The sequence below is a fragment of the Chrysemys picta genome, chromosome 4, assembly GCF_011386835.1.
Source record: "Chrysemys picta bellii isolate R12L10 chromosome 4, ASM1138683v2, whole genome shotgun sequence".
NCBI classification, from domain to species: Eukaryota; Metazoa; Chordata; order Testudines; family Emydidae; genus Chrysemys; species Chrysemys picta.
In genome coordinates, this window is record NC_088794.1 from 94,925,335 (window position 1) to 95,069,513 (window position 144,179).

Below are 144,179 nucleotides of genomic sequence, written 5' to 3' on the forward strand. Positions count from 1 at the left end.
AATCCTTGGCTTGGGCCTTTCTAAGTAGTAGGGCCATATATTAAAGATAAAAGAAGCATGTTATAGAAACTGATAGATGCACTCTATAACAAAGTCACAAATAAAATTGTTTCTTAAGTTACATTCAATTCATGTTTATTTGGTCTGCTTAATACTTAGTATAAGATACTTTTTAAAACTAAATACATCAAAAACCTGTAAGGAGTTCAGTATCATGGCAACAAGCCTAGTATAAAAATGTAGAATGCAGTTTGTGATCCCTCTGTGGACTTATTTGAGATCATGGCAACCATGAATTAATTAGAAAATCCTAAAATAATGTGACTACTGCAGCTGTTGATCACTCTTGTGTACAGAATATTTTGAATGTGGTCTGTACACATTTTAGCATAGCCTGCATTCTTCCTGCTCAAAATCCTGGAATTGTTTACTAGTCTCTTCAGGACATCCTTTGGCTCTGATGATGACAATTCCTGAAGCAACCAATCTTTCCTGAAGCAGTTGAGTGGCCCACTTGTGAGACCTGATCCTTCATTTTGGCATACAGTAAGGAAGGACTGAAGGAGGTGTAGAATGGATGGAAAAGGAGTACAGGGAATATGTATTGCAGATATGATTAGTTGGAAGTAGGCCCACAACAAGGTAGTAGTACAGTTCGCCTGCTTTCTTCTGAAAAGGCACTACAATGTGTGCTTGCTGTGGTGCAGAGACCATCCCTGCTTCTGAGTAGCAGTAACAAAAGAGCTCAGCTGCAGTGTCTTGTCCAGGGATTCTAGAAATCCATTTGCCACAGAAAAATGCAGGATTTGCATTTTTACAGAGAATCTTTAGTTTTTACATTTTGTGAACAAATAAAAACATATTAGCTATTAACAGAATTTTACTGAAAGTACTGGTGTCACTTACGCAATGCACACAACCTTCCCCCTTTGTGGTTGATTTTTGAATGAGCTTTAAATGTACATAGATAAACATACTCCAATAAAGTGCTTCTGGTGTATAGAGGTTACTCAATGGGGTGTAGGAGTTCGTGTTTTAATGCATCTCAAATTTCACTTCAGCCTCCAGACATAATGAAAGTTATGGAAAGATGCCGAAAACTTTAAAGATCACCCTAAACATTGTGTCACTGAGTTTGGCAAGGACAAATTTCACATTGATAGTAATATGCTATTCTCTACTGTATGCAGCAAGGCTGTAATTTATATTTGAAGGCGACACTTGTAGAACACACGGAAAGCATTAAACATAAACTGAATTAAAAGAAATGAAAACAAAACACAAACAGCATGGCCATTGACAACAGTAAAGAAACAATGCACTGTGACTGGATCATTCTATTAATTGTATTTTATTATGATCATTGGCACTGGTAGGTTTTGAACTAGCTTAAAAATTGGAAATATATTAATAAAACATTGTGTCAAATTGATACCTATGTATATTGTGACTAGAGAAACTAAAGTTCAGCATTTCATTTTAATTGTAGAAAAATGCAGAGTTGTATGTTTTTTTTATCAGAGAATTTTGGGGGTTTTATCACAGAAAACTAGGATCCCTGCTTAAGTCCCACTGCTGCTCCCCCAACTTGTCACCTGGCTCTTCCTACTATCCATCTTGCCTCACACCTTCATCAGCCACACAAGCAAACTAAGGCTAGGGAAAAACCCTCTGAGTGCTGCCTGCTGCATACCAGGGATAAGAATTTACAACCCTTTCCCATACTTGGTCAGGGGAAGATATGATCTCTTGAGATGTCCTCCCTCCATTGTAGCAAGAGAACAAAGAATGCTGAAGGAAGAATCTCCCTCCCAACTAAGGGAGGTGAAGAGCAACACCCTTGTCCCTTCTAGAGCATGATAAAGGACTCTGGCCAGCATTCCTTCATCTCAGTGCATGGCTTCTGGTGCTGACAAACCCTTGGAGGTTTTTAAGGTCAGGCTTGACAAAGCCCTGGCTGGGATGATTTAGTTGGGAATTGGTCCTGCTTTGAGCAGGGGGTTGGACTAGATGACCTCCTGAGATCCCTTCCAACCCTGATATTCTATGATTCTATGACACCCCTCTGACCTCATATACACAGAAAGTTTTACTAGTTATACTGGGATAGTTGTGTAGACACTTATTCTGGTACAAAAGGAGCTTTTCATTTTAGTTTAAACCCTTTCCCATGCAACATGCTGAACTGGGAAAGAAACCCTCATATCAGAATAAGTGTGTCCACAGGGTGGGGGTTATACCAGTACCTGTACAACTATATTGGTATAACTGGTAAAACTGTCTTGTGTAAAAAAGCCTAAATATCTCCTCCATTCCCTACTGAGAGTGGGCTGAGGAATACGGAAGTGGATTTGGAAAGGATGAATAATTAATTATGTGTAATTGGGAGTAGGCAGATTTAGTGGATTGATACAGAAGTAACAAGATCAAAGGTGAAAATGAGAGGTTGAGGGGATTGATAAAAAGTGAGAGATTTGGGATGAGATGTGTCAGAGTAAATAACAAAATAGAAACTGTACCAGAGTCCACATGACTTCCTAGAACTAGCTAATCACTGGTAACCATTCATACCAAGCCAAAGCCATAACAGAAAGTGAATTAATCAAAACAGGGTTGTAAATGCTTGCAATTTTTCCCCAGAGGATAAAATTGTGGCATAATCATGTGACAGTATTGGTCCTTATAGATATTTGGGGACTGTTTTAAAGTACAGTTCTACTGGGGAGGTTTAAAAACAAAACCAAGTGTAAAAAAGGCTGACACCAAGCTCCTAGCTATGTATCTCAAAATGTATCACAATACATTTCTAGGAGACTGGATGACTCAAGGGATTAGTAACAAGATATACAATCTTGAACTTCTAGTCTAGAGTTCATATCCAGTTCTGATAGTTGTGAATTAAACTACTTGATGGGTTTTGATAGTTTATGCATGATCAGCGATGGTCTCAGTCCAGGTCTCCATAGCCAAATGTCTACACTGCAATACACCCCCATTAGCATGTGTACTGGTTGCTTCAGTAGCAGAGGTCAAGGATTGAATGGGCCTGAAGACTGAGCTGCTTCTCAACTTGGTGGTGATCCCTCTGAATTGACACTGGTGAGAAAACATGGAGAAACCATTCTTCATGGCACAGATTGTCTCTTTACTGTATTTATATATTACCCAGCACAATGGGGCACCAGATCAGGCTTTTGAGTGCTTTCAAAATATAGTCTCTACTACTACTAATTCTCCACAGCTGTCAGGTTAGCAACTTGCCCTGGCACATTGGTGTACATCTTGCAACTCTCAGTCCTGCCCATTGTGGTCTTATTCATCAGGGAAATCCTGTGCCTAGGTAAGGATGTGCGTATCTCTTGCATGCAGAAGGGCCCCACTCTGTGCCACCCCCAGGAAGAGATGAGGATGGAGGAAGGTGCAGTTGCAGGGCGGGGGAGGGGGATCAGCAGTCCCTTAATCCTGCTAATCATTACTACCCGCCAGATGTGAGGGTGAAACAGATGGGCTACTACAACTGCCCCTTGGCCACTTGCTCGTGGCCCTGTCATAGTGGGAGGTGCTAGCAGGTGGCTGCTGCCTGTGCCTTGGGGCACCCTTGGCAGACGTAGATGTCTCACAGAGGCCTGGCTCCTAGGTCCTGCGGCGACCTGCTAGCGGGGCTTCCCCTCTAGGTCCCTCACCTGCTACACGCGCAGCCACCCAACCTGGCCAGCCACAAGCACACTCCCACCCGACTCTCAGACTCCGCCCCCTCCTGATCCTAACCATCGCGAGGGTTTTCTCCTCCCTCACGCGAGATTTGCTGTCTCACTCTGGCCACCTTGGCCGAATCCCTTCGGCAATTTTCGTCATTGCCAGGCTCTACCAATCGGCCATAGGAGCGCATCGATGAGCGTGGGCCCCGCGCGACAAATGTTGGGGGGGCGGCCCCGGGGTGTGGACGCGGGGGCTGTGCGGCAATCGCGGCCATACGCGCGGGGCGGCGGTTGCGGGGTGGGGTTCGGGGTAACGGGTGGGCGTGCGGGGCTCGATTGTTTAGGCCTGGCCATGGCGTCTCTCCTCCCCCCCGCCATGGCTCCCCGTGTCCCTGCTCCTCTCCTCTCAGTGAGCGAAAGTGGCCGCCGCCGCCGTCCCAGCGCCCGCAGCCGCCGCCTCCTCCTCCTCAGTAGCAGCGCGGCCGCCATCTTGGCGAGGCAGGAGCCGAGAGGGCCTCGCGGCAGGAGACAGGCTGAGCCAGCCCAGGCAGCGCAGGGCGAGAGGCCGGGTGGAGAGAGCGGGGGAGCCAGCCCAGGAGACACCCCCAGCCCCCCGCCGCTCCCGCGCCGCAGCCGGGCCCGCCACCCAGGTGAGCTACAGCGGCGGCCGGGCAAGGGCACGCTCGGCCGGGGCGGAGAGGGCCTACAGGCGGCGGCAAGGCCCGGCCAGGCCGCAGCTTCTCCCCCCCCTGCTAAGCAGTGGCCGCAGCAGCCGGGTCTCTTCTTAAAGGGGCAGGTCTCTTCCCTCCCTCCCCGGGGACACACCCCAATATCAGCGCGGGGGGAGGGGCCCCCGGGCACGGTTGACTCTGGAGAGTCCCCCCCTGCCCCCGGAGGAGCTGCCCCCGAGCGGGGGGAGGGGCGTGTGCGCTGGTCTGGGCTGTGGAGCTAGCCGGGGCGATGTGTCCCAGCTGTACCTGTAAGGCCCACGTGCCTGGCGCTGCACGACGCCGCAGCCCGGTACGAGGTGTAGTCACACCTGTCATGCACACTCGTAACCGTGTCACTCGGGGGGGAGACAGCCGGCTCTGTGGGTCGTGCTAGTATCTGGAGCACACGTGCAATAATACTGATACTTGCTGTTGCCTAGCGGAGGGAGTCAGGGTGTGTGGCACACCTAGGGTGACCAGATGTCCCGATTTTATAGGGACAGTCCCGATTTTGAGGTCTTTTTCTTATATAGCCTCCTATTACCCCTCACCCCTTGTCCCGATTTTTCACACTTGCTGTCTGGTCACCCTAAGTACCTGTACCTCGTACATATCTCCAGTATTGTCTCATGAAAGTCATAGTCAGGACCATCTGTCCTAATGGCACTTGTAGCACCGAGATGCAATAATGTTGCTCAAAAGCAAGGGTGGGGGGCTGTTTTATATCTGTACCTATACGCTCAAGCAATAAGATTGCACAATGGTGCTTGCTGTTGCATGGCTAAAAGAGCTAGGACAAGTCCTATCTATACTTGTAACACACATTACCAGCAAAGTGGCACAGTGACGTTTGCTGTTGCACAAGCTGATGCTTCTATATATACAGTTGTGTATGCAGATAGAAAACAGTATAGTTAAAATAAAGACAGGATAAATATTTATATCCTGAGTTTAGTCACTCATAACTTTTCCTGAAATCTTACTGTTAGGACAGTAGATGCAGAAGGGGATTAAGCTTGTGTGTTCGGTTAATGATCTCCACTAAACAAGTATTTATGATTTGATATTTATAATTATGGTTGGTGAAAACTTCTCTACTGCTCTTCTGGACTATAGGGTGCAAAATAAATCCATCCCAAACACACAGCTCCATAGAGACAGAGCCACAACTGTCAGACTAAATATAATCCACCAAACACCAACTGAGCAATGTTCAATTCATTCACCCGCACACTGTAGCTACTTTCGTCATGGGCAGCAAGGGGGAGCTGTAACTGTCCTTATGGCATCACAGATGTGAATCATATTTGTACATTTTGCATGTCATCAAGTAATCTTTCATTTATCATTCAGATGTCAAATTTCAGTACTCTTTTATTTTAGATCTTAGATACTTGTTCTTGTGTCTCGGAGGAGTATGGGGTGTTTGGCAAGATGTGCATATTGAAATGTATATATGCATTTTATTTTACTGTGCAGTTGAATCAAGTTTCACCAAATTTAGTCAGATCATCAGATCTGAGTATTCCAGATTCCGTATCTTAAGAGTTAAAGGATTCTGAGATGTTTGTAAAATCAGCTTTACCTTGGCTCCCACAATGTCCTGTACTGGGCAGTGGTTACTATGAATTTTCTGTATAATTTAAATATGTGATGTAGTTCTTAAAATACTAATCCTGCAATGAGCTTCATGTAGATGGGTCCCTGCACTTATGTGTTGGGTGGGCACAGAGATTGGCTTATGAGGTGCTCATTGCATAATTAGAGTCTTCGTTGATTAAAAGGTAACACTTTAAGTTAAAATAAAATAAAGTTAAATATTTTGCTTATGCAGGTAAGTGCACAAGTCAGAAAATGTTGAATGAAGGCTCAGTGATCAAACTTAATTCTGCCTCCTTGCAAGAGTACATTACCATACAATCTCTATGTGATTGTATAATATTTCTCAATAATACTCCAATTTTTACTTTATCTTACTAATATGGTCCCATATATAGTAAATTTTCATATCAGTTATGCCATTTTTCCCTTACATGCACATGGATATGTGAATAATGCTGTATTATTTTATAATAAAACTTGTTATTTATGGGTATACTGTTTAAACATTACTGTCGTGTGGTTGTACATCCACCAACATTAAATATGTTTTTTCTTTACTTTAGTTGATGCAGTAATGAATTCTTTATGTGCTAATGTAGTGGTTCACAAATGAATTTTTATTGTGGACAAACATAGCGACACAGCAAATTCATTGTGGCTGCAGTTTTGGCAGTTAAAATATTATACTAATGACAGTTTAGTCACGTGATTATTTGGAAGTGTCTTGTAAATAAAATAATAAATCAAGTGTAAAGAATAATATGTACTATGAATACCACAAATGTTACATGGGTTTTTACTAACTATAAACATTTAAAAAAATTGTAACAAAATTCTCATACTTCTTTTTGTAGCAGAGTAGTTGTAAATGTCAATGAACTTTTGTTTATTTCAAAAGGTTCTTGAAAAGGAATTGTTCAGTGTTTCTCTCTTCCAGTAGTGATGGCCACACATGAAGTCCCTGATGCCTGCATGCGGTCATGTGCTGCACTTTAGAACCGCTGTTCTAATGTATTCTTCATAAATAAGGCTGTGATTTAGTCATAGCGGTCATGGAAGTCACAGATTCCGTGACTTCCAAAAACCTCCGTGACTTCAGCCAGCCCTGGCTGGGAGCTGCAGGATCCCCTGCTGGCAGGTGGACCTCCTGCAGCTCCAGGCCGTCGCAGGTGGCAGGGGGAACACCCGCTGCTCCTGGCCGCCACAGGCGGTGGGATGATCCCCATTGTTCTCTGGGCGGCCCGGCTCCATGGCGACAGGAGGGAGCTCACCGCTCAGGCAGGAGGAACCCCCCGGGCTCTGTGGCGGCAGGGGGAACCCCTGGAGTTTGGAGCCGTCAGCGAAGGGGGACCCTGGAGCTCCCAGCCCACCCGCAGCTGCCCAGGCTCCTTATTTTATAATGGATATTTTTAGTAAAAGTCAGGGACTGGTCACAGGCTTCTGTAAATTTTTCATTATTGCCCGTGACCTGTCTCTGACTTTTACTAAACATACCATGACAAAATCTTAGCCTTATTCATTAACAATATCTTGAAACTAAAAATGTTCTCGGATCGATATGTAATGAAAAAACAAGAAATGGACTGCAATGTGAGGTTGTTCTCAAGATTTATAGAAAGGTTTTCTTTAACTCACTTTTTGCCAATCTGTTCCCTGTGTCTCATTTATGTTTGCAAGGCAGTATTTTAACATTGTCTAGTGATTGGGGGAACAAGTTCTTACTCACTTGGTTATAATGTATAAATTCTATACCAAGCATACAGCCTGACAAGCCTGTGTGCTGGAAATCTCCTTAGGGACTGTCAGAAGAAAGATCTTCTCTCCTCTAATGTTCCACAGCCAATATTCCAACCTGGGGTTGAAAAAACTCCATGCCAATTGTACCCCAGCTATGCCGGGGGAAAGGCTGGTGTACCAGGTCAGCAACAGATGTCCTGAATTACCCTCAACATGCTACTTAATTCTCACTGTGTGGCAAGTGCATGTGACGCCCCTGTAGACAGGTGCTTCAAGAGGCACAGAATGTGTGTAAGCCTTTGTGCAGGGGCTCCAGAAATCCAGTCCCCTGCCCCTCTAGAGCTGGATTTGCTCCTAATTGAACAGGTATATAGTCAATCACATTGCTTGATTTCTCCAAGTCACTTTTCTAATCTGTAGTTTACATTGTTAAAGGTGGCATCTGTGTTGCTGGAAGTAGTGTCAGACTATTCTGTTTATTGGCTATATACATTGGCCATAATACATACGTATTAAGGTTTTCTCTTCTCCACTTGTGTATATGTTTCCAGTAAAACTGTCATACATGTTTATAATTCCTTTTCCTACCCTGATTGGGATATTTGGATGCAATAATAATGAACCGTTGTGTACCTGGCTGTTTGATTAGTTAATATCAATCTGTAGCTGTATAATAGATACTACATTCAAAATAGCTAACAGAATTTAATTGATCTTCATCCAACTTAATTACCTTCTTGAAAAAAAATGTAACAAAAGTAATGTAGCAAAAGGAAATGTACTATAGAAAGATAATAGTATAAATTCAGATATTAGGGCCATCAATTAGAGAAGGCAAAGAAATGATCTCTCTCTTTTTTTAAATTCTAAATTGAAAAGGGGCGCATATGTTTTTTTGTGGGTTTTTTGTTTGTTTTTTTCCAGGTGTATGTATGAAGGTAGTCAAAGTAATTTGTATTTATTCAGGGTCAACATTAATGGGGACTGAAATTTATAGGTTCATAAAATTAAATTTTCTTTGCCTGCCTGCAATCTTTTGCTAATAAATGTACTCGCTCGTTACTCTGAAGTTATATTGGGAAATATTTCCCCAGAAAAAAAGAATAAATGGGGCCTACCCTTGGTTTACTAAGGCCTAGTGTATGCTATGAGGTACTCCTGGGGGGAATTCTGTGCCAAAAAAATAAAAATTCTGTGCACAGTATTTTAAAATTCTGTAAATTTTGTCAAAATAACACATATAATCACACCAGTTTCAGTTATTTTGATAATTGTTTCAAAATACCTGTCAGCGAGTATGTCTGTAATACAGGGTGGAAAAAGATTCAGGAATTTTTTTTTGACAAATAGATTCCTTACTAGACAAATCAGTACAGAACTTTGAGTAATTCATATAAATTACACTGCAGAAACATATTTCTTGCACCCCTCAGAAGCAGTGCAAAGGCATGGGGTGTCGGGGGTAATGGAGGAGCTGAGGGAGAGGGAAGGAGCCTGGGAGTGAACCTGGAGGGAGTTGGGGGTGGGTGGTGGGAGAATTATCAGTCTTTTTTGGGGGAGAGGGGGGATTGTTAGGGAGTTGGTGAGCCTCCCCCATGCAGGCCCTGGCTGACCGCTAGCCTCTCCCATTCAGTCAGGCACATCACCCCCCGGTCCCTGTGTGGCCCTGCAGTCCCCCTTCCATTTAGCCTCTGGCTTAATGCTGTCACTCCACTGGCTCCTGAGCCCTGCCCTGGTCTGTCCCCCCACTAGTCCTTCTGAACCCCAGTGACCCTCCCAGCAGCCCCATGTGCCCCACTCTGTCTTCCCCCACCATGTGCCTCCTAACCTGGGCTCTGTGGGCAGGGTGCTGTTATGAATGCAGCCAGCTGCTGGCTGTTCTGGTGCCACTGTGGCCTCTGGTGGGCGAAAGACAGAATACATTTTGGGCAGAATGTATTTTCTGCGCATAAAAAAAATTCTGCATGGGCGGTGCAGGAATTCCCCTCTGTGTATATGAGGGTTTACCTGAATGGGTATACTGGCAAACCCTCCTACTGTAGACATAACTTATAACTTAACTTAAAGCCCTCTTTTGCTGGTATATTTTTTTACTAGTTACCCAAGCAAATTAAGCTGTGCTGGCTAAAGCAGTCTAGTATAACTGAATCTGCATTAGGGCTTTTGCTGGTTTAAAAACACAGTAAAAGAAATTGCATCCTTAATCGGCATGATTTTTACTAGCAAAAGTTTCTAGTGTGGACATGGCCTTTAGCCATTTTGTGTATGTTTGCTTTTAAATTGGATGCTTACCTGGGGAACATTGTTGCTGTTGATGATATTTCTTGCACCATTCTGATGTAATGTTTTATATGTCACAATGGAGAATTTTCCTGGAAAAAGAAAAATGAAATGCATTTCTTAGAGAGCGGAGGGAAATACAATTTGTGTGGGATTCTTTGGCTGTGGATAAACTCTTGTAATGGCTCTTAGTTAGAATGCAAACCATGAAGGGTTGAATGAGGGGGGAAATAGTGACGAAAGTGTGAAAGAACTTTAGAGGCCTGATAGGTTGTGTTCTCATTGTTCTGGGTTCCATTCTTAGGCTTTGTCTATGAATGTTCTAGTGGCATGCCTATTTCAATTAGGGTATGACTCTTGTGGTTTTAAAAAAAAGGTTATACTGGGAAAAGCCCAATGTGGACACAATTATACTGGTATAAAGATACATTATACTGAACATAATAATGGTCATACTGGGTCAGACCAGAGGTCCATCTAGCCCAGGATACTGTCTTCTGACAGTGGCCAATGCCAGGTGCCCCAGAGGGAATGAACAGAAGAGGTAATCATCAAGAGATCCACCCCCTGTCGCTCATTCCCAGCTTCTGGCAAACAGAGGCTAGGGACACCATTCCTGCCCATCCTGGCTAATAGCCATTGATGGACCTATCCTCCATGAACGTAGTTAGTTTTTTTTAACCCTGTTATAGTCCTGGCTTTCACAACATCTTCTGGCAAAAAGTTCCACATGTTGACTGTGTGTTGTGTGAAGAAATACTTCCTTTTACTTGTTTTAAACCTGCTGCCTATTAATTTCATTTGGTGACCCCTAGTTTGTGTGTTATGAGGAGTAAATAACATTTCCTACTACTGGTATAGTTTATTTCACTTCTTGTCTGGGAATAACTTTGCCCAGTGTGGAGGATTGTACCATTTTCACTGTACAGTATAGTTTAAGTAATACAACTTACTACTGCAGACAGGGACTTAGTTCTGCTGTCTGCCTCTCTCTTTTCCTTCCCCCAGGCCAGCAGGGTTGTGCAAACATATCAGAGATGGCCTATTCTGCCTTGGAGGAGTTCCTTTTTTGTCATTAGCAGGGTGAAGTGATTCAAACAATAATTTTAATCACTTTAAAAAAATTGATTTGAAACAAACTGAAGCTTTGTAAAGCTAACATGAAAATGTGTGGTATTGCAACTTTAGATTTAAATTGATAGTGAACTAAATCAGTAAGGCCGTTTGGGGTTTGTTTTTTAAATGGCACAGCTGGTAGGGCATCCTATTTGAGTTCTATGAAACTATTAGGCAAAAAAGAAAATATTGAAAGTGAAGGCCCTGATCCTGCAACTTCTTAAGCAGATATGTAATTTTACTTGCATGAATAGTACTGTTGACTTCAGTGGACTACTCGTGCTCAAAACTAACATGTACATAAGTGTTTGCAGCATAAGGGGTGCAATTGTATTTTTATTCAACTTTTCTTTTAGTGGCATAAAGTCTTTGTCACTTCAAAACAAAAGTGGTTCAGTGTTAACAGAGGTTCAATATACACCTCTACCCCGATATAACATGAATTTGGATTTAACGCGGTAAAGCAGTGCTCCGGGGGGGTGGGGCTGCGCACTCCGGTGGATCAAAGCAAGTTCGATATAACGCGGTTCACCTGTAACGCGGTAAGATTTTTTGGCTCCCGAGAACAGCATTATATCGAGGTAGAGGTGTATTAGCAAAGTTATTGTGAACTTTTTTAAACACAGGCCAAAATTATCAAAATTGGACACCTAAGGTAAGACTCCATATTAAGGCATGTAAGGATGGATATTTAAAAGTACTTAAGTGACCTAAGAGCACAGGTCCCATTGACTTCAAACCGCCAATGCTGATGGAACATTTCAACTTTCTTGACTTGTGGAAGTATATCGGAACGTGATGTAGGTTGCAAATATACCTCAAGCTATTTGCTTTCAGCTTTGTGTTTGCATTTGTGTTCTCACAGTAAGGATGTTAGTGAGGCCCTGGACTTGTCATTTTCAGCACAGATGTATATTTTAAGTGTAAAACTTCTCAGTAGAAAATCCTTCTGCAAAAACTGAAATTCTACTAAGAATTGGAAAACTAATAAAAAAAAAAAAGTACAAAATATCCACTTTAGCAATCAGAGACTATAAATTGGGAAGAAAATAAAAATAATAAAAATGTTTGAAATAAAAATATATTTTGTTCCTTTTTTAAAAAAAATCATGATTTTGAATTCACCCTACTCAATAATTCTCTCCAGCTGATTAGAGGATAGTGTTGATGGTCTCCAAAGAAAGTCTAGTCGACCTTTCACCAGTGGGTTGGTAGGTTCACACTGTTTGGCCTCAGTATTAAATGCAAAAGAGGAGAAAACAGCAATCCTTTGGGCTTCAGCTAGGATGTAGAGGTTCTGAGGCATGCAAAAAAATGTAAGGCAAGGATCTTGAAAAAAATCCACTGTTGCAACCAGACATACATAAAAATTCTCTCTGTTTTTGAAGTGAAATATAATTTTTAAGTTGTGTGCATGTCATATATAGGGCTTCTGGTTTAAATGGACTTTTATTGTAAAAGCATGTTGAAATCAAGGTCAGCAATAGCCAGCAAATATTTGTTTAAGCTGGAAAACCCAGTGTTTTAAAGCTGATCTTTCTCTGTGCTTCTAGAAGGCAAGATGTTTGCTGTTGTTTAGTGGAAGTAAATGCCAAAACCTTGGAAGCCCTTAATATAAAACATAACTAGTTGCTTCCAAACATGTCTTTGGAGAGTTCTCCTCTAGTGCTGTTTGTTGACTGAATAGACATTGTAATAGGCAGATTTAAAAAAAAGCAAACAAAAACCCCACACCTAAATTATAGTTCAACTAAATAGTGATCTAAAAGCAGTGTCTGTGGGCAAGATACTTTAAAAAAAATAGCTTAAACCTCAAGTATTTCTCTGTGTCTTGATTAAGGTTAATCAAGGTTACTCCTACCCAGTTTGAAGGTGGTTAGAACTCTAAACCCAATGGCATAACTTCATGTTTGCCTTTAATAATTTAGAGGGTCACATAAGAACGGCCCTACTGGGTCAGACCAAAGGTTCATCTAGCCCAGTATCCTGTCTTCCAACAGTGGCCAATGCCAGGTGCCCCAGAGGGAATGAACAGAACAGGTAATCATCAAGTGATCCATCCCCTGTTACTCATTCCCAGTTTCTGGCAAACAGAGGCTAGGGGCACCATTGATGGACCTATCCTCCATGAATTTATCTAGTTCTTTTTTGAACCCTGTTATGGTCTTGTCCTTCACAACATCCTCTGGCAAGGAGTTCCACAGGTTGACTGTGCATTGTGTGAAGAAATACTTCCTTTTATTTGTTTTAAACCTGCTGCCTATTCATTTCATTTGGTGACCCCTAGTTCTTGTGTTATGAGAAGTAGTAAACAACACTTTCTTATTTACTTTCTCTACACCAGTCATGATTTTATAGATTTCAATCATATCTCCACTTAACTGTCTCTTTTCCAAGCTGAAAAGTCCCGGTCTTATTAATCTCTCCTCATATGGAAGCCATTCCATACCCCTAATCATTTTTGTTGCCCTTTTCTGAACCTTTTCCAATTCCAATATATCTTTTTTGAGATGGGGCGACCAAATCTGCACACAGTATTCAAGATGTGGGCATACCATGGATTTATATAGAGGCAACATGATATTTTCTGTCCTATTTTCTATCCTTTTCTTAATTATTCCCAGCATTCTGTTCGCTTTTTTAACTGCCGCTGCACATTGAGTGGATATTTTCAGAGAACTATCCACAATGACTCCAAGATCTCTTTCTTGAGTGGTAACAGCTAATTTAGACCCCATCATTTTATAAGTATAGTTGGGATTATGCTTTCCAGTGTGCATTACTTTGCATTTATCAACATTAATATGGTACAATCGGGTAGTCACTCTCTGAGCTCATGGTTGAATCTTTTTATTATCTTTATTTCAAATGCCAGTCTTCGGCACTCCAACAAAGCAAACCACAAAAATAACTTCCTGAACCATTGTGGAATAGTTTTTTTAGAACTAAGACAGACAACCTGCTAAATTTGATATTAAAACTTACTAAAGAGTTGGAACAAATCAGAAAGAAAGTCAAGATGGTGGAGCCTTTTACTCTGCAAAAACTAGCCATCAGGGCACCAGGGTAAATCACCCAAACTTTCCCACAGTAATCATAGAACTGGAAGAGGGACCTTGAGAGGTCAACTAGTCCAGTTCCCTGCACCCAAGGCAGGTCTAAGTATTATCTAGACCATCCCTGACAGGTGTTGGTCAGTAATGGATGGTAAGTTTTCAGAAATCAAAATATCTCTCCAATCCTCATTAGACCAACTAGCTCAGGGGTCTCAAACACGTGGCCCGGGCGCCGCATGCGGCCCACGGGGTTATTTTCTGTGGCCCGCTAGCTCCTCACGGCCCCCCCGCCCTCCCCCAATGTTTACCTAGAGCGGCTCCGGCTCAACGCACACCGGGGGCAGGGCAGGCTCCCTGCCCCTGCGCCGTTCCGGGAAGCGAACGGAACCTGGGGAAGGAGGGGCGCAGGGGTGTGTGTGGCTGTTGCTTCAGGCACCGCCCCCAGCAGCTCCCATTGGGTGGGAACCGCGGTCAATGGGAGCTGCTGGGGGCGATGCCTGAAGCAACAGCCACACACACCCCTGCGCCCCTCCTTCCCCAGATTCCGTCGGCTTCCCGGAGCGGAGTGGTGTGGGGGCAGGGCAGGTATGGAGCCTGCCCTGCCCCCAGTGCGCGTTGGGCCGGAGCCCATCCCCCAAACCTCTCCTGCAACTGAACCCCCTGCCGCACCCAGCACATACCCCAATCCCCTGCTGCCCCCCTCACCCTTCCTGCACCCCAACCCACTGCACTGAGCCCCCTGCTGCACCCTGACCCCTGCCGCACCCCTCACTCCTCCTACACCCCACACCCCAACTCCCTACCCTGAGCCCCCGCCACACCCCACACCCCTCCTGCCCCCCCTGGGGTTGGAATGGGGGCAGGGCCTCATAGAAGGGGTGGAGTGGGGGTGGGGCCGAGGATGGCGGGGGGGAGATGTCAGTAAATGCGGCCCTGGGGCCAATGTACTAGTCCTCATGTGGCCCTCGTGGTCATTTGAGTTTGAGGCCCCTGAACTAGCTGATGGAATAAATGGATTTCAGAATCCTCTAACAGCAGTGGAACAAATTGTATTGCCATCTGAAATAGCCCAAAAATAATAGATGGTTGTCTGTGGTTCCTTGAAAACAGTCACCTAGGTACTGATGTGGATGAGACTGAAGACATTTAAAAAAAAAAAGGAAAAGCACTCATATCTTGAATCTCCTGGAAGGAATGGAGAACCCTGATCAAACAAGCATTATTTCTTGATGGTTCAAAAAAACTACCAGGTTGACAAAAAGGACTAAGTCTAAAAATAAGGGCTCATCGGGTGCCAAGTGTGCAAGAAATGACTGCTACTCCCAACTTGCAACTATCTACCTACATAATTTTAAAGACATTTTATTTTCTCAAATGCCAAAAACTGTAATGTGCAAAGAGATTTCTCCATATTTGCAGTGACAGAGAACAGCAAGGAAACTATTCAGAGATGATGGTTTTAGATATGTATTACTTTGTATCCAGCAACCCCAAAGATCTTTAAAGGAACACAAATTTGCAAATTTCAGAGCTTCTACAGGGCTTTTTAAACAGGCTTAAGAAATATGTAACTCAGAGTGTTAAGGCACCTTTTTGTGAAAATTAATGCAGATATATACTTAAAATGGCAATATTATTTAGGTAAAAGATATTTCAATATTTTTACTTATTTCTGTGTTATGTTTATCTTTGATGATCCGTTAATAGGAAACATTTTAATACTTCTAATTGAGAGAAGTCTTTAATTTCCATGTAGCCTACAGACTGTACTAATTAAGGGGGCGTATATCTGTGATGCTTCCTGGGATACCCAGAGCTGAGTCAGCTTGTTACCACCTGCCTCCAGACTGGGGGAGTCTTGTCTGTACCCGCTAAGTATTAGTTTCCTAACACAACCACCCTCTTAGTCACTCAAGCACTCTCCTCTGGGCTGCATCAGACCTGTCTTTGTCTTGCTTGTGTATCTCAGTTCACCAGTTCTACCTTAGAGCTGTGGTCTCCAAAGTGGGGTGTGCAAGAGGATCCTTGGGGGTGCACGGCAGGAAGAGCGCTTTTTTTTTCACCTTTGGCAGTCCGGGCAGGCTTTTTTTTTTTTTTTTTTTGCTTCGGCGCAGCAGGGGATGCGTGCTCAAAATTTTTTTACTGATAGGGGTGTGTGATCAAAAAAGTTTGGAGACCACTGCCTTAGAGCACCACTCCTGTAATACACACAGTGCTTGACTTCAATTATAAAGCAAAAGGAAAGAATTTAAGATTATTTCTTTATTTAAGAAAGGTTGGAGATTCAAATAAAAACCAGTATGAGAGATGAGAACAAATGGTAACATATAAAACAACATCACAGCACACATTCTAAAGCCTAAACCTAACTAACAAGTTATCCTCCTGTGTAAAGAAGCTTATATCACCCAAAATTCTCTCCAGCGTTTTCCACCCATTTGGTCGAGACCCTTTCTCATAAAATCAAGCCTGTTGAGAGCTTGTCTTTTCAGACTGATGGACTACGTAGGGGTTCCTCTGTACTCCAGATATAGTTTCAAAAGTTAATTGTATTACTCCTAAACAGGGTAACACCTGCTGTTTACCTCTTCCTGTTAATTTCCTCTCTCTGAAGATTTCACCATCCTTCATTGGCATTCAGTTCAGATTTGTGAGTGGAGGTCCATTGTGAACCATATAATACTTAATTTATATGTAAGCAGACATACAGATAAACATTTTTTGTTTGAAAGAGAATCTGCCTTTTACATTTGCTTGTGCCCAGCCTAGACACAGATCTTAAGAACATACTTTTCAGTATTTATATATGTAAATGCTTATACAACAGCCATACATGCATTTTTGCAATGATTTTGATGACCTGAATGACACAATCTTTCAATAGAGACCTCACATGATACTCATTACAGAATTCATAGACTGTCAGGGTTGGAAGGGACCTCAGGAGGTCATCTAGTCCAACCCCTGCTCAAAGCAGGCCCAATCCCCAGACAGATTTTTGCACCAGATCCCTAAATGGCTCCCTCAAGAATTGAACTCACACCCCTGGGTTGAGCAGGCTAAATACCAAACCCAGGGGATTCCTGTTAACCTTATGCTAGTTGGCATCAAGAAGTCCTTGGGTCATAATATCAAGTATCATTCAGATACTTCTCTTATAGATTGTTCAGGGCAGCTTTTTCGGTATCCTTTTCTTATGGGTCTACTGCTGATCTTTACATCTGACTAAAACTGTGATATAGGAATGAATGAAGCTTACCGCTTTCACTAGCGGGCATATTTGACCCTATTAATATGTAATAACCAAATACAAAAATTAAAATGACATTCAGATTTTGCCATTGTTAACTTGTTTAACATTAAACACAATAAGCAAATTTTGTAGCACTTGCAAATCTCAGCCCTTTCCCCTCACTCTCCTTTCTTTTTACACCCAACTATATTTCTAAGAGGCAGAGATTTTAGGACATTATTTTATCACTGTCAATTAGTTGAGAACCACTTTGAGAGTATTGTGTAAGTTTAAAAAAAAAAAAAGTTCCATGATAAATTCAATGACTGGACCTTTGTTCTGTCTACAGTATGACTGTAAAAATGGTTTAATGAATTTGTCCTCAGCAGAGTTTTAGTATGTTTAAGAACATGTGTTAAATTCAGAAGTTTTATTTAGTTATTCAGATATTGATTACCCAGTATAACTGAATTAAGAAGGGTATTCTAGCAACCAACATTATATGTAAAGCTTATTTAGATAAGAATGCCTTGCATAAAGAGATTAAGTATAATGCAACCTTCCACTTGTTTTCATACAAATCCTGTAAGTGGAATATAAATGGCATTTACCACATAATAAAATATAAGAAAGTTCTCTTCTGTCTCAAGTGTGGAAGTGGATATTACCCTAACTCAGGAAATGCATCTAAATACTTCAAAATACAATTAATTGGAAAAAAAAAAGTTTGAGTGGGACAAGTATTTGATGTATACAACAATACACCCATCAAAAGGAAGTTACTGTGTTCATAAAACTTACCCTTTGTGGTTACTACAGTGTTTTGAAAACCAGAGAGGAATATTATCTCTTGCTTTCTGGCACACTGCCTGGGAATCTTAATATTTGGTGTATGTATGCCCCTGTAAATATATCTGTTTTCTGTCTGATTTATTTACTAATTGTTCCCAGCACACACACAAATCATTTATGGGAGGAGATTTTAGTGCTATGTTTAAAATTTGGGTTAGATGAAATTCCCCAATTTACAGATTAGCAAAAAATCTAAAACCTTCAATTCTGTCCTTATGGGAAAAAATGTAGTTGATGTCTGGTGACTGTTAAACCCAAAAAGTAAAGAATCTACTTTCCAAAGTTCATGATTCCTCATCTGGAATAAGTTTGATTTTCATAAAGGCTGAAAAAGCCTCAAAATATTTAGTTTCTGAGGCTCTGATCCTGCTAAAAGTATGCATGAGCTTAAAGTTATTATCTATATTTGGGCAAAAGTTGGATGATGTATTCATATCCTGATGATGATGATGATGATGATATACTCCCCACTGCAACGGTAATCAAGGAGGATATTAAACTATAACTGTTCAAAATCTGTTTTAAAATCATCAGGTCTGGGGGACTTGCATCCAGGAGTTTTAAAAGAGCTGGCTGAGGTGCTGTTTAGACCATTAATTAATTTAATAAGTATATGAACACCGGAGAAGTTCCAGAGGACTGGAAAAAAAAACTAATGTACCAATATTTGGAAAGAGTAAACAGGATGATCTGGATAATTATAGTCCTGTCATTGATCTTTGGTAAAGTAATGGAATTGCTGATACAGGGCTAGATTTAATAAAGAATTAAAGGAGGTTAATTAATAACAGTCAGTATGGGTTTATGGAAAATAGACCTTGTCAAACTAACTTGATATCTTCAAGAGACAAGGTGGGTGAGGTTAATATCTTTTATTGGACCTATTTGTATTGGTGGGAGAGACAAGATAATGAAATTACAATTTAGGTTGATAAAGGTAATAGTGTTGATGGAATATATTTAGACTTCTGTAAGTCATTTAACTTGGTACCACACAACATTTTGATTACAAAACTAGAACTATATAAAATTAGTATGGCACACACTAAGTGGTTTAAAAATTGTCTATTTTTCAAAATGTAATTGTAAATAGTGAATCATTGAGTGGGTGTCTTTCTAGCCAAGTCCTATAGAGATCATTTCTTGGCCCTCCTCTATTTAAGACTTTTATCAGCGATCTGGAATAAAACATAAAATCATTACTGCTTAAACTTGACGATGACAAAAAGATTGGGGGAGTGATAAATAATGAAGAGAACAGGTCACTGATACAGAACAATCTGGATCGGCTGATAAACTGGCCTCAAGCAAACATTTTTCTATACGGCCAAATGTAAGGTCATATTCTTAATTTCTATATATGTAGGCCATACTTGAGGGATGGGGCTCTGTCCTGGGAAGGAGTGACTCTGAAAAAGACTTAGGGGTTTTGGTGGATAATCAGCTGAACATGCGCTCCCAGTGTGAATGTGATCCTTGGATGTGAAAATGGTGAATATCAAAGAGTAAGGAGGTTATTACCTTTGTATTTGGCACTGGTGGAACTGCTACTGGGTTACTGTGTCCAGTTCTAGTGTCTCCAATTCAGGAAGGATGTTGATAAATTGGAGAGGGTTCAGAGAAGAGCCACAAGATTGATTAAAGGATTAGAAAACATGCTTTTATAGTGAGAGATTTAAGGAGCTCAGTCTATTTAGTTTATCAAAGATGGTTAAAGGATGATTTGATCAGTTTATAACTACTTACCTGGAGAACAGAAATTTGATAATAGAGGGATCTTCAGTTTAGCAGACAAAGGTGTAACAGGAGTCAGTGTCTGGAAGTTGAAGATAAACAAATTCAGATTAGAAATCAGATGCAATTTTTTAATAGTAGTAATTAACCATGGGAACAATTTACCAAGGGTTGTGGTGGATTCTCCATCTCTGGAAATTTTTAAATCAAGACTGCATATTTTTCTAAAAGATATGCTCTAGTTCAACCACACCCATTTAATTTAAAGTAGAATTCAGGTCAGGGAAGTCTTATGGCCTGTGTTATGCAGGAGGTCAGACTATGTAAACTCAGAAATCCTTTCTGGCCTTAAAATCTACAAATCTTTACTAAGTCCTTGCAGAATCAAGGCCAAAAATGGGTACAGTACTCATTTCAGAAGACCCAGACCCTTGACTAAAAGCACAAGCTAAAAATAAAACACATTTGTTTACTTCAGTCATTGAAAAAATGTAGCAATATTTTGATATAAATAACAATGGGGAATTCTCCTTTCAAGTTTTGTGGCATTCAAAGATACCTTTTGAGAAATTGTTATTACGCATATGACACAAACCAGAAGAATTAGTTAGAGGGCAATTGATCTTGGCAAAGAAACTATAAAACTCTTCAACAGCTGATTTATGGTGCTGCCCAAGAAACAAAATCTCAAACTGAACAAATTTATCTGCAACTGAATATCATTAACACATAGGTAGGACCCTACCAAATTCACGATCCATTTTTATCAATTTCATGGCCAGAGGGTTTAATGTTGATCAATTTCATGTTTTCAGATGTTTACATCTGAAATTTCAGTGTTGTAACTAGGGATCTCTACCCAAAAGGTACCTGGAAGTGGGTCTCATCTGGCCCCTTCATCCCCACCCCACCCCACCCTGAGTTGCCATGCAAGGGAAGGACAAGTCTTGTCACTCCCCAGCCCAGTAGGGACTTGTAGCTAGGAGCTGGGGCACTCCCAGCAGCCGGGGAATATTGGATCATCTCCACAAGTCTCCTCCAGCTACAAGAACCTCTGAGGCTGGAGCTTCCTGCAGCAGGGGAAAGCACTCTGAGGTGGATTTGATCTGCCTGGGAGAGCTGCCCTACGGGGAAGGACAAGTCCTGTCCCTTGCCAGACCAGCAGCAAGAAGGAGAGCAGATTTCACAAGAAAGGGCTTATTTCACAGTCTGTGACATGTTTTTTCACTGTCATGAATTGGTAGGGCCCTACACATAGGGCATAAGTAGCTCTCATATGTGCAGTAACTTTTTTTGAATTTGGAAATAAAACCAATCATATGTGTTCAAAAATAAGCTTTCTTATTACTGTCCTGACCATTATGCCTGTATTTGTAACAGAAGAAAACAAAAGAACAATTGATAAGGTTGTAGTAGAGACCTTCTCAAAGTCTGCTAAACATTTATTTACCTTGAATAATTTCAGCAACATAAATATTTCAGGCTTTTTTGGAGAACCTAAAATCCTGAAGATAAAGAACAGTTTGAAGCAAAAAGGCTATTTGGGATTAGTGTTAGACAACCCAGGAGCTTTCAGTAACGTTACTAAATGGACTGGGTAAGAAAGGAATTTGGATGATTTTTAAAAAATACATAAGAAAAAAAATACATAGGCAATAGTTGATACTAAATATAGCAAAAGGAGCAACAGTTTAATTTTAGACTGTAAGCTGTTTTGGGCAAGAATTTGTAGTATGATTGTAAACCAAATATCAAGCACACCTTGTGGCACTATAAAAGTAATAGTTATGATATGCATGAGGAAAAAGATATGCATGAGGGAAAAATACATTGTAGCTTCAACTGTGAACTTAAGCGGGGTCCACTCAAAAAGTTCTTCTCCTGTGTTGGTTTTTGTGACTCCTTTCTCTTCCAGAACACCTTATATAAGATTCAACTGAAAAAAGGTTTCTCTAACTTTTTTTAATCTCTGGGTTAAAAGTATGCAGTTCATATGATATATGTTGCTGCCCATTTCATTCAAAGATCAGCTTGTTTCCTTTAATAATGGTAAATGTTTCAGTACATGATTCTTACTTTCATCGGTTGGATTCTTTGTACTTCCTGTGTTCCTACCTCAATATTATTTGATATAAGGCATTGTTGTACTAGATCAGGCCACTGCTCAGTCTCTCTGAAAATAGACCATAAATGGCTATAGGAAAATATAGATAACTTATTTGGCCAAATTAACATTGTTGTTGAAATTCTAGTTTGTGCATTTCCTGATATTTTTTTTTAAACTATGCAGCCTTAGTATTGCATTAACAGATTTTGCAGCTTATATACGTATACAAAGTTGTGTAATTTAACGTGCCCAGAATTTTGTATTCCTATTCTTGGTGACCATATATTGAAATAAGGTGCTTGTCAGCTAGCCAAAGAGAGGAACAGAAGTTTTATGAGCTGGGGACAAAAGTGATCAATGATATAGCAACACTAGAATAGCATAACTGTTGGCTTGTTTTGAAACTCTTATTTCAGTCAATTGGTTGACCAGTGTGCTTGAAATAATCCCTTATTAAAACGTTATTGCCATATTTAAAGTGCTGTAGAAACATTAATGAATCCCCATAACTATTTTGTGAGGTAGATATGTATTACTATTCCCATTTTACGATGCAGACTGAGGCAGAATGGTGAAGTGACTTGTCCAAGACCACACATGGTGGCGGAGTCCACAATAAAACTAACGTTGGGAATGGGCTTTCCTGACGCCACACCCCGTTAGTATCTCCAGAACCCAATACTTAATAAAAGTCAACCCTCTGTGTTTCTAATATCTAGGTGGCAGCAGTTAGCCTGTTTGTAACAGGATGAAGGTGCACTACAGAAAAGCGCAACAACTTCATTGTTGATTTATTTTATTTTATTTTATTTTATTTTATTTCTTACTGCTTAAGAATTTTTTGTTCCCAGAAAGTTTTGTCAATTTGATTTCACGGAAAGTTTTTGGGAAACATGTTTCACATCCCCAGTCATTCCAACTTTCCATTGTTCTCTGGCTAGTCTTTCGGTTACTTCAGAAATCTCTAGATTGTAAGCTCTTTTGATGAGGAACCCTGTTTCTCTCTGTCTTCTATGAAGTGTTTAGCATCTTCTGGGGTTCTATTCTATAATATGCAATATATTCTGCCAGTGCACTTAATTCCTTCTCTTCAGTCCCTGGTAATTGACGTAATAGTAATGGGTGCATTTTGTTCTCATCCAGCTGTGTGTTTGGAGGCATCTGTGCATGAGGACAGATTTGTTCTATGGCCTCGGAGCTGGGTGCCAGGGAGGATGGCAGCTGCACAGAGCTGGCAAAGCCCCTCTATCTGCAATGTCTGGAGAGAGCTCTGCGATTGGATCAGTTTCTACGACAGACATCCACCATCTTCAACAGGAGTATATCCAGGTACCAAAAACCTATCCTGTTTTAGGTTGGGAATGCCCAGAAAAGAGACATTGTATAGTATTGTTTCCAGGCAGCTCCCATAGTAAGGGGTTAGTAACCACTTGTACAAAGTATAAATCCTGCTTTTTCAAGGATTTTTGTTCTATGGTCTTTTTACCTAACATTGATTGGTTACTTGGCTCATTGTTAGCCCATAATGGTCAAGAATTCTTTTTGTCAGCTTTTACTAAAAAGTAGGCTTAGTTTATTAAATCTTAAAATAGTTTTTCAGGGAATTGGCCCTTAATCATTGGCAACATCTCAGTGCTGTTGTCAGACACAGAATTGTGTGTTAGGAGACAAATAGAACTATTAAGAAACAAAAATCTTCTCTTAAAAAAACAAACCAACCAACCAACCTACCAGTATCATCTTTGTAAAACATGTTGAGATCTTCCAATGAGAAGTGCTATGTAAGCGTAAAGTATTATTACATGTACAAGTCAAACATGACTTTAGTAAGGTGTCCATTAGCATCCTTGGTAAAATGTTTCATTCAAACAAATTTAATTTTCTATATGAATTTTGGATATGGAAATTGATGTGAAATAACAGGGTTTTTTTGGGGGGGGGGTCAGAAAATTGGTTACCCATAGGAAAATGTAAAAAGGAGTAGACTTTTTTATCACCATTTATTGCTTTTATGATTTCTTCTGTTGTATTACCGAAGAGCAGTAGCAATGCCATAGCTAAAGGTGAGCAGAGCTTTCTGTTCAAGAGCTCATTTTTCAGAGTGCTCTAAAATGCATATGAATATTTATAGGCAGATTGCCTTGAAAATTGCCATGAAATATCAGGGCAGGGGTAGAGTTAATGGTGCAAATCTGGGGTTATTTGCTCCAGTGGGTCAAGTTACAGACTCCCCTTCAAAATGACCCACTTTTAAAAAAAATTCCGTTCTGAATCTTTCCCCCTCCCCCCCTTCAGAGCTGGGGGGAAAATATAGGAAGGATCCACATGAAACTGATATCAGTGGATTTCTCATTATTTCAGCTAGTGAATGCCACGGAGAATCATCTACGACACTATTTCAAAAGTTTAGACTTTTTCTGGTTCTGTAAAGGGGTTCACAACTGTTGGTAGTCAAATCTGGGATGGAAGAAGGATAGAACCAAAACACATCAATTTCAAGTTGATTTTTCAAAAGGTTGTATAATTTACAAGCACATCCAGATTGGTTTAAAATTTAGTATGCCAGTAGAGGAGGTGGATTACAGTTTGTGGTGTAAATTTGGAGTCACTGGGTCAAGAGTTTCCTAAGATACAGCCCTTAACGAGGCTTGCTTTTACTTTTCAATGTGTTCTAAATGCGTGTCTAGGCAGATATGCCACAGGATAGTAGATATGGCAAATTTGGGATTATCTGGTCAAGGAGTTCCCAAGATGAAGTCCTTCCCCCCAGTTACCTGCTTTTAATTTTCAGTGTGTTCTAGAATCACGCACGCATCAACAAAACTGGGTGGGTAATTGAGAATGGTCATGCTACAAGTACACAGCATTGAGAAACATGGGGAATTGAGAATGAACATGTTCTATATGTGACACAGCTACATAAGTTCTGAGATGTGGGCAAGGAGCTGAGACAAAGAAACCTGTGCCCAGGCTTATCTCACGGCTCAGGTTCTTACTTAATTCATGCTCCCCAAGGAAATGCTCAATGAGTGAGAAGCTGAATGAGTGACCCGCTCAGTTGGTGGCTTAGGCTGAGTGGAGCTGATCTGAACTTTAACTTTGCCTTTGAAGCACTAACACTAAGACTTACAACTATAACAGTACCTTACTCCTCCATAACCAACCCTGTCACTTTGTACACTGCACAACTCCAAGTCAGCACTCCCACTCATGCAGTCCAGTGGAGCCTTGCTGTGCTCTGTGCAGCCCTCTTGATCCAGAGAATACTTGTGGCTGGTTGGAAAAGGCTAAGGGAGAGGTCAGGTACTATGATCTTCCTGATGATTTAGGACAGGGATCAAAGTGGGCAGAGCTGAGTGTGTGTAGTGTCATCTTAATTCTGCATTGCTTGTTTTCTAACATTTATGTTCTGGGAATTGAGTTCTCCTGCTCTAGAAGGGCATGAGATGCATAGAGCAGCACTGAGCACCTACAACCTTAACTCAACATTAACAAAGTTTTGGGTGTAAATACCAACATATGATCCTTTCCACCTTTCCTTTATTCGGATATGTCTGGGCAATGTCATTGAATATGAGCCTGAGAACCATTCTATGTTTTTGGTATGATGATCCACTGCATGTATCATGTTTGATTATCTCCAATTCTCGGGTGGTTACAAGACCTCATTTCAGTGCAATTTTATAGCATAGGACAATATGTGCAATGTCTTGGTTTATCAGTTAATTGCATATGTGGCTGAGAACAATACAGTGCTTGAAGACCATAAATTTCCAGCAAAGAGCTGAACACATTTATCTATATAATACATAGAGCAGGTAAAGAGTAGTGACTTGTAATGCCCTTTAATACAGATTTCATAAAAGATATCAGACTCCACTATACCAGATTGCTTAAATGGTCTTTGAAATAGAGGGCCATCCATAAGACCTACATCAATTACCAGACTCTCTTCTGTCACCTCCTCTTCCAAAATTTTCCATGAAATGTTGCTCTAGACTCATTTTCCTATTTCCCAAGATCCTTCTCCCTGGAATAATAAGGCAAAATTATGACTTCATTTGCTTTGCATTTATATTTTTAAATCACTACACCATTTTATTAAAAGGTTTATGATACATGAATTTGCCACTGCTCTGTAAATTGATAATAAGAAGTTAACATTAATCAATGCTTCAAATTGTATAATTGTTGCTGAAAGTTTGAGACCTTTCCAATCCCTAATTCCTAATCTCCAGTACAAGTGCCACACAGGAAAATTGCATTTTCTACAATGTCTTTTATGGGTGTCCTTGCCCCTAGTGTTTTCCTCTCCTGCTGTGATCATATTTTTGTGTGTCCTATTGCAGTGATGAAAGCGAGGATGGATTGGATGACAATCCTTTGCTGCCACAGTCTGGGGATTCCCTGATGCAAGTTAAAGAAGAGCCCCCAAATTCATTGCTTGGGGAATCTTCTGGAGCAGGAAATTCTGGGATGTTAAACACACATTCCCTCAATGGAATACTGCAGCCAGGTGAGTGTGCATCAGATTGAATTCCTGCTTGCTATGGGGTAAGGTGGCTTCTTTGTTTATATTTATAGGTTTTTTTCTTTAAATTCACTTACTTCATCATAAAATGTCCTCTTTAAACAGAGCCAAAGTCAGAAAAAGGGAGTTTGTATAACTTTTCCAAACTGAAGAAAAGCAGAAAGTGGCTGAAGGTAAGAGTACTGGAGGTAAAGGGGAGCTGTGATCAATAACTATTGTGGTGTACTCTCTAGGAATGTTCTACCTGGACTGGGGAACAAAAGTGGTTGTGTGGTGGTACTCCCTAGTGTGCTTATGAACACTGAATGCTTTTTAAAAAAAAAACAAAAAAACTTGAATCTGCTAGTAAACACTGATGAAAGTATGGCACATTCATTTATTAACTTGTGTATTATTAATCATGTTTATTATGGCAGTGGCTAAGGGCCAACCAAGAATGGTGGGGCCATTGTGGTAGGTGCTGTACAAACATGGAGTAGGAGACATTCCGTGCCCTCAAGAGTTTATGGTCTAAATAGACAAGACAGATATGGTAGGTGGAAAGGGAGTGAATAAGCAGAGCGAACAAAGTGATGGCAGCCAATGTCATGTTAGTTCCACTTTTTCTTTCTTTCTTTCTTTCTTTCTTTTTTTTTTTGGTGGGTTTACTTAAGAGAGAAAAGCTAAATGGAAAGAAAAGGGAAATGGAGCGGTGAAGGGGGTAGGGGAAAAGAGAATAAGAGGGGCAGGTGTGGAGTGAAGCCAAGGTGAAGAGACTGCTCCAACCCTCTTCCTTTCCCTTCCCTCACAAACAGCCAATCAAATGTAGTGCACTAAACATTTCCTCTGACTATAAGCCTCTCAGTGGTTCAGAAGGAAGGAGATGGCGGTGTGCAGGAAACTCCTTACAAGTCTGGGACCGAGCATCAGGCTGTTTCTCCCTCTGCATCCATGGGCTGGGGAGGGGTGTGTGTGTGTGTGTATCTGGATCTGGGCTGCGGGAGGGGGTGGGGGTTGGGTGTATTGGGTACTGGGGGGGAGTGGTTGTGGCTGTCTGCTCCCCCCGGGCTAGGCTATAGCGGGGGATGGGGGCAGAGAAACAGGAACCGAATTGTCCTAGTGGTTTCTTTAACTCTCTACTCCAGGGGGAATTTTTGTGTGTCTGTATTATTAGACATATTTGCTGACAGATATTTTGAAATAAATTGCCGAAATAATTGAAACTGGCGTGATTATGTGGTGTTATTTTAACAAATAAAATGTGCAGAGTTTTGCAGAATTTTTAATTTTTTGGCGTAGAATGCCCTCAGAAGTAGCTCTTGCACTTTCTTGGTCTCTTCTCTTTTGTTCACTGCACCCTCTTCATTAGCTCAATGTAAAATCTGACTACTTTTCAGAAAGCTTTGGTGTTAGTTTCCGTATTATTAAGGGGAAGGACAGCTTTTATTTAGATTAAAAAACCCCCAAAAAACAACAAACCCTACCAAAACAAAATGGTATGTTCTACACTCAGTTCTGTCCTGGGGGAGAGGGTGAGTGAGAGAGTGACCACACATGACAGATGTTAGTCACACTGCTTAATGTGCTACTGGAAGGCTCTCTGATGCTATGGTAATGTATGGTACGAAAACCTATATAGAACAGAATGCAGTCATGGTCTCCTTGGATCAGGGTCTTAGTCTCCTCTATATTCTGAAATAGTGACTGAACTGATGACACTCAGTGAATGATAGTATTTTTAGTTTATTTAAATGAGGTGTGTGTTCAAAAACATGAAATATATCTACTACCATGTCCAAATTACAATGAGCTGTGGTCAAATAAATGAAATGGACATCTGAGGCCCAATTTATTATTGCTCCAGGTCTGAATGGGAAAGGAGAATGGTGGCTTTATGCTCCTTTATTCTGGAGCTGGTCCCCAGTGAAGGTAAAGTAGTTTTAGGACTTGACATAACTTATACCTCACTGTGTATGGCCTCTAAGGCTCTTCTGGCTTTGTATAAAGAGAGAGAATGTTTTCCTTAGTGTATGGTGCTTGGTCTTTGAGGAATGCTCTCCTGAAAAATTATCATAATGGCTCAGGCCACAGGTTCATCAAATTTGATATTTTGCTTTTGGTAGTTGCCAGCATCTTCAGAGAGAGGCAGAAATCCCAATAAGGTAATTATGCAGTGCAATATGTGGTGAGAGGTGGGGTGTGTGTGTGTGTGTAACATTCCTTTCTCTCCTTCATCATTGCTCCTCTTATGTCCAGAATCATGAGGTTAAATTTCATATAGAATTTTTAGCTTTGTTACAGTGATAAATTTACTGTATTCTTTTGTGAATCCAGCTATGGTATTTCTGATCTGTTGCAGCACTAAGATATGCAGGTTAACCTGAACACTTGAAAAAATGCTTGCCATTTACTGCCCCTTCAGTTTAATCAAGTGTCCCTTTGAAATCAAATAATACAGGAAAAGGAATTAGAATCAGTGGTATAACTAAAGAGAATGGTGCAGTAATTGCTGCTTTGGCTGCATATGAGGCATTCCGTTTCTTAGGACAGACTAAGAAAAGTATTTGTGTTTTGCATGGAAATGCTTCTTGGTGATTTCAAATAGGAAGCACTGTATGAATGGTAATTACTGCAGTTGGGTCAATTTTGGAGTACTTAATTGGGCAAAAAACTGCTGGAATTCTGCCTAAGTAACAAATTCACTGTGAGGTGTGCTGTTGTTAAACTAGAGATGCTTTCACTCTTGCCAGAGCATCCTCCTGAGTGACGACTCCAGTGACACGGATTCACCAAGTGATGAGGATGGAGAGGAGGAGGAGGAGTTTTCTCTTAGCCGTGAGGAGCTTCATAATATGCTGCGATTGCACAAGTATAAGAAACTGCATCAAAGTAAATACAGCAAGGACAAAGAGGTAAAATACCCGTAATGTGACACACTTCTCACGAATTTTTGACTCTTTGATTTCCCCCCCCCCTGTTTTTTAAATATAGTGCAATATTTTAATTGATCTTAAACTTGCTTACAGAACTGTAGTCTCTGGCAGACTAGGAAAACATCCTATTGTGCAGCACCCCAGGACAACCTAAAACTTGATCCAAACAAATGTAATTTAGTTACAGACCAATGGGCAAGCTGCTGACCTTACATTCTAGAATCCCCTATTCTGAGAATCCCCCAACATTATACAAACACCAGTGCACTGGTGGTATCTCTCCCTACCCCAAACCCATGTCCCTCCTCGCCAGAGCTAACTACTATCCTGAGACTAGAATTTACTCAGCAAGTGTGAGAAGTGAGGTGTTATGGGATACATTTTGGTATAGCTAGCTGCCGCAGTTAAGGTTGAAATGGTATTTTTAAATCGCAGGCAGCAATTCATAGCCCACACACAGCCTCTCTGCAGTGAGAGAATAGTCATGAGCGCTCTACTTTTTCAGCAGAGGTTTCTGTCTCTTCCCCCCCACACCCCTGCTTTCTCCCTGGTTTTGTTGATTTTTCATTTTTCTCAGTCTTTTTCCTTTCTTCGCTTTCCTTTTCACATTCCAGACACGTCTTCTCACACACTTACAAATTCCTATAACTTTCCCTCACTAACTGTCCTTCTTTCTCTACCCCTTTTGGGAGAAGAGGGGATCCTGCTGCTGTCACTGCACTTTTAGATCTCTCCAACTGTTATGGACCCTTCTGATTCCACATTCCATCCTTTCTTACATTAAAGGAATGTTGCCCAAACTGTTTTGCTTTCTATTTGAATTGCAGTAGAAAGTGTGTGGAGGGCAAACACTCCCTGTATTCCACATTACATACTGACAAACCATAGTGCTGGGCCAGAGTCTGAAATGAAAATTGGCGCCCTCACTTCAATTTCCTTGTCAATTCCACCAAATGGGTGGAAAAATAGATGATTTTCCCAAGCTTCTCATTGCTTCTGTCCAGTTTTCTGTCCTTGTTCATCCAGTACAGTCTTGTCAGTGAGTGGCCTCCTCCCGGCACCCCCTTGTGGCCTCAGGGGAGCCTGGCAAGCAGCCCCTCAGCTCAGTTTCCCCCCCTTCAAGGAGCTTCTTAAATATACTCCACACAGACTTTCATAAGTCTAATGACAGCAGCTGATCTTAGAGTCTGATTTTATTTGCATGAAGTTCTTCTACAGCAGCCTTTAGCTGGGAACAGCCCCTCCCCCCGAGCATCCATCCTTCAGCTTCCTGCTGCCTTTTATAGGAAAATCAGATGATCCCTGCTTAGTAACTAGGGTTAGTTGGCCTCAAGCCTCTAGCCTTTAAGGGGCAAACCACCTTTTTACAAATCACATATTAAATTTTGGGAAGAGGCCCCAATTTAACTCTATATGCATTCATATTCCTGAAAGTGCAGTATAGAACACAATTGTCGTTAGGCCTTTTAAAAAAAAAATGGAGGCTGATTACACTAGTTGTTGTTATTTTCAGACTATAGTTCGAGGTACCATTCAGCTGAAACACCCACAATATTCAGTAGCTTGTCCCCAAGGGGGAAGAGAGAACATGCATACAAAAGAGTTTTGTTACAAATTTATTTTTGTGCCGGAAGTCTCACTACTTCTCCAAAAGCTTCCTGGTTAACTGGAGCAGAAGATTAATCTGACAGTATGTTCAGAAGTAAAAAGTCAACTAAACTAGAGAGCAGGACAGAGATTTCCCTGTTATCTGAAATTTGTATACACCACTTAGTTATTATGGTGACTGGTACTTCAGAAGTGCTGATTTTTGACTATTGAAAATGTTTTGTCAACTATATATATTTTTTTATTTGACAACCTGAATCTTAGTTAGTTGTATTTGGAGTAATTGCTTTAAACACTCTTTTCCTAGCCTGATCTATGGACACTCTACTTGTGTTGTTGTCTGTAGAGTCATGGAAATGATATAATTTCTGGATTAGACTATTAAAAAACAGATGCTGTACCCTCTTCATGCTTAAAGGGATGCTGTCCACTTCAATTAAAAAAAAATAATTAAAAATAATTTCAGGTACTACATCTGCCCTATGGTTCCTCAGGCAGCATTTATGGTACAGCAGTTGTGTTTCCCTATTTTTTTTAAAATGTTTTTCTCAAATTGCTGTGTGAAATGCTCACACAAACAACTAAGGACATTGATTGACTAGGTAGGAATGACTTCATACAAAATGCTATCTAATGCACAAAGTATACAAACTGGAAAAATAGAGCTTTTGTTTTTTCCCCCACCTCTCATCTGTCAATTATAGTAATTGTATGATATTAACAAGTAAACACCTGTCTTCAAGTAGGCTGGAGTCTGTCTCAGAGGAGGGAGGATTTGGCCCCCACCCATTCTTGCAGAGGATTCTGTGTATGTGGTCCCTTCATGCCACCTCAGCATAGGACTCTGTGTTAGGTTCCCGCTATTGCTACCCCAAGAGAGCTATGATGGAGTGGCACGTTGAAGTCTCTACCACACACACTTAGTCCTCTACTGGGTTAGTGTCCAGAGGAGTGGGGAGCACCCATTTGTAGAAATACCTGCCCTGGCTGCCACCCAAACATGAGAGTGCAGCCTTCCCACTCCCTCCTCTTTTTTTCCTCTAGAGAGATTGAGGATGGGTTGGCCTTAGGTCCTTCCTTCACCCAAGGGAGAAGCAGTAGTGTCTGGTTACTCAGATTGAGTACTAGGAGCAATTGCAATGACTCTCACTAATTCTGGCCAGCTGGGAGCTGCAAAGACAGGGCCTCCACTTTCTCTGGCTGCTGAGAGATGCTGTGGTGGCTATGACTCCCTTACTACCCAGAGTGCACCAAAGGAAGCAGGAGCATCCTGCCCCTTCATTGGTGGCTGGCGGGGAGGGGGCCCTCTCTTTTCTCCATCACACTCAAGACAGGCAGGAAGACCCCCTCTTCCCTTGATGGTAGTGGTGACCCATACCCCTTTCAAGATGTGGCAGTTGTTGTCCCCATCCCCCTCAGCGAGTAGGTTCCTAGTCTGCTCTGGTGATGGGCATGGTGCTGTATATGGCTTTCTCCCTCTGTGGGAGCCTGCCTGCAGACTTGACAGAGAACACTGCATTGGCTACACTGGGCATATTTTCACTCTTTACTTTGCAACCATGAAGGTTAGAAACATTACTTTTAAAAAAAAATGAAAATTGAGATTCCGACTTCATCGTGTGACTGCAGGAGGTGGGATCCTATACATGTTCTTATAGTGCCTATGCTTTAATTTAGTGCAGCTTTTTAAGCATCCTATTAGCAACTTGGTGGGAGCCTGATGGCTATGCCTGCTTTGCATAAAATAGAGCAGATTTCAGCTATAAAATGGGAATGTGGCCTATAATAACGATATAGGTCCTAACTTGCAGGTTCTAATTTGAGCCAAGCAAATGGCTATTTGAATTTAGTTGGAGCATTGTATGCTGAGATCTCTAGGCTGTGCAGACAGTTCTTTCATATTACTGTACTAGTGAGGAGGCTGCAATTCACGTTGTAGGGCTTTGGGAACCAAATCTGGCCCAGTGGCTTTACTTTGGGCACCCTATCTTAATCCAGTGCAGTTTTAAATATGGAGGAGTACACATTTTTCAAACTTTTCTTTATGGATAATATTTGAATTCGTTTACCCATCTATAGCTGTTAGCAGTTATGTTGCTTAACTGTTTACTTCTGCTTCAGTTGCAGCAATACCAGTACTACAGTGCAGGGCTACTCTCCACACATGATCCCTACTATGAACAACAGCGCCATCTCCTAGGGCCCAAGAAAAAGAAGTTCAAAGATGAAAAAAAATTAAAAGGTGAGGTAACCGCCCCTGTGTTACTAACTAGAGTTTGTGTGACTAGACTTGTCATATTGTATTTCCACTTACTAATAAACATTAATCTTCAACACCATTGATGGTAGGTAGATCGGCAATATCACATTTTATAGAAAGAACCTAAGACACAGGCTGTGGCTTATCTGCTCCCTCCAGAGAGAGTTGATATAGTTCCTGCCTCCTAGACTTGGTCTCTGACAACTAGACTATGCCTGTCTCTGTCACTCTAGATCTAATACCCTACAATCTCTTTCATTACTCAGTAATGTTTTGGAATCAACAGATATCATTGCATACTGTGGTTCTGGCAAATATAGCAAATGCTTGAAAAGCACAAGAAGTTCCGCATACCTGGATAGTTCTACTTATAAGTATGATCCTTCTAAACAAGGAATTATGGGGACGGAGACCACAGTCTGGAAAGTGGAGGGATGTGTTAGGAAACTGCTGTCTGAGGTGAATTAAAATAGATCTACTTCTGACAGCTCTCAGCTAGAGTTTCTCAGATGCATGTTTTTCAGGAAATGCAGTTTCCTTTCTTGACTGAGCTGTCAGCAGCTAGAAATCTGGGAGGAAACAGGAAGAGAAGGTTGTGAACCATCAATGCAAAGTGGATTCAGCCTTGTGCAAGTACTGAAAGTCTGATCTGTGTTCAAGGAGGTTATTTTGGCCTGCCTGCCTTCCTTCCTTCCCTATCCTCCTGCACATCCCTCTAGCTACATATGTTTTTCTCTCAGAAACTTAGTGTACTTGGCTTTGCAGAATCTCTGCAGCTTACTTGTTAATTATCCAATCCTAGGGTTTGTTAGTTTCCTCTGAACACATAGTATCTGTACTAAATATAACTAGACATCTCTTTCAAATGACCAACAGCTTGGTTTGAGACTTATACTGAATGCTGATCTTGTTCTTTTTAAATGTCTGACTAGAGCTTCACTCAAGGGCAGAAAAACATACCAGCTTCCAAGTATTTTAACTGTACAGGCATGTTTCCCTGGGGAGAGGTGTATCTAGCTCTCATCATCTAGCAATATGATAATTTTCCTGTCTAATGGCTAAGTAATGAAGAGGTAGCTAGTGTTATGAATTGGTGGGCCCAGAATGGGATGAACATAAAACTACTCCTGAACCAGTCCTGTTTTTGTTGGTCCCATTTGTTGTTAGGTATAAAGTGGCTAGGAAAGCAAGGCAAGGGAGGACATACGAGTTGATGTGGAGGATCACAAATGACAGGAAAAGAAACTGATCTTGTGCCCGTTGTTCCCATGCAGCCAAGTTGAAAAAGGTGAAAAAAAAGAGGAGAAGGGATGAAGAACTCTCTTCAGAAGAGTCACCAAGACGCCACCATCACCAGACCAAAGTTTTTGCAAAGTTTTCTCATGATGCACCGCCACCAGGGTCCAAGAAGAAGCACTTGACCATCGAACAGCTGAATGCCCGCCGACGGAAAGTGTGGCTTAGCATTGTCAAAAAGGAGCTACCAAAGGTGAGGTTGGCCAATGGCATTGAATGGCAGATGCCAAGGCAGAGAAGGTTTGAGGTATCAGGAAGTCAGAATGCACAGGAAAACAGAATGCAGTCTGAGAGCTTTCTATGGATCACCAGATATCACAATAATATTCCATATTCCAACTGTTCCTGTGTTGATGAGTGAGGTGCTCTCCCAATTTCTCTGATTTGTTTTAAATTAAGTTTTCATTAGATTTTAAGTAGGTATACAATTACTGCAAAGAGGAAGGGGTGCATTCCACAGAAACAAGGAAAAGGCTGGCTGTGGGAAAAGAGGAGAATGGAGACAATGGCAGAAGTGTAGGAGAGGAGGGAGGGATCGATGGGTTGTTCAGAAAATGAAGAACGTGTGAAGCAAGGCTTCTTTCTGAACTGGCTTAGCTGCTGCTCAACAGTTAAAGAAAAATGAGTCGTCATACAAAAAGCACTCAGTCACACTACCTTTACAATGAAGAAAAAATATTTAAAGTAGTATTCAATAGAACACTGGTTGAAGGGTCTTTTAGAGAACCTTGTACAACTTGTGTTTAAGTGTGCTTGCTTAACAAAACTAACTGGCCAGAGCCAAAAGGAGACTTTTATAGTTAAAAAAAAAATTTCAGGGAGTCTTGTTTTGTACTTATACTTTTTTAGTGTGTTGTAATAACACACTAATTGATTTAAACTTTGTAGCAGCTGCAACTCAGGTGAGATTGGGGAGATAAAGAGGGACAATTTTAGCCATAATGTGCAGAGGGAACTGTCTCTGCTTCTTCAAGTATGTGTCTGAGTGGATCTCACTATGTGCAAGATTGGAGTCTTTTGAATAGCAGTGTCCATTGGGGCCTTTCATGAGCCATGTGCTTCCTTGTGTTCTATATGAAGGATGAGATGGCTATCACATTCCCTCAGTTCCTTCTTGCTGCCAATAGCAGCAAGACAGAATCTGTTGAGCGTCCAACCTGCTATTTCTTAGCTCCAAGTAAGTCTTCAAAAAAACTCTTCAGAACTCTTCTGATCCAACTGACTTACGACTGCTCTGTACAATATTGACTCATCTTACTGAATACTGATGGTGAAACCCGCTCTGTATAAGCCCTTCCCCCCCTTTACAGGGCCCCTCAACATGGCGAGTTTGAAACCTGGGGGCTTCAAGCCTGTCCTTCCTGTGATAGACTAATTCTGTTCCAAGACAGGCACAAGGGGGGCCTCTTGTTTGGGAGAATCCCATATACTGAGCGTATGCTTGGTGTATCTGTTATTTTCTGTAAGAATGCACAAATCATGGGTCGTGTGGTTGAAATTCCATCACTTGGATCCTTCAGATCGTGAAGAGATGGGCATCAGAGTCTTGGTATCAATCAGACAAGCCAGCTTCCTCCAGTACCCCATCTAGGACACATGTGACACCGTCGCTGAGAAGGATGCACTGAGAGAAGACCTGGAACTGGCATAGGCACTGAAGGAGATTCCACTGGCATTACAGATACCTCTGGTACTGAAGTCCAGCACTTAAACAGACTGCTCCAGACACAAGGGCAGAGATCCTAGCTTGGAAGTCAGTGACTCTGCACAAAGACAGACCACTAAAACCTCAGGAGAGAGAACCACCAAGCCCTATTTGGCATTGAGGCACCACTCCAGTTTTGGCAGTGCACTTTTCAGTGTCGAAACCTACACCTGAACCAGGGTTGTCTGAAGTACATTGGTAGAACTAGGACCGTCCGAGGCATCTACCAGTACCGGTGCAGAGCCTGGTATCTTGGCGCTATATAGCTTGGTGTCACCCCTAAATGATACTTACTCCACCTCTTCATCACTGGGGCATATGTTCTCATCTCAGTTGAGCAGAGGACCTTCTCCTCTGAGATCCTCGTGACATTATTGAACGACTAGCTGGCTCTCCCTACCGGGCTCAGCTGCCGTCTTGTCAGGAGTGGCATTGGATTGCTCAATACCAGATAAGACAGCCATACCCATACAGTATTCCATTGTGGCCCTATTGGGCTTACTGAGGACTACTTTCATATGCCTCTTAAAGCAGATTTCCAGCTCATTTGAGGAGAAGGAAAAGATTGCTCTACCCCGTAGTTTCCCTGGCCAGACCACTGGTGACACATGGGAAGAACTAGGAAGAACCAGATCTGGGGGCAGAGGAACACCAGTGTCCTGTCTCACCACCTAAGGACCTCTCAATTTCATCATGCAATGAAGCAGTGTCTTTGGCATGGATACTGGCACCCAGATGACTTCAGTTCATTCCAGAGCTGCTTAGGAGAATCACAGAGATTCTGGAAATATAGGCACCTGTCATACCAGAGAAATCTCCTAAATTGTTTGATATTTTGACACCGTCCGGTCCAGCCAGGATCACATTCCCCATAAATGAAGGGCTGCATGACCCTTACGGCCCTGTGGCAAACATCAGCCATGATAACAGCTACTGTAAAGTGAAAGTGAAGCAGTACCAGGTCCCTCAAAAAGGGTTTGTGTAATTTACGCCCATCCTACCCCTGGCTGCTTAATAGTCTTGATGATAAAGGAAAAATCAAAATTGAACAAGAGTACCCCCAAAGGCAAGGACCAAAAAAGGCTTAATCTATTTGAGAGGAAATCTTCCAGTTGCAGGGAGGCAGAGGCGTAAGTGGCAAATTGCCAGGCCCTCCTGGCCAAATATGAGTCTTTTTGATGTGGAATAGAGTAATACCCTTCCTGTCTAAGATCCTGTCTGACAACAGGGAAGAGCTCAGAGGAATAATCAAGGAGGGCCAATTGGTGGCAAAGACCATTCTCCAGATTGTAGTGGACGCTCTATGGCTACAGTGGTGACGATGCACAGAGCATTGTGTCTGCAGGGGGCAGAGATCCCTAAGGAAGTTCAACCCATGATTGAGAACCTGCCTTTTGAAGGCATGGAATTATTTAACGAGTGAATGGACAGTGCTCTATGCTCATTAAGACTTTAAAGGCATCTTGCTCTCCCTAGGGATTTACACCCTGGCATCAGACTGCAAAGTGTACTGCCCTCAACCCCAGTTGAAGCAAAAGGTCTTACCATTCCAGACAGCCTGAGTATCTTGCCAGAAAAAGCCTAGTCCTGCAGGGATCATCAATCTTCCTTTTCCTTGGCAAGGAACCCCTCTCATAACATGCATCAACAAATTTGACAAGACTTTTGAGAGCTCATCAGATCCAGTCCCAAGATCATAACTTTCAGAAGCCATCTAACTTGATTCATGCCGTAACATCAGACAGATACTAGAGATCATCACCCATGGCTACCCCATACAGTTCCATTCTTTGTTCCTTTCCCATTCCTCTTTAGGGACCCTTGTTACAAGCGGAAGTGGTTTTGTTACTTCATCTAGGAGCCATAGAGGAGGTGCCCACCAGTTTTCTGGGGAAGAGGCTTCTTTTTCTGGTATTTTCTTATCCTGAAGAAGAAAGTGGGGGAAGGGGAGGAACTTCAGTCTATCCTAGACCTAGAAGACTCAGATACATATGCTATCTCGGGCTCAGGATGGTAACTTTTTGCCTCCATCATTCCATCTCTTCAAGCTCAGGACTGGTACATGGCTCTCAGCTTGCATACGTCTGTATAGCTGTCCATCTGGCCCACAGGAAGTACCTAATATTCACAGTAGAGTCCAACCATTACCAGTACAGGGTGCAGCCTTTGGACTCTCCAGCACTGAGAATTTTCACAGAATGCTTGGCAGGGGTGGCAGCATGTTTAAGGAGAAAGCGTATTCATGTCTTCTCATACTTGGACGGCTGGCTGATCAGAGGCAAGTCACAGCAGGAGACTGTAACAGTCTAGAGTATGACCTTTCCCTGTTTTCCCAGCTAGGTTACCTTGTGAACTGCAAGAAATCTTTTCTTACACCATCACAGATGATAGAATTCATAGGAGCTTTGATCAACTCTCGGTCAGCAAGAGCTTATCTCCCAGAAGACAGGTTTTGGTCTCTCCAGTCAATGACAAACAACCTAAAATCAAATCCAACAATGTCCGCATATGCATATCTTGAGCTGCTAGGCCACATATTGGCATGTGATGTTACTAGACGTAACCGTCTGTCCTTGCAAATGTGGAAGAGTTCAGTGTACTTGCTATCCAATATCATATGAATGAGAGTCACTGTTCTGCCTCAAGTTGAGCAAGAATGCACCTGGTGTCTGGACCCAAAGAATGTATCAAAAGAGATACCATTCTCTGCCCTCTCCCCAACAATGACACTTATCACACATGCCTCAGGGACAGGTTGGGGTGCCCAACTGAATCATCTGCAGAGGCAAAGGACCTAGTCCCAGGATGCCTGAAACTATACATGAAATAGTAAGCAAGGACCCTATTGTGAAAAGAGGGTTAGTGGGACAGCTGAATTGCACTGCTTTTTAAGTTTGTTTTACATAATTCCTTTAACTGTTGCAATACATGTGTATGCCCCCAGTTGCTAGGATGAAAGCCATTCTAATACTTCGGAGGAAGGCAGAAATCCCCATAATGCTTATGATTATATCATCGAAGACTGTATTGTAATGCAGTTATATAGTGCTTTAAGTTTGTGCATGTATGGGTGTTTAAAAACGAATAATTACCTATAAAACATTATCAAACCATAATCCCATAATTAAAGGGTATATGAAATTTTGTCTTGTTTTAGGCATACAAGCAAAAAGCTTCAGCACGCAATCTTTTCCTAACCAATAGCAAAAAGGTAAGGGTGGTCAAGCTTTATGTTTGCATATTATATCTTGTGCAAAAAAAATTTGCATGTTGCTGTTGTTTCTTCTTAATTCATTGGCGTATCTTTAAGCCATTGCTAATATAGCAATTGTGGTAGCACATAATTTGTTGTTTTCATTACAGATCCTCTCACTCTCTCTCCAGTTTTTAACTTATCCATTTATAAGTAGGAATATGACTATTTGCTATTGGTGATTTCAGTCCAGCTCTTTGAGCTTGATCCAAGGGTCACTGAAGTAAATTGAAAGCCTCCCATTGACTTTGATGGGCGTTTGATCAGGACCCTGGTGAGCCGATGTTCACATCACCAACAATTACAGGTAGTCTCTCCAGATTGGAATTGGATCCCTTTGGCAGGGCCGTGTTGGGAACACTTGCACAGCCATTGTCAATTCTACATCCATCCTTTAGATAGAGATCTTAACACTCCAGGTCTGTTTGTGTGGTATGTTTCATAAGCAATAGATGCACTTTAAAAAAACAACAACATGGATTTTTGGAGATTTGGATCTGTTTTATTTTTGGTGGTAAGAGCTACTTTGAGAATTTTTAGTTCGCTGTTCTTTGATACAATAAAATTACTCCATTATAGATCACTTTGACTTTTTTTACTATGTGATCCTGCACATAGTTATCCACATGCTTAACTTTACTACTGTGAGTAATCCCATTGAAATTGATGGGGCTACTCATGGTAGTAAAGTTAAGCATGTGCATAAATGTGTGTAGAGCCTAATGGTTGAGCAAATTGCTGAATAAGTGGTTCCAAAATGAATTTATTAATAATATTCTTAAATCTTTTGGCTCAGCAGATGAGAAGTGCCCCTGTTTGTACTACGGAAAGTTATTTTTAAAGAGCATTTGATAATGGCTTTCTCAGCATGTGCAGTAAAATTTTTCTCTGAGATTGTGAGGTGCACATCTAAGGGCTTGTCTACAAAAAACGCCTCCCTGAACGCAGCAAGTTGCAGCGTTGTAAAGCGCCAATGTAAACAGTGCCCCAGCGCTGGGAGCTATGCCCCTTGCTGAGCTGTGCCACGACCACACAAGGCACGTTAAAGCGCTGCCGCGGCAGCGCTTTAGCGTTGCCAGTGTAGACTAGCCCTAAGCAAGTGCATAGCTAACTTAATTAGCGAGTGAGAAGTGTAGTGAAATATATTGCTGTGAATCAGTAGGTTCAACTTGAGATGGGGGAAGGACTCCCACTGACTTTATAAAGTGTGAATAGATTGAGGGAGGGTTTTCTGTGTACATTTATAAAATATGCAAGAGAGGTGGTATCTCCTATGCATTTTAGGAGCTTTACAACAGACAGGTTCTTTCCAGCATGCTTACTTAAGTACAGGGGACAGGGTGTTCTGGTGGTATGTGGACAAGTAGTTAGAGATTACAATATTTACAGCAGCTGTTGTCTACCTTTTGCAAGCCTGCAGAGCTGCAAAGCTCTGGAGAGTGAAGCTGTGCTCTGTTTTCTTCAAAATACACAGCCATACTGTAGGCATGCGGGACTCACCCCTGCGGCGCCTCCTGCTGGTTGTCTCGGGAATTAGCTCTCCAGCCATTGGCACGCCCTCTGCAGGCCAGTGTCCCGCTACCGCTTGGCCCCTGTGTCCCTCCCAGACCCGGTGACCCGTTATCTGGGGGGCTGTCCCCTGGCAGTAACCCCTCACTCTCAGGGTTTCCCCCTCCCAGGGGAACCCCCACCCACTATCCACACTTGGCCTCAGTCTTGGCTACTACCAGTCTTCATCAAGCCCCCGTTCACTGGGGCGGACTGCAGTGTAAGCCACTTATCATAGGCAAAGGGGTTCAGACCTGCTGCCTCTGGCTGCCCCCTGCAACCCAGCACCTAATAGGCCTTACCAGGCCTGCAGCCTGGGGCTTTCCTAGGCCGGAGCTCCCCGACTCCCTTGGCCTCTCCCCAGCCCTGCTCCACTCCAGATACCTGGTTAAGCTCCCTGCAGCCAGGCCCTTCTCTCTCTATAGGCAGAGAGAGACGGTCTGCTTGAGCTCCTGGCTCAAGCCTTTATAGGGCCAGCTGGGCCCTGATTGGGGCGTGGCCCCAGCTGAGCCTGCTTCCTCCCAATCAGCCCAGGCATCTTGCCCTTCGACAGCCCTCTTCCAGGGCTGTTTTAAACCCCTCAGGGCAGGAGTGGGTAACCACCCCACTACACATACCCACACACCAATTAATAGAAATTAAGGCTTCAGGACTAAGCTCTCAAAAGTCAGGAAATGCCAAGGTAAGGTTGCACATGCATCCTTAACTCTGCCCCTTGTGTGTGTATGAATATAATATGCACTAAAATACAGCATTTAATTACCTGTTTGTTCACATAATTCTCAAATAATGCAGTATAACAACATATACTTTTTCTGTAACCTTAGATACACAGTATTAAGAAGCTACATGTGTCATTTTGTGATACTAGATAGACACTCCATGAAAGACTTTATATGATAAATACATAGTAAGCATTATTTACAGAACATACTTCAGACTTAGGATACTACATAGAATAATTGTGTAAAATATCTGCTATGTGTAGGCCCACCTACATGTGTAGCTAAATTGGCTTTATAGTTGACTGCCTTATCCCTTGACTTGAACCTAAGGAAGACTTTGCTGCTGGTTGAAAAGAAAATATCTCCTACATGTTATTAAAATATATATATTAGGGGGAAAAAAACCTTATCACAATGTCTAAGCCAGCAGAGATTTACTGGACCATGATGACAAAGAAGTTAGCATAATAAAATGAAAAAATAAAATATGCTACACCTTTATCTAAGGATGTAGGAATAATTGTATGATAATATACTGTATAATTTAGGAATAGTATGTGATCATGTAATTAAAGACTGTATCATAATGCATATGTAAAGCAGGTGTAGGCATGGACAGCAGCGGAGTTAAAAAGCCAATGGCCACTTTACACTAACACATTATTGCTATCATGGGTGCAGCCTCACTCTTGGAAACAGTGAGAGATGTTACGGGGTAAAGTCTGGTGTGGGCAAGGTCCATGTAACTTGCCCACAGTTATGCAAGAAGTGCGTGGCAGAGCTATTGTTCAAAATCAGATCTCCTGAGTCCCATTCCAGTGCCTTAACCAGAAGACACCATCCCCTTTGAGTGCTTTTAACTATGCAATTTTGACGTTTATAATGTTGGGTTTTGTAAGGAATGTTTTGTTTGATAATATGTCTGTGGAGCCTTATGGAGCTCTTTTCTTCTCTTGTAAACTCTCCCCCCCCCCCCCCCCTAAAAAAAAAAAAAAGCTTTATAAATAAGCACAGCATCAAAGGTTTTTGGAGGGTCAGCCTTGGTTGTAGGAATTTGCAACCTTGCAACACCTAAATGTTGCCTTTTGGTGATGGTGATTTTAAATCTTTTTTTCTCTGTCCCTGAACCCTCCCTCTTCACCCCAGCTGGCCCATCAGTGCATGAGGGAGGTGCGGCGAGCTGCTATCCAGGCCCAGAAGAACTGCAAGGAGACTCTACCACGGGCACGTCGCCTCACCAAGGAAATGCTTCTCTACTGGAAGAAGTATGAGAAGGTGGAAAAAGAGCACCGCAAACGAGCTGAGAAAGAGGCTTTGGAGCAGCGCAAGCTGGATGAGGAGATGAGAGAGGTAGGGCCAAAATATAGACTCCTGAAAATTAATCTGGCAAGAGCTAGAGCATGGAGCCGAAGAGACATGAACAAGCACAATAGTTCAGGTCTTTAAACCTGGACAATCAAATTCACCAACTGTTCTTCCTTTCAATGATCTTCCAGACATTTTCTTCCACTCTATTTTAAAAGGATTTACTAGAATCCTCTGACAAATTAGCTATATCCAGAACCTTCAAACTGCAAGAATTACAGCTACAGACCATAATGTTGGTTAAAGAGGGTGTGACTAGTGAGATGTAGTGTGTCTGACTTGCACATAGTGCTCAGTGCTCTCTATTTCTAGAGGATGATCTTTTAGTGATTGTAACTCTAAGTTCTTCCTCAAGTTCAGAAATCAGGCTATTTTTCAATTCACTGGTGTGTTAGGTTTATTTTATCTTAAGTTATGTATAGAGCATAATAAAACATATGGAATTTATCTTCAGAACACATAAGAGCAATCGAGGACCCAATTGATAATTGTCCTGTGGTCCCTTTGTCTTTGTGATGCCATTGCAAAGGGTTCACAAAGCAATCACATGACCCTCTCAGGGAGTACCCCAGGAGCACTTTGAGGATGAATTCAGGCAAAATTAGCTATTTTACAGGAGTTTTGTGAGGATTTATGTTCTCCTCATCCTTACTTGCAGGTGAAGGAACCTGGGACATAGAAATAAATCAGTCTGCCCTAAATTACAAAGGAAGTCAGTGACAGAGCTAGAATTAGAACTCTGGAGTTCCTGATTCCCAGTCATGTGTTCAGATCAAATCATGCCTTTATTTATAGTGTATTCTGCATCCATCCCATCCCCCAAGCATTTTGTGAAGCCTTTCTGCTGTTTTGTATTAATACACTAGCTTTACCATAGCAGTTGTATAGCCAGATCTAAAAAATTGAATTTATACAACAGAATCTTGTTGAACACTGAGCATTCTGCCTCATTCCTAACTTCTCACTCTGGTGCTGTTTTACCTGAAGGTGCATTTTGTTTGTTAGCTCCATCATTATTCTCTTGTGTGAGTGAATGGTAAGACAATTACCACAGAGTTAATTAGTGTGACTTAAACATGTATGAAAACTTTTAGTTGGATATGCAGTTTTTCAGCCACCTGGACACTCCTACCTAATTTTTACATTGCAAAGAAAATTGCTATGCTGCTTTTCCCCAGGTATTGGTGTTCCTGGTTATGGCTTACTGTGCTATGAGAAACTCTGAGCTCATAACCGCTGTACATTTCAGTGTAGGTATTTGTATGATGAGTGTTAGTGTGCAACCAGTATTCCAGCACTCTGATACCATGGTGATGAGTGCAGTATAAACATTTAGATTGTTTATATGTAACAGGGTTAAAAAAGGTTGCAATGTATAACTTGCTTGCATGTCTTTGTCTTTTTCTCTTCTTTAAACATTAAACCTAATTTCATTTCCCCCCACCCTCCTTTTTTTTTATTTTTATTTTTTTATTTTGTAAATTGCCTTGTCTCAGGCTAAGAGACAGCAGCGAAAACTTAATTTCCTGATCACCCAGACTGAGTTATATGCCCATTTCATGAGTCGCAAACGAGATATTGGACATGATGGAATACAGGAAGAAATCCTGCGCAAGCTGGAAGACAGCTCTACCCAAAGGCAGATTGATATTGGTGGAGGGGTCGTGGTCAACATTACCCAGGAGGATTATGGTAAGGCTAAAAACAAAATTCCAGCAGGCCATAGGAACCATTGGAGATGATGGTTACTATATACTAGGGACTTCTGTGCTTGGAATATTATGTGAAGAAGCCCTTCTGTAAAACATTGGAATTTATCCATGTCTTAATTTGAGGTGGTACTATAATGTGGTTAACAGATGTGTTTTAATGTGGTGATATTCTTTTCAGATAGTAACTACTACAAGGCCCAGGCTCTGAAGAACGCAGAAGATGCTTACCAGATTCACCAGGCCCGGGTGTGTATTGCTTGGGTGCTTGAGGTGGAAGGGGAAGTGGAGTAAATTGAAGAGGCACTAGAATAGAATAGTGATCTTCTTTTAAGTCACCTATTTTAATGATGGATTCTAAGCTTCTTTTAATTTGATTGTTGCCCTGTTCGTTTGTAAACATCTGGGAAACTGGAGGGCAGAGGATTGGATGAAAATAAATTTGTATAATCAAGCTACAGGGACAGCCATGTTATCCATTGCTTTGAAGGGGACCATGTGTGTTAGCATGTGAAGGATGAGAGACCATTTCCCAATGAATTTCTTGTATTAGCTTGCATCCTATATCTTACCCAAATTTTCCCCTTGTTTAGACTAGGTCATTTGATGAAGATGCAAAGGAGAGTCGGGCAGCTGCTCTACGGGCTGCTAACAAGTCTGGCACTGGCTTCGGAGAGAGCTACAGCCTAGCAAACCCATCTATTCGGGCTGGAGAGGACATTCCACAGCCTACCATTTTCAATGGTAAACTGAAGGGGTACCAGTTGAAAGGCATGAATTGGCTGGCCAACCTGTATGAGCAGGTATGCTAGTGCTTTTTGCAGCCATTTACACTTCCAGGGACAAATTCAATCCTGGTATAATTTCATGGTAGCCAATGCAGTTACACTAGGAGTACATTTGGCCCCTGGTCTCTATTCCTGATCAAAAGATCTTTTATGAGGTGTAGAAACTCTTCAGTCCTCGTCCCTCGTATATATATACTGCCTATCTTTCTACAGAAGTGAAAAGAATATTGTGTAGTCCACCAAACAAGTATCCCTGACTTCTCTAAGAACTAATAAGATAAAATTGCATGTGGTATTGGCCTCTAGATTTTTTCATTTGCATATTTATGCACACTCACCAAAACTAGACTGAACAATGGGGAGTTTATGCACATTGTCATTCTTTATTTAATGCCTAGGTCAGTCTGTAAACTGGAGACAGCCTTGCATTTGAACACAAACATGCTTTAAATTAGATTGCAAATTGCAAGCATGTTGAGGAAAAAAATCAGGTCGGGAAATGGCTGAAGAGGTGGAAGGGGGGAGAGGTTATCAATTCATAGAATCACTGGGGGAAGATGATGTAGGAGGTTTCATATTGATTATAAATTAGGGTTACCATATTTCCACAATCAAAAAGAGGACACTGGGGGGGGGAGCCTCACTCTAGCTCCGCCCCCGCCCCATCCACTCCCTCCCACTTCCCACCCCCTGACTGCCCCCCTCAGATCCCCAACCCCCCCTGCTTCTTGTCCCCTGACTGCCCCCTGCCGAGAACCCCCCACCCTAACTGCCCTCCCAGGACCCTACCTGTCCCCTGACTGCCCTGACCCTTATCCACTCGCATGGGTGACAGGGTTGTAGAAATTTTGGTGATGCCCAGAACCCCCCCATCACCTGCCTAAGGCTCTGGGAGGGGGGTTGGGTGGGGGGAGGAGGTCTGGGGTGCAGGTCCTGGGCTGGGGATTAGGGTGCAGGAGGGATGCAGGGTGTAGGTTCTGGGATAGAGTTTGGGTGCTGGGTGCAGGCTCTGGGTTGGGGCAGGGGGTGGGTGTGCAGGAGGGGTGCAGGCTCTGGGATGGAGTTTGGGGGTGGGAGATGGTGCAAAGGGAGGGGGTGCAGGCTTTGGGAGGGAGTTTGAGGGCAGGAGGGTGTGTTTGGGAAGGGGGTAGGGGATTTGGGAGGGAGTTTGGGGATAGGAGAGGATGCAGGGGTGAGGGCTGTGGGTCTGAGGATGAGGGGTTCATGATGCAGGAGGGGGCTCAGGGATGGAGTAGAGGATTAGGGTGTCGGGGGATGAGGGCTGGGGCTGAGGGGTTTGGGGCGTTGGAGAGGCTCAGGGCTAGGGTGGAAGGGCAGGGTAAGGGCAGCCTGTCTTCCCATTAGTGGATGGGGGCACTAGGACCCGGGGGCAGCAGACAGCAGTTGCTGCTGGCTCTGGCAGTACAAGCAGACAAGGGGGCGGGGGGGAATGCATGGAGGCGGGGGTGGCAGGTGGAGGCCAGGGACCCATCCAACACTCCCCCGCTCCCTGACTGCCCCCCCCCCCGACTCCCCTTACCATTCTGGCTCCACGTGTTTGCAAAACACGCTGTCTGGTGGGTCGGTTTGTGTGTTACACAGGGCTGCAGACAGAGGGAGGGGGGACCAGGGGAGGGTTCTGGCTGCTGTAGGCCAATGGGAGTGGGTCAATTGGCTCAGCCGCCCAATCAGCAGCCGCACTCTGCATGGAAGGGAGGGAGGGAGGCGAGGGAGAAAAAAACCCCGGACATTTTAACCTTGTTACCAATTCCTCCCGGACGGCTATTTAGAGACGCAAAAGTCGGACATGTCCGGGGAAATACGGACGGATGGTAACCCTATTATAAATAGGACTGCCTGACCTCACTTTGGTCACTTCGGTGGCATGTGTTCTGATAGCCCTACATGTTATGGAAAAGTGAGGTAGAGGTATTCACATGTGGGTTTTTTGCAGGGCATCAATGGAATTCTTGCAGATGAAATGGGCCTGGGTAAAACAGTCCAGAGTATTGCTCTGCTAGCACATCTGGCTGAGGTAAGTGGATTCTTTGTGACCCATATACCTGATGGAAGACATACTTAATGTGATTGAACTGGGTTCTAGTTGATTAATTGAATGCCTTAAGATGGATGCCTGATGCAGCATTTTCTTTAAGTGTGCATATCCTTCTAAAGATGCAACTTTAAAAAGAGAATATGTATACTGAATTGCACGCACTTGGCATCCAGAGAGCAACTCCCTTTGATTGAAGCTGAAGTCTTTTATAAGAAGAAAGGATAAAGACCCAGGGAGAGAACCTGATGCAGTTTTGTCTGTCCATTGATTTTTAAGACATGAACACATCAGTAGGAGGGCAACTTGAGTTCTGCTTTTTGAGTCAGTAAGCAAGAATTCCTACTTCCCACTGTTCTTTGCAGTAAGGAGCATAGTAAATCTGTCTTCTGTGCTTCTCTCTTTACATGAGAGGTGCACCCAAACTAGCCTGCACCTTTACGTATGTGCATAGAATTGCACTGCATGCTAGATTGTCACCTTGCAATCTGTACTATATAGGAAAAAGAACAAGGCGTACTTGTGGCACCTTAGAGACTAACAAATTTATTTGGGCATAAGCTTTCGTGGGCTAAAACCCACTTCACTGGATGCATTCAGTGGAAAATACAATAGGAAGATATATATATACACACATACACATACACACACACACACACACACACACACATAGAACATGAAAAATGGGTGTTGCCATACCAACTCTAACGAGACTAATCAATTAAGGTGGGCTATTATCAGCAGGAGGAAAAAAAAAACTTTTGTAGTGATAATCAGGACAGCCCATTTCAAACAGTCTCCCTGGTCACTCAATTACAGACCTAAAAGTCGCAATTCTCCAACAAAAAAACTTCAGAAATAGACTCCAGCGAGAAACTGCAGAATTGGAATTAATTTGCAAACTGGACACCATTAAATTAGGCTTGAATAAAGACTGGGAGTGGATGGGTCATTATACAAAGTAAAAACTATTTCCCCATGCTAATTTTCCCCCTACTGTTAGTCACACCTTCTTGTCAACTGTTTGAAATGGGCCATCCTGATTATCACTTCAAAAGTTTTTTTTTCTTCTGCTGATAATAGCCCACCTTAATTGATTAGTCTCGTTAGAGTCGGTATGGCAACACTCATTTTTTTCATGTTCTCTGTGTATATATATCTTCCTACTGTATTTTCCACTGCATGCATCCAATGAAGTGGGTTTTAGCTACGAAAGCTTATGCCCAAATAAATTTTAGTCTTTAAGGTGCCACAAGTACTCCTTGTTCTTTTTGCTGATACAGACTAACACGGCTACCACTCTGAAACCTGTACTATATAGGGAGCAGTATGTAGCTGTACTGCCCTAGGAGGAGAGCAAGAACAGAATTGTGACCGAGAGGCAGTTTGGTCCTTGTTTTCCCACTTTGACCATGAAGGAAGTAAGATGCACCATCCTTCTTCCTGGTGCAGATTAATTCCCCTTCCATGCCAGTTTTGCTGCATTGGTGGCCAGCATGTTGGAAGTGCATATGGAGCCAAAGCTTCATCCCCTTCCTGCCCACCTGTGTGGAAAGGAAACTAACTCCCCTGAGAGGCTGCTCTCCCCATTGTGTTGTGAGTTGTGATTCTGGAAGCCTACACTGTAGGCCAGCTCATGATTGGACCCTGTGTCAGTAGGCCTAGAATTCCTTGTTCACCAGCGTGAATGTGCTGCTATGTGAGGAAGCTCAGGTTTCCACGCCACCTTAGATCTTTTGCTTGCCAAAGTGGCAGAGGCATTGAGCCCTGGGTAAGTGTCAGTAGCAGTGAGCAAATAGCAATTTGCAGGAAGTGAGAAACAGGCCACGGTTTGAATTTAGTATTCACACATCCAGTGGGTGTTTGCAGAGCAATATTGTGGATTTGAAAGGAGGCCATGCTAAATGTTTAATCTGCTGAATCTAGCTGTGCATCACCCTGCTGTGTTGGTAGGAAGCTTTATTATGATCTGTATACTTTCCTCTCTTGTGCAGCCTTGTCCTTAATTAATCATAATGCTGCATGAAACTGTTTCTGTTTCCCTCAATTGATTTTTTTTTCTTCCTATATCAGAGAGAGAACATCTGGGGACCTTTTTTAATTATTTCACCTGCCTCTACACTCAACAACTGGCATCAGGAGTTTGCCAGATTCGTTCCTAGATTTAAGGTAACAAGCATATTCAGGAAACTATTCCTTTTGGCTCAGAAAACCAACTTCCTCACTCCCTTCAGCTCTTTGTCACATCTAGATAATCTGATTAGCTTGATAGTTTGAGAGGATGTGAGGGACATGATTCTGTGATCTTGTCCCTGACCACCTCTTCTGGAACATTCTATTATTCAGAACTTGAGTATCTCTCACTTGAATTCCATTATTTTCATTTTGGGGCAGATGTTTCTAAAAGAGCACCTTATCAGCAAAGCATTTAGATTCTGCAGTGGCATAGCCATGGAGATGACACAGTTATGATTGTGCCGCAATGTCAGGCAAGAGAGTGATTTCTGAATCTTCTGCATTATCTGTAGGATTAGTGCTTTGTTGTGGGTTGTTCAAAATCTGGGTCTGAATGACAGATGGTTTAATTGTGAACTGAATCAGCTCTAAAAATTTAGAGGGAGGAAAAACTTCAGCATCGTTAAGCGAAAATAAAAAAAATGAACAGGATTGTAAACACTATTCAGAAAGCAAGGAGAGTAATGAAGCACAAATAGTTGCATGTATTAAGATAAAATAAATAAGTTCTTTAAATGTATTGGAGGATGAAAAATATGAGAAATAAGGAACTGCCGCAAAATAAACTATTAACAGTACATCCATGAAGAATATTTGACTCTTGCAAAAGATAAATTGGAGGAAAATGAGATTATTGACGGAGCCAAATGAGCGATCAGCATTACTCAAAAGAGCCATCATAGTGTGAATGACGGGAAATATTTAAACAACAAGGAGTCTGGTGGCACCTTAAAGACTAACAGATTTATTTGGGCATAAGCTTTCGTGAGTTAAAACCTCACTTCTTCGGATGCATAGAGTGAAAGTTACAGATGCAGACATTATATACTGACACATGGAGAGCAGGGAGTTACTTCACAAGTGGAGAACCAGTGTTGACAGGGCCAATTCAATCAGGGTGGATGTAGTCCACTCCCAATAATAGATGAGGAGGTGTCAATTCCAGGAGAGGAAAAGCTGCTTCTGTAGTGAGCCAGCCACTCCCAGTCCCTATTCAAGCCCAGATTAATGGTGTTGAATTTGCAAATGAATTTTAGTTCTGCTGTTTCTCTTTGAAGTCTGTTTCTGAAGTTTTTTTGTTCAATGATAGTGACTTTTAAATCTGTAATAGAATGACCAGGGAGATTGAAGTGTTCACTTACTGGCTTTTGTATGTTACCATTCCTGATGTCTGATTTGTGTCCATTTATTCTTTTGCGGAGGGACTGTCCGGTTTGGCCAATGTACATGGCAGAGGGGCATTGCTGGCACATGATGGCATATATGACATTAGTGGATGTGCAGGTGAATGAGCCCCTGATGGTGTGGCTGATGTGGTTGGGTCCACAAAGACAAATCTGTTAGTCTTTAAGGTGCCACCAGACTCCTTGTTGTTTTTGTAGATACAGACTAACATGGCTACCCCCTGATACTTGACACCATGCAAGGGAAATATTTAGTGTGTGTGTATATATATTGAGCTACAAAGAGATGCGGGAGACACATTAAAGAGCCCCTTGCAGCTCAAGAGCCACAGTCGGAGTATCACTGAGTGCTAAGGAAGTATGTGAATAAAACAGATAGATGAAGCACCAGGTAGCTATGAGTTACACCTGCAGGCAATAGAAGATTATAGATCAAATATCTGAGTCATTATCAAATATTTTTAAGTAACCAGTATTCTCCAGTAGCAAGAGGCTGAGTAGAAAACAATAAATGTAAGTGCAGTTCTTTATTAAAAAAAAAAAAAAAAGGAAAGAATAAAATGTAAGGTGTCTAGGTGTAAAGTGGTGCGCTTGAGAACAAATGACTTCCAAATTAATAGTCTGAATGCCTAGTGTTAATATTGTAAAGGAGGGATCTGGGAGTACTATTTGAACTAATATTTAAATTGTTGGTCCAGTGTGCAGCAGTGCTAAAAATTGTTGGCTTATATTGAGTAGCTTGTTATGCAAATCACTGATTAGGCCACATTTGCAGTATCATGCCCAGTGTGGGTCATCTTATTTGAAGGAAGATACTGCTAAAACAGAGAGTATAGCACAGAGGTGGGCAAACTACGGCCTGTGGGACACATCTGGCCCGCGGCACCCTCCTGCCCGGCCCCATAGCTCCTGGCCCAGGAGGCTAGCCCCCGGGCCTCCCTTGCTGTCCCCCTCCCCCGCAGCCTCAGCGCGCCACGCCGCCAGCGCAATGCTCTGGGTGGCCGGGCAGTGCAGTTGCAGAGCCTCGGCCTGACCCGGGCGAGAAGCGGTGGGGTCGGATAGGAGGCGGGGACTGGGCCACGCCTGGCTGTTTGGGGAGACACAGCCTCCCCTAACTGGCCCTCCATACAATTTTGGAAACCTGATGCGGCCCTCAGGCCAAAAAGTTTTCCCGCCCCGGTGTAGCATATAAGGCAGCTAAGGTGATAAAAGCTGTTTAGGGAGAGTTGTATATGTGGTTTTGTTTGTTCTGTGCCTCAGAAACCAGCATCCTTTTATGCTCAATACCAGTTCTGTGCAGTTCCCATATCAGACAACAGATGGCAGTAGCTAGTTACTCTGAATTGCTGTGGAGCTAACTGCTGAGGTCAGATCTCCGTACATGGGAAATAGCTCAGCAGGATTCTGAGTTATAAAAGAATTAAGAGAAATCTGTGGCTGTTGTGCTTGCTCCTTTATTTCTTCCCTGCGGCAGTCCAGTAGGGATTACTTGACTTTTAGCCCATAGTAAAGTATTGAGGCATAGCCTTGTAGTACAAAAACAATTGTATCAGTGAAGAGGGGAATTAAATACTAAGGGAACCACTGGTCATTCAGGGATGTCCAAGAGTAAGTTGCTAAATTGGCTAGCAGCCATGGGCAAACTTCTTTCTGCAGTGAACTGAAAGAATATCCGTATTATTTTCTTGGAAGGTCTGACTGGAAAAGGCCACAGCTGCTTTGGGGCTATTAAGGGGATTCTCTTAGCAGTTTCTCCTTGGGGAACTAAACTGCTTGAGGCTTTTGTTTGGAAGATTCTGTTCCTTAAATATATTTAAATGCTTTCATATTTTCTCTGGGTTAGGAAAGACCCTCTTTGGTGATTTCCCTTTGGTTGTTTTGGTGGTGGGGTGTGCCACTCTCTGAGGTTTATTTTGGTTTACTATGGAGAACATGACATTTATAGTTTTAGTTCAGGTATATCAGTATTTGAAAATAACTTTTGTACTTTTGACTTTTTCTAGGTGCTACCATATTGGGGAAATCCCCATGACAGAAAAGTGATCAGGAAATTCTGGAGTCAGGTAACATCGGTGTCCCTGTCCTTTTACCCTCACTTCTGCTTGTACAGAGTAAAACAGAAACTGCTGATATGTTCTACAAAGCAAAAGAATGAGTAAATATAGAGTTCTATCTTCTCATCCCCGTCTGCTTCACTTTTTTTATTTGTATAAATAAAGTGAAAGGATTGCCCCGTTCTGGATAACAATATAGGGTGTAACAATGTAGGGCATACTAGAATTCAATCACAGTTACTGCATTCTGCAAATAAAGCAGAGGACTTCAGGGTCTGGCATTATTGCTATGCTGCTTTAATAACCCAACTCATTTTTTTAGAAAAAGATTCCAAATAAGGGAAAGGAAAGTATAATGGTGATAGAAGATTATTAAATGGAAGTATGAGACCCCCGTACAGATGAACAAACTCTTCATTCCAATGTGTTTACATGTTCCAGATATGTGTCTTTCTTTTTTGTGGTTATAGAAGACATTGTACACTCAGGATGCACCTTTCCATGTGGTGATCACTAGTTATCAGCTGGTGGTCCAGGATGTGAAGTATTTCCAGCGAGTGAAGTGGCAGTATATGGTGCTGGATGAGGCACAGGCACTCAAGAGTAGCTCCAGGTAATACTTGTAGCAGAAACAAAATCCTCTTTTGCTCAGGAATCTTTTGAGTTGGTACAGAAAAGAGAGTAGGAAAACTCTAAGAATACATGAGTTGATGAGTTAAAATGTGAAAGAAAGGTTAAATTGTCTTAGGAACTGGCAGAAAAGTAAAGAATCCTTATGGCATTGCATTTTATTATGCACATGTTTTTAAGACACCCAGCAGGGAACCTCAGTTTCTCCCTTCCCCCTCTCAAGGTCCCATTACAACAGTCATTTTTACTGAAGAAGGATTAACATGTTCTAATGTCAACTAGGAGGAGGGCAAGGCACTGTTCTTTCCCTTCCCAAAAGTAATAAAGATCAAGTTAGTGCTGAACACTTCAGCACAACAGTCTACTATGTGCAAAAATTAAACTAGTAGGCTGCTACCCCAGTCCACGTAACTGCATACCTTTGGGGAACTTAGTATTCACATTCTTGAGCTTATTGTATGTGAAGATTTTGATGGAAGGAAGTTACCATTTATAAGTAAAAGCTACCTTTCTAAATACCTGACTGTACTGAGGGAGGTTTATATGGCTCCATCTCCATGGATTTGAATGCCTTGGTATTTGGTCATATGTACGAAACATGCAAAGTGTAATTACAAAGTAACTGTAGGATAGAAGTGGGGGTGGGGAGGGGGTTGAGGCAAAAAATGGTGAGAAATACTTGTACCAGTCCTTGACCTCAGCCACCAGCAAAGACATTCTTAGATACTGAGTGGTCTGTGTTCATTAATAGCCATATAATGCTAACATATATCCGTTAAATACAGCATTATTTATGTGTATTGTAGTAGCACCTAAAGGCCCCAATTGGGAATCAGGGCCCCACAAAACCTGCAGATTGCAGTGTAGCCCAGCAACCTTATCCAGGCTTCCTCATTATAAGGTTGATGCCCATAGTGGTTCCTGTCTGTTCTCAGCTCCTGTCTATTGTTTATTTCTTTAGTAAGGTGCTGTCTGTCTTTTCTTCTTTAATTGCTTCTTCCTAACTTTTTCTCCCAAAACTGTCACTCATATTTCGGTGCTTCTTTTCTAAATGTTTGACAGCCCCAGAGCCAGGCTCATGCACATTCATGAGCTAGCCTCTTCAGCACTCTTTAGGAATTTCCTATTCTAAGAGGACTGTAACATAGAATTCAACTCCCCTTACATAATGGCCTATAAATTTAATTTTGTAACAGTGCAAAAAGTGTATGTCACCATTTACTTGGGGTACCTATTTGCTATCTTGAGGGGATGAATACTCTAGTGACTGGTCTTTACTGGTAGTTAAATATTGACATGTTACAAAGTAAATAAAAATACACCTGTTGTATGTAAGATAAACAGTGCTAATCTCTTTATGACCTCCGATAAGAACCAAATCTCCCAATGGGGCAAAAGGAGAGTGACTCTTGTCAATATTACCCAGTGCCCTCTTAAAGAAAATCATGCCAGGAATGGGTCTGAAAAATGGTTGGTTCTAAAATGTAAATGTAATTGCTCTCCTTTCTTACTGTTTCTATTGTGTTTCATTTTTCTTTAAACATTTTTGTTGGTCAGTGTCCGCTGGAAAATCCTACTACAATTCCAATGCCGAAATCGACTTTTGTTGACTGGGACCCCCATCCAGAACACCATGGCTGAGGTAAGCAGGAGGCCAGCAAGAGCTGATTTTTGATCAAAAGAGTAATTTATCCAAAGACATAACAAATAGTGAAAGAATTGTGGTACTCCTATGTGCTCAGGTGTATACATGGGGGTTTGTCTCCATACCACGCTGTGAGAAATCCCTGAGATCAGCTTCAAAAGGGATAATTTGGCTATATTATACTCATTAGGGAAGAAGTACGTTTGAAGGTTGCTGATACTCAGTCATCCCTAAATCATGCGATGAGAAAATGTGACGTCTGTGCCATTTTCTTCAGCATGGTGAAGTTATTGCTCTTTACTTGGAACCACGCTCTGACATTGGTTTGAAAAGTTGCACATATCTGGCTTCTGTCCATTGTGAAAGGAAGATGAGACCACCACTAATATAGTCTGCTGAGCTTGGCAGAACACACTATCATTTGATGTGACTTGGCCCATAATGCTCTGCAATAGGTTGAGATTCATGATCATCCGGTCTACAATGGGGATAGCTTTCACTGATTCACTGTCTCTTTGCCACTCCTTTATAGCTGTGGGCTCTGCTGCACTTTATCATGCCAACGCTATTTGATTCACATGAGGAGTTCAACGAATGGTTTTCTAAGGACATAGAGAGCCATGCAGAGAACAAATCTGCCATTGATGAGAGTGAGTACTAAGCACAGTAGCCCTCAGTTTCCAATTCGCCTGCTCTAGCTACCTATGGATTCACTTCAACTCTAGCAGTTGCATATGGGGAATCTCCCGTTCTGATACAGAGCAGCGAGTGAAATGGCTTTGATTGATTGTCGTTTGGTCTGGGAGTTCTGCACGACAGAGGTTGTCAGAGATAGAGACATATTGCTTCTTATATAGAAATAAAAGCTACTCAGAGTGAATCAGATTTGCCTCATGTTTGCTGTCTCCATTTGCTCACCTATTCTAAATGAACGAGGGATGATATTTAAAATATTATACATTTAATAGCATTTATCATGAAGGACTCCCTAAGTGTTTTATAGGCTATGTGTATGGTACAGAGATTGTACCACTGACCACTGAATAGCAGCCACCTTTTTAGTGAAAAGACAACTATTCTATTTCAGTAATGCTACACAAGAGAAGCGCAATATACAACAAACTGGGGGGAATTTAGGTTGGCAGAATATAACTATAGAACTACATGATTTTGAATTGTGCCAGAATATCAGAGTTAAACCCTTACTTTTATGGAAAGTGCCATGAGTTCTTTAATTATCAATGAAGGGTCTGAACTTTGGTTTTACATCTCATCCAAAAGACTGCACATCTGCAATAGCACAGTGCCCTTTAGCACTGTGTTGGTTCAATTCTGACTCTGGGAGAAATTAGCCAACTGTTAATGATGACTAGCTTTATATCCTAATAGTACTGAATGAGCTGCATGATCAAGTATTGTCCTCACCTTTTAATAGAAATTAGATGCTAATTGTATGTCCACAGAGTTCTGCTCATCGGATTGTAATACATACTATGCTATAGAAATGCATTGCCTGATGGAGAGATTTAGAGATTTGTGGAGTTATCAGCCTGTCTCAATGTGCTTATAAAAGAACCAATTTCAGTACAAACAGATCAGTCCTGTGACATGCTTGAAGGGAACTGGGTGTGCAAGAAGGGTTTGAGAAGCAACTGGACATGGTATATTTCTGGCCATTGGGGCAGTAATCATGTTTTCTCCCTGGCATTTCAGACCAGCTGTCCCGCTTGCACATGATCCTGAAGCCTTTCATGTTGAGAAGAATCAAGAAGGATGTGGAAAATGAGCTGTCAGACAAGGTGCGAAACAAAATAATTTGGAAAGCAAGCTCTGCATCTGGCTTACTTTTTGTGCTTCCCTTCTCAGGTTTTTAGTTCATATAAATTCATATGTGGATCTGTTTATCTACAGCTGACTGAAAGGTCAGAAAACATCACCCATTCACATAGCTTTCACTTTTGCTAGCACATTCGTATTAGATCACACCTGTATTAAACTGGAGAACTTACAAGAGCCCATTAATTACCTCCTCTTCTACAAGTAAAACCATTAATCTGAAGATTTGTAAACAAACAATCCTTAAACCCAAGTAAGCTAATGGAAAAGTCAGTACATGAACTGAAGGGGACTAATACAGCATTGAAATGTCTAGAAGAAACAAGAGCTCCACAGAGCACTAAAGGCAAGATCCTCTCAACGATGAGAGAATTACCTAGTGTCTTTCTTTAAAAAAAAAAAATAATAATGTTGAATATTCCTTGTTTTTAATGCTCTGTAATTTCCCTTCCTCATTGCCTGTCTCCCCACCACCTCTTTCTCTTCCTTTGAAAATGCTCCTAAGTAAAACTGCAATGATTTGATACACCTTAGAGCAGAGGTTCTCAACATTTTTCATAGTGTCGATACAAATACAGAGGTTGTCTTGTGGATGCCATCCCACCATTCCCAATTACATAATATCACTGTGTTAATTATAGCAATTGACTACATAGAAAAGTGATAGTAGGGAATGTGCTTCACTCACTGTTGGGGTGCCTCATTGTGGCCATTTGTGGGGATTAGCTCCATTCATATCTGGTGCCCTCCTTCCAACAGTTGTTCACACCGTGTCCCCCTCTCACTCTCCAGGACTTGCAGTGCTCCTCCTTTGTGGTTTGGCCCTCCAACCAGGTCACTATATGTCCTCCCCTTCTGGGGTATCACAGAGTGCTGCTGGCTCAGCTGTCCGCATGCCATTGTAGACAATTTTCCGGTCCAAGGCCAGGCCCCAGGCCCTTTCTCCATGTTTGCTTGCTACTCTGGGTTCCGGTTCCAGCCCCAGCACCCTGTGTCCTGTAACTGCTGTCTGCTTACTCACAGGATCTGTTGCTACTTCCCTGGACGACTTCCTACTTCTCTTTTCTGTCTTCTGCCATCGCAGTTTACCAGCTCAGACTACCTCCCCCAGGGCATAACTGTAGACTACTTCCATCAATCCAAACTCCGTAGCCCCAAACAAACCTTCCTTCACGCAAGGAGTGACTGCAGACTACTTCCCCTACAGCCCCCTTCTGTTCTCAGCTTCATCCCTGTATGCAGGCTCAGCCTGCTCCTTCCCAGCAGAACGTCATCAACTAGCCTTTATCAGTCTCTTGCTGTCTTCCAGGTGCAGCCTATAAGGTTGATTGTCCTATTTTAACCTTGTGTGGGGGTGAACACCCCCATCACAGGGAATCATTAGATATAGTCTCTAGTTTCTTTTAATGCGGTTTAGTAGCTGAAAATAAGTCAGCACTGTATATGAACAGCCAGTCCATTTAAAAAAACAAACAAACAAAAACCTGTCAATATGGTGCATTCTTAAACAGAAACTAGTATCCCCACACAGCCTTGTCCCAAAATAACAAAAGGTGTTAGTTACAATTGATTTAGTTATTTTGGTGCAAGTTTGTGTATAGACCAACTTTTAGGTCTTGTCTACACCTGAAATGCTGCAGCTGCGCTGCTGTAGTATTTCAAGTATAGGCACTACCTATGCCGATGGGAGCGGTTCTCCCATTGGTATAGGTAATCCACTTCCCTGAGAGCTGATAGCTAGGTCAACAGAAAATTTTTTCCATTAACCTAGAATTGTCTACGTTGGGCGTTAGGTTGGCTTAACTATATTTTTCAGGAGAGTGGATTTTTCACACCCATGAGTGATGTAGCTAGTTTGCCTTTACTTAATGTAGGCCAAGCCTTAGGCCTGGTCCCCACTAAGCCCCCACTTTGGACTAAGGTACGCAAATTCAGCTACGTTAATAACGTAGCTGAATTCGAAGTACCTTAGTCCGAACTTACTGAGGGTCCAGACGCGGCAGGCAGGCTCCCCCGTCGATGCCGCGTACTCCTCTCGGCGAGCTGGAGTACCGGCGTCGACGGCGAGCACTTCCGGGATCGATTTATAGCGTCTTAACCAGACGCGATAAATCGATCCCAGAACATCGGTTGCCTGCCGCCGGACCCTCCGGTAAGTGAAGACGTACCCTTAGTTTACTAAGGGACTACTCCTGGTCCCAGTACACATCCAGAGTAACTAAGCTGCTAGGAGTTCAGCACAGAAGGGAATTCATCTCCCCCATCCCATGGAGTAGCTGTGGAGCCACTACAGAGCTACAGTATTCTCCAGAGTTCATACACCCTCCTTTTACTAAATGGAATTGGCAGGTGGAGCTGTGTAGGGCCTGGATCCATGGGTCCCATTCCTTCTTCTCTGTGATGTCTCTCACTTCCTCAGAATGTTCTCCACACTGGGTCAGAGCTGGGGGAGTGACAGGGACTTGCTGGAGACATTGATGAAGCAAACAAGGGCTTAAGGGATTCTTCTTTGCTTTGACAGTGCCTTTTCCATACCGAACACCACCCCTCATATGGTAATATGGGATGGCCAGGGTGATCATGATGATTGGCATCTGATTTGTGACCTCTGGTTGAGAACACCTGCTTGGTGACATGACTTTACCATAGTACCGGCCCTGGGCCACATTTTCAAAGGTGCCTAAAGATGCAGATAGGCACATAGCAGGATATTCAAAGGCACCTCAAATCAATGGGAATTACGTGCCTAGGCACCATTAAAAATCCACTAGGTGCCTAAAATACCTTTGAATACCACCCCCCCACACACACACATACACACACTCCCTGTTCTTGGCTTCTCTTCTGATTCCTTGCAGCCTTCCAAGACAGGGTTCTCAATTAGGAAGTGCTTTCTGTGGCAGGTCCTGGATCATTGAATTACAGGTATAATGGCAGTTGCCTGTGTATTTTTCTCAGATAGTTATGTGCTTTTCCTATGATATGATCCTACAAGGGTTATATTTACTGAATCTTGTTCTGGTATTGCTCTGTTTAGGGACAGACTAGGACTATAATCCCATTACTGTTTTGCAGATTGAGATTCTCATGTACTGCCAGCAGACCACCAGGCAGAAGATGCTGTACCAAGCTCTAAAGAACAAAATCTCTATTGATGACCTGCTGCAGTCCTCCATGGGCACTACCCAACAAGCACAGAATACCACTAGTAGCCTCATGAATCTAGTCATGCAGTTCAGGAAGGTAAGATCAGCAAAAAATGTATAATCATCAGCCATCTTGGAAACACCATAGCAAAAAATACTTCCTAACCTGGGCTGGGTTGATTGCATGCAGCCCTAAGTTATGCCCTGATGCAGTATAACTTGAGACCAGCAGTTATAATATATGCAATAAAGCAGAGCCCCTGCCATACAGTGCATGTGTCTGCTAGTTGGATCCCCATTCATCACTGAAGAAATCATTCACCTGGGGAAGAAGAGGCAATAGAGGTAACATGGTTGAGAAATGATATTATCTGGTATCTAAACTAAGATGGACGCTCTATCAAGCAGTTGTATGCTCACCAGTTCCATCGTTTGAGTGAGCAATTTTTCCAAACATTGGGCTGGAAAATGCTGCATATGACTATATTTCTGTTTTTTTCCCCACCCAAGCAGCTGACATCCTCCTTTTCTTACCCAGGTGTGTAATCACCCAGAGCTGTTTGAACGACAAGAAACTTGGTCTCCATTTCACATCTCCCTAAAGCCATACCAGATTTCAAAGTTCATCTACCGTCATGGACAGATCAGGGTCTTTAACCACTCGCGGGACAGGCAAGCCAATTCAACCTTCCCTTCAACTTATTCAGTACCTTTTATTTTGTCTCTTAAAATGTCTGCTCTCCCTCTTTTCTGCTGTTGTGATTCTGCAAGGGTTTTATGGGGCTCTTCAGTCAGTCAGTCTTCCAAAATTTTGATTTTAGACAAAATGGAGCTGGTAAAGCTTTTAGCCAGAGACTGAAATAGTCAGTAGCCTACACAACATTGAAATTTTGCTGATAGGGCTGGTTTGAGTTGTATATCTTTTTCTCTCACTCTCTTGCTGGGGGGATACATCCATGAATGGATGTGTAGCATTGTTTAAGTGGGTATTTGTATTATAAAGCATGTGTTAGCATATTCCTGTCTGTTATGGCATGTGTCTGCATTTTGTGCACTGTTATTTTGAGGAGGTGCTGTAAGGTCTACCTTTTGGTTTGGTTTTTTTTTGTTCTCCAATTACCTTCAAAACTCCTCTTGTTGTCCTATCCTCCTTGCTGAGGAGGGCTAGCTGCAGCTCCCTTTGGGGCCATTTAATGCCTTTAGAGAGAAGGATGAGTGAGCTGTCACTAAAGACTAGTGTGAGACGATTTTTCCCCATACGGGTCCTGTGTGTGGTGTCCACAGCACTCTGTCCCTACCAGCTTGCAGCCCACCTGCTTCTTGTGGCACCTGCTACTAGATGACAAGTGAAACTGTTCAAGTACTTTACAGTGTTTTTATAATGTTATTCAGACTTAACTGTAGTTTTGTAAATGACTTGGGAGTTATGGTGGATAATCAGCCGAACATGAGCTCCCGGTGTGATGCTGTGACCAATAGGCTTGACGCAATCCGTGGTTGTGTAAACAAGGAAATCTCAAGTAGGAATAAGAAAGTTATATTACCTCTGCATTTGGCACTGGGTGTTGCCTCTGCTGGAATAGTTTGTCCAATTCTGGTGTTCACACGTCAAGAAGAATGTTGATACATTGAAGAGAGGTCAATGAAGAGCTATGAGAATCATCAAAGGAGTGGAAAACATGCCTTATAGTGATAGTCAGTTTAACAAAGAGAAGGTTAAGGGGTAGACTTAATCACAGTTCATAAGTACCTATGTGGGGAACAAATACCTGATAAAAGGCTCTTCAGCCTAATAAACAAAGGTATAACAAAAACCGATGGCTGGACAAATTTATAGATATAAGGCATACATTTTTAACAGTGAAGATTCTAATTAATCTTTGGAACAATTTTAACAAGGGTTGTGGTGGATTCTCCATCACAGACAATTTTAAAATCAAGATTGGATGTTTTTCTAAAATGTGCTTTAGTTCAAATAGGAAATATTTCAAGGAAGTTGTATGGTCTGTGTTATACAGGATGTCAGACTAGAAGATCAGTTATCCCTTGTGGTCTTGTAATGTGTATGAATCTATAAGTTCTGATTAACCCCATTCCCTGAGGTTTTTAAATAGTGCTAGCCAAGTGATGGCTTCCCTGTTTTCTTTCATTTTATTTAACTGTTACACACCCAATATTCAGTGTTCTCTCATAGCAGAGCCATACTCATCAACTAATCCTCTAACGAGCAAGCAAGTCAGCACTGGTCTACACTACAAACTTATGTCTGTATAGCTACGTCACTCAGGGGTATGGAAAATCCAACGTAGTTATTCCAGTCTAACCCCCCAGTGTACACAGCACTATGTCATCGGGAGAAGTTTTCCTGTCGACATAACTACTGTTTCTTGGGGAGGTGGAGTACTTACGCCAACAGGAGACCCGGCGGCATGTAGGTAGTGTCTTCACTAAGCACTACAGCCGCGGAGCTGCACCTCTGTATTGCTGTAAGTGTAGACACGCCTTCAGGAAAAGTAAGACAAAACAATTTATACTCTCTCCTTTTTCTGCTGATGATGTGTAATGGAATTAAGCTTCAGTAGAATACTGGAGGAACCTGGTTTCCCTTGAGTGGCTTTTCATATGTAAGGAAGCTATCCGTGTTGATTAGGTGTAACATGATAAGTTGTGAGCATCTTCCAGTGCCTTGACAGCTAGTAATAGCTTACAGCAGATGGAAAAGAGATGTTTGAGTGCAGTCTGCTGGTTGCTCTGTTTATGGGAATGCCTGCTTAATCTTTATCTCATTCAATCATGAGAAATGTGCAGAGCAGTGGATCACATAAACCATTAGTTAATAGTAAAGGATAGGATAGGCACTTTCCCAATATGAAAAGCCATCCAGAAATGATGTTCTGACTCATGGTTAAATTAAGTAAAATACATTGTGGCTGCTGCTTTTCATTAATTCATTATCATGCAATACTGGAAAACTGGAGGATCAGGTTTCTTAACAAATTCTGTAGACTCCTTGACAGCAAGAGGAGAGTGAAACTGTGATACTGTAACTGAAAGTCACTCTGTAGTTTGGGGTCAGAGCTTAGTACTTCTGACTTCTTGATTGAATGTGAACTAAATTACCACTTTCTTATTTTTTATTTTGTTCTGTTCATTTTCAGGTGGTTACGGGTTTTACTTTCGCCATTCGCTCCGGACCACATCCAGCAGTCTCTCTTCCATAGGAAGGGTAGGTTTACTTCCCTGGGGAAGCAGTTAAGGTGGCTAGCACACTTCAGTATGATGTTGCAAGCTGTCTTGTTTGGAGGGAGAATTGGTGTAGATTAACTTCTCCCTGGGACTATAGATTCTGTGCCTCTCTGGTCACAATTCATTAGAACCTTTCAACCTTAGCACTTGACGTGAAGTCAACAAGCTTATTTCAGTTGATTAATAAGAGGCAAGATAGAAGGATAGTCTAAAAGAGCTCTGTTTAGCCTCAGCGTTCTCCTGTTCTTATCTCTTGCCCTTTTAGTCCAGTTTAAAAGAGTTAATATAGCTTTTGTACACTAGTTTGAGGTTTGCGAATTCTTCTTAGATTCAACCCAGTGAAACCTCAGGAACATTTTAGAGCAATTTCTATAGTACACCAAGCTACATGTTCCTCTTTCCTATGGACCAGTAGGAGAATGGACATGGACCTGAATTAAACTGAGAGACTGCTGGATCCAAACTAGTGACCAGTTGAACAGAAAACTAAACAAGCTTTGTACATTTGATGTATTATTCCATTTAAAATTGCTATTACTAACTGTGCTAGTAAGAGAGAACCTGGTAATTAACTTGCCGAAAGAGAGGGTAGATTTTGGAAGAGGAGCAGGAGCACACTTAAGGCTCTATTCCTGCATCAAGAACTGTTAGTATGGACCCCTTAATCTGTGTGGCGTTCCATTGAAGTCAGAAGGACTTTGCGCAGCCACAGGGATTTGGGTTTCATGGGTGATTGGGTGCTGCCTGTACAGCTCTTCTTCATATCCTGTGGGCTGCTCTGTAACTGTTCATTAGTTTTGGCTTGATAAATCTTCAGGGAGATACATTTTTCTATGCAGTTAATACAAAAATCCAATGGTGGTGGAGAGTTAAATATGGTAAGAATATGAAAATAAATGAGTGTACCCCTTCCGACATCTTTAATAGTCCTCCTCTTGTCTGGCCCAGAAGCAGTGACTTGAATTCAGGGAATGGCAATCAAGGTGAAACCTTTAGCATCCTCTAAAGCAGAGGTTCTCAAACTGGGGGATGGGCCCCCCAGGGTTGGGGTGTGTGGAATGTATTCTGGGGGCGTGATAAGCTTTGGGGGGGGGGGAAATTATTGCACACATTGTACCCATAGCAATTAATAACTAGCAAAGCTGATTCCTACAGACATATAAGGGCCTCAGATGGTGCTGTGCATTTTGACTGATATGTTAAGCTTGCATAGCATTATACAAAGTTGTTGCCGTCTGTACGTTAATCCGTTTGCTATGACGAGAAGTGCACATTTAATTGTAAATGTGGACCATAATCACAGTTTTGCTTTTATTACAATGGATCGTTGGCTCATTCGTGCAACAGGGAAAAGAAAGCAACTCAAGTGAAAAACAAAGAAGCCCAAACTGACTCAAGTGAAGCACCGCCACTGCATATATCCACATATGTACTTGTGTGGCGGGGGGGGGATGTAGACTACTACAAACACAAAGAAGGGGGGTGCGATCAAATACGTTTGAGAACCACTGCTCTAAAGGGATAGGTTACTTTTGGAGCTCCTATATCATTTCACATTCTTTTTGTAGTAAGGCATTTGGATATCTAGAACCTTGGGATCAGAATTCACCTGGACTGGTCCATGTGTGCTCATTGTCTCCTGTATGTGGACCTGCAACAGATATCAGCCTTAACTTTGACATTTTTGTGATCTAGGTACCAATGAAGAAAGTTGTTTTTCTTTCCTCCGATTTATTGATGTCTCTCCAGCAGAAATGGCAAACTTCATGAATCAGGGACATTTAGCCAGGTGAGGAAATGAATTCTATTCATTTAATTTTAAAAAGAAACTTAGAGGAAAAGTATGTGCAGTTTAATAAGTATTTCTGTAATAAATTTGCATGTTCTTGGGCTATGATCAGCTATCATTTATTATTAATTTGTGTTACAGTAGTGTCTAGAGGCATCAACAAGATCAGAGGCCTGTTGCGTTAGGCATTTTGCACACACATAGTGAGAGAGACAGGGTAGGTCTACACTTACGTCCGGGTCCGGCGGTAAGCAATCGATCTTCTGGGATCAATTTATCGCGTCTTGTCTAGACGCGATAAATCGATCCCGGATCGATCCCGGAAGTGCTCGCCGTCGACGCCGGTACTCCAGCTCGGCAAGAGGAGTACGCGGCATCGACAGAGGAGCCTGCCTGCCGTGTCTGGAGCCGCGGTAAGTTCGAACTAAGGTACTTCGAATTCAGCTACGTTATTAACGTAGCTGAATTTGCGTACCTTAGTTCGAAGTGGGGGTTAGTGTGGACCAAGCCACAGTCTGTGCCCCCAAAGAGTTTACACTCCAAATAGACAAGACAGGCAAAGGGTGTGAAGGAAAAGATTTGCCCATTGTGTCACAGCAGGGCAATGGCAGAGCCAAGACAAGAATAAAATCCAGGCTTCCATAGACTGCACTACTTCTCTGTTTTTATTAATTTTTTTCCTCTGTCTTTGTATATTTTAAAATTTATAGAGAATTACTCTGGGCAGTAACTGCAGTTACTGTTGCCTTCCTTCCATGTGTGCCAATCACAACATGAAATGATTCTCCAAGGCACACTTACAGGTTGATAGACTTTTAACCATGAAGGACTCCATGCTGGATCTGCACTGTGGACTCCACTAGTAGACAGCGGGGCTGCAGCGGTTTTCCAGCACTGACAGCAGGGCGGTGCAACACACCAAGGGGCCCAAGGCACCCAGTCAGGGCTGCAAGGAGAATGAGGAGCCCCTAGCCAGGTGGTGAAGTGGGGGTACCCTGCTGCTGGACAGTTCCTGCTAAGGGATGGCTCCCACATTCTGGGCTGGTGACCGAGTCAGCGGGACTGGGACAGTGGAGCTGCAGAGGGCTCCCTGCATGGCTGCTGGGCCGGTGACACCTGATCCCTTTAGGCACAAGGCGCTGAGGAGGCTGTGATCCTGGCAAGGCAGAGCAGAGATCCCCTGACCAGGGCCCCGAGAAGGAGGACAAGCCCCTGGCCACTTGGGCTTGAGCTTGCTGGTGAATGGTTCCTGCCCAGTGACAGAGCCATTCAGCAGCAGGGTGGCCTCCTTCATGTTTGGAGGCTTCTCCTTCTCCTTGCAGTCCTGGCTGGAGGTCTCTTCTCTGCCTGCCAGGACTGCAGCCTTCCGTATACCTGTTTCAGCCTTCCAGCAGTGCAGGGAGCCCTCTGCAGCCCCACTGTCATGGGAGTGAAAGAGCAGGGCTGCGAAGGGCTTCCTGTGCTTCCACAGAGCCAGTGACATTCGATATCTGCAGGTGTGTGGTGTCAAGGGGCTGCACTCGTTCCTGGTGGATTTTTTTTTTGGTCGATTTCAGTGTGGCAGCTGAAATTTATCTCTATAGACATCTATCAGTTTAAATCAAACCCTGCCAAGCCTGCTTATGTTATATAATACTGTGGGGGAGGGTGTTAAAATGAAAATTCTGAATCTTAAAATTTTGAAGTGAGCATTTTTTTGCAAAATGGATTAGTACCATGCTGTTAACTGAAAGAAAATTCAACATAAAAATGAGTGCAGTATAATAAATCTAGATATCTTGCCAGGGTAATATGTAAGTGTTGTAGGTTTTCATGGTTGAGATTATTGGACCAGTCACTTCTGTTCTGTGGTTCAGTAACGTGATAAGACTTTTTCTCCTGAAGTGACAACGTTAACGTAGATCTTTGTGTAGCTCTGTACATTGTTCTTACCACGAGTATCTATATATGCAGATGATTGTGGAGAAGTCAGAGAAAGGTACTAGTAAAAATGAAAAATAGTTAAATTGGAATGTGGATTGGGGAAAAAAAGCCCTGTTTCCCCAAAGCCAGAATACTGTAAAAACAAAATGTTAAAGGAATAAGACATGTCAACCACAGCCCTGCTGTATCTATTTAAGCCCCCTCCACAGAGCAGTGAATAAGTGCATTTACTGTTGTTTATTTCAGATGGTTAGCTCTTTTCCTGTCTCTGAAAGCCTCCTACAGGCTCCATCACTTGCGCTCCTGGACAGATCCAGAAGGGGAGCACCCACAGAGGACTCAGTGTCTGGGAAATAAAGATTTCTTGCTGGGAGTCAATTTTCCACTCTCTCTTCCCAACCTGCACAGCTGCACTTTTCTGCAGGTAAGGAAAATTGTCAAAGACATGCAGATCCTTCATTCAGCAAATACTAGCAGGCTGTAGCGAAGGGGAAACAGGGAGAACCCTTCCATCCTTCTAAAACACATGAAAGGATAGACATGGAAATAAGCTTCCTTTTATGATAGGTGCAGTGTGACTTTGTTAATTATACACCACTCCCTAAGAAAAATTAAGATAATTAAAGTGGACTTTAGTCTTTCTACATAATTTTTATATACCATACGTAGTGTATTATTAATAATTAATTAAGTAAATATATCTGTGTACCAGAGTGCAAGTTAGCTGACTTTTAGTGCCCAGTGCGAGGCTCATCTCTTCAGCCAAGTTTCTGCTTGATCTTGATCTGCTCATTATTGATGGCTGATTGGGAGGAAAGGGGTTAAGAGAGGCTACTGCAGCCAGTGCAGACCTCACAGTTCATGGTTTTAAAGTATGTAATGTACCCAGGCAATGGGAGCATAATAAATAAATACCCACATTTTAGTAACCCTTTTGTATGCTATACTCATCCATTGACCAGAGGGTATCTTTTTTGCACTCAACAACAAAAATGGCGGTTGAAGAAAATCAAAGTGTTTGTGCGTGGGGCACGGTGTGAGAGGGAGACTTGAGGGAAAAGAAACAGCCCAACCTAGCCTAGTGGGGAGTGCATCGCTGTTCCTCAGCCCATGTCTGTTACATATAATATGATGCTGTCGCCAAGCTGTAGACTGAGAATGGAAAACCCTGATGCTAGTGAGGTGCAGGTCACTCGCAGACCAAAGTGACCATGCTACTGATCTGGGGGATTAGGGAGCCCTGATATTGTTCTTAAGCTGTATCTCCTACATGTAATGAAGTACTAGTTCTAGTACTAATACAGCAGTCCAAGTTGCACCTGAAATGTCTAACACGTAGCGACCACAAGGTATATTTATTCTTTTTTCTCATGTGCTTTGTGGTTAGTATTGTAGTGATATCGCTGGCCTGATTCTGCCTGTGTGCTAAAATGTGGTGCAGTATTGGGTAATATAGCCTCATCAACAATAGTACAAGCAATGTATGCAGCAATTCAGATCAGTAATTTGAGCCCATGTGCCTGGCACTTGCTTTTGGTTAAGTTTCAGATTTTCTGGCCATTTAAATCTGTTTTGTGCCAAAAACTAGGCTTAAATAGCTACTTGGGGATTATTCCCAGCACAGGTGAATCCCCATGTGATAAAAGGTCAACATAATGGCCACTATGTCCCTACCCTTTCCCAGTCCTAGCATAAGGCTCATGGCCAGGAAGCTATTACAACTGCCTGATCCATAGCTGCTGTAACAGCCCCTTGAGACCATAAGCGTCTGGCATAAGGTAGAGCAGGTTTAAGGCTGTTCTGTCTTACACATGGACTAGTACCTGCTTGCCAATCCCACAATTAGGGAAATACTGAGGTGGTTTAATACCATCTGTTCCACCCCCATCTCCTTCCATTCTTGTGAGTACGGTTTGGCAAGTGTGAATCTAGCCCTAAATATTTTGTATCTGGATTTTCACTTATTCACTTCCATGTAAATAATGGTGGTGGTGGTGGGGATTTGGAGTGGTTCATGTGTGAATTTATGGAAGGGAATGTACCTTATTCTGGAATATTTAATAATTACCCCCAAGTCTCTTTTGGGTTATGGGAGTAGGTAGGACAGATTTTTTGTGTGAGGGAGGGCAAGAAGAACATAGACAGGATGTGCTGGAGCCATGTGCTGTGTGGGAAGGAGTGGTTCTTTAAAACAGAGTTACTGCTCTTTTTGTGAGGAAGATGCCAAGTGCCTAGGAGCTACCATCTCCAGTGCCTGTGTGACTTATAAGCTCTCCCTGTTGTTTTTTCAAACTTTAACTATTGCATGCATCTGTGGACTCGGTGACTAGAATAATATGTAAAGGGAGCTGGAGTGGATACCAGAGTGTTATAAGTGCAAGTGTTGCCAATTCTCGACCTGTTATCACAAGTCTCACAGTATAAGCTGTTTTTTTCTTAAGGCCACAGCTTTATTTTAAAATATGTAAATTTCTAGCTCCCTTGGCTGTGGAGAAAAGCTTGAAAAATCCAAGTGGCTCAGGGGAGATTTTCAAAGGCACAAAGGGGAGCTAGTTGCCCAGTTTTCACTGGAAGTCTGTGAGAGTTGAGCATGTGACTCCCCTTTGTGCCTTTGAAAAATCTCACCCTCAAAAACCATGAGGCAAATAAAAAGAGCCACAAATTTCTTGTGTGTGTGTGTGTGTGACTCTGTATATGTATATCAATCATGATTTTTAAGCCAACTCACAATTTTTTGAGTTTTAGGGCTGGTGTTAGATCAAGTGCTGCATTTCTGGAGAGGACAGGTCAGAAATGCACTCTTTGCAGACAGATGTCAGTAGGGGAAGATGTCAGTAGGGGAAACTGATGGTTCTTGCTGAAGACATTGGACAGTCTGATAGATCTTTGCCTTACTGAGTGAGTTGGACTCTTCTTTGTTCTGCTGGATGGGCTCTCATTCATAACTGGTATGCATTCTGTGCATCACAATCAATCTGCTATTAGGGAGCACTAACCAGTCAAAAGTGCTATCTTAACTTACCTGGACAAGCTTCTTCATAGCATGATTGACAGTATTGACATAGGATCACAGTGGTTGGAGAGTGAAAAGGTCTGTCTGTCGGATCATCAACTCCACTTTTTTTGCTTGGCAGGATACACTTAACTGCTGTTCTGGTTTGTTCTTCCTCTTGAGTTTTCTTTCTCACTTCTTCCTATTAATATTTTCTTTGGTTAGTTAGGGTGACATTTCAATCCTGTAATGAAATCAGTGTTAATAGGTTTTATGGTACAGTCATATTGAGTGTTTTATTTTTGTAATTACTCAGGACAGCTCAGCTGCAGTCTCATTGTGAGGTTCCAGTTTTATCCAACTTTTCAACTAGGCCAGAGTCTCAAAACCCAGAACCATATAGTTAATCAGATCACCGTTCATGTTTCTAAGCCAAAGCTTTTCGTGGCTTTCCGTCCTTAGCTTGAACCACTACATAGCTTGGGATCCTTAAAGTTGCTCTTTGCATTATCTGTGCATTTCCAAATAATAGCTGCTGAATGTGTTTTACTTTATAAATATAAACTGAGTTACTGGTGGATTTAATGCAAAAATCGAGTTTCCAAAATTTTGTAGCCGTCAGCCTCTCAAGCTTGCAAATGCTGTCACAGGACCAAGTTTCACTTTTTGGCATTCCATACAAGAACTTTGTTTTCTCATAACTAGCCAAATGAGAAGCGAGTCATGCTCAAGAGCAAAATGTGCTGAATGTTGATTGATACTTGTACTTTCAAGTCCAAGTGCTATAGAAGCCAGAGAAAATGAAAGGGCTATGAGTTCATCTAGAATCTCACAAATGTCCTTAGAGCAAGACAACTTGAGTGGTGAGTTGCCGGAAGTGGATTCTGCACAGGAGCTCAGGAGACATGGGATAAAATATATTGAAAGCTAAGCAAAGTAACTGCATGAGTCTTGAGAGCTGTGGGTTGTGGGTCAGTTGAATTGCCACATAGATGATGGCACATAAACCCTGGGAGCTGTAGTGTTGGGTAAGGTGAGAGAGCAGACAGATCCTACAGAATGTAAAGTATTCCAAAGGGGATGAAAGAGTGAAGAAAGTTTAGGAAACAGCCAGAAGAAATTACAGTAACTCCTCGCTTAACATTGTAGTTATGTTCCTGAAAAATGCGACTTTAAGCGAAACGATGTTAAGCAAATCCAATTTCCCCACAAGAATTAATGTAAATAGAAGGGGTTAGGTTCCAGGGAAATTTTTTTCACCAGATAGTATAAGTTTTAAACAAACAATTTAATACTGTACACAGCAATGATGATTGTGAAGCTTGGTTGAGGTGGTGGTCAGGGGGTGGAAGAGGGTGGGATATTTCCCAGGGAATGCCTTACTGCTAAATGATGAACTAGCATTTGACTGAGCCCTCAAGAGTTAACACGTTAATGTAGCTTCACACTCTACAAGGCAGCACAAATGGAGGGAGGGGAGACAGCATGGCAGACAGAGAAACCACACCCTATGTGTGAGAGAGAGAGAGAGATGTGCATTGCCCCTTTAAGTATGCTGACCCCACTCTAAGTACATTGCCTTTTTAAGTAGATCAGCAAGTTGAGACAGCAGCTCCTGCCAGCAAGCTCCCTCCATCCTGAGTCTGTCGTTTCCTCCCTTTCCCCCACTCTGTGGCGATGGGGTAAGCCGGGGGCAGGAGCAGGGGGGAGGGGGACACCCTGACTGGCCCCACTCTCCCTCTTCCCCCCCCCCCCCCTGCACAGCAAGCAGGAAGCTCCCGGGAGCAGCTCCAAGGCAGAGGGCAGGAGCAGCATATGGCAGTGTGGGGAGGGACAGCTGAACTGCCAGCAATTGATAGCCTGCTGGGCGGCTGCCGCACAGGGAACTTAGGGGAGCGGGGAGCCGATGGGGGGGGCTGCCGGTCCACCCTGGGTCCAAGCCCCCACCAGCGAGCTCCCTCGGGCTGCTCTTTCTGCAAGCAGTGGACAAAGCAGGCGGCTGCCAAACAATGTTATAAGGAAGCATTGCACAACTTTAAACGAGCATATTCTCTAATTGAACAGCAACATAACAACGAAACAGCATTAACCGGGATGACTTTAAGTCTGGAGTTACTGTAGTTTCTAGTTCTAAGGTGCAAAGCCCATTATGGCTTGGGTCCTGGCTGTCCGAGAGATTGCTTCTTTTCCCCCGCTCTCATATGCTGCTGCTGCAGACTTTGGGATGAACAGAGATCTCAACCTAACAGTGCCTGAATCTTAAATGTCTGGGGTTTGGTCGTTTGCTATCCTCAGTGGTATGTCTTTCAACTCTGGAATTTGCTTCTTCGGCCGATCAGATGGAACCCAGATCTATTCACCATTAGTGCACAATGCAAAGTCAGTTTCTTTTCTCATCTTTTGCCGGAGGAGTGAATATCTCTCTCTATGATTAAAAATATCAACTTTTGGAAATGTACAGTGTACTTTGAGTTTTGATAATTGATCCCATCTTAAAATGAAGAATCAAATTCACAAAAGACAGATCATTCATTAAGTAGCACTTTTTCTGAAGCAGTGGGATCTTGTTTGGGCACGTCTAATTTCTCTGAATGTGAATTCTGGAGCGAGAAAGGAGACAATGTCTGTGTGGAGGGAAACAGCCAGAATTCAGTTGAAGGGGAAGTTGAAATTGAAGATGCGTAACAGGTAGGAAACCAATCTTGGGCTTGGTGTGTCTTATTTTGTAGCGTTATCAGAAAATCCAACAAAAATAAGCCCCTCTAATTTTTAGTCAAACAAAAACAGCAGGGCAACCATGTGCATACGCCAATTAACTCTGGATGTGCTGGAGTTTAGACCTTGATTCCATATCTGGTTTGATGAAATGTCTGCTCTTCTCCTATGAGACTCCTGTGTGGGTGTTTGGCTCAAGTAAATTTTCTGGAACCCTGCACAGCCTGCTATGGACTGCATGTGTAGTACTAGTCTCATAAACCATGAGGTGGCATAGCACTATCAAGAAGGAGAGGAAGGAAACTCTCCCTGGTTCTCACTGTGTGCCTTTTAAAAACCTAGAGGCTTTGAAAGCTTACCACAGTAAAGGGTGACAAGACAGTACACGCCAGGGCAAGTAACCCTTTTTGTAGATGAGCTGAAATACCAGTTACTTTTACAAAGATACAACTGACACAGATATAATTGATATAGATAATGTAGTGGACTAATATGGCTATAAACATTTTTCTGTGTACCAGAGAAATCAGATGATATTGGGGGTAGGATCTCCTATGTAATCATCTGTACACTTGAATTTTTAGGTTTCAGCTATATTATTTTCTCTTGGCTTGATTGTGGCCAGCCCAAAGTCAGTGGCCCATACAATTGAATAGCCTCCAGTTGTTGATCAATTGATTATTCAAAAACTGACTTGCAGAGGATAGCAGTTCATAGTATGAATATAGTTGTGTGTACTTTAAAAGGTTAGTATTCATATTTTCATAAGTGGAAAAGCTATGAACAAAACCTGGATCTAAAATAGTGGGTGTCGGTCCTGAAGTATGGGTTGCACGAGGGTATGTGATCCATCCTAGAGTTGTATCTATGCCATGTCCTGTAACCTTACTCAGTTCCTTCCCATGTATGTGAATCTGATGGGAAGCTAGTTTTCCACTGTGTCTGATCTATCTACTGCCTGCTACAATCATAAATATTTAATGGCAGCACGTCATGGAATTCAAACAGGGACACTTCTCTTGTGACTTACTCATAATTTGTGTACAGATAACATGGAGAAGTAGACTCTGTATTAAAAGTCTCTTAATGTTCTTTGTACACATGCATACAAAATATAATTTGGTTTTCCTTATTTGCGATACCGTCTTAGAAGTCTTTCCTTTGTTTTTTCCTGTTTCTAACTGGGCTGAAGCCAACATGGCTTGCTTTTTGATATTAGTGCCAAAGGAGAATCAAACAGTGAAGATGTCCTCAGGAAAGTGTGTATCAGTGGAATTAACCTTGTTTTAGCTAATTGTTGCAACACAGTATCCTACACTCCAGGCATTGCTCGGAGAGAAATTCCAGTTTCACACCACCTCATCCCCAACTCTCTCTAGGAAATAAAAAACAAAAATGTGCAACAGCCAGAGCTGCAGCCAATATTCCAGTGCTTGCTGTCAAAGAACTTGCTGAGAAATTCCTGACCCTGTACAAATTATGTAAAAGAAGAATCAATCCAATCTGGACTCAATCAGATTGAGGGGCAGGAATTCAGTCAGGATGCATGAATTTGCTTGGTGCCAGCTCAAGGCCTGGAGCTAGACTGATAGCTGCTGCAACATTGCTTTCACAGCTGGGGCTGACTGAGTGTACTTGGAGATGTGTGATGACAGCAGGGCTACTAGCATAGATTGACCATGAAGACAGTTACCTCCATTGTTTTTGAGAGTTTTAAGTTATTGAGCCATGAGAATATTTTTTTGTCTTGCAGTTAAGGTAAATTTTCAACTACAGTATCTACCTCTTGTGTTTGCTTGGACTGTAAAGTGGCAGAATCCAGCTAAAGACCTGCTCATGTCTCATGGAAGTTCTGCAATACCATTTAGAAACATTTCTGTTGGTGTCAGATTTTTGTCCTTCAGTTTTCATTACAGAGCATACATCTATGGATCAGAAAGAAATTTCTCCCTCTATTAACTGTCACACAATTGATTTAGAGGCATTATGGGATGTGTATGTTATGAGTTATCTTTCTCTGAAGCATCAGGTAATGGTTGCTACTTACTTAGCTTAATGAACTAGGGGTCTGACTCCCTACAACAAATCCTTTGATTCTATGAAAATAAAAGATATATGTTCCTTAATTCATTTCCTGCTGCTAGTGTCCCCCCAAATTCTCCCATTTTGACATCATAATTATTCCACAACTAATTGTGGAATTAGTTTCTAGATCACATAGGTCATATTTTGATACAGATATGTACGGTAATAAAGACAAAGGGAAAGAGGGACAGAAATTAATATAAGCAAGCAAAATTGTTCTGAAGTAGATGGTTTTTCATTGTTTTCCTCGAGGAGCAGAGCATATTGAGTGGCTTTCCTTTCTTTAAACTGCAGTGCCATTCCAAACCCCACAATTTTGGCTCCATCTACTTTCATGATGCCAAAGGTATCCTTTGTTTAAAATGAGGGATCTGCCACTATGTGGGCATCACAATTCCGGCAATGGGATATACCCCCAAAGTGCCAGCACCCTCAGGCCACCAATGATAAATTCAAGAGCAATTTTGCATGGAAAGAGGAAAAAGGATTAGAAAAGGGATGTAAATAACAGAAATATAACAATCTGTTCATCTCTGATGTCCTTCTAGTGCTCTCTCCTGCTAAGGTTCTTTCTATCCATATAGGGTGTGCCTTAGAGTAGTGTGAGGGAGGGTCATCCTTACTGGAATATGTATTTGCTTTTCTGCCATTAAAAGCTAAGGTGAAAAACTGCAGAGGAGGCAAAGCAGTGTCTCCAATTCTAGAATATCTGTCAAGAGGGGGAAAAGTGGCAGCTGGGCAGAGTTTCCTTTTCTCATTGAAAATTGAGGTACTGAGAATTCTGTGCACTAGCATAACAGTAGCTATGTAAAGATCCCTGTTCCCAAGGAAATTATTTGGTGATTGTTCATTATCATTCTTTCTGACACGGGGATAAACAACTAAAAAGGATTCCCTTCTTGGTTGAATTAACTCTTTATTTAATTTAATTTTTAGAACCTTGTGTTCAGTAGCCATTGTAAAACAGTTACTGGCTATTCAGACCATGTCATACATCGAAGGAGATCAGCTACCTCATCGGTCCGGTGCTGCCAGGTCACTGAACTGCCATCCTTCTTGTGCATAGCCAGCCCACGGGTAAGTCCTGCAAAGATTACAGCGAGGGAATCTATTCCTTCTTGTAACTATTTATGAAGCTCCTATGATGTTTTGTACCATTGTCTTTGAAAAGATCCTTTTGTGCATTTAAAAAATGTCCTGTCCCCACAAAACTTGCAAATCTCCACTTGTATAAATGTTATGTGGCAAGAAATATCTCTAATATTGGCCCAAATTCTGAGATAAATTGGTATTAGTTTCATTTGGTCAAGTCCTAGAGAATTTATTAATAGGATTGACCCCAATTTAGTTCTATAGGAATATAATAGACTTTTATAGACATTACCTCCAAAACAGCTGTAGCAAATGATACCTTTTCTAGTGTGCGTTGTTGTTTTTAAAAAAAAAAAACATTTTATGGAATGCTATAGTAGGGATAGAATTCTCTATTAAGTTATGTTGGTTGGTTTAAAAAAAACTATAGTAAGCATATCTTTTAGTATTAAATTCTGTAGAACTTTTTTTGTAACTTTTGTACCCAGTGGGAGGAAGGGCAAGGTTGTAGTAGCAAACACAACTAAAGAAAGGTGCAAGATAAATTGGCTTATCACACCCCAAACTTTCATAACCATTTTGTTTTTCTGTTACAGTGCTGCTGCTATGTCCCTTAGTCAGTGTGTAACTTGTACCACCTTTTATCACCTTTGAATTTGGTCCATTATGTAGTGCTGTGAAGCTTGGATATGTATTTTTACAAAATGAAAGATGCACATCCCTGTGACGGGTTGGATCACAGAAACCCCCTGGGAGCTGTCACCCGATGTGCCAAGACTATCTGTGCTCTTGCTTGCCCTGCCAGCTCAGGACTCCAGCACCCTGTCTTTCTGAACCAGACACACCCGTCTGCTCCAACAAAGACCCAGGGTCTGAATTGCTTGCCCCAAAACTGTAGGTTTACCTGAAAGCAGCTAACAGAAGTGTTCCTGTCTTTAACACTGAGATGCCCAACGGGGTCTAAACCCGGATAAATCTGTTTTACCCTTTATAAAGCTTATAGAGGGTAAACTCATAAATTGTTCGCCCTCTATAACACTGATAGAGAGAGATGCACAGTTGTTTGCTCCCCCAGGTATTAATACATACTCTGAGTGAATTACTAAATAGAAAGTGATTTTATTAAATACAGAAAGTAGGATTTAAGTGGTTCCAAGTAGTAACAGATAGAACAAAGTAAGTCACCAAGCAAAATAAAATAAAATACGCAAATCTATGTCTAATCAAACTGAATACAGATAATCTCACCCTCAGAGATGCTTCAGTAAGTTTTTTCTTCAGACTGGACACCTTCCAGGTGTGGGCACAATTCTTTCCCCTGGTACAACTCTTGTTCCAGCTCAGGTGGTAGCTAGGGGATTCTTCATGATGGCTCCTCTCTCCTTCTTTGTTCTGTTCCACCCCTTTATATATCTTTTGCATAAGGCGGGAATCTTTTGTCCCTCTCTGGGTTTCCACCCCCTCCTTCTCAATGGAAAGACACCAGGTTAAAGATGGATTCCAGTTCAGGTGACATGATCACATGTCACTACAAGACTTCATTGCCCACTTGCCAGCACACACGTATACAGGAAGACTTACAGGTAAAACACACCCATCTGCAGACAATTGTCCTGGTTAATGGGAGACATCAAGATTCCAAACCATTAATGGCCCACACTTTGCATAATTACACCCCTCAGAGTTATATTTCATATTTCTAGTTTCAGATAGAAGAGTGGTACATTTATACAAATAGGATGATCACACTCAGTAGATTATAAGCTTTGTAATGATACCTTACATGAGACTTTTTGCATGAAGCATATTCTAGTTACATTATATTCGCTCATTAGCATATTTTTATAAAATTATATAGACTGCAACGTCACAGTCCCCTTTCTGAACCAGACACACCTATTCAGCCTAAATATTCTAGCAGTATATCTGGCCAGTAATACGTTGTTTTTCTGCAATATGGGTAGTTTCTTCCAATAATATAACTCTTGATTTCAACTCCTCTCTTAATCCCAAAGGCTGTAAAACTAACATTCAGTTTTAGAGTAGTGAATTATTTAAAGAGGATGGGAGCTGTTTGTTGTCTGCAGTGAGCTTTTTTTTTTTCCTTTTTGGAGGAGTGGGAAGGGAGATTTGTTAGAGGGTGGGATGGGTGTTTGTCTAAGTGCTGGTCAACGCCTGGAACTTGCATCTGTATAACTACCTCTTTCAGGGGTGTGAATAATCCACACCCCCGAAAGACATAACTACACCGACCTAACCCCCAGCATAGACAGTGCTAAGCTGATGGAAGAATTCTAGCCTCTCGGGGAGGTGGATTACCTACACCGACGGGAGAACCTCTCCTGTTGGCGTAGGAAGTGTCTGCACGGAAGCACTATAGTGCTACTGCGCTGCTGTAGCATTTTCAGTGTAGACATACCATTAGTGGACTCAGCACTCAATTCAGAAAAGGAAAACGAATTCTAATATCTAGAAATTTTTCTGGTTGGCATTTCCTACCTCTTGATTGTTGAGTGGCACTACCTGGTCCAGTAGCCTTGTGCTCTGTTAGCAGCATTTTAAAATGACTTATCATTCTGCGTCTTTGTGACTCTTGTTCCACATTGTTTTGTATTATGATGTTGTGCTGTTTTCATTTTGGGGTGTTTTGTTTCTGTTGCTTTGTTTTCCTATGCATATCTTTTCTGATGTTGCCTAATTATAACAACCTCTGTGAAGCTCTAGGAACTATACTGAGAAGATACCTCCCAGCGTCAGTTTAGAAGTATAGTGACGGTTACTTTCTCCCCACCCTCAAATATATACCTTTTTATAAATTATGTAATATTCCTCCACAATAAATGATATTTCAGAGGAATGGAGTTTTTTGGGCAGAAGAATGTTCTGCTTAACCAAGGCATGTTTGGGCTGCATGCCCAGAATGTGTAGAACTCGGCAGGTAACTTGACACCAGTTCCATCCCATCTGAGTATGCAGGTCTTTCTTAGCAGGAGAAATTAAAGCAACTTTCCCGCCTTTTTATAATTGTGACATCCCCCAGACTTTATCTAAACGAGCACTTTTGTCAGTCAGCCCTGACCGACATAAGTTTCACTGACAAAAGTGCTAGTGTGAACAGTGCTATGTTGGCAGGAGAGCGTCTCCTGCTGACATAGCTACCACTGCTAATTGGGGATGGTTTAATTATGCCAGCGGGAGAGCTCTCTCCTGCTGGCATAGAGTGGCTACACAGGAGACTATACAGCGGTGCAGCTGCAGCGGTACAGCTGTGTTGCTGTAAGGGGTGTAGTGTAGACATAGTCCCAGAGTGCAAGCTGAATCACTGAACTGCTGTGTCACCTTAATTTTCCAGACCAGAACATTTCTTATTTTGCTCTGCCAGTGAAAAGCAGCCTATCCAAGCACTGCTCACACATCCATTACCATCTAAAGGCACACCCAGCAAAGTTACTCCCAGCCACTCATGAACAGATGTAGGGCCACACCTGCAAATCCCTCAGTCCCTGGCACCCCAGAAATGTGTATCTTACACTGTTCAAGGCCCCCTTGGACAGTGTTAAGCTCATTAAAAGTCCATCATTCTATCACAGAGTAATGACTGTGCAACAGCCTTTGTTAACCTGAGTAGAGATTCTCCAGACACTTCAACCAAAAGCACACTGGCTTAGATAAACAAGGAAACAAATTTATTAACTAGAGAGAGAGAGATTTTAAGTGATGACCAATTCTGACTTGTATGCTTTTATAAAAGAAATAAAAAAATAAACACGCAAGCTATTTCGTAAACTTTACCAAGGCTAATAGTTCTAAAAGAAAAACAGATTGTCTCACCATAAGTTGCAATACATTTCATAGACTCTTTCCTTCCAGCCTGGGGCCACCCCTCCCACAGTTCAATGGTGCTTCTCTTTGTCTTCCAAATGATCTTGCTTCCATGTGTTGAGGTGTGGGAGAAGAGTCATGAGGAAGCCATTGTCTCTTATTTTATACCCTCTCTCTTGTTCACACCTCCTGCGTATGTGAGGGATGACATGCAAATCTTTTGTTTACAGTCACACCTGATGGTGAATGGTTGCTTCTGTAGCTAATAGTTTTCTAACACCTGTGGTCAGTTCTTTGTTGACATTGGGGAGTTAGTCTGTTGGCATTCCCCAGAATTACAAAATGTTTCAGTAACAAACATATAGCAGAATCTTATAACTCAATATTCAGTGTTGGTGCACACATTTTAACAGGACAACGATGCTCAGCAGATTGAGTTTTCAAATGATACCTCACAAGGCACATTTTGTACAAAACACATCATAACCGTATAAAAGTGGTGAACATGGGTATAGGGTGTCATATGAGGTACAGGCTATCACAATAATACTGCATGAAATCCATTTTTACTCTGTAAATTATTCTTTTTATTGTGGCACTCTAGAGATGCAGTTACCTATTTATTAATTCCCAACCATGCATGCATACCCTTTTCATAAGGAGTTTTTGGCACATTGTTTTTTAATAAGAGGTGAGCCCCTGAATCCTGCTTCTCCCAGTTGCCAGGGTAAAAGTGCAGTTTTTGAGAAACAGCATAAAGTGAGAAAAGCATGTGGTGTGCGCTAACTGCACTATGCTAGACTCCATAGCACAGCCACGGTGATGATGGATAAGAATGCGGTCGCTCTGCCAGGGCCTGGTCTAGCAAGCTGCTGAGCACATTGTGCAGTTACACTACAGTCAAAGGGAGTTGTGGGTGATCAGCACCAACTAGGAGCACTTACAGCAGGATTGGCCCCTTGGACTTTTTGTCTTTTTCGAACTATGTAATTCATCATCCTCAGCCTCACCTGTTTCCCCTCCCCCCCTCCAAAAAAAAAGAGGGGGGGGAAGCTGAACATGGAGAATAAGAAACAGGCTGAATGAGAAGAAACTCCAAATCTACGGGAAATGACTCGCGTGGCATACTTATCTTTTATTCCTTTTATTTTATGGTCCCAATAAAATGTGAAAAGCTTTCACTCTCTTGCTAGCAATAACTGTGTTTATGGATATGAAACGCCTTCATAGGTTATCACATGTAGCTCCAGAAGTCCAGTCAACCACCTGCTCTCAAAAAAAAGAACCCTCCCCTAAATGAACTGGAAGGTTAGCTGCAGAGGAGCCACGAGTGAGGACATCTGCTTCCAATTAGCCTGCACTCCCAAGCCTGATGTCTACTGTTTACTTTGAATCAATAGCAGGCCAATAAATCCCCGTCGCTGATGGAGAAGCAATAATGGTAATAATCATAGAGAAGCAGACTGGGAGCAGAAGACTCTTATCACCAAGCCACCCAAATGTTCCATTTCTAATCTGTGTTTGTGTTATTGCTGGATTTATCAGTGGGCTTGACTGACGCTGGATATGTATGTAATTATACATTGGCATCTGTGGAAAGGAAGATGGCAAATAGCTGTCTGCACTCATCGCCTGTTTGCTTCTCCTTGGCACCTCCTGGAATGAGCTCATCTGCTCTGATTGTGAGGCCAAAAATCTGACTAGGCCTTGCAGAATGGGGGATATCCTTCCAGGTCCTAACATCACATTGTTCAAGAACGGACAGTCAGCTGAAAATAGATGTGAATGGAAGCCTGATCTCCCTAGAATTACTTATGTCAACTGTGTAGCGTAGGGGCTCTTCACTGACCTCCATAAATAAGTTGTCATCTATGAAGGTATGTGTGTATTATCTGTACTGCAGGTCAGTGTGAGTGGAGCATGGTTAAAAGCTCAGCTCAGGAACTGATATGCTGATCCAGTATTGGGCAGGTGGGGGAAAATAGTGTCTGCAGTTTATTTTGTCATAACTCTTGTAAATGGGGAAATTGTCTGGTCTTGGTTTGGCTTGGCTACTACATAGAAAGGATTAAGTGGAGATAGGGGTTTGCTTTCCTGGGAAGTGAAGATTTAAGAGTTTCACGCTTGTTATAAACTGTTGGCAAGAATGTACAAGTCTTTAAACAGCAGAATAAGCCCAAATGCTTCCAGAAAGAATGTCCCGCTGTTGGTGCTGAGCTATGATGAGCTGTGGGAAGTTAATGGAGCGAGAGACAGGGATGGGATTGTGTGTCGATGATGGTTGAGGTTGTGACAGAGTATAATTTGTATGCATTTGTAAGCCATTATAGGTCTGAAACATGAAGGTGATTTGAAGGATACATGTGTGTCTCATGTTCTTACTTTTAGTGCGCTCATGAAATCAGTCCAGAGCATTATGTATTGTTCACTTCAGTTTGAGTTTGATAAACTCCTGTATGGAGTCCAGATATCCCAATGATAGCTGATTTAAAAATCCTACAACATATTCAGGGTTAATTTTGCATGAAAATAGAGAAAGTATTCCTTAAACTAGCACTGATTTTTATACTGTATAACTGTTGAGTTAAAGAGGATATATGTAGATTACCTCAAAATAGAGTATCTTCTTACTGATCTAATCCATGATTGCTGCACTAATACAATTTGATAGCATGCATTAATAAACATGAGAATTTGGAGTCAGGGACTAACTGCCTTTCATTACATATAGCACCACAAGAACAAACCTGACAGTAAGGGAGGGGTATGTGCGCACACGGACAAATAATACTAATGGAAAAGTTTCATATTTCTTTTTTTTCCCCCTTCCTTTTACAGGCTCCTCAGCACTTTGTATGATTTTTTTTTTTTCTTGAAGGACATGTAGATGTTTTTGGATGGTGTCTTATAAGTGTGTGTGTGTGTGTGTGTGTGTGTGTGTGTGTGTGTGTGTGTCTGGAGCTGTCATGACTAACTCAGATTGCCCCAATTATGGCCTAAGATATTAATAACCTTTACATGTGCACGCTTCCTACATGTGAAGGTTCTTCCCTATTAATATAGAGAGTGCTTTCAGACACCTCGGGCATGTAGAGTTCCCTTGGCATTCTCGTCTAATAGCTCTTCCTTTAGGGTCAGATGTGACCCAGGTGCAGCCCTCAGAGTTACTCTCATTTTTCCCATATAGAGGTGTAGCCTGAGGAAATTAGGGTTCCTGGCACACAACTTTCTATCTTGAGTTCAGCAGCCATAATGAATTGCATGCTAGGGCCTACAAGTCTACACTGGTAACACTTCTTTATTAAATATGAAAGTGGCTACAGACTGCTCAATTTTGAGTAAAGTGCTGGCCTTCAAGCGCCTTCCAAGTAGTAAAAGGTAAAAAGTTTGGGCATCATTGCTGTAGGGAATATTCTTCTCTGTTCCAACTCAGATTTGTTGAGTGAGGAAATACAAACTACAACTTGAGAGTAAACAATGCCCTTTACAGAGGGGAAAGATAGGCCTCTGGGTACATTTTCACCACTATTACTGTGGGATCAGTGTTCAGGCAAAGGAGTTTGAAATTCATTCATCATGAGAAACCTTGCTGCCTTACACTAAATACAGTCTCTTGCTTTGACTGCAGATGGCAGTGTATTGCAGCAAATCCTCTTCGAATCAGTGCTAAGCGCTCAACCTGCCTTTTGGTTCTGATTAAATTTATTTTTTCATAATGATGGTATTCTGAGTCCTCAGTGAATTAACTGTTCTAGTATTCATTACTGATTTCAGGTTGGTCTAAAGTGAAATCCTGACATCCTGTTCCACCTTCCCAAATCCCCATTTCTTTGCTCTCGGAAGAGCTGCAGCTGTGGTGTGCCTCTATTGGCACTATGGAAACAAGTATGCTCAAAGCCATTTTTAGTCTGTGAATAAGTCAGACCTTGTGTGTGTTGAAATACACAAATTGCTGCACTACTTGTTTTTCTGTTTGAATTTGTACCATAATTGTGTGCCAGAATCTAAGCTTTCATTTAAAAAAAATAAGCCTCTAGTCCTTATGGTTGCAAAGAAAACCTTCCATTCGGGGAAACAAGGTTTTATCGATTTAAGGAAAAGAGGTTGAAGATAGGTGAAGGTTAACCACAGTCTTTCCCCTAGTGTAGATGCAGGCTCTAATTCCTTTTACCTTGATTTAACTGGTCAGGATCTACCCTAACTGCTGGAAATTGTGGCAGAGAATTCCTAGTTTTCATACACCTGCATAAATAACATCAATTTTCTACATCCTATTTCTCTTATATAGCACTGTGTCCTCTAAAGTGATGACATACTTATTTCCTGGATTAGAGAAGAAAACTACAAACACACCATTATCAATAAATAACTTCTCTCATCTTAGGGAATTAATTTCATAATATGCACTGAAATGTTGAAATTTAGCTTTCATTATTTTGAAGCTGTTGAGGTAATGAAGTCAAAGCATCTTTCCAGGTCTCTCAAAAGCATGTTAAAACTTCCTCTATCTTCTTTATAGGAAATGGAATATAAAGAACTTTTGCGGAGTCTTTCCCCCAGAACGCTTGGCCCAAAGCAGACTTACACTCAGAAAGGAGATGAGGAAGTTGGCAGTGTTCCCCTTCTTGTATAATACTGCATGTTAAATGGCGATTTGGTGCTTTAATTTTAGGCTTGTAAAAGAAAGTGATGTATTTGCTCTATCTGCTTTGGATTTTATACTCTAACAGTTAGTGAGAGGTCTGTAGAGCATCCCAACAGAGCAGTTGTATGTGTGTGATGTCAGACTTTTCCCATGATTCCTTCTGTATTCATCACTTTGGTGAAATGGGGAGAGAAAAGGAAACTATCAGATGGAAGCAGAACCCTGTTTTTCAACTGTTCTTCTAGGTAAAAATGGACGAGAACATCTGGGATTACATGGCACAGCACTCCCTGTCTTTCCCATTGCTTCTTGCATCCATCTTAACTCTGTGCTCTTCATTAGGCAGCTGTTAAAATGTGTTTATTCTGAGTAGTAATCTGCTGCACAGGATGGCACCTCAGAGTTGCCTGCTAGCCTGGTGAGGAGAGATAAGAGAATACTATAGATCCATACAAAAGGCAGCCTTGTCAACTGGAGCAGACACTTTATCAAGGGATTTTCAGCCATCTGAACACACAGCTATTTGGCTAACCAGTCCTTCTACTCTCCATCCAGATAGCAGCAAAGATTAAAATGATGGAGATGGTCCAAGATAGCTAGTTATGGTATAAAGCCTGGGTTCCTGTGTTGGCAAAAGACTATTCTATGTAGCTGGAGAGAGCATATTGAAAACAGGCAGTGGGGAAAGGGATGCACAGAATGACTAGCTAAAAAATGTAAGATAAACCTCCCTACTCATCCTAGATACTGAAATCTTGTATTATTATTTGTATGGCCCATCGTTGCCAAGTGCTGCCTCTGAAAGACTACCAAACTGTGTCTTTCCCCCTTTTTACATTTTTCTTTCCTGATTTCCACATCTTCAGTGTTTCAACTATACGTAGATCACTGCTGAAATGCAGTGGCCTTCTAGGGTAGGAGAGAAGTTGAGGTAGTTGTGCAAAGCTGGACTCTGACAAGTAACTACTAGTCAGTGAAGAATTCAAACCAAAAATAGATGAAATGAGCTATACAATGACAGTGCACATTATTTGATCTTAGTTTTGCCCTCCATCTTTTAACAGTTGGCACTAAGTGCAAGTCAAAGTACAGATTATCAGGAAGGACAATAGTTCATGCCTGAGCATTGACTGGGCACTATTTTTTTGCTGCTCTCCTTATTTTAAATCAGTTTAAGATGGTATTACCATTTGTATATTAACATAATGACTTTGCTTTTAAATCTTGTCCCTCTGGAAACTAATTTAACTGAAGACTTTTTTTTTTTTTTTGTGAGAAGAGGGAAAATAGGAGTATATGTATTCATTATTTTACTTGTGTTTACTCATAGGTAATAGCAGTGCCTCTGGATTTCTACTGCAATGATAAAAGCGCAGAGTATGAACATAGGGCATTTAAGGAAGGAGGAAGTCTTGAAACAAAGCAGTGTATATTGAATGGGGCACCTGAACTAGCAGCTGATTACCTGAAACGATGTTCCCAGTTCTTCCCAGAGTATCCGGGAGGGTTGTTGGGGGTCAGGCCTCAGAATGGCTGGTCTTTCATCAGGATACCAGGTGAGTTTCTAATTCCTTTCTAAATTTCTATAGTGGAATAGATTAATGGGACTAGGAAAGTAAGGTCATCTGTTCTTTTTCCTTTGAGTGAAAAAGTATCCCTTTAACTTCTTAAAGAGCTCTGATTTCTACCCATACGTTGTCTGGAGCAAAGCAGCCAGTCGGGGCAGAACTAGTTTAACACAACCTTTTCTGGTGCTTAACTCAATAGGGCCGGCCTTTGGGGTTGGCGGCTGGGCTGGCTGCCCAGGGCAGCCTGCCAAAGAGGGCGCTGTGTGCTGGCCCGGCCCCTCTTGGCCAGCGGGCCCAGGACTGCCCCCTCCTCCCTGCCCCTTCTTCCCCTTCCACTTGCTCCTGTCAGCCAGCCAGCAGCAAGCTGAGGGCTCCTGCCAGTGACAGGGGCAGAGAGGAGCCCTCAGCCCCTGCGGCTCTGCTCGAGCCCCACCTCCTCTGTCCAGAGGCTCATACCACTTGGTGGAGCGGGGGGAGGGGAGGCAGCAGGCCTGGGGGTTTCTGGCTGCCATGCACCTTGGACAGTTGGGCTCCCCAGTGGTGTGGTCCCCGCCTCCTCCCTGGGCTCCCTGGCCCCTGCCGAGCCTGGGGCAGTGCTGGTGGGAGGATGCTGTGCATGCAGCTTGCCCCTGTGCCCGCCCTGGCCCCACCATTATTTGAATGTGGAGGCTGGGGAGTGTGGGGGTCCCGGACCATGCTGGGCAGTAGGCAGCACCAGCACCCAGTGGATGGACACCCCAACCAGTGGGTCCTCCGTGCTCCAGGTAAGCCCCCTTGGCCCAGGCTCCATGGAGCAACTAGAGTCCCTTTTCCCCATCCCCCCACCAGCACCCCTGGGGGAGACAGACCTCCCCCAATTCCCCCTGCCCCATCCCCCCACTAGTGCCCCTGGTCTAGGGAGGGATGTGGGTCGGGTCCAGTTCAGGGGGTTTGGTCTGGGGAGGGACGTGGGTCTGGTCCAATTTGGAAGGTTGGCCTGGTGTTTTGGGGGCACAGCTGGTCCTGATCCTAGCCTCAGTGCCTCTCTGCCTGGGGGGGAGGACTAGCAAGACTAGTATGAATAATGGCACTGTAAATAAAATGTATTAAAGTTTCATATTTTTTATTTTTAAAATGTCTTCAACAGTTTTTAAATTCTCCCCAATTTCATATAAAAATTTAATTCAAGCCCTGCTAGTTCATATGAGAAATGGGAAGGATGTGATAGTTCCCTTTTAGTGGGAGCAGCACAGGGCTGGTGTTTTGGCCAGCTTTGGCTTTTGTTAGCTGTTTTTACTCTCTCACTCTCACCCTCACTCTCACTCACCCCCCCCCCCCACCTGCCCCCCCCGCATCCAGGTCACTTTCCCCGACCGGGCTGTGAGGCATCAGGAGCTGCTGCTCTCATGCCCCTCTCCTTACGCAGCCCAGGCGGGGAAAGTGACCTGGGTGTAGGGAGACCAGATGTTGCTCCTCGCTCCCCCCCTCACAGCCCTCTAGGGGTGTGCGGGGCAGAGGAGCAGCAGTCCAGGGGGGAGCGAGCAGCAATGTCAGCTGCTTCGTGCATCCAGGTCAGTTTCCCCAGGTGGGTGCAGGAGGGGGATGCAGGGGTTAGGAGCGAAGGGGGTGCAGGGATTAGGGATGCAGGAGGGGAAGCAGGCCTTTGGAGCAAAGGGAGGGAGGGGAGCCTGGGGAGCCCCTGGTGGGGCACCACACCCATGGGGGCCAAGGGAACCAAAATGCAAGTTCGTCCAGGGTGCCATTTTCCTGTAGGCCGGCCCTGTAACTCAACCAGCATTTTAGGCAATAAAGAGATGTTTTTGATTGCTAGCCAACAATACTAGGGCTTTGTTTTTTGCCCCTCCCCTTATCCCCTGTCCTCCTGCTAGGCACATATTCAAAAATACTTCTTCTATCACTGCTCCAGAAAGAAGACTCTCTAGAGATTGGTGGATAGACAGTCATTTCACAAGTGCCTCATGTGAGCAAGTCCACTGAGACACTATGGTATTGGCCTAGGAGGTCTGTTTGTCAGTCCTCTGAACTAGAGGATAAACATTACACTTGCAGCAGTCTGCAAAGAAAAGGCAAGATGTGGGGAACCAAATATAGGGTGAAATGGCCTGAGAGGCAAAGGCGGGTGGGGGGGAACGGGAGAGGAGGGGATGATTCATTGGATTTGGACTAGAAAAATCTGTGTTTGCAACATGGCAGATTCGCTTAAATTCTGGGGACAGGGGAAGAAAAAGATATCACTGCAATAATAAAGCAATCTCAGCCTTCATTTTGATCCTCTTGATTAGCCCATAATTCTGAGCATAGGTAAATAGCTCCCAGTTTGATTAGCAGTGACATTCAGTAGCTGGGAATACTGTTACTTTGCAGAATGATGGACCTGAACCGTGGCCTGCATGAAGCACTAGAGATTAGAGAGATAAACAAGAGGAAAAACAGCTCATGCTGCCAGAATGCTAGCTTGTTCCCAAGACCCTTTTGGGTCAAGGTTCTTTGGAGGGGGACATGAGCAGGGTAAAAGGAAAATGGTTTTTGCTTGCTGCTTTCTGATTTACTAAGAATTCTCATAAGGGAATTGAAGACAGGTTATCACACATACACACTCTGACTCACTATTTAGTGGGGCTAATATACCTGCTGAGATAGTTTCAGATTAATCTGATTTACACTGTGTGGTGAAATCTTATGCTGTTTGGTCTCCAGCAATTATACAAAATCAAAAGTTTAATTACTGCAGCTAAAAGAAAATGGGAGGGATAAATGTGTTGGGGTAAAGTAGGTGGGAAGGCATGAAAGGAGAGGTGCACGAGTATAAGAAAGTTTTGTGGCTGAGGTGGACCTCAAAAGATGAGGATGTGTTCTGAAAAAATCTTGACATCATTCTGCCACTTGCAAAAGCTTATAAAAGAAAAAAGTTGGAATTAAATATTGTTTGAATAACAATACACAAGAATCTTGTGGGTGTGCACTCATTATAAGTAACTATATGGTGAATGATGCAGGTGCAAGGTTAAGCATATGGGTGTCAGGGAGAGAGAGAAGCAAAGGTAAGCAGGTGGGTGGTGGAGGAAGTGTATACCAAAACTGGATTAAGGAAGTGGATGTCGGTTAAGTGAGAAATAGAGTAGGTTTAAGTTTGAGTGCTGAGAAGGGACATAGATGCAGGGACAGGGGAGCAGTGTGTATGTATGGATGCAGGTATGATCCAAGTCATTATGGAAAATGAATAATGAAGCACCGAAGAAGCAATTTGATGCAAGGATAAAGCCCAGTGAATGTAAAATTGAACTGTGGGTGCAAAGCTTTAAAATAGGTAGGTACTGAAGCAGCTTCTATCTCTCTTAACCCTGTCCCCATCTCTCTCTGTCTGAATTCCCACTACCCTGGCAGCAGACGTAGTTGCGATCACTGTGGGAATCTCTTGAGGCTTTTCCTGTTCTTTGAAAGAAAAATGGTCCCGGATTAAATGGCAGGAAGCGTCTGAGTCCTTTTAGCATCGATAAAAAGCACTGGCCTCACTGGCTGTTTACTGTGAGAGCCAGCTAGCTCCTTATTGACCCCATTGTGCTCTGCAGACTGCCCGGGGGGAGGGTCACTGGAACCCAGACTCGTTCTCTCTCTTTCCTCTATATTTTTATATGTCCAGAGGGGCATTTTCTAATTCCCCAGGGGTCCATGTGTCTGGCCACAGTCATCAGCCAGAACTCTCACTGAAGTTTTTCTGAGTCATAATCATTAGTGACTGTTTTCCACAGGCTGTAGTATCTATAGCACCCCCTCTCAGCCAGCTTAAGTCCATCCGCTGCCTGGCTGGCTGGCTGTTTTTTATTCTGTTGACTGAAGAGGCACCATTAGGTCCGCAGCCCCTTTCCTGCTGATGTTGATTACAGGACTGACTGCTTTTCCTCCTCTACTTTATGTAGTAATAAATAATTTGTTGTTGGGCACAGTGCAATCTGTAAGTCATAGGACTGGTTGAATTTTTTTTAATGAAAAAAAAAATTTCAGTGATGACATTTTGTGCTGGAAAAAAATCACTTATTTTGAAATTTTAGCAGAAAATGTCAACTAAAATTTTTAGTTTCAAATTTTGAAAATTTCATTTCCCCCCCAAAATTTTAGAGAAATTCCACTCACTTTTTTAAAAAAAACTTTTTTCCACAGGGGATAAGAGAGGAAAAGTAAACACAGTGGGAGAAAGTGGGTAGGGAGAGAAAATCCTTTTAACTTTTTTCTAGTAAACTACACAATGTTGCTTTCTATTGGGGATAACAGAGGTGGAGAGGATATGTGCCCGATCATGGCTTTGCAGAAGCTGTCTGTGGTGCTTCTTGAACACTAGATGGCAGTCTTTAAACATACAGAAATTTGAGTTTTGAATAATCAATATTGTCAAGATAGGACACGGCAACACACAAAATTAAAACAAACCAATTTTCTCTTCCAGATATAAAAATATTCCCTTTGATACTTTTTTCTTGCTTTCCTGTTGGTTGTATTCCTTGAGGGATCTCTGCCTAAATTCTCAGTAGTTTAGTTTGTTCTGCATGCCAAGAGATTGGGATCAACAGATTATTGTTGTACCGCTGACTGTTGACAGTGTGACCTCCTTCTCACCTGACTTAGAGTCAAGGGATATCTGCTGATAAGTTGTCCTTAACTTCCAGTATGCATCCAGTTGTTTGTAATTGTTTAAAACATAGTAAACCATTAAAGGGAGATGGTTGGAGCCAGTGATGAGGCATCTAATGTTTCCAGTTACCAAAACTTAATCCCCTATTCACACTTGTTAAGAGATTGCAGAAGAAGAGCAGTAGTATTTTGCCTTTTGAACCATGCCAAATGTTCTGCCTAAACACTACAATGGAATCCTTTAGTTGGGTTGCTTGTCTCAGCATAATTTCTTTTGGCAATCTGACTGGACAGATTTTACATTTGAACAACCACTGCTTGTTATTTCACTTCTTCCTCTCATACTCATCCCACTTATAGTTAACAACCACATCAGCTTTTTTATCATGTCTAGCATCTTAATGTTTCATAACTAATGAAGCTAAATAACTTAATTCATCCTGCAGTGGAAAGCTAGCAACCAGAAGAACAGCAACATTAAATGGGTCTTCATTTAAAAGTAAATGTATACCTTTTTTAAAAGATCCCAAATGTGTCAACTTAAACCAAATGGCTCTTAAAGCATTTCATCTGTCACTTACCTGCCAAAGCCTGAGTTCAGGGTTCTGTTTTTCTTAAGAGAGTCGATGAAATTACTAACACCATTAAGGTGGCTGTGGTCTGTTTTAGAGGTAACTAATGCCATCATTTGCAGCTGGCAAACATCTGAGGACTTAAATTCAGGTATTGAACTGTCCTTCTAGTGCTGCCCCTATGTATATTTCACTGCGGGTGCACGTGCACTTCATGCGCCTGGAGTAAGAGAATTCTTACAAGCAGTGTTGGTTGGTCTACACATGTGCTCTTGCTCTCCTCATGCCTCAAACTAAGGGTATAAAGGACAGAGAAGATCAACCACCTCTCCAGTTCCTTCTTACCACTATGTTGCTTGAGTCAGAATCGCGAATGTTCAGAACAGTTACTTCATTGTTATTCTTCGATCTGTAAATATTTTATAGTTTGCCTTTACTGTATTTTTTGCTTAGTTCTTAATACAATAAAAGCTGTTTTATCTAGCATGTTGGGGGAGTAGGGGGTGCCGGTAAGTGAAGAATGCCGGTTAAGTTAGAGGGAGGGAAGGAGTTTGGGTGTGGGAGGGGGCTTGGGGCAGGGGATTGGGGCACAGGAGGGGGTACAGGCGGGTGCCGGATCCAGGGGCGCTCACCTCAGGCAGCTCCCCACAAGTGGCGGTCTGTCCCAGCTGCTCCTAGGTGGAGGCGTGGCAGGCAGCTCTGTGCGCTGTCTCTTCCCACAGGCACCGCCCCCGCAGCTCCCATTGACCGTGGTTCCCAAGCAATGGGAGCTACAGAGCTAGTGCTCGGGGCGGGGCAGGGGCAGTGCGCGGAGCCACCTGCCGTGCCTCCGCCTAAGAGCAGCTGGGACAGGTTGTGGCTTGTGGGGAGCCGCCAGAGGTGAGCACACCCTGGATCCGGCACCCCCATTACACCCCAACTCCCTGCCCTGAGCCCCCTCCCACAGCCAAACTCCCTCCCAGAGCCAGCGCTCCGCACCCCCTCCTGCACTGCAACCCCCTGCCAGCCCTGCGCCAACTAGACTATAAACTGGAATTTCAATGAAGATCAGAAATGCCGGTTTATAGAGCTTTTCGGTTGGTGAAGTGCCAGATAAAACAGCTTATACTGTAATTTTAATAAGTTAAATTCCCTGCGTGGGGGAGCACCCACCTCCACCTGCCCCAGGGAGGACAGAGACTATTATACCAGAAGATGTTTTTCTCTTCCGTAGCCTCAATTTCCCCCATCATCGGGACCTTCTGTCACTAGGGAGATCTCTAAATGGATTTCTGGCTGTATCCTACTCAGCTATCAGCTGTCACATCTTCCTACCCTATATGGAGTAAAGGCTCATTCTACAAGAACACAAGTAACATCAGTGACTGCTTCAGGAAGTATCTCTACTTTGCATTTACAAAGCGGCTACATGGAGTTCCATCCACACATTCACAAGACATGATGCTCTAGTACAGGACTCCTCTGCTGACACATCCTTTGGTACAGCAGTCATTCAGATAGTTCTGCCACCTGCATCCTCACACCTTCCTCCTCCTTGAGTACCGCTTCTCAGTCACCCACAGTAGAATACACATTGGAACCAGCACTCAAAAAAGAAGTTACTTACCTTATAATAACTGGAGGTTCTTTGAGATGTGTGGTCCCTATCTGTATTCACTACCCACCCTCCATCTCTGCTTCAGATCATTCTTGGATTTGCGGTAGAGAAGGAACTGGAGAGGTGGTTGCTCTGCTCCATCCTTTATACCCTCAGTTTGAGGCACGCAGGCCCATGCCTGGACCAACAGACACTGCTTGCAAGAATTCTCCAACTTGGCATATGCACACAGTGGAATACAGCTAGGGATCATGCATCTCAAAGAACCTCCAGTTACTAAAAGGTAAGTAACTTGCTCTTCTTGGTGACCACGTCTCGGGATTCTGTAGTTGGAGGAATCCAGAGAGAAGGTTTGAAATCATTGAAACAGTGAACCTAGTTTGGCATGTTTAAGTCCTGGCAATGCAAGCACGTTTCCATCAAATGACCTCCATGAACATAAGGGAGGAAGAGATTGATTGTGCACATAGAGAGACCAGCAAAAAGAGCATTACGAGAATCTAAACAGGACAAAACAAAGGCGTGATCAAAGGTGTCTGTGTCAGTAAGAGTGAAGTGTAAAGACAGTGTCTGACAGTGTTGCTAATGTGGTAGAAATAAGCCCAGAAGGGGGGGCATTATGGTCATCTAGTTTGACATCCTGCATAACAGGGCATAGAATTTAACCCAGTAATTCCTGCATCAAGCTTTTAACTCTGTCTGAGCTAGAGTATATCTTTTAGAAAGACATTCAGTCTTGATTTAAAGACTCCAAGACATCCCTTGATAAATTGTTCCAGAGATTAATTACTCACTGTTACAAATTTATTTTCTAGTCTGAATTTGTCAAGCTGTAGCTCTCCAGTCACTGGATCTTATGCTTTTGTCTGCTTGATTAAAGGGACCTCCACTCTTAGAAATGTTCTCCCCATATATAGGTACTGTGACAAAGTTCCTCCTCTATCTTGGTGGGTTCTGTGCTTATTGGCGGATTTTCTTGCCTCAGAGATTCACCATGTGGGTTGGGGAACAGCCCAGAGACCTTCCCCTCTGGAAGAACCCACAGTCCAGGTCAATTGGGAGGTTTGGGGGGAACCTGGGCCCACCCTCTACTCCATGTTCCAGCCCAGAGCCCTGTGGATTGCAGCTGTCTATAGTGCCTCCTGTAACAGCTGCATGACAGCTACAACTCCCTGAGCTACTTCCCCATGGCCTCCTCCAAACACCTTCCTTATTCTCACCACAGGACCTTCCTCCTGGTGTCTGATAATGCTTGTGCTCCTTAGTCCTCCAGCAGCACACCCTCTCACTCTCAGCTCCTTGCACCTCTTGCTCCTAGCTCCTCACACCACAAACTGAAGTGAGCTCCTTTTAAAACCCAGGTACCCTGATTAGCCTGCCTTAATTGATTCTAGCAGCTTCTTCTTAATTGGCTCCAGGTGTCCTAATTAGCCTGCCTGGCTTAACTGGTCAGGTTCCTGATTACTCTAGTGCAGACCCTGCTCTGGTCACTCAGGTAACAGAAAACTACTCATCCAGTGACCAGTATATTTGCCCTCTACCGGACTCCTGTACCCCACTGGTCTGGGTCTGTCACAGTACTTATAGACGACTAAATCACCTCTTAGATTTCTCCTGGCTAAACAAATAAATTAAGCTTCTAACATCTCTCACCGTAAGGCAGGTTTTCCAGCTCACCCTGTATAATTGACCTGTCCTTATTACTTACCACTAATAATTTTGTGCTAACTGTAGACTTTGTCATAAATGATTTTATATTTTCTTCCATATCATATTATTGATAAGCATATTGAATAGCATTGGACCAAGTACAGATCTTTGCAGGACTCTACTAGAAAGATTCCCCTTGGATGAGTTCTCATTTATTGTTATTATTCTGAGATCCGTCAGTTAACCAGTTTCTAATCAATTTAATATGTGCTACAGTGTTTTTTTTATAGTGCTATTTTTAATCAGAATGTTGTGCTGTACTAAGTTAAATGCCTTATAGAAGTCTGTTATGTTAGCACATCACTTTTGGTCTAATTGATACATTGACAAGTCTGCAAAAAAAAGAGGGGGTGGGTGGGAGTGTACCTGCTAGATTATAGGAAAATATACTCTCAAAATCTCAGGACTCTGCTACAACATGAACTATCTGCAGTTATCACATTCCATCCTGATTATAAGCTTAGGATGCAGGCATCAAAAGGATAAAGTTATCTGTGATCTTTCCAGCTGAGAATTTTGGAGGAAATTTCTTCACCACCACCATTTCCCTCCTCCTGTCTCCTTTTCAGTGGTAGTACATTGCTTATGCACGGAATCTGCAAACAGACACTCCTTCCTGGGCAAACTGCTGCTGCGGTGCTGAAGGAGGGAGGATATGAAAAACAATATTTAAAATGTCTTAAAGATTGTCAGCTGGAAACTGCTCTTAAAAACAAAAAGAAAACTAGAAATGAGGGGGGAATCCAGGCAGTGTGTGAAGGATGTTTTGTTTCACAATGAACCAAATTGTTTCTGTGTACTGGTAATACTGCTGGTCTTGTGCATGCATCAGTAATATGAATAATATAACCAAACATCAGAGGATGGCAATAGCATATGTCCAAAAGACAGAACTTTGATGTCTGTATGGGATAACATGAAGAGATTGCTTATAATTCTAGTGTGGACATAGTCTCCAGTGATACTAAGGGAGAGGCCTTGACAGTGGGACATGGCTATCTAAATGAGGATCAAGTCTTATTTGTGTGGACATGATTCCCAGGTTGGAGAGGGATGTAAATATTACTGAATGGGAGCTCTTATACGCCAGTTCCAGCCCAAACCAGCAAAAGTTACTATAAACAATGAGGTTAGACATGCTGGCCCGAAGGGAGCTTGCAGCACCTCCAGTCCTAGTCACTTTAGGAAATGATACTGCAGTGAAACACTACAAAGTTTCAGAAATAAATCCTTTATATAAGCTTGTTACATGTAGCTGTTTCAGCTTTTTACTCACTTGTTTCTCACCCTCTCCTTCTCAGACAAAGAGAGCCTGATCACGGACAGTGGGAAGCTTTATGCTCTTGACCTTCTGTTGACACGGCTGAAATCTCAAGGACACAGAGTTCTTATCTACTCTCAGATGACACGGATGATTGACTTGCTGGAGGTAGGTGGTGGATTCTGAAGATACTGATTTGAAATCTGTCTCTTTTGATACAATAATTGTAATTTTGATCAGGCAAATATGGCATACAATTATTATAGGGACGCCCAGGAAACACATTCTCATACAGAAGTTTAATGGACATTACTGATGAGTGTAGGTGAGGTATGAAAGGGGGAAGATAATGGCCAAGGATGAAGTTGGTATTCGTTGTTGAAATATCTTCAGTCTCTGCCTCAGAAGTGAAATTTCCATTGGATTAGTTTCTTGGGTAGGTGAGAAGAGTCTGTCTTAGAAGAGGAATGGGTGAGAACCAAAATCATAAACCAGGTGGCCTATTGGTAGAGCTCTTAACTGCCGTATGGGAAATGAGTTCACTTCTCAATACCCTGTCTCTGTGGCTGCAGGGTATGAGAATCCTGCCAAAGCAGCACATGCATCCCCCGGAAGAAGGGATGCATTGTGTCTATTAATGCCAGCCCCTCCCTTTCAATGAAGGATCAGCATTAATAGCTTTGTGATTTTGCAGTCCTCTCCCACTGGAAAGGTAGCGGCCATGATGCATGCTAGGTATGAAATGGCTTTGAGGTTTCAGAAGACCACTGGAGTGTGTGTGGCTGAGGGTGAAGTTTTCAGACTGAATAGTGTGGCTGGCAAATATGAAAAACATATGAGGCAGTGCAATTTCAGTATTGCTGGAACATCAGGGTCCTGTGATCATTCAGGTGGCCTCTCATAAGTGCAGGTGGTGGTTATTAAATAACATTTTATATGCTACAGTATCTCTGCCATCTAGTCAAGACAACCAGGAAAGTATTTTCAGGACTTAAAAATGTGCAAAGGCTGAATCAACATTGGGTATAGGTCACAAATTCTGGAGTCTACTAGGAGTTCCGCTGACATGAGGGTTGGTAGCCATCTGCATGCTGAGTTGTATTTCTACTGCTATGAGAAGATCTCACATTTCCAAATGACAGGAGGGATATAAGGCTGCCTTTCTGGATCTTGGCCAATTCCCCAGCCTGCTTCTCTTCTTGCAATACTGGACATAGTTCAGTCTTGTCCCCAGGCATTAAAGGCTGTCCACACCCCAGATTGTATCTCATAAGTCAAAGAAAGTGGCAGTTTAGTGCTCTCATTTTGTCTGTTAGCATTCTAGCTTTTAAATCTTGTTGTGGAGCACCAGTGAGCAAACTTTCCCCCCATGATATCTCCTCTCCCTCAGGGAACCAACATTTTCCAGGGCTCTGTTCCCCAAACTGGTCCACTTGTCAAGATCTCTTTGTTTGTCCTCTTCCCCTATCGTGGCAGAGAAGCTTGTGCTGAGCAAACCAAAGGCCAACAAGTGCTCCAATTGCAAGAAAATTCTCTCAGGAACTATGTCACTGCTGCTCCGAGCCCTTTGATCCTTGCTTTACGAAAGGAAGGGACTGGACTGCACATTGGGGTGTTTTCTTCTCACGGTGGTAGCCAGGACTTCTCCACAAATATTTTTGTAAAATGTGGATCTAGCCTCATTGATGCCAGGGAACAGCAAACCCAACACACCTTGCTAGAAAAGGTGTTCTCAAATGCAAGTCCCATAATTTCCCAGGTCTTTTCAATCCACCTGAAAAAGGAAAAGCTCCAGGAAAAGCTTCTACCTCAAGTGGGTAATTGAGTCACTTGTGCAGTAGTCTGGCCTACTGTCTGACTCTCCTTCTCAATAGGAGACTCTTAGTTGTTCTGGCATCTACACCTGTATTACTTCTCCAGTTGCGTACTGGAGCACTGAGGAACAGAGTCTTTGTTTGGAGAATAGAGGGCACTACTTGCCGCCTTAATCTAGAAGGGTGTGGAGGAAGTGTGTATGTGAAGGGTTGATGAAGTGTTGTGAATCCATCATGCAAAAGCATTTAGGACGTGGAATGTATCAAAATGCACAAGTTCAATTAGATGCACCAAGGCTGGTAGATGCACCAAATTTTTTGTTCTGTGAGTGCCTATGTGGTAACAGGAACATGCACATTTATTCTCTTTACCCACCTTTGCCTGTCAGCTCTCTTCTAATTAGTGAACATGATAATGAAATAGGCAAGGTTTAGAAGACTTAGAAGTTATAATACTCATGGTATTTCACTATTTTGTCCTCTCCCAATAACTGTGCAGATAGGTAGAAAAGTGGGATGGCATGTGAATGTGGAATTCCATGGACTATCATGTGCTCTCCCAGCATGGGTGTGGCTTTGTTGACAATCACTCATCAGAGAAGCTGATTATTTTTTCAGCGTTCCAGCCCATGCTTTAGGGAGCGGATATTTGTGGTTCAGAAAAACTATTGAAAAAAACAAATAATGATGTAAAGATACATAAAACATTGGTCTTCTCAGCCTTGATTGAGTCTCTGTAAACGTAAATTACAGTTAAATAGAGGGTTCTGCACTTCACATCAGTGTAGAAAAAGTCAAGTGCCCTTATTTAGAACAGTTTTGTAACAGTGGTGTCTTCACTTCTAGTGAAAGAGAAAGCTTAATGAACTTACAGAAATACACTTTGGTTAAAACAGGGGCTGAGAATCAGTTGTGGATACTATTCCTAGTTCTACAACTGATTTGCTCTGTGACCATAGGCAAGTAACTTGTCTAGGCTTGTCTATAAGTTTAGTTGACAGGGTGGTAAAAAATGTTTGACTTCTTTACACTACAATTTCTACACTACAGCTCTACTACCAGTGGAAAATTATGGATCCAGTTTTTCCTAAGGGTGTCGATGTACCCTTGGTGCTTTAATTCCCTATCTAAAAAGATGGGGAAAACACTTACCTACTGTGGTTAGATGTTTGGCTGTGGGTATGTGTTCTCCCTGTGTGCTGCCCCAGCTCTGCGCAGACAGCCAGCACATCAGACCTTGAGCGAACTGCCCAATAACCACAAGAGCCATTCAAGTACAAAGGTGCCAGGCCAGGTTTATTGTTGACAAAGCATGGTAATAGCACCTGGCAGACTCTCTGAGGATACTAAGACATGTATGCCCATGACAGTGGATACAGCTCAGTGAATGGCAGGGCTTTCCATTCTCCCCTTAGCTGGACAAAAATACTCCCTCTGACATGCATCTTTATTCCCTGATACAAACAAGTTTGTATTGCCTCTCTTCTGACATAGTTAGTTACTGCCCTCTGACGTGGCTAGTTATCACCTTGTACATGTTGGTTCGATCAAAACATACTGTTATCCTGACCTTATATTTTAGGAGGGGTCAGTGTGTTCCTGTTATCCTTGGGGAATGTTTTTGTACCATCCTTAATATCAGGATGTTCTGGTACCACTTAATATCGGGATGTGTTTGCGTGAGTATTCTGTGCTTAGCACTTCTGAGGAATGTGTATTTTTGCAATATTAGCTCTGCTCTTGCCAGATTCTGTGAGCAGGTCCTGCCTCATACTAGGCCTCTGATACAAGGGCTTATGTCTTCCTACTAGACCTACCACATAGAGGGGTTGGAAGACTTATTTAATGTTTGCACAGCACTTTGGAAATGTTAAATATTCTATATCTGCTGCTGCTGCTTATTGTTTGTTAAATGTTCAAAAAATGCTTGGATACTCTTGGATGAAAGGCACTACAGAAGTGCAACATATCGTTAATAGTAGTAGTAGCTTATTGCTGCTTCTCTGGTTCACTGAGTATTTCAAAATAATATTTTGGCAAAGGTAAAAGATAAGATAAAATTAAAGAATACATCAATCAAGAATATTTCAAGACCGAGGAAACTATAATGAAAGTGCAAATATAGTATTCAACGTACTTAAAAAGAAAAGAAAAAAGTGTGTGTGTGGCGGGGGAAGGGGGAATAAATAATGCAGATCTGATGATTCCGCCTAGCTCATATTTTTAATGTTCTGTTTATTTCAAAAGCATAAAGCTAATTACAGGTAATATCCATAATAAGCAGTGGCTAAAGGAATTAAATGTTAATTCAACATGTAACCAGAGCAGATATAGCAATTATAGAAACTAATGAAATCTTAAAGAAAAAATAGCCTACCCGCAACCAAAGTTTTTGCCCCAAAAGAGAGAAATGCCAGAGACTCCATGAAGTCCTCTAAGGGACTTCACTATTACTATTGGTTTTACATGGAAATATTCAAATACTGCAGTAATAGATGGCAGAATAAAACCTTAAAATAGATAAATAGCAATTATGTGAAGTGGTGCCACTATTTTAAAATGAATAACTCCCTGTGTAGACAATCCCTAAGTCCAGTACCTAAACGCAATGGAGCACTACTTTAGCAGTCTAGTAGAACATCCTGTTGTATCTAGTTAGTGCAGGTTTTATCGTAAACTGAGTTCCCTGACTTATGTGGGTTTGTTTTAGAAAATAAATGTTCTTTCAGTGTCATTTTTGCTCTCTGTATATTGACAGATTCTGCATATAGACATAATGGCTTTGTCTACAGTACGAGCTGGGTTGTGATTCCTAGCTCGTATACACATACTCATGCTAGCTTGATGAGAACTTGTGGGAGTATAAATAGTGGAGCTGTGGTAGCACAGGCAGTGGCAGCCATGCTAAGTACATACCCACACAATTCAGGCAGGCTTATACTCAGCATGGCTACACCATGCTGCTACTGTCTGTGCTACTTGCAGCTAGCACTTGTATGTGTACTCAAGCTGGGAATCACCCCTTGCTTATAAGATAGACATAGCCAATGTAGTAATTTTAAACCATTTTATCATGTTCATGACGTACTAATGTGAGTCACTGCTGTATATGTACAGCTTTCATACTGTTAAAGAGGAATCCACCAGCAGCTCTACACAGTCTTTGGACTGTGACTCACAGATTGGCTGAGAGTCCAATCAGCAGCTACAGTCCTCTGGGTATGAGCAACATTTCTTCCTAAGGATACAACTAAAGTCTTGTTCAGAAGGGCCTAGTTTTAGGGGGAGGGAGGTTTTGCTAGCTATTTATTTTCCTCTGTTATTTCTGGGATTGTCAATTAATCGCAGTTAACTCACACGATTAACTCAAAAAAATTAATTGTGATTAATCGCAGTTTTAATTACACTGTTAATCAATAGAATACCAGTTGAAATGTATTAAATATTTTGGATGTTTTTCTACATTTTCACATATGTTGTGTTCTGTGTTGTAATTAAAATCAAATTGTATATTCTTTTTATTACAAAAGTTTGCACTGTGAAATGATAAACAAAAGAAATAGTATTTTTCAATTCACCTCATACAAGTACTGTAGTGCAATCTCTTTGCTGTGAAAGTGCAATTTACAAATGTAGATTGTTGAGTGCAGTTATGTAACAAAAAAAAATGTAAAACTTCAGAGCCTACAAGTCCACTCAGTCCTACTTCTTGTTCAGCCAATTGCTAAGACAAACAAGTTTGTTTACATTTACAGGAGATAATGCTGCCCTCTTCTTAGTTACAATGTCACCAGAAAGTGAGAACAGGTGTTTGCATGGCACTTTTGTAGCCGGCATTGCAAGGTATTTACGTGCTGAACATTCATATGCCCCTTCATGCTTCAGCCACCATTCCAGAGGACATGCTTCTATGCTGATGATGCTCATTAAAAAAATGTGTTAATTAAATTTGTGACTGAACTCCTTGGGGGAGAATTGCATGTCCCCTGCTCTGTTTTATCCACATTCTGCCATATATTTCATGTGATAGCAGTCTCGGATGATGACCCAGCCCATGTTGTTCATTTTAAGGACACTTTCATTGCAGATTTCACAAAACACAAAGAAGGTACCAATGTGAGATTTCTAAAGATAGCTAAAGCACTCGACTCAAGGTGTAAGAATCTGAAATGTCTTCCAAAATCTGAGTGGGATGAGGTGTGGAACATGCTTTCAGAAGTCTTAAAAGAGCAACATTCCGATGCGGAAACTACAGAACCCAAACCACCAAAAAAGAAAATCAATCTTCTGCTGGTGACATCTGACTCAGATAATGACAATGAGCATGCGCACTGCTTTGGATGGTTATCGAGCAGAACCCGTCATCAGCATGGACACAACCCCTAGAATGGTGGTTGAAGCATGAAGGGACATATGAATCTTCAGTGCATCTGGCATGTAAATATCTTGCGATGCCAGCTACAGTTGTGCCAGGCGAACACCCGTTCACACTTTCAGGTGACATTGTGAACAAGAAGCGGGCAGCACTATCTCCTGCAAATATAAACAAACTTGTTTGTCTGAGCGATTGGCTGAACAAGAAATAGGACTAAGTTAGTGGTTCTCAAACTTTTGTACTGGTGACCCCTTTCACATAGCAAGCCTCTGAATGCGGCCCCCCCTTATAAATTAAAAACACATTTTTATATATTTAAACCATTATAAATGCTGGAGGCAAAGCAGGGTTTGGGATGGAGGCTGACAGCTCGCAACCCCCATATAATAACCTCACAACCCCCTGAGGTGTCCCAACCCCCAGTTTGAGAACACCTGGACTGAGTGGACTTGCATGCTCTAAAATTTTACATTGTTTTATTTTTGGATTCAGGTTTTTTGTACATAATTCTATATTTGTAAGTTCAACTTTCATGATAAAGAGATTGCATTACAGTATTTGTTTTAGGTGAATTGGAAAAATACTATTTCTTTTGTTTTTTTTACAGTGCATATACTTGTAATCAAAAATAAATATAAAGTGAGCACTGTACACTTTGTATTTTGTGTTGTAATTGAAATCAGTATATTTGAAAATTTAGAAAACATCCAAAAATATTTAAATAAATGGTATTGTATTATTGTTTAATAGTGTGATTAATCGTGGTTAATATTTTTAAGCACTTGACAGCCCTAGTTATTTCTTAATCCATTGTTAAACATTGCCTCCCATAACTGCCTGTAGGGAAGATAGAGCTACTACTTGAGAGCCCAGGCGCTGGATCTGTTCTGATAGATTTAGTGAGGAGTGTGCAACATATGCTCAGCCAAGAAGCTGTAGGGCATTTCTGACAGCCTGCTTAAATTGGCTTTTAGCTCCTCTTCTTTCTCCCCCACTTTCCTGTCCTGTGCTGTGGGCACTGATTTTTGTGCTGTCGTGTTTGATAATATCTGCTGAAAGGGAGGGGTGGAATGTTTAGGGCTACAGAAGGCTTTCAGGTACTGCCAGTTCTTTAGAAATTCATGCAGCAGTTTAGATTGTTTCCTTCTAGTTTGGAGTTTGCTACTCATCCTAGCTGGCCGTTCTCTTTCCCCTCACAGAAAGATGCATGTGTTTATTAGAACAGAGCTAAAAATGGGAAAATACAAGACATTTGAAATAGTAGGATCGCTCCTACACGCTTGAGTTGAGGGATTTACATCGCCTGTCAGATGTGACTAGATCTGCATTACAGAGGCTTCTTGCATGAATGTGAGCTGCCACTCTTATAGCAAGCTAAGTCAGTGAATTGCATCATAAACAGACCTGCATTTTTGTTTGACAACACCAAATAGGGATTGCAAAGCCAAGTTGTTCACATTAAATAAGGAAGGGGTGTGAAGGACAGTTACCTAATAATAGAGACAGGTATGTATAGATTCTCCTTGCAGTAGTCTCCATGAGAAGAGAAGAAAGAAAAAAGAAAAAAAAAAAAAGCTTAAATCTACCTATAGCCTTTGCATCAGGGAAGAAGCATTATTAGAGTGAGTCTGCAAATTTTCCTCAGCACTTCACAGCTTGCTTTTCCATGGGACCAGTCACTGGCACCCACTTTCCAAAGAGCAGAGGGTCAAGCACCCACCTGCTCTTTGGAAAGTCGGCACCTGTGACTGCTCTGCCCTGGCCCTGCCCCCACTCCACCCCTTCCCCCAAAGCCCCACCCCGCCTCTTCCCGCCCCCACTTAGGGTGACCAGATAGCAACTGTGAAAAATCAGGACGGGGTTGGGGGTTAATAGGCACCTATATAAGAAAAAGCCCCAAATGTCGGGACTGTCCCTATAAAATCAGCACATCTGGTCACTCTACCCCCGCTCCACCCCCAGTCTGCCTCTTCCTGCCCAGTTCCGCCCCCTCTCCTGAGCTTGCCGCGTCCTCGCTCCTCCCCCCTCCCTCTCAGCCTCTTGCATGCCGTGAAACAGCTACTGTTCTTCGAGTGGTATCCCTGTGGATGCTCCACTCTAGGTGTTGATGCGTCCCGGTGCCGGAGATCGGAGATTTCTCGCAGCAGTACTCGGTCGGGGTGAGGGCGCGCACAGGGGTCATCTCGTGCAGCCATTGGCACCTCCTGTAGCGCGCACTGCCCTGACCGTCCCCTCAGTTACTTGTCAACTGTCCTCGGCTGGGCAGTGCTCTCCTTGATGCTTTCTGGGGGCGGGGGAACAACCAAAGTTAAAAGTTAGATAGGAACTTCTTTTTAGTCTCAAAAAGAACAAGAGTACTTGTGGCACCTTAGAGACTAACAAATTTATTCGAGCATAAGCTTCGTGGGCTACTGCCCACTTCTTCGGATGCATGACACTGACTCAAAAAAAAATTTTTTTTGCATGCTTTGCAGGAATACATGGTTTACAGGAAACATACCTACATGAGATTGGATGGTTCTTCAAAGATCTCTGAAAGAAGGGACATGGTAGCTGACTTTCAGAACAGGTAATCTGTTTATAAAAGCAATGGATTAAGCATTTGAGAAATGTTAAGTAAACTAAGTCACCGTCTCAAAAGGCTTACATACTAAATAGAAAATGTATGTATGGAGGGAAAGGGATGAGATGTATGGAAATCAGTCTGAATTGACCAGTGAAGTTTAGCTAACATCATGGAAGTTCATGCTTTTTATTTTTCTCTCTTTTTGTTTGTTGTTTGTTTGTTTTTAATTTCAAGTTAACCTTGATTAATTGAAAGTCTCACTGAACATGTGACGCCTTCAAATACATGGCATTTGGTTAACCAGGATTTCTAATCCTGTGGCGCTTAGGAGCGCCACAGGGCTGAAACTAAGCTTCTGTGAAATACAGTAGCACAAAGCAACTCTACAGTACCAGAAAATCTGTCCTTACTTGTCTTGAATATGGCCTTGTCTATAGAGAATCCCAGTGGAATGAAATGGTAGTATGTGGTGTACTATATGTTCTTTGGAGTGACATTCTGAGAGTTAAATTGAAATCACAGATGTGATTTTGAGCTTTCGAAATAGGCCTCAGTCTCTTAAGTGCAGTATGTTTCATAGAAGGGCAAAGAAATAAACTATATTCTCTTAGGCAGTAGGGCTCTACTTACCAATTTTGATGTTAAGCTATAGGAACTGAGTTATGTAGGGCCAGTCCATTGTAATGAAGCAAAGTTCTAACCAGCCCTCTTAGGTTACACTAGCACAAAAAGAAGGGATATGGAGTCTGTCTCACCTTATTACAGGGTTACATATCTGTTGCACAACTTCATCTCCATCAATGCATATTATACCCACTATCTGTATTTATATTTACTAACTCAAGTTCCCTCATGTAGTCATTGGGATGTAACTTGCTAAGATGTTGCTGTGACAAATAGTCCCACAGTCTGAGATGATGTGATGTTTATTGGTAAAACAACCTTGTGAATGAATTGTTAACCACTGAGAACAAAATCAGTATCCTTTCACAGCAATAGGATTTATAAAATACTGTTGGTTTCCATCTGCCAAGGGATAAAAAATACAGGTTCTAGAGTACAGGATGGTCTTTGTGCTAGCCTTGTCAGAGTGGAATTGCAGTTTGAAGGTGGAGCGGATCTACATGTGAACTCTTTGGTTTTGAAAATAAAACCAAGCATCAATGTCTTTGAGGCAAAAGGACTTGGAGGGATTGTGTGCTATGTAGAGACTATTAGGTAAGCCTCCCTGAGCAGGAATATTTGAAAAGGGCAAACGTGTGCAAATCTTCAAGAAAAGTGAGATGGAAATACACTACCTAATATTTAATTGATTCCAGCAGTCAAAACAGGTTTCCAACTGGTTATGATCTCCTCTCTAGAATTCTAACACTTCTTCCTATAAGAAGTTCAGCACATTATTTTTATTAATGAATAGAACATCTATCAAGAAAAATAATCATTTCAGCTAGAAATTCCTTTGATATAAAGGTCAGCCAGTCTAAACAAGAATTCCTATAAAAAACTATTTAAATTCCCCTTGTGCAGTATTTATTTGTGAGGAATAAGTCCAGGAAAAAGTCTGACTGAGACTAAAGGCTGTTCTGCAGGATGTCCTGGCAGAACACTGTTAACACACAACTATAGAACTACGATACATTCATAAGGTCTATAGTAAAATCCTCCCTCTCTCCCTTCCCTCTGACATTTCCAGAAAAGGATACTTGGACCTTTCAAAACTGAAGATTTCATGCATCATCCTATTATTGATATCACATAAATAGTCATTCAGCTTCAAAATGTTTTACAATAATTCACTACTGTAACCTTACGACATTCTTGCGAAATAGATAAGTAATGTTATCTGCATTTTACAGATAAGGAAAATGAAGAAAACAGACTGTAGTTTGTCGCTCAAGATCAGTGTCACAGCTACGGCTAGAATTCAGGAGTTCTTAGATCCTAGACTTATGCTCAGGCGACTAGATCTTGCCTTTTTCTTTCATGCTGCCAAGACAGTATAGTATAAGCCAAGACAGCTGGAAAATCAGATTGTTCCTTTTATTAAAAAATAAAATAAAATAAAATTGTTGGGACCTTGAAGAAAACATTCAGTTTAGGAACAATTTTTTATCTACGTAATATTTTCTGAGTTCCTCTTCCTTTATTCTTTACCAATAAGATATTTATAGTTAGACAGGATCTTTTGAGTTCATCAGCTTCTGTTCATTTCGCCACTTGACATCCTAATCTTAGATTTACAGGTGGCTCTATGAAAATGTTTGTGAAACTACAGATCAGGAATCATGACTTCAGAGGGTGAATGAGTAACATGGACCAGATGAACACGTCCTATGTTGTAATCAAGTATAAGAAGCCTCCACTATGTTTTTAAAAGAACATTCCGTTGTATGAATAGCTGCAGTCACAGGTGTCTTTAAGCATCACTGAACTGTATTTTAACTCCCTTTCTTTCTCTCCCTCTCCACTCACCCCTTTTTCTCAAACCATCCAATGGGAGTTAGGTGCCTAAATACCTGTAAAAGCCTCCTGGGGGTTTCTTTTCTAGCTCGTTATATAGTGTAATGTTTGTAATGATGACATAAACTAAGCAGATTTTTTTTTCTTCTCTTCCTGTCTGCAGGAATGATATCTTTGTGTTCCTGTTAAGCACAAGAGCTGGAGGATTGGGCATTAACCTCACAGCTGCAGATACGGTAGGTGGATAGCTTAGTATAGTAACACCAGATCTCAAGACCTATGTCTGTAGAAGGTTAGTTAGCTTGCTGGTATTTTGGTTAATTTCAGTTGTAACTGTTCTCTTGTTTTATCCTGCCTTCACATATCCCAAACATCCTTTTCTCTTAAGCTTTCCCTACCTTACTTTTCCTCTATTCTGTAGCAAAACTGATAGCCTTGTCTGTGTGAAACTCTGAGCTGTCTCATCCATGTTTTTTTTAAATACCACCATTCTTATCAAGAAACTGTATTAACTTATTGATTCCACTCATATCTGGGAAACATTACTGCAGTTTGTGGCATGTATGAGAAATAAAGGAACAGTTTGTAGACAATTGCACACCTACAGCATTGGATCTGTGAGATCTTGGAGACAGCCCTACCCCTAAGAGTTTTTAATGTCTGCTTTATGGGTGAACCTAGAATGTAACTGAATGACACTGGGAGCTTACAAATAGTAGATACAGGTCTGTCTCATCTTACGCGGGGGTTCCGTTCCGCGGTTAGCGCGTAAAGCGAATACCACATATAGCCAAAACCCCATTGAGTTCAATGGCAGGTGAAATCGCCCACACTACAGGTATAGTATTAAAACTGTTGTTTTTCTCTTTTTTGTTTTTTGTTTTTGCCGACCGCGTAAAGTTGAAATTGTGCATGTTAAATGCGCGTAAGATGCGACAGACCTGTAATACATTTTCACAATGGATTGTACTTTACCACTGGACAATTTAAACTTAAGCTTCAGTAGTAAAAGAATATGGTAACCTACCTCAGCAAAATTATTACAGCACTGTCCATTTTAAAAGCATTTGTGAAGTCAGAGAATGGGCAGAGCAGCCAATAAGCCAGGCTGTAGTACTTGTTGAATCTGTCAGTAGATTAGTACGACTCTGGCAATACAATTTAAGAATAATGGGTCAACTTTCCATTTCATGTCTACACCATATCAGATGGCTCTGTATGAACTGCTGTTGGATCACTTTAATTCACCTTTTAGGACTTTAAAATTGGCAGTTGTTGAGTTTCAGTGGCTTTTTTTCTGAGATTATAAAAATTAATTCAAAAAGTATGCACTGCTAAAAGAGAAGTAGAAAAGAAGAGAGATAATGTTGGCATTCAAGAGGGCATAGACTGAGTATCTTCTAAAAGGTGCTATACAACTTGCAGGATAAATCAAAGAAAATGGAATTATTGCTGGGGCTTTTTCCCACCAAGTGTATGTACAGAAAGATATTTCACGTGTCAAATATATATGTCACTATAACTGAGAATCTTGCCATAATCCATCACCCAGCTGAGTTTAATAGGATAAAAAAAGAATGTGCAATAAGTAAACAAAGAAATAAGCACAGCAGTCACATTAATTAACATAGTGAGCACATTTTGAGCCTTCCAAGCAACAGTTGGGACTTGCCTGGCTGTACAGCATTTTTTCAGTGAAATACATTAAAAACTTGTTTTGGTGTTTGTCTTTTGTTTATTCTTTCACTCTGATAAACTTAAGTTTTAGAATGTCTGTTAAGTATCTGTTTGAGACTAACTTTAGTAAATAATGCATGGAATTGAAATCTATTAAATTAAAGGCATTACATTTAAAATGGATGAAAGGAACTATATTTTAATTAACCAATGGAATTTGCTGCTACAGGATCTTAAGTTTCCAAAAAAAGGTGACGCTTTAAAAAAATACGAATAAGAGCACAATTATAAATTACTGAGGGTAAGAACTACAAAGATTTCCTACCCTAATGCTTCAGAACATTAGATCGCCACCAGCCAAGATCAGGAAAACATTTCTCCTTCCATTTACCCATGGTATAATATTGCACAATTGTATAGGTGAATTGCAGGGGAGAGGTGTCTTCTGTTGAAGCATCTGTCATTAACTACTGAGACAGGATACCGGACCATATGAATCATTGATCTGTTCCAATGCTTGTAATCTTTTTAGTTTGTGTATGCTTAGATTTGACAGCAAGTGAGACTGGCTGTTGGTCTCAGAAAGGCAGCAGGCTTCTGAGCCTAAAATCTCCATACCATCTCCCTTTTTCAACCTGTCTGTCCCCATTTGTAGCCTCTTAAAGAAATGAGAACAAAGCAAGCACCCACAGGGTTACCTGTACAAACAAAGATGGATGGATGTCAGACACTTTCACATTGTTTGGTATAACCAATATAGTTCTTAATTTGGGGTATTTTGAACTGGAATTTTGAGATTTATAGGTAGATATGGATACATTTTTTGTCATGGTAAAATTAAGCAAAATTCTTGGAACAGTGATGGTAAAAATGTACAAAATCAGGGTATGGTGGGGGAGGAGGCTGAAGCCCAAGGGGGGCTGGGGCACTGAGAGTCCAAGCCCCACTGCTGCCGGGGGCTGACAGTCCAAGCCCCACTGCCGCCTGGGGCTGGAGCTGAGTCTGAGGCAAAGAAGTCACGGAAGTCTGTTAAAGTCATAGAATCCATGACCTCCATGACCAAATCGTATCTTTGCTGATAGACTACTCTCTTGCTATGGTTATAGTGTTCTTCTAAAACATGAAAGGGCTTGCACTGTGAAATTAAGAATGATTGACCTAGATTTTCTGCAACTTTATTCTGTTACACTAAGGATTTATTTGGGAGATTCCAAAGTTGCATATTTCAAAGGCCAAAGAAGAGGCTGTATATCAACAGAAGCACAAAGAGCTTCACATGACTTGAAAACAAGGAGTTCTTGCCTGTTTTTATTGAGTCCATTTAATCTGTTTTTCTTTTGGGTTTATTGAAGATACTGTCTTCTGAATTTGAATTAGGGCAACTATATTTTGATATATAAAATACTTGCTCTGAATAGTCATCTTTACTCCTCCTCTAAATGTACAAATCCATTTACCCTTTACATGTTGGTCAATTCTGTTCTGCTAATGGGATGATGGTAGCTACTGCTAGTGTTCTGGGAAAACCTTGATAGGCAACTTTGTGCCAGATGTTTCTGCTCCCACCTAAGAGACAGACTGCTCAGGAGCTCCGGCTCTCTCCACTATTTTAAATCAAAAGCCTGGTGAAATTCTTCTAGTACTTCTCCCCCACCCCTTTAGATTATTCTTTGTTTTCTCTCACCACCTTCCCCCACAGCACAGAGTTGTTTTCTCTATCTAGGGAACTCGGCAACTAGCTGGTGCAAGAGGATGGCACAAGCAGAAAGTGCACAGTGCAGGGGACCCCTTTATGGGCTCTGCATAACCTTAAATATGTTGCATGCCTATAACATCTTTGGCCTCTAGATAGGGGCCAAACCCTTCAACAACAGAAAGCCATACGACCCACGTCAGCCCCCAAACCTGACATTCAGGAAGAAACCATTGCTCCCAGATCCAGCATGGCTCTCAAGTCAGCATCAGAAGACCAACAGCAGTACATGCACTTTGCAAAGAAAAACAAGAAGACTGGCAAGCAAGACAAACCTTCCTCCTACAAGGGAAAATTCTTTTGGAGCTCCTCTCTTGTAGTAGATATATGGGGAAGCAAACCTTCCACTTCCGTACCTGCAGTGACTTGCTTGGTCAGCATTTCTGGTCTTCCTGTTCCTGTGCAAGAACTCTTCCGACACCCCTCTCTCCCCGCCAGTGCAGTTGGATGGTAATACTAATGGGTCAGAGGGCGGGCACTGCCCCTACAAGATAAGGGTCACATGTGAGGCCCCATCAACCAACAATTATATTAAAGAAAACCCTCAGGCAACTCCTTCATGAAGTCAGAATCCTCCTTGGATACTTTGCCCCATGAGATTGGGAGTTTTCCAGTTAGGAGAAATCTGAAGCTGGCTCCCAGGTCAGGTCATTTGCCCACAAATTCTTCAATACCATGGTGAAATAGGTGATCCTAGCACTCCGCCTGCATCAGATTCCTGATTACAGCAAGGGAGAACTGAAACCCTCCATGCAGAAAAGGATTCCAGTATAAATTCAGAAAACAGCTAGGACTCTTCTTGTATGTGTCAGCATTAATGAGGTAATTGGATAAGAACAAGACAAGTCCATGAAAGATAGACACCTCAACAGACCATTTATGAAGCAGTAAGGATTCTAAAAGAAGAATCAATTTAATATGGAAGTGTCTTAAACTGAAAAGCTGTTGTAGCAGTAGGGTTGAAAAACCAACCACCTGATAAAAATAGGAGAGCTTCTGCAGTCTTGCATAAGCTACCTTAGTTCTTGGTTTCCTTAACATTTGGAGTGCTTCACTTTTCAATCTTAATGTTTTTTTAATGTCTGTTTTGTATGGTATATGTATGTAAAGTATTTTGGGATAAAAATGGAATATAAATTTAAGATGTCAGTTGATGTTTGTGATAGGAGCACCAAAAGATTTTTTTTTTCTGATTTGAGAGAAGAAATTGTTCTTGTACAGAAACCCTTTATATGAACTGCTCACTTAGAATGAATTTTTGCAAGCAAATCATACAGCCTCTAAAAATGGGTTTTATAATATAGATGGTGTCAGGCAACTCTTATTTTTTGCATTGTAATAAACTTTAGAATTCTGTTCATCCAAGCAAAGTATGGCAAGGTAGATAGGACTTCCTCAGTTGTTCCATAGGATTCCAAACACTAATGGTAATCAGCAATTTGAAAGCACCTGAAGTGCAGTGCAAAGGATTTTACAATCCTGTACCATGGAAGGCTTTCAGAGACTTTAGTCTGCAGTTAGCAAGTACAGCAGAATAAAGTCCCCACAGTGGCAGGTTCTTTTCTTTTCTCAATACATACATCTAAATACAAAGTGTTCTAGTCATTTTAACCCTATCTGTGCTTCTCTGATGTTCCTATGCAGGTAATTTTCTACGACAGTGACTGGAATCCAACAGTGGACCAGCAGGCCATGGACCGGGCACACAGACTGGGTCAGACGAAACAGGTCACTGTGTACCGGTTGATCTGTAAAGGCACTATTGAGGAGCGCATCTTGCAGAGGGCAAAAGAGAAGAGTGAGGTAGGAATGAAGAAGCCATCTGGAACAAGAGTGGTGTAGAGTGGATAGCAGAGAGTTCAACTGTGGAATTGTTCTGGGAAGTAGAATAGTCTCTTCAGACATACAGAGAGAGACCCATATGGGTATCTCTATGCTAAAGGGAAAAAAATAGTATCCATATTATAACAGGGGAGCTGCACTGTGTAATGTGGATAGAGCCCAGGTGGTATCATGTCATGTGGTAAACCCCTCCCCCACTGTTCTTGCTGAAAATGCCAGTTTAGACTAAATCTTATGCTGTTGTTAATCTAGGAATTCCAATTTTTCTGGTGTAGACAAACCATCATGGCACACCAACCACTAAATTCTAAAAAACTAAACCACTCTGCCTACAATTTCAAATATGTGATCTTATCTTATCAAATATGTGTAGAATTTTTTCAGAAAGTTTTGACGAAAATCAGACTCTGCGTATTTGAGATATGAAGGTTCCCAAAAGTGCTCAACATCTTGCAGAATCAAGCAATAAATGCTTTAAAACCTTGAGCCTCGCAACACCTTCAGGGAGCACATCTATACTTGCAAAAATTGGGTGCACAATTAATCGTTGTTAGTGGTAGCAGCATTGAAAGTTGTATTGCAGACGGGGCTCAGGAATTGTACCATTTTTCCTCTGGATTAGGCTTTGACTACATTAGAGCCTTCAATCAACTGTGCTTTGGTTGGTTGTATTGCAGCAATTGATGCACCGCTACTTGAGTGCATCCACATTGCCCACCGTGAATCAGTGTATGTTTTCCCCTTTGCATGCAGATTAGGGCTGCCTAACACCGAGTGGGTTGGGAGGTGGCTGTCATCTTTGACAGTTGACAAATACTCCTGATCTTTTTATACTATAGCTTCCACAGTTACCACCACCCGTGATGACTTGTGCATTTGATTTTTGTCAGTGTAGATCCACCGAGAGAGGTTAAGGGACTTGGTCATGTCCACACATTGAATTGTTGTCAAATCTAGGGTTTAGAACCCAGGCCTCCTAAAACCCTAAACCACACAGCCTCCCATGTAAGTCACTTGAAAAATAGGGATAGTAATACCTACCTCACAGGGAGGCTGAGGATTATTAATTAATATTGGTTTGGTACTGGGTTAAATTCTGCTGTTGGGTTTATCAGGATAGAATAATCATAACTTTCACCATTTTAACTAGCACCTTTTCCTAGTTAGTATTTAGTAAAGAGAAAAGAAAATAGCTCATGGTTTCTCTGTTTATATTTTCTTTACTTTTAGATCCAGCGGATGGTGATTTCAGGTGGCAATTTCAAACCAGACACCTTGAAACCCAAAGAAGTGGTCAGCCTTCTGCTGGATGATGAGGAACTCGAGAAGAAATGTATGTGCAGTGCACGTTGTTCTCCTTCTCCGTCTGTCTTGTGCTTCACTGGTTTAGAAATCTTTCCTCTCAACCTCTACAAACACATGCACCATAGATAACAACTTCTGTTTCCTGGCTTATTTTGTATCACTAATTATTTTTAGTTCAAGCTGGTTTTGTATCGCTATTGAGTGAAATGGGTGTAAGATATGTGATGGTGCAGTATAAAGTTTTTAATGTCACTTTTTTAGGATCACCATATTATTCATGAATGACAAAGCTTTGGCAAAATAAATGCTAATAAGAACTTTATATTTCAGCACACATTTGGATGTACAATGTAGATGCACATTTTGATACCACTTGAGAGAAGAATTTCCCAATAAGGCTTTTACTTTTCTGATTTCAGGGAGTTTGAATCTAGCATTACTCTTTAGGGACTTTCATTGTGTTAGTGTAATATTGCTGGGTTTTATCCAGGGCTTTTTCTAGAACCAGAGTCTTTTGTGAGATAAAGAATATTTATAGAGGGATAGGAAATAGCTTTGCAAAACTGTGATTCTTACATTACGCTTTTGCTACCTTTGTTTCCTGACAGTGCGTCAGCGTCAGGAGGAGAAGCGGCAGCAGGAGGAGACAAATCGTGTGAAAGAACGTAAACGAAAGAGGGAGAAGTATGCTGAAAAGGTACTTTGATGCAAGGATTGTGGTGGGGAAGAGTCTGAAAGGCTTTAAGCAGGGGTTCTCACAGTATTACATAGTATGGACCAAGTTTTAATACAAAGACGGTTTCATGGACATCCTCTTCTCCCATTCCCTATTATGTAACAGCCCTGTGGCAACTACAGCGATTGCTTACATATAAAAGTAATATTAGGAAAATATGTAATGTATCTTTTACTTGTATCTTTATCTGTCTTTTGATGCAACTTGCAGCTTGGAAATAATGAAGCGCTATGCGTGTATACAGCTCTCTGAACCACCAGTGATCACAGAGCCATTTGGAACCCCCTAGTTTAAAGAACTAAATGACATAATACTTTTCTGTTTTCATAGTTCATAAATCAGAGGCTTACTGATGCTGTCATCTTATCAGATTTTGTTCTGGGAGTGTACAAATGGAATGTAAATTCAATACCCGATACCAGTAAAATCTCACTATCTGAATGGCGTAATGAGAGGGGAAACAGAAATTTGTAACATCAGAATTTCATTTTCTGGCTATTTGGATTTGCATAGTCTGAATTTAAGATTTTGGAATTTGGATAATCAGAGTTTATAAGAAAGTATTTCATGCTCACTTTTAAAAAAATTTTGAAATCAAAATCCTCTAACTCTTCAGTAGCGGAAATGCTGATACCTCATTCAAGCCATATTAAAAAACCTTACTAAATCTAATGTATGAGCTCCTGGTGCATCTGGTGCCATGTCCTCCAAAAAAATCCCAACATGCCTTATTGGTAAATGCCATGCATGGCCTTTATCTTGTTATATTGCACTGGATGGTGGGCTTCCCAGTTTACTTGCACCATTGCTTCTTCCTTAATGTGTTTTCAGTCCTTGTATTACTGGTTTGTTTTGCTTATCTGCAGAAGAAAAAGGAAGATGAGTTGGATGGCAAGAGAAGGAAAGAGGGCATGAACCTGGTGATCCCATTTGTTCCGTCTGCTGATAACTCCAACCTTTCTGCTGATGGGGATGACTCATTCATTAGTGTGGACTCTGCCATGCCCAGCCCCTTCAGTGAGGTGAGACTGTCTTTAAACCATCTCCTTAGTCTCGTGGTCTTTAGAACTCTTGCTTTCTGCTCTCTAGCTAGAGTGGAACCGGTGTACTATTAGGGAACCAGAGATGTCTTAACCTAATATTGACCCATGAGTTCAAACCAGTCTATCTAAAATGTAGACGCTAAAATAATCTTCCCCTTCCACTTCTCTGATGATCTCATCATTGTGTCTCTTTCACTGACTCTGTCTTTTTCTACGTCAAGCCCTTCCTCTTTACCTTCAGACTCTGCATAGCGCCACTCCTGCCTGCATTCTAGCTTCTTTCCTCCTACTCTCCCCTTCCTCATCTTTATGTTCTCTTCACATTTGTGACTTTGTACCTTTTTTCTTATCACCACTTCCCATGCCTGGAATAGTCTCTCTTTTTGTGAACCAAGCAACTTCCCTCTCTTCCTTCAAATACCTCCTCAGAGCTCAGTTTCTTTGTGTAATCATCCATCACTAGTCTCTCCTAGAGCTCTTTCTTCTCCCTCATGTGTTTCTGGTCCTTAATTGTTGTGTTCTCTAATTTAAACAAACATACCTTACAGCACAGATCTTGTCTTCCTTCATGTTTTTAAAGAGCCATGTTCTTCTGTAGTACTAAATACATATTATTGTTTTTATACCAGGTTGAGTTAATAAATAAAAATAAGTAATATATGGAGATATACCTATCTCATAGAACTGGAAGGGACCCTGAAAGGTCATTAAGTCCAGCCCCCTGCCTTCACTAGCAGGACCAAGTACTGATTTTGCCCCAGATTCTTAAGTGGCCCCCTCAAGGATTGAACTCACAACCCTGGGTTTAGCAGGCCAATGCTCAAACCACTGAGCTATCCCTCCCCCCATAATAATTAATTAGTTAATTAAGATCCTTCACTCATTACTAAAAGATTTTGATTAGCAGTAGTGGTGGAGCAGAGAACAGGATTCTCAACCTTTCTCCTTCAGAAGTGGGTGCTCTCTTGAGGGTAATCTGCATGGGAATCAACAAGGTTGAATGAAGAGGAAATAAAGGTTCTCTTTGGATCTCTGCCAAATCCCTGAATCTCCCATTTTTAAAGTTAGCATGTATTTTAGTTCAGAGTTGAACATTAAACATGGGCTGGAGAGAGAATTTAATTTTGCACTGTGTGTAAGTAGAGGACATGGTGTGGTGAGACAGGATATATATCATGTTTCCTGTCTTGCATTGAGAGCGAGCCAGGGCTAGCTGTCATTTAATTGCCTGGTAGTAAAATGCTCTTTAATCTAGTTGCACCTTTTCTAAAGTTCTTAGCATGCTTTTACCTTTGCTGTAAACAAGCTGATGGGTTTTGTCGCTGTGCTGTCTAGATCTCCATCAGCAGCGAGTTGCATATGGGGTCTATCCCTCCTGATGAAAGTAGCAGTGACATGCTGGTGATTGTGGATGATCCAGCCTCTTCAGCACCACAGTCAAGGGCCACAAACTCTCCTGCTTCCATCACTGGCTCAGTCTCAGATACCATGAATGGTCAGTACTCTTCACTTACCCTAATACTTACAAGGAGTAGTCAAGCCTGGACTTTGTATATCTACATAATATAGCCGTTTTACCCCCACTTTATGCCTGCCTTGTAGGATTTAGTGAGGGGTGAAAAGGTGTAAGAAAAAGAGTTCTTTCTCATTATGAATTTTTTTCAGCGTTGGCAGATAGTATCATCTACTGATGTATTCAATCATCCATCATGCTTTACCATTCCCATGATATGTAATACAAGTGTTTTTTGTTCCTGTGATGTCCATTCCCCTTTTTGCAATGTGTACGTATCAGCAAAGCTCACTGCTGTTACTAGACAGCTGTGTAAAGAAGTAGAATCCTCCATAGGACCATTCAGTTATATGTCTAAGCTTTTCCCTGATCTCACTGTGGCGCCCAGGGACAGGTTCTGTATTGCCTACCTTTCTGTTGTATGATTGAGCCAGCTGTAATTGCATGACATTAGCTACCATAATTCTATATTCGAAAATAATTATAGCCCTAGTTTTTGATGGGTTTCTTTACAGGTAGCAAATGGAAAAGCCAGAATATCTCCAAATAAGAGTGTTTTTTCCCTGAGATATTAAAGGAGAGTTCTCCCCTGGATTTAGTAGCGGAGCTCACAGTCATGACAGCTAATTGGAGTTAGTGAGGCGTGACTAATGAGAGGAAATTGAGGAACAAAACTTGTGTATTTGTTTTTTCATGGAGGTTGATGGTTTAGTTACTAGCAGGCTGATGTAGATGTCAGGTATGTGTGAAGTTGTATTTAACTCATGAGTCACCTTGTGTATTACAACAACTAATAATTTTCATCTCCTCCTTCGTTGTTTAAGGAATTTCAGTCCAAGATACACCTGTCACAGGGAGAGGTAATTCAAGTAGAAGCCGGGGTCGCCCTAAAGGTTCAGGCAGTGGATCCAAAGGCACGGGGAAAGGCCGGAGCCGGAAGTCAACAGCAGGAAGTGCAGCTGCAATGGCAGGCGCCAAAGCAGGGGCGGCGGCGGCCTCTGCCGCAGCATATGCAGCATACGGGTACAATGTGTCTAAAGGTAAGGGAGACTGCTACATAGAGCAAACTAAACGGTGTTTTGATGTAAGGCTGTTCAGACATCCTGCCAGGGAACAGGAATTGTATTATAGTATCTCTAGAGTCTTGTGTTCTTTCTCATTGCGATTCAGTCATGTAGCCGTACTGAATGGCATGTAATATGATGTCAGAAGATTGTGATAATACAGCAAGTTCCACCACCCCAATGCAGGGGAAATAAGAGATTGGGAGCACTACCTCTAACTCCCCTCTAGGTTTTTGCTCTTATGTTTTCTAGGCAGAAGTCTTGCTTTCCCTTGGATTACGTAGCACTTCATGCATTTCCTTCCTCTGTCAGTGAAATGGGAGTTTGTTCAGTCAGATTGGACAGCGCTGCGTACCACTGAACCATGGCTGTTGCTGTTCTTTGCGGTTGTCATGTGGTAGCTCTGTAGCTATAGCTGTAGAGCCAGAACTTCAGCCATTGAAATCAGTTGGTGCTACAGTGATTCACATCTGCTGAGCACCTGGCAAAGTGGTGTATACCAGATGGGCTATGGCTCCCTCTTAGACCTCTCTCCCTTATGTGATCAACAGGCTCAGACAATTCATAAGCATGGGGTGGTCAGTGAAAGCAAGTTGGATTAAAGAGCATGAATTAAGGGTCCGTTAATATATTCCTTTAACGTAAATGCAAGTCATAGAAGTTAAATTTTGTGTTGCTGACAAGCCACAGTGTGTGAATGGTGTGTTCACGTGGAATCTGTTTTTTTTTGTTTTGTTTTGTTTTTGTTTCCCCTGTTGCTAGGTATGTCTGCAAGCAGCCCTCTCCAGACATCAATAATTCGCCCTGCTGGACTTGCAGACTTTGGACCTTCAAGCGCCTCTTCTCCTTTGAGTTCCCCCTTGAGCAAAGGCAACAGTGTCTGTGGGACCCCAAAAAGCTTAAATCTGACCAGCACTATGATACCAGAAACCCCAGTTCGGAAACAAAGCAAAGGAGCCCACACCTCGGGTGGGCGGTAGTAAATTTGAGCCCTGGAGCTTACCTTAACCGTATTGGCTTTCAAAGTAGCCCACCCTGCCAGCAGAAGGCATGCAGATAAATGCCTGTTGCCATCCCACATGTATGTGAAAAGAAAATCACAGCACAATGGGGATGGGTGGTTTACGTGAGCACTTTGATTATGTGTATCCAAAAAAATTACTTTTGCAGATTCTGTGAGGAGTATGGATAAGGAGTGGGGTTAACTGAGAATGTTTCAGATTAGTTTTTCAATTAAGATTTACTGACACATCCTACAAGCGTGCTGTGAGAGAGATCCTGCAGCTATTTGTGTTTGTGGACACAGCAGTGTACTGTCCTTCCTCCTCTTTCAGCTTCAGATGGAGTTCAGCTCCATTCTTATTCTAAGAAATCAGTATCTGAACTTGGAGGGTATTCTATGAAGTCAGAAAAACCCTTTGCACTGAGGATCTGACAGTGCATTTGAGGGTGTGCCCATCCAGGGGAGCTGGGTGGTTGAATAGTCTGGCTTCTCTAGTGTGAATCAGTAGTGAATCTAGGGATTCTATGAAGAATTATCTGAAGACCTTGATTTCAAGGCCACGGGAAAGAAATCTCACAGTTTCCAGGGTCTGGACTCTTGTCAGCACTATGCTTTTGAATCTGTTCTAAACATCTGGCAGGAGCTGGAACCACAGTTGGACAGAATATGCTTATTTAGTGTTGCTATGTCTGCTTCACAGAGAGAAAGAAGCTTCAAGTAACTGGTTTACATTTCAAAGTCCAGGTCTGTTAGCATTGAGCATTTGCTATGTTGGATTTAACAACGATCTCTCTCATTCTGAGCTATGCTGAGCTCTTAAAAGGTGTAGGAACCATCAAGCTCTGCTTGTGTATGTTTCAAGAAGAGGGAATGCTGATGTGTAGGGGGAAGAAGTTCATTGCTATTCTTCTCATTGTGCAATTGCAGAACTTGCTGACATTGCCTTTGGGTACTGCAGCTTGCTATGCCACAAGGGGAGCAATGGGCAACTTTACTGAAACGAGGAGTGTGCCAGTCAACTCCCTGGGAAAAATGAAGTCCCCCATTCCAAGCACCTACACAGTATGTTCTTCCAGCATGTTTCCCATTTGTCAGTGATTGTCTCACACAGCAGCTTGGCTGAGTGCATTACAATGTGCAGGCACTAGTAGCCAAGCCCCATAAGATTTATAGAAGCCATTAAAGAGAACAGGAGTGCTGTCAGTGCCGCTCTGTGTCCTCATTCTCTCAGATTTCTCTTTCCCCATCCTAAATGCACAAACCTCTCTATAGCCCCTGACTTGGCTGTAAGTGTTGTCTGCATTGCACTGAGACATGGGGGTGGGGGAGCAGTTCTCCTGTCAGGCTCATTAAAATCAAATGGTTATACTACTGGGGCACTTTCATCCTTTGTGAGAGAAAGAGAAGCAAGTTATGAGTTACAGGTCTCTGCTGTGACAGCAGATGATGATTTTTTTTCATCCCCAAACCCCTTGCCTGGCATCTCACAGTGTGAAGCAAGTGCTTCTTGTGGGCTCTGCCTCAAATTTGCACACCTGAAAATAGCAGAACTGAGTTTAGTTAGATTGATTTTTAAACAGATTTGTAGGGGATAATTGGGGGGGTGTCACTTAAATTAAATCATGAAGACTTCCCCCTTCCCCTCATATTCACATGTATATATGATATTTAGAGGGAATCAGAAAAATGCCAAGCCTTTTTTCTCTTTGAATGTGCTGTCTATTTTTATAACTGAACTTGTATATATGTATAAAAAGAGACACATCTTTCTTTTACTAATTGGAGAAGAAAATCTTAAATAAATGCAGTGAGATAATTTTATGTAAATCAGAGTCTCTGTGGTTTGTACTTGTGTAGCCATATGAATGGGGTGGGGTGAGGTGAGGTAGTGAGGTGTGTGGGAGTCCGCACATCTGTGGGGATGTGTAAGTGTGTGTAGGCTTTGGAATCAGAAAGTCTGTGTTCGACCCTCTGAGCAATAGCGCACTCTAATTATTTTCCACTGTTATTGTTGTCCAATTAATTTACTGGATATGTAAATTTTATATAACTAAGCAACCTACTATGTGCAGTGCAGAGAGAACATGTACAGTACATTATAGGATAGCAGATGGATTTATTCCAAGGAAGGTCACAGATCTCGTGTTTGGAAAATGGTGGTTTAGTTCAACATGGTTGTTTCCTTTTTCAGTGCTTCAGCCCATATAGTTATTCTGCTCCAATTTTCAAATGGAGTTGTCAAGGGCTTCTTTATATGCATTTTTTATTTTTAAACTGCTAGAAAGTTATGCCAGAGATTGAAATAATGCCATAGCAGGGTAAAGAAAATGGTTATCCGTATGAGCAGAACCTTGCATATAGGAGGAGATTGCAAAGATTTATTATAATTTAATCTACAAAGGTTTAAAATGAGGATACTAGATTTGATGTAGTCAAATTAATTTTTTTTTTTTTTAAGTCTCAATGACCTGTCATGCTGTGTTAGGGAAGGTGATGGAAGCCTAATTGCTTGGGATGATTAAAGTAGACTGTGCAAACTCTAGAAGATGTATAGCAGGAACAATTATCTATCTCCCTCCCTTCATAGGCAGGGAGATAAACAGGATAACCTACACTAGGTCTACGTTACAGACCTATATCTGGGGATCACATGCATCCACGAAAGCTCATGCTCCTATACGTCTGTTAGTCTATAAGGTGCCACAGGACTTTTTGCTGCTTTTACAGACCTATATCTGTATTACTACATCGCTCAGAGGTGTGAAAAATCCACACCCCTGAGTGACATAGTCATACCAACCTAAGCCCCGGGGTAGACAGCACTATGTTGGTGGGAGAGCTTCTCCACAGCTGCCATCTCTTGTGGAAGTAGATTAACTATGCCAGTGGGAGAAGCGCTCCTGTCAGCATAGGCATGTCTTCACTTAAAATGCTGCATCAGCGCAGCTGCACTTAAGTGTAGACCTGCCTGAAGACTCTTCCACCTCTCACTCCTATGAAGGATTGTATTTTAAACTGATCAGTTCTTCTTTGTTATCATTATGTGTAATGTGAGAACAAGGATACCCTTGATGTTAGATGAGCAGTACATTTAAAGGGAATTAAAATGGATGCTGTTTTATTCAAAGTATAATTGACTTTTGGAATTCACTACTGCTGGCGATTATCAAGACAAATAGTGATGGGGCTTTTTTAAAAGGCAGCATAGTTTTATGACTGTCCATTAACACTGGGCATTATATGCACAATGCAAGAGAATATAATGGATATACATAATGAAACCACTTGCTTTGAAGTGTCAGGTAGGAATTCTCACGGCCTCTTTACCCAGGTACTGTGTTGAACGATTGTCTTTCCTCTGAAGCATCAGATACTTGCCGCTTTTGAAAACAAGGTACTGGACTAAATGACTTTATGGTCTGAGCTGGTATGGCAAATTGTGTGTTGATACATTTGTGAGACATTGGGGATTGTATATGTCCATCATGCTGTTTGAGTGTAGCATTTACGCCTTTATCCACTTTTTGCTGTAAAACTAGAAATATAAATATTAACCACAGTTAACATTACTCTTTAGGATTTTTAAATTTTCATTTAAATCCCTTTAGCTGAGCTTTCTTTAGGCCAACGGTTCTCAAACTGTGGGTCAGGACCCCAAAGTGGGTCGCAATCCCATTTTAATGGGGTTGCCAGGGCTGGCTTAGATTTGCTGGGGCCCAGGGTCGAAGCCCGAGCTCCATCGCCCGAGGCCAAAGCCAGAGGGCTTCAGTTCTGGGTGGCGTGGCTCAGGTTACAGGCCCCTACCTGGGGCTGAAGCCCTTGGGCTTCGGCTTTAGTCCTGCCCAGGGCGGTGGGGCTTGGGCAGGGCCGGCTCCAGGCACCAGCTTCTCAAGCAGGTGCTTGGGGCGGCCGCTCCGGAGAGGGGCGGCACGTCCAGGTATTCGGCAGCAATTCGGCAGACAGTCCCTCACTCCGCCTGGGAGTGAAGGACCTCCCGCCGAATTGTCGCCGCAGATCGCGATCGTGGCTTTTGTTTTTGTTTTGTTTTGTTTTGGCTGCTTGGGGCGGCCAAAACCCTGGAGCCAGCCCTGAGCTTGGGCTTTAGTCTCTCTCTCCCGTCCCCCACCCCCACCCCACCCCACCCCACCCAAGCTTTGGTCCCTTCTCCTGGGGTCATGTAATAATTTTTGTTGTCAGATGGGGGTCATGGTGCAAAGAAGTTTGAGAACCCCTTTAGGCCATCTAGGTTTAGAGTTTGCAGCCTGTGCACCAACTCTTTGCTCTCAATCCTGGATCAAGTGTATTGTCCTTCTCAGTAGCTGTTCAAGGACTAGATCACCTCAGTTACACTGGTCTGCTAAATATTGAAAGATATTCTAAAAGGGATTTCACCTGGGAGCTACTTAATTTCTTAACTTCACTAGATTTATACTGCACTGCTAGGATAAGGCTAATTACTTCTCATGCTTAAGGGCATAACCTGATTACCTGCGGAAGTTGGAAAAGATTTTTGTTGTTGTTGTGAATGGGGAATAGTGTTGGGGAGAAGAATTCATCTCCTTAAGAAGCATCAGCTATTGATAAGATACCAGATTTAATAGCCCAATTGTCTGAACCAATATGGTAAATCCTATGCTCCAAATTACAACCTTCCTCTTTCTTGCAGCACCTTGGAATGCTCCTCCAGACAGCCTTCTTGACAAATGTCCTCTGAAAATAGGAAATGCAAAATGTTGTGTTCTGGGCTTTCTCTAGCCCTATCCTACCCCTAACTTAATTCCCACCTCTCCTCTTCCTTGTAGCAATAAAATTATTCCAAAGCAGATGAAGCTTCCAATCCATTTGATGTTAGACTTTACTTACATAATCTTCTTTTCTGGGATGTGTTTCAGTGTTCAGGTATGAAATAACAGTTCCCTCTCCCCTTGACTGATAGGCATCATCCATTGTGGCTGAAAGGATGGGGTGATGTGGGGTGGGAAGGGAAATTCTTCAAGCAAAACAGCCGTGTGCTCTTGAATTCCTGTACAGATAGGCTCCTTCTTTGCTCTCCATGATAGACTGCTACTGCACTGTGACTCCCAACTGCATTAAAACCCTATTATATAAGCCTTTTTACCAACATCACTTCTCACTACAACCTAAAAGCTTCACTGTTTTCCTCCATGATGGGGCTACATGGCAAGGATCACTGCATCTACAGTTAGCACCTCCTTTCAAATGGCACAAGACAACATCAGTAGCAAGTTTGGGATGAGCAATCTTCTGGCTTCAAAGCCATCTGGCATGTACAGTGACTTCCTATTGTTGTGACGTCTGTTTACAAGCACCAGTCCTTCCTTCAATCTTACTCATGAGTGTTATGCCACCATTCAAGATCCCTACATTGCCTTCGGGGCTTTGGATTGACTGGAATGATACTTCTGCTTTGTCTGCCTGAATTCTTAAAACAAAAGGTTTAGCAAAACCTGCTTCTATCCCAAGGTTATGGAAACAGAATGCATTATATTAAACCCAAATGTGTGTGTAGTTTGCAGTCATTGTTACCTTGAACAATCCTCACCAACCTTTCCAAAAACAAGAGGTGCCTTTATTTTTAGTGTGAGACTAGGAGAACCAGTTTGAAACTATTACTGCTGCTTTGGACTGTTATACAATATTTTTGTGTAGGATGAGGCTAAAGTTGAGCTTATTTCCATTTCCATATTCATAACCTGAAGCTGGTTATTTTGTTCTCAGATTGCATTCGAGGGGTGCCTCACTTGGGGAGAAGTCATCTATACACTTAATTCACCCCCAGTTACTCCATTTTGTATCTTACTGGATAGAAGCTGCCTCCACGTCTTACCTTCACCTCTGTGTTTTACTTGGACGGCATAATCTATTTTTTTTTTTTTTAAATCTCTGGAATCTCACAGGGAGGGGCCCTCTCTCCATACCTCTAGCCCTCAGCTTTCTCTGTGTCCCAAACCTTAGGAAGATGCTGGTTTTGCTTTTCAAGAGTCTTATTCTTCGAGGGCTTGCTTGTGTCCATTTCCATATAGGTGTGCGCGCGTTGCGTGCACCGTCACTGGAAGACTATTTTCCCCTAGTGGTATCCATCAGGTTGACTCTGGTGCCCCTTGGAGTGGCACCTCTATGGCATGGTATATAGACACCTGCTGGCCCGCCCCCTCCTCAGTTCCTTCTTTCCGTCCGTGGCAGTCGCCGGAATGCTCCTATCTCTTCCTTAGCAAGTGATTCCGATAGTAGTCCTCTTCCTGTAAATAGATTGTAGATAAGTGTAAATAGTTTGTTAGCATAAGTATAGTGATAGTTAATAGATAATAGTTGGTAAGCACTTGCTCTGCACAGGGGAGTGGGGGGGGCGCGGTCTCCCGCCTGGACCCCGGGGCATGCCTCGGTCCCAGGGCTTTAAACAGCGTGCAGTGTGCCACAAGCACATGCCAATTAATGACCCTCACAAGAGCTGTTTAAAGTGCTTGGGAGAGGGTCATATTCAGGATAAGTGCTGGATCTCTAGGAACTTCAAACTGAGGACCAAAAAAGAAAGAGACAATCAATTAAAGTGCAAATTTATGGAGGTGGCACTCCGTCCCACTTCAGAGCAGCAACCGGACCCTATACCGAGCACCACCTCTATAAGGAGTGTGCTGGCGTCTGTTCAGGACATCCAGCGTGGCTTGAGCTCCCCAGCACCGTCCTCCAGGCACCGGCACGCTTCTCCGGTGCCCAAGAAGGTGGAGCCGAAGACACGGCGCCAACCCCATCACTGGTGCTGAAGAAGCGGTCGAAGAAGTTTGATCAGGGTGTTCCCCCTTGAGAAAGACACACAGAGTGCGATCTGTGGCAGACAACTCTCAATCGGAGGTGACTGAACCGGCAGCATTGATTCCAGCCCCGGCAGGGGAACCATTGAGTTCGGCACCAGGAGGCTCCTCACATAGGGTGAGACAAGAAGGGGACATGACCCTCCCAGCACCAGCAGTGGTGGGTATGGCTATAGTCCCGATGCAGGATGACTACAAAGCCCACCAAGAGCTCCTGTGTCAGATGGCTCAGAACCTTAATCTGTAGATAGAGGAGATCTCAGAATCAACCCCAACATTTGTGGACATTCTGATGGCCTTGGGGCCAGCAAGAATTGCCCTGCCCCTGAATGAGGCCATTCAACAGCCCATAAAACACTGTGGCAGAACCAGGCCTGTCTTCAGCCTGCTGCTAAGCGAGTGAAGAGGAAGTATTTTGTTCCCCAGAAAGGGTACAAATTCCTTTATACTCATCCTCCATCAGGCTCCTTAGTTGTTGCTGCAGCCAACAAGAAGGAAAGGCAAGGACAGCAGGGCCTGTCACCAAGGCCAAAGAGGCAAAAATGTTGGACCTCTTTGGGAGGAAAGTCTACTCCACAGGGTGCCTTCAGCTTAGAATTGCTAACCACCAAGCTCTGTTTAGCCGTTATGACTTCAATTCCTGGCCAGCAATTCAGAAGTTCAAAGAGCTCCTGCTAGCTGACTTTAGGGTGGAGTCTGGGGCCTTGGCTGAAGAGGGCAGAGCAATAGCCAAGACATCCCTCCAGGTGGCACTAGATGCTGCGGGTGTGGCAGCCTGGGCGATGGCCACGGGCATGGCAATGAGGATAAGCTCCTGGCTACAGTCATCAGGCCTCCCCCTTGAGGTCCAGCAAACGGTTCAGGACCTCCCATTTGAGGGGCAGGCCTTGTTTTCGGAACAAACCAACGCTCGGCTGCACAGCCTCAAGAGTTCAAGGGCAACCTTGAAGTCATTGAGCCTCCACACTCCAGCCCTGTCCTGGAAACATTTTAAGCCGCAGCCTATGTGCCGTTTCTGCCAGCCCTACCAGAGACAGGACTTTGGGCAAAGGAGGAATAGGGGTTTTAGAAAGAGACTGACCGCTCACTCCTCGACACCCTTGATGTCTCTGCCCGTGAAACAATCATTGGGCAACAGACAAAGCTTTTGAAAATGCGCTTGAGGACGTTGCCCCAACCCCCAAACCTGGATCTTACCCCTATGTTTGTTGACCGTTTGTCCCACTTTTACCGGGTGTGGGCCAACATCACATCCAACTGATGGGTGCTCCGTACTGTAGAAGTGGGATACACCTTGCAGTTTGTCTCCTCCCCTCCTGGCCCCACCATCCCCGTCCCTCTTCAGGGACTTTTCTTATGAATTCTCCTGGCCATGTGGTGCAATTACTCCTAAAGGCGGGGGCAGTGGAGGAGTTTCCAAGAGAACTAAGAGACAAGGGATTTTACTCCCACTATTTCCTGATCCCAAAGTCCAATGGGGAATCTCAGACCTATCCTAGATCTCAGGAACCTCAACAAGTTCTTGAAGAAGTTGAAGTTCTGTATGGTCTCTCTAGGCTCGATTATTCCTTCCCTAAATCCAGGGGACTGGTATGCCTCACTCAACTTGAAAGATGCAAATTTTCATATAGCCATCTTCCAGAGGCACAGAAGTTACCTTTGGTTTGTAGTAAATCAGAACCACTATCAGTTCATGGTTCTGTCCTTCAGCCTATTGGCAGCCCCAAGAGTCTTCATAAAATGTATGGTGGTGATAGCGGCCTTCCTCAAAAGCAGAGGGGTGCAGGTCTACCCTTACCTGGATGACTGGTTGGTGAGATGTCGATGCAGGGAGTTAGTGGAAGGACACATGCCAATCATACGGTCCATTTTCGAGAGCCTGGCTCTCCTGATCAACAAGCAGAAGTCCACACTCACGCCCACCCAGAGGATAGAATTCATAGGGGTGATCCTCGACGCAAACCAAGCTAGAGCTGCCCTGCCGGAGGGATGCCTCAGAGCCATCTCATTCGAGGCCTGCTAGCTTGCCCCACGACCACAGCAAGAAACTGCCTAAAACTCCTCAGGCATATGACCTCCAGCACCTACGTAGTGCAGCATGCACGTCTTAGACTCCCTCTACAGCTGTGGCTGGCGTTGGTGTACATACCGGGGCATCACCTGCTAGACAGAATGGTTACTGGGGGGAGGGATAGCTCAGTGGTTTGAGCATTGGCCTGCTAAACCCAGGGTTGTGAGTTCAATCCTTGAAGGGGCCACTTAGGGATCTGGGGCAAAATCAGTACTTGGTCCTGCTAGTGAAGGCAGGGGGCTGGACTCTATGACCTTTCAAAGTCCCTTCCAGTTCTAGGAGATAGGATATCTCCATTTATTTATTTATTTATTTATTCTTCCCCAAGAGATGCTCGATGCATCAGTGGTGACTGAATCAAGATGTAGTACAAGACTCGCACTGTTGGTAGAGCTGGTCACGAATGCCTCAGATATGGACTGGGGAGCCCACCTGGGGCCCTGAGGACACTAGGTCTGTGGGCGCCAGAGGAGGTACGCCTGTGTATCAACGTCCGGGAACTAAGGGAAATACGCCTTGCCTGCCAGGTGTTCTGCCACAAGCTCCGGTACAAGTCCGTATCAGTCTTCATAGACAACACCACGGCAGTGTTCTATATAAACAAGCAAGGGGGAGCCCAATCGTTTCCCTTATGCCTCAAGGCATTGAAACTCTGGAACTACTGCTTAGCCCACTCCATTCATCTGGAAGACACTTATCTTCCGGGTTCGCAAAATAAGCTAGTGGATCACTTGAGCAGATCCTTCACCAGTCATCACAATTGGTCTCTCCGACTGGACGTCATTTAGGCTATTTTCTGGAGGTGGAGTTTTCCCCAGGTGGATCTGTTTGCAACCAGGAGCAACAGGAAATGCCCCTAGTTTGGCACGTACCTGAGGCACAGTTCGGAGTCTCTTTCGGATGCCTTCCAACTGCCATGGGGGAGAAGACTGCTATATGCTTCCCCTCACAACCTTCATCCACAGGGTGGTACTCTGTGTCAAAAGGAACAAGGCACGTGTAATTCTCATAGCACCAGCGTGGCTGCGCCAACATTGGTTCACAACCCTGCGTGACCTCTCAATAGACGTCCCAGTCGATCTCCCAACGTGGCCACATCTGATCTCCCAGGGCCATAGCCGCATGCTTCACCCAAACCTGGAGTCTCTACATTTGACAGCTTGGCACCTTCGTGGCTGAACGAAATGGAGCTGGTCTGTTCGGCACTGGTCCAAGAGGTCCTTCTGGGCAGTAGAAAGCGTTCAACTAGTATGACCTACCTAGCGAAATGGAAGAGGTTCTCGCTCTGGTTGCTTCAGAAGGGGTTCTCCCCTCTGGAAGCCACGCTCCCTTTTATCTTGGACTATCTGCTCCATCTGAAAGGAGAAGATCTAGCAGTGTCCTCTGTTAATTCCACTTGGTGGCAATATCGGCATTCCACCCTCCGGTGAACGGAGTTTTCTCCAACCCAATTAGCTCTTGATTCTTAAAGGGCTTGGAGCACCTGTATCTACAGGTGTGCCAACCTCTGCCCTCCTGGGATCTCAACCTGGTCCTATTGTGTCTGACAGGGTCGCCATTCGAGCCACTAGCAACATGTCCTTTCATTAATTTATCCTGGAAGGCCACCTTTCTGGTGGCTATCACCTCAGCCAGAAGTGTGTCGGAGAGCCGGGTTCTCACCTCTGAGCTGCCCTACATGGTCTTCAAGGACAAAGTTTGGTTATGGCCCTATCCATCATTCATTCCGAAAGTGGTCTCCTATTTCCACAATAGTCAGGACATCTTTCTCCCACCGTTCTATCCTCAGCCCCATGCAACAAAACACAAACAGCGGCTGCACTCTTTTGACATGAGATGTGCTTTGGCTTTTTACGTGGAAAGACCAAACCATTTCAACAGTCCGCCCAGCAATTTGTGGCCATTGCAGAAAGGATGAAGGGCTCAGAGGCTTTCCTCCTGGATAAAGTCCTGCATCAGCACATGCTATGACCTGGCAAAAGTGTCTCCGCCACGTTTAACGGCACACTCCACATGGTCACAGACCTCATCAGCAGCATTTGTGGCCCTTGTCCAATTGTAGACATCTGCAGGGCGCTGATCTGGTAGTCTATCTATACGCTCACGGAGCACTACACCCTTACTCAGCAGGTGAGGAATGGTGCAGCGGTCCTCCAGTCCGTGTCTCACAGGAACTCTGACCCCTCCACCTGAGTGTTTGCTTGGCAGTCACCTATATGGGAATGGACATGAGCAAGCACTTGAAGAAGGAAAAACAGTTACTAACCTTTCCATAACTCTTGTTCTTTGAGATGTGTTGCTCATGTCCATTCCACAATCCACCCTCCTCCCCCTCTGTCGTAGTTGCTGGCGAGAAGGAACTGAGGAGGGGGTGGGCCAGTAGGTGCCTATATACCGCACCATAGAGGCTCCACTCCAGGGGGCACCAGAGCCGACCCGACAGATACCACTAGGGGAAAAAGTCTTCCAGCGACGGTGCACACGACGCATGCACACCTATATGGGAATGGACATGAGCAACACATCTCGAAGAACAACAGTTACAGAAAGGTTAGTAACCGTTTTTTAAACCCAGCTGCTCAGGAAAATATTAACTTTGTTGTTTATCATAGATGCTTATAAAGTTCCCTGAGGAAATAAGAATTTAAATATAGAGTTTCAATTTGATTCAAGCTGTTGAGAAATCTGATCATATTTGCCTTCCAGAGCTTTACCTGCTGTCTAGAATATGAATGAGAATGCTGTATAACTCCTATCAAAGTATCCTTAGGAACCACCTAATCTTCTTATAAAACAGATGTGAATGCAGTGGGTGTCTTTGTGCACACTTGTTTTAAAGAAGAATTAATCTTGCAACTTTTATCCACCCCATGCCAGTCGTAATTTGGACTAGTTGCCTTTATGCATTTTACAACACCTACAAATGTTTTTATAAAGGTTGGAATAATCAGCAAATTTCATGCATTATAATGATGATTACTTTTAAACTATATTAAACCATTGCCACGTGATTGGAGTTATCCAGTTGCTGAAATCATTAAAGAGTGTTGGTGATTAGTAAATGAAGTGGAATGTTCCTGGACACACCGTACAAATTCCCCTCTATTACCTGTGACAAAGCCCTTTCCAAGCAGAGTAGACTGAACAGCTCTTCGCCCTTTAAGGACTCTCCATCGAGAATGCACCAATCAAGTGTCATGAAATCACAGAAATTCATGTTGGAAAAGACCTTTTTGGGTCATCTAGTCCACCCCCTAGGTGCTAATGTTAGGGTTATTCTGTATAGTATGTTCTCTAGTTACTATTTCTGCTTTCATGTGACATGGTTTCCAGCACTTCCTTTCAGAGGCTATTCTGCATTTTTACAGGCCTTGTTGTTAGCACATTTTTCTGATATGCAATCTACATTTTCCTGTGCTCAATTTAATCCCGTTCCTAAGTATATTACTGCTACTTTAAAATTGTAGCATGCTTCATCCATGGATATCAGTGTTTTTCAAGCTACAGTTAAATCTCACAATCGCTCTATGCGGTACATAATAATTTATAAACATTTACAGATATGTATAATACACTAGCAACAAAGAGTCCTGTAGCACCTTATTTTGTCACTTTTTACAGATCCAGACTAACACGGCTACCTCTCTGATACGTATAATACACTGATACTCTCATGGACCACCCTAAACAGTTCTCAACTCTTTAGTGTTTGCAACGTGTTAACAATTATTGTGTCTTTACTCTTAGTCATAATTTGGCCAAGTGAACATTTAGTTCTGTTAGTCTGTTCTCATAAATTAATCCTTCTAGCTTTTTAATAATTTTTGTTACTCTTCTCTGAATTCTTTCTCCAGGGTGACATCTGTCTGGCATTGTGATGTCTGGAATTGCAGACTCTGGATGGATTTTCAAAAGTACCTAAGGCTTCTTGTAACTCTCTATATTTCTTTGACCCTCTGAGGCACCAATACTCTGGCTCAGTAGGACAGAGTCTTTGAGCCAGACTATTGGTGCCTCAGAGGGTCAAAAAAATGTAGAGCAGATCTTGGCACACAATTGTTGTGTGGTGCCAAGATCTGCTTCTCTGCTGCCCCCTTCTGAGTCCTGTCTGTCCCTCATGCCTTTTCTGTCCAGTGTCTCTCCCTGGCATCCTGATGGTCTCTGCTGAGCCGCATGTGGATGGGCTAGTAGCATTGGAATATGGAAGTAGCCAGCAGAACTTGACAGGTCCAGCTCTTCCTTGAAGAGAGATAATAGTTAATGAATGCAAGAAACAGTGTTGTTTAAATGTTACATTTAAACCATAGCTTGTGTCTGAGATGTTAGGGGAATAAATGTGTGTAGGGGCAGGTCTACACTAACCCCCCAATTCGAACTAAGGTACGCAACTTCAGCTACGTGAATAACGTAGCTGAAGTTCGAAGTACCTTAGTTCGAACTTAACTTGGTCCAGACACGGCAGGCAGGCTCCCCTGTCGACTTTGCGTACTCCTCTCGCCGAGTTGGAGTACCGCAGTCAACAGCGAGCACTTCCGGGTTCGACTTATCTCATCCAGACAAGACGCGATAAGTCGAACCCAGAAGTTTGGCAGCAAGCAAATCGAACTTCTGGGTAAGTGTAGACCTACCCTAGGTAGTTTAGAATTGCCAGCAACCGTGTTTCTTTAATTAGAGGAACTTGAGAAATCAATATAAACTGAGAGGATATGTTAAAAAGAACTCATTTAAAAATGTTTCCTTTGCCAAAATTAACATCAATTTGACCACACAAATGTTGTAGGAAGTTCAGTTGTACCATGAAGAGTGTGGTAAATATAGAGACTATTATACACGCAAAACTGTGAAAAAGAACATTATTAAGTTTCAAAGTCAAGCACTCGGAAGTTAGGAAATGCCAGAATAAGGGTTTCTTGTGGAATCTTAATTAAGCTGCCTTGTACATATAAATCTATGTTAATTACACAAATCACATCCTATTTTTTCCACAGAACCCTTGCCTCATTCAGTGCATAGAATGGATGGTGCCATTTAATGAGCAACCATTCAATTATTTTTCCTCAGTTGTTCTATGTCTGACCCCAGGCCTTATTTACTGCACATTATTTAAACACTGCTCTGACTACAGAATTAATTTTTTCATGGGTATTTCTGTGGGGCTCATCACTGTAGTATTTGAGTGCTTCACAAACATTAATTTATCTTCACAACACCCCTGTAAAGAAACAGGGTGCTCTTTCCCACATTTTACAGGTGGGAAATAGAAGCACAGAGAGATTTGAGTATCCACTAATTTTTGGTGCCCAATTTGAGACACCTAGAATCTAATACTTCAGAGTACTTAGCACTATATAGCACCATATATGTTAAAAGAGGTCCTGTGGAAAAAATAGTATGTGGTCACCTAATTAAAGACTATCTTATAAAGCATATGCACAAGGGGACTGAATTAATGTTGCACAGGCGACCTTTATTCTGGTATTTCCTATTGAGTACTTGACTTTACACACACAAAAAACATACATTAAAAAATTAAGGTTGCAATATCCTAGGTGTGGTGGGGTGACGACTCACCGGCGCAGCGCCTCCTGCTGGTCGTCCTGGGAATTAGTTCTTCCAGCCCGGAGCACCCTCTATAGGCCGGTGTCTCGCCTGCCGCTGGCCCTGTGTCCCTCCTAGACCCCAGTGCACTTTGTCCAGGGGTTCTGCCCACCACAGTACCCTCTCTGGGTCTCTCACCCCAGGGGAACCCCCACCCCCTATCCCCACCTTGCCTCAGTGGCTACTGCCAATCTCCGTTTAGCCCCCGCTCACTGGGGCAGACGACAGTCTGTAAACCACTCATCATCGGCAAGGGGGGTTGGACCAGCTGCCTCTAGCTATTCCTACCTAGGCTGCCCCTCTGCAGCCCTAGTGCCCTTTTGTGGGCCCTTAACTCGGCCTGCAGCCTGGGGCTTTGCTAGGCTGGAGCTCCCCAGCTCCCTCTGCCCTTCCCCAGCACTGCTCCCCGCTAAGTACCCTCCTCAGCTTCCCAGGCAGCCAGGTCCTCCTCTCTCTAGGGAGCTAGAGAGAGTGTGTGTGTCAGTCTCTGGCCCTCAGCCCTCTTATAGGGCCAGCTGTGGCCTGATTGCGGTATGGCCCCAGCTGCGGCTGCTTCTCCCAATCAGCCTAGCATTCCCCCCACTACAGCCCTCTCCCAGGGCTGTTTTAAGCCCTTCAGGGCAGGAGCAGGGTGACCACCCCGCATAGGCGCCAACTTTCTCTGGCGCCGGTGGGTGCCTGCGCCACCCTGCCCCTTTGCCCGCCCCGACTCCACCCCATCCAAAGTCCCCGCCCTAACTCTGCCCCCTCACTGCCCCTGTTGGATCCCTTCCCCAAATCCCGGCCCCGCCTCTTCCCCCAGCGCGCTGCCTTCCCGCTCCTTCCCCCCTCCCTCCCTGCCCTGCGAATCAGCTGTTTTGCGGTGGCACAAATGCTAGGAGGGAAGGGGGAGAAGCAGGACATGGTGGCGTGCTCGTGGAGGAGGCGGAGGAGTAGGTGAGCTGGAACAGGGGCGCAGGGCCACAGGGAGCTGCCGGTAGGTACTGAGCACCCACCCATTTTTTTTCCATGGGTGCTCCAGCCCCAGAGCACCCATGGAATCGGCACCTATGCCACCCTGGTACACTAGGGTTCTTTTGTTTTTTTTAAAGCCAACTGTGAAACAACAGAAAATCCATCATGTAACATCATATTGCCACCAACATGGGTCATCAACAGGGTAGGACCTTAGATCTAATGCACAAACATCTGCCACTTGAGCTAATGGAGTAACTGAAAGTAGGCTGTCATTCAGTAGGTGGACCAGCATTGGCGGGATGAGACATACACTTTGCCTGTGGGTTGCACAGATATTCGATGATAGCAGAGGAACAGTGATACTCAGGAATTTTGTGTTCCATGAATGTGCTCTATTAGGCACAGATCCTTCTGTCTGTTCTCTCCTCACGCCTAACTCCTTCTGTGCCATTCTCTTCAACTTGTCTCTGTTCTGGTCCTGTCTCTTCTCACCCCCAGCTCCTCATCCCAGTCCCACTCTTCTTGCCTTCCCAGTCTCCAATTGTCAGGCTTCTCATTCCTATCTGTCTGACCAGCTACTCCCCATCACCCGCAGTCTATCTCCCTTCACTTACAGTCCCATTCTCCTTGATTAGTCACTCCCTGTTCCCCCTCCTGGCTCCTCATCCTGGCTCTCACCTCCTTCTGGCCTCCAGTCATCACCCATGCTTGTTTCCCCTCATGCACATTGGCTCCCAGTCTTCTCCCTGGGCTCCTTATCCAATTTCAGTCCTCCCCGACCCCTATGGGTCCTTGTCCCAATCTTCCTGTCCCAAAAGGAAAAATTCTGTGTAGCCTCAATCTTAACCAGCTGCTAAAAATATACCTTAGGGCCAATTCTCTGGGGGAGAGAGCACCTCAGTATAACAACTGTTTCCCTCATAGGTCGTTTCAGTGAGTGCTGTCTGTTTCCGGGTCCCTAGAACAACTCAAGGAGAGGTGAGGACAAGGTGATTGTCCTCAGTTCACTGTAAACAACGCTTCCCTGGTTTTGAATTTCACTGACCTTTCACATCATTTCAGCTGCAATACTGAACATACTATTTACAATACTGGCTTTTCTTAGTGCCTCTGAAAGTGTAAACACATACCACAGTAGCTGGCACAAGATGATTACTAGAAGTCAAGAGTTAACATAAACACATCCACAAACAATTTATGGGATTTCACAACTTAAGACAGAACTTCCTCAGCATTCTCTGAAAGAGGGGCAACATTCACTTCCTTCCCTGGGAACTAACGCCATATCTATTGTGCACCTTTCAGCTGAATTGGAACCAGTTAGACCTTATCTAGACTAGGAGAAAAGAAGTGTTTTAAATTTAACATTAAACACATTTCAAACATTACTTAGCAGCTGGGGAGCTGCTTTGTGGACATATAATGGTGTTCATTGCAACTGGGTTAGATGGGAGTGTTGTGAACTGCTTCCAAAATATAATTGTAGTGTAGATGGATCCAGCCATGCCTCTGGTTCAGAGCAAAATGGTGATGTAGTGGTTTGAACAGAGGACGGAGAGCCAGGAACTAATGAATTCCAGCTCTGATACTGACTTTAGGCAAGTTACTTACCCTCTCTGCTTCAGCGTCGTCATCTGTTATTTACTTGGTTCTCAAGGATTCTGTGTGGATTTGTAAAGCACATTGAAGGTTAAAAGTGCCACAGGTGCAAAGTATTACTATTAATATGGATGACTCTAGTTCTGTTTTAATAGTATAGCACAGGCTTACACCAATGAGGTTTTTAACCTTTTTCTCACACACTTCACCCATTTAAGAATTCTACTTTTACATCCCCCCCAAGTACAGATGTAACATTCAAAAAAGTCTGAGTGCCCCAAACACTGACCTACCCAGTATCCTTGCACAAGCAAAGCAGACATTCTGGTACACACTGTAGTTTCCCAGTCAGACCAGTCTTTGAGCAGTTTAGTTTAAAATCCTCCCATTTTCTCAAGCTCTTTGTGATGTGAGCTTTAAATGCCAGCAACTATTCAGGTTTGTCCTAAACTGCAAGAGTGGCAACACTGGACGAAACTGATCCTGGTGGAACTCCCCTGATTTTATTTAAAATTCACCAGGGATGAATTTGGCTCTTCATTCCCAGCTGCCGAGAACACGGACAACAGTGAGGAAGGAGGCAAAAAGCTGATTAAATGGAAGGGCAGAAGAGAGAGAGAAAATTCTTTGTCTCCATATCCCCAGAACAGTTTGAGGTGGCCTGGGTATGGGGTTGGGGTCAGCCCTGGCTATTCAGCACCTCTCTATCTTTGAATTTCACTGACCTTTCACATTATTTCAGTGTCATTCTCCAGAGTTCAAGGTACTGGCTGTGTCTCAGGAATTCAAAAGCATAAAAACACATCAGGTTGGCTGGCTCAGTGAACAGGATGAAAAGGATGCTGGGGAGAGCCTAAAGCACATCCAAAAATGGGGGGGGGGGGAGGATTTTTAAATAAAGCATGTAGAACTTCCACTGCATTCTCTAGAATGCCCACTTCCATGTACCCCTCCACCCCCAAAAAACCTTAAAGCCCTTGTAAAACATTACTCAAATATTGTGATACTTAATTTTCTAATATTCATATAGCACCAAGACAAACCAGTGAGGATTTTCACATAGGCAAAACAGCCAGTCTGGAGGCAAGGAACCCCAAAGACTGGTGAGTGGCAGTGGGGTGACTATCTGGGGCAATGACCTGTATTTGTGGATCCACTGACCTCTACCCTGTCTTATCCCCCACTGTGTCCATGGAGCCATGCAGAGCTGGGCTATGCTGCATGCAGGTAGTGTGCCCTCACCTGCACACTCGGGCAGCACCAGTTCTGCTGGAGAAAGGCTCTCTGAAGCCACAGAGAAGGAGGTCGGATTTGCCTCCAGACTGAATAGAATCTCTTTGCACATCTTTAACCTTTCTAGATTCTGATCCCATGCTCCTCTGTGCGAGCAAAGCTCCCACTGACTCCAATGGCAGTGCAGGAAGAGGAGTGGAGCAGGTATGACTGAGGGGAACTAGATACCACAAAGGGCAGACAGTGTTGTATGAGCCTACCTTGTATGGTTTGGGGGGTGATGTATTCATTTTCGGCCTGAGGCACCTCATGATAGGCAATGTCCTGACACCAATTTTGGTTTATTAATATCTGGTTCCACATCTGTTTTTAACCAAGCATGATTTAAAGATAGTCCTTGAGTCTCATCAATGTGGCGGCCTCTTTTGTTTGGATTCATTTAGTCTCTCTGGTTCTCTTGCACTTGTTTATAACATTCATTACTGAAAACAATTTGACTCAGCATTTGTTGTTATAGGATATTGTAACATCTTACGAACTTTCATATATTCTTTACACTTGAGCACACAATTAGGGTAAATTTGTAAGCCCAATTATCACAAGAGGCCATACATAGAAGGTCAGATATAGAAAAAGTCTCTTGTCTAATGGGAAATATAGGAATAGGGCCAGAGAGTCTTTGATCTGGGTAACGGGTGAAACAGGGTAGGTGGCTCATTGTGAGGGGAATCACAATGATGATGATGATGATTATGCAGTGAGCTTGAGTTCATACCTATTTTTACAGGAGGGAGGGATAGCTTAGTGGTTTGAGCATTGGCCTGCTAAACCCAGGATTGTGAGTTCAATCCTTGAGGGGGCCACTTAGGGATCTGGGGCAAAATCAGTACTTGGTCCTGCTAGTGAAGGCAGGGGGCCGGACACTATGACCTTTCAAAGTCTCTTCCAGTTCTAGGAGATGGGATATTTCCGGGTATGTCTACACTACGAAATTAGGTCGAATTTATAGAAGCCGGTTTTATAGAAATCTGTTTTTATACAGTCGATTGTTTGTGTCCCCACATAAAATGCTCTAAGTGCATTAAGTCGGCGGACCGTGTCCACAGTACCGAGGCTAGTGTCGACTTCCGGAGCATTGCACTGTGCGTAGCTATCCCACAGTTCCCGCAGTCTCCGCTGCCCATTGGAATTCTGGGTTGAGATCCCAATGCCTGATGATGCAAAAACAGTGTAACGGGGGGTTCTGGGTACATGTCGTCAGGCCCCTCCCCCTCCGTCAGAGCAACGGCAGAAAATCGATTCGCGACCTTTTACCTGGGATACCTGTGCAGACAACATACCACAGGAAGCATGGAGCCCGCTCAGCTCAGCTCACCGTCACCATATGTCACCATATGTCATCTGGGTGCCGGCAGACGTGGTACTGCATTGCTACACAGCAGCAGCTAATTGCCTTTTGACACTAGACGGTGCAGTATGACTGGTAGCCGTCATCGGCTATCTGGGTGCTGGCAGATGTGGGGCTGCATTGCTATACAGCAGCAGCTCCTTGCCTTTTGGCAGTGGCTGGTGTATTACGATTGGTATCCATCATCATCATATTCCTCAGTGAGTTCGGTCAGAGGCACCTGGGCAGACTGGTTTGTCTCCTGGAGACTCAGTTCTCCCGGCAGTCCTATTGAACCATCTTGACGATGATGGCTAGCAGTCGTAATACAGCATTTTCTGCCAAGCACCCAGAAGATGTCGATGGCTATCAGTCATGCTGCACCGTCTGTTGCCAGCTTAAGATGTAAAAAATACATGGACCAGATTTGTTCTGTATTCATTTGCTTCCCCCTCCCTCCGTGAAATCAACGGCCTGCTAAACCCAGGGTTTTGAGTTCAATCTTGGGGGGGGGGGCATTCTGTGTGACAGTTGTTTGTGTTTCTCCCTGATGTACAGCCACCTTTGTTGATTTTAATTCCCTGTAAGCCATGTCGTCACTCGCCCCTCCCTCCCTCCGTCCGTCAGACAATAGTTTCGCGCCTTTTTTCAACCCAGACGCCATAGCACTGGGATCATGGAGCCTGCTCAGATCACCGCAGCAATTATGAGCACTATGAACACCACGCGCGTTGTCCTGGAGTATATGCAGAGCCAGAACATGCCAAAGCAAAACCAGGCGAGGAGGCGATTGCAGCGCGGCGACAAGAGTGATGAGGAAATTGACATGGACATAGACCTCTCACAAAGTACAGGCTCCAGCAATGTGCAAATCATGGTGTTACTGGGGCAGGTTCATGGCGTGGAATGCCGATTCTGGGCCCGGGAAACAAGCACAGATTGGTGGGACCGCATCGTATTGCAGGTCTGGGACGATTCCCAGTGGCTGCGAAACTTTCGCATGCGTAAGGGCACTTTCATGGAACTCTGTGACTTGCTTTCCCTTGCCCTGAAGTGCCAGAATACCAGGATGAGAGCAGCCCTCACAGTTGAGAAGCGAGTGGCGATAGCCCTGTGGAAGCTTGCAATGCCAGACAGCTACCGGTCAGTCGGGAATCAATTTGGAGTGGGCAAAGCTACTGTGGGGGCTGCTGTGATCCAAGTAGCCAACGCAATCAAAGACCTGATATCAAGGGTAGTGACTCTGGGAAATGTGCAGGTCATAGTGGATGGCTTTGCTGCAATGGGATTCCCAAACTGTGGTGGGGCGATAGACGGAACCCATATCCCTATCTTGTCACCGGAGCACCAAGCCACCGAGTACATAAACCGCAAGGGGTACTTTTCAATGCTTCTGCAAGCCCTGGTGGATCACAAGGGACGTTTCACTAACATCAACATGGGATGGCTGGGAAAGGTACATGATGCTCGCGTCTTCAGGAACTCTGGTCTGTTTCAAAAGCTGGAGGAAGGGACTTTCTTCCCGGACCAGAAAATAACCGTTGGGGATGTTGAAATGCCTATCGTTATCCTTGGGGACCCAGCCTACCCCTTAATGCCATGGCTCATGAAGCCATATACAGGCAGCCTGGACAGTAGTCAGGACCTGTTCAACTGTAGGCTGAGCAAGTGCCGAATGGTGGTGGAATGTGCATTTGGATGTTTAAAAGCGCGCTGGCGCAGTTTACTGACTCGGATAGACCTCAGCGAAGCCAATATTCCAATTGTTATTGCTGCTTGCTGTGCGCTCCACAATATCTGAGAGTAAGAGGGAGACATTTATGGTGAGGTGGGAGGTTGAGGCAAATCTCCTGGCTGCTGATTACGCGCAGCCAGACACCAGGGCGGTTAGAAGAGTACAGCAGGGCGCGGTGCGCATCAGAGAAGCTTTGAAAACCAATTTTGTGACTGGCCAGGCTATGGTGTGAAACTTCTGTTTGTTTCTCCTTGATGAACCCATTCACTCTACTTCCCTGTAAGCTAAACCACCCTCCCCCCTTTGAGCACCGCTTGCAGAGGCAATAAAGTCATTGTTACTTCACATTCATGCATTCTTTATTAATTCATCACACAACTAGGGGGATAACTGCCAAGGCAGCCTGGGAGGGGTGGGAGAGGAGGGAAGGAAAAGGACACACTACAGTTTAAAACTTTAAAACTTTAACACTTATTGAAGGCCAGCCTTCTGATGCTTGGGCAATCATCTGGGGTGGAGTGACTGGGTAGCCGGAGGCCCCCCCCCCACGTTCTTGGGCGTCTGGATGAGGAGGCTATGGAACTTGGGAAGGAGGGCTGTTGGTTACACAGGGGTTGTAGCAGCGGACTCTGCTCTTGCTGCCTTTCCTGCAGCTCAACTATATGCTGGAGCAGCTGATCCTCTTCAGCCCGCCACTTGCTCTCTTCAGCCCGTGATTCAGCCTGCCACCGGTGGAGGAGAAGGGAGAGGTGGTTAAAAAAAGACATATTTTAGAGAACAATGGGTACACTCTTTCACATTAAATTTTGCTGTTCACATTACACAGCACATGTGCTTTCGTTACAAGGTCGCATTTTTCCTCTTATATTGAGGGCCTGCCGGTTTGGTGTGAAAGATCACTCACGCAGTGCCAGGCAACAGATTTCGGCTTGCAGGCAGCCCTGGTAAGCCACAGTCTTTTGGCTTTTTTAACCTTCTTAACATGTGGGAATGGTTTCAAACAGTAGCGCCCTCATTTCCCATACCAAGCACCCATTAGGTTGGTCATTTAAAATGGGTTTGCAATGTAAAAGGAGGGGCTGCGGTTTCCGGGTTAACATGCAGCACAAACCCAACTACCCTCCCCCCCCCCGCACACACCCAATTCTCTGGGATGATCACTTCACCCCTCCCCACCGCCGCGTGGCTAACAGCGGGGAACATTTCTGTTCAGCCGAACAGGAACGGGCACCTCTGAATATCCCCTTAATAAAATCACCCCATTTCAACCAGGTGACCGTGAATGATACCACTCTCCTGAGGATAACAAAGAGAGATAAGGAATGGATGTTGTCTGCATGCCAGCAAACACCGGGACCATACGCTACCATGCTTTGTTATGCAATGATTCCAGACTACGTGCTACTGGCCTGGTGTGGTAAAGTGTCCTACCATGGTGGATGGGATAAGGCAGCCCTCCCCAGAAACCTTTTGCAAAGGCTTTGAGAGTACATGAAGGAGAGCTTTCTGAAGATGTCCGTGGAGGATTTCCGCTCCATCCCCATACACGTTAACAAACTTTTCCAGTAGCTGTACTGGCCGCGATTGCCAGGGCAAATTAATCATTAAACACGCTTGCTTTTAAACCATGTATAATATTTACAAAGGTACACTCACCAGAGGTCCCTTGTGTGCCCTCAGGGTCTGGGAGCACGCCTTGGGTGAGTTCGGGGGTTACTGGTTCCAGGTCCAGGGTGATAAACATAACCTGGCAGTTGGGGAAACCAGTTTCTCCACTTCCTTGCTGTGAGCCATCTTCATTGTCTTCATCATCTTCTTCCTCGTACCCCGAACCCGCTTCCCTGTTGCGTGATTCTCCATTGATGGAGTCAAAGTACATGGTTGGGATAGTGGTGGCTGCACCCCCCTAGCATGGCATGCAGCTCCGTGTAGAGCGGCATGTTTGCGGCTCTGCCCCGGACCTTCCATTTGCCTCTCTGGCTTTGTGGTAGGCTTGCCTTAGCTCCTTAATTTTCACGCGGCACTGCTGTGCATCCTTGTTATGGCCTCTGTCCTTCATGGCCTTTGAGACTCTTTCTAATATTTAGCCATTTCGTTTACTGCTGCAGAGTTCAGCTAGCACTGATTCGTCTCCCCATATGGCAAGCAGATCCCGTACCTCCCATTCAGTCCATGCTGGAGCTCTTTTGCAATCCTGGGACTCCATCATGGTTACCTGTGCTGATGAGCTCTGCGTGGTCACCTGTGCTCTCCACGCTGGGCAAACAGGAAATGAAATTCAAAAGTTCGCGGGGCTTTTCCTGTCTACCTGGTCAGTGCATCTGAGTTGAGAGTGCTGTCCAGAGCGGTCACAATGAAGCACTGTGGGATAGCTCCCAGAGGCCAATAATGTCTAATTCTGTCCACACTAACCCAAATTCGACCCGCAAAGGCCAATTTCAGCGCTAATCCCCTCGTCGGAGGTGAAGTAAAGAAACCAGTTTAAAGGGCCCTTTAAGTCGAAAAAAAGGGCTTCGTCGTGTGGATGTGCCCCGGCTTAATTTGATTTAACACTGCGAAATTCGACCTAAACTCGTTTGTTTATTTATTTATTTATTTATTTATTTTATTGGAAGGGTATGAAAAGGTAAGGGTGTTTGTGGGATACAGGTGCAGGATGGAAGATAGGAATTGCCGTTCTAGATCAAGCCTGTGATCCATCTAGCCCACTATCTGTCTCTGACAATCCAGTATGAAATGTTTCAGAGGAGGGCACTCTTTAATGGACATGTATGGAAAGCACTCAGATACTACAGTAATGAGGGACATATAAATACCTAGATGATAAAAAGGAGTCTCTCTCTCTCTCTTTCTCTTGCGTATGATAATAAAAAGGAGTAACATGCCCATATAGGATGTTTTTTAATCTGGTCAGTGATTATCTTGTGCCCTGAACATGAGTCTCTATCCCATACATATTATATTCTACCTACAACAACTGTGGACGGTCTCATTATCCATATAAATATCTAATCCTTTTTTGAATCCTGCTAAACTCTTGGATTCCATGATACCTTGTGACAGTCAGTTCCTCTGGTTAATCACTCATTCTGTATAAAATCTATTTCCATGTATCAATTTTATCTGAAGACCCTTCATTAACAAACTTATTTTAGTGGCCTCAGACTTCCCAAGAATATTCTCCTCTGGCATAAGACTTGAGGCATCCAAAACTTGAGGCTAAAAGGGGAGTTTTTCTGTTTTTGGCTAAAGATAGGGGTATGTGTGTCGAAACTGGGCTTAGATTGGAAATTACAGGCTTTTAGCTATTGTTGCAACACTGCAGTTCCTAGTGGGTAAATGTCCACATCATTAAAATCACACAACCT

The 144,179-nt window shown here is 42.8% G+C and overlaps 1 protein-coding gene across 1 annotated transcript; it reads left to right on the forward strand.

Moving 5' to 3' along the window:
- Positions 1 to 4,106: 4,106 nt before the first annotated feature.
- INO80 (INO80 complex ATPase subunit) lies at positions 4,107 to 121,228 on the forward strand. The gene is made up of 36 exons (XM_005284688.4): positions 4,107 to 4,348; positions 23,268 to 23,453; positions 26,474 to 26,640; positions 26,761 to 26,828; positions 29,385 to 29,546; positions 33,297 to 33,417; positions 34,710 to 34,924; positions 39,594 to 39,647; positions 43,109 to 43,312; positions 44,824 to 45,019; positions 45,218 to 45,285; positions 45,630 to 45,839; positions 47,779 to 47,859; positions 49,951 to 50,046; positions 53,300 to 53,359; positions 53,821 to 53,963; positions 55,538 to 55,622; positions 56,158 to 56,275; positions 57,339 to 57,424; positions 60,537 to 60,704; positions 61,146 to 61,279; positions 63,766 to 63,833; positions 65,549 to 65,642; positions 67,812 to 67,989; positions 76,294 to 76,434; positions 86,247 to 86,472; positions 96,291 to 96,418; positions 104,914 to 105,008; positions 107,629 to 107,701; positions 112,540 to 112,698; positions 113,968 to 114,070; positions 114,651 to 114,739; positions 115,645 to 115,800; positions 117,157 to 117,316; positions 118,159 to 118,374; positions 119,161 to 121,228. The coding sequence occupies exons 2-36, from the start codon at positions 23,311 to 23,313 to the stop codon at positions 119,376 to 119,378; spliced, it is 4,683 nt and encodes a 1,560-aa protein (XP_005284745.2). The 5' UTR covers positions 4,107 to 4,348; positions 23,268 to 23,310; the 3' UTR covers positions 119,379 to 121,228.
- Positions 121,229 to 144,179: the final 22,951 nt, after the last annotated feature.

What these genes read in the sequence shown, in the direction of transcription:
- INO80 (XM_005284688.4), top strand. Translation starts at nt 23,311, where the DNA reads ATGGCCTCGGAGCTGGGTGCCAGGGAGGATGGCAGCTGCACAGAGCTG. An exon ending in GCACTCAAGAGTAGCTCCAG is followed by an intron (nt 53,964 to 55,537) that starts GTAATACTTGTA and finishes TTTGTTGGTCAG; the next exon opens with TGTCCGCTGGAAAATCCTAC. An exon ending in GGATGATTGACTTGCTGGAG is followed by an intron (nt 96,419 to 104,913) that starts GTAGGTGGTGGA and finishes CATGCTTTGCAG; the next exon opens with GAATACATGGTTTACAGGAA.